The 121,896-nt window shown below is 38.2% G+C and overlaps 1 protein-coding gene across 4 annotated transcripts; it reads left to right on the plus strand.

Moving 5' to 3' along the window:
• Nucleotides 1-26,580: 26,580 nt before the first annotated feature.
• On the plus strand, nucleotides 26,581-121,388 carry SNX2 (sorting nexin 2). Of its 4 annotated transcripts, none has more exons than XM_057307456.1 (15): nucleotides 26,581-26,658; nucleotides 90,087-90,204; nucleotides 95,005-95,168; nucleotides 96,494-96,560; nucleotides 96,913-96,956; nucleotides 98,295-98,436; nucleotides 103,587-103,665; nucleotides 111,123-111,198; nucleotides 112,175-112,288; nucleotides 112,543-112,636; nucleotides 114,027-114,232; nucleotides 118,133-118,276; nucleotides 119,477-119,557; nucleotides 119,642-119,713; nucleotides 120,889-121,388. In XM_057307456.1, exons 3-15 carry the CDS (start codon nucleotides 95,130-95,132, stop codon nucleotides 120,937-120,939), a joined length of 1,209 nt encoding a protein of 402 aa, XP_057163439.1. In that variant the 5' UTR covers nucleotides 26,581-26,658; nucleotides 90,087-90,204; nucleotides 95,005-95,129; the 3' UTR covers nucleotides 120,940-121,388. The 4 variants fall into 4 exon arrangements, with proteins under 4 accessions (XP_057163439.1, XP_057163437.1, XP_026363619.1 ...); XM_026507834.4 differs by lacking the exon at nucleotides 26,581-26,658 and adding an exon at nucleotides 71,985-72,140; XM_057307455.1 differs by lacking the exon at nucleotides 26,581-26,658 and adding an exon at nucleotides 76,199-76,338.
• Nucleotides 121,389-121,896: the final 508 nt, after the last annotated feature.

Genomic DNA, 121,896 nt, shown 5'->3' on the forward strand with positions numbered 1-121,896 from the left:
CCTCCAGAAACCACATCCATGTTCCAGGCAAAAATAAGGCCAATAGGTCAAAGCCGGCTCCTTGAGAGGCTTTGCCTTTTTAATTGTGAAAGGAAGCCATTCTCAGAATACACTTGCCTTTCCATTTCATTGGTAGGCCTGTATCTGGTGACCACCACCGGATGAAACTGAGCTAGAAAATTCCAGCTTTCTGCTTCTGAGGTAAAGCAAGGAAGCAAGGAAAGAGGGAAGCAAGGAAGATGGCCAAGAATGGGTGTGGATTCAGCCAACCTAACTCAGCAAAACGGTGTATAACAAATGCATTGGAAATGAAATTAACTGACTTAAATTAAAAAACAGTAGAATGTTCTTAACTGTTTTGGGGCAAGATCTGTGGTTGCATTGAGAACCTGAAGATGCCAAGCCAAGCGACGCTGTATCATTCATTCTTTGTATAGGGTAGGTATTTTGGATATATGAGAGATGTGCTGAAGAAGAGGAATATTTACAATCTATTGAACCAAAGGATTGGGGTATAGTCCAGCTTTTGTTACACTGTATGGCATAGAGAACTCTGTCACAAACCATATGACCTTAGATAAGTAATTAGCCTCTGAGCTTTGGTTATCCTTTCAAGAAAATCCTGTTGCTTTAGAGTACTCATTAAATCAGATAATTATCTAAAATACCCTGGCATAATCCACCCACTGTGCTCCCCTTTTTTTTCATAATGGTGCAGGTGTAGCTGGGAAATAACTGCCCAGAGACTACATATCCCAGATCCCTTTGCAGCTAGGTTTGACCATGTGACCAAGACCCAGCCAATGGAATCAAAATGCAAAATGACACTGCCTAGACCATAAACCTTGCACACACAGTCCTTGACACTGAATTTCCAGGTCCCGCTGCCTGGAACAGCACCAGAGAGACCTTAGAAGACCATATAGACTGTGAGCAGAATGACTAGCACAGACTCCTACCTGAGAGAGAAATAAATCTCAACATTCCTTAAGCCACTCATTTACTATTCAGTCTCCTGATAGCCTACCCTACCTTAACATTGGCCCTGGCACATAGTAACCCCTCAACAAATTGTAGCTATGCTTCAAATACTTAGGAATAAGGCAATCTTATTATATACTTTTCCATTTGCAACAAAATCATGGTACTAACACAAAAAAAGTTGAATCCTTCTGTTTCCCAGGTCTAAAGTCAATAGTTAATTGTAAAGATTATGACATGTTTATTAAATTAACATTTTCAAAGAGTGTTGAGAACCTAAGACCAAAGTCAAATAATTTAGTGGAAAATAATAACATAGTAATGAGTGTTTGCACATTTACCGTATTACTCTTTATAACAAGTCCTAAACAAAGACTGATATTATTAAATAATAGGAATACACTAAGAAAAATGAAGGAATAATACCCTTTGGGAAGCTATAAGCAGATAATTTCAAATAAAACCATAGTGATTCAATGAGAGCCATATTGACTTTAAGAAAACAGTAATTTAAGTAATCATAACTGAGTTCCTTTTAAGTAAAAATATTTAACATGCTCGAGGTTCAAATATTTTAAGATCATAAAAATAAATTACCCAGCTACACAGCGATATGAGAATTTTGAGTCCTGTACATCTTTGAGTTGTTAGTTTTTTAAATTCCTGAAGTCTTTCCTTTCAGGAAAAGAATTGATGTAAAGCATGCCTCCTCTGTTTTGACCTCTACTCTCAAAACAAGGTGGGAAAGAGCTTTCTAGAAAATGAGTCATTTATGTATGTATATAAATCCCCTTTTCCCCCTCATGATTATAAATCTAAATTTGTAAATTTATATATTTATAGATTCCCCTGCTTCAGCTCCAGGGAGCATTTTAGAGCAATCCTTAAAGAATCAATTTACTTGAAACAGAGAGTATCATAGATTCTTTTGATGTATAGCAATAAGACAGGGACATTTGATTTTTAAAAGACAGTGTAGACACTTACCTTCTTATCAAAATCGATATATGAGTCTAAGAGAATAAAGAAACACAATTGATTGTCTCAAGTCCCATGTGAATACACTTTTTAAAAAAAATGGGATTTTAACCACAGATTCCTTATATTAAATAAATAGAATAATTTGCCCAGAAATGATCCTAAAGTATTTTTTCCCTTTGATTCCTAGAGATCTAGATTTTCTGCCTTTAATATTTAGGACTGATACCTAGATTCATAAATATGTTCTTTTAGTATGACAAATTTCCTCAAGTTCTGACTTTTTCTTTTTATCCCGGTCTTTGAGAAAAATTTATAAACATATATTTAAAATTTTTGCTGCATTTGAATACTGTGAAAATCAAATAAAACTACCGTATAATCAAATACCTCTTTAGCATCTACAAAGTGCATGGTGCGTAGCACTCCCAAGCTGCACCAGCACCACCAGCACCACCAAAACAACGAAACAAAACGCCCATGAGGTCGAGCCATGGGCAAGACCTTTGAAACCTCCTGCTCAACCACCTCCTATTTCTGAGGAGGGAAAAAAAGCTGGAAGCAATTTTTCCCACATCGAGGATCACAAACCCAAGTCACAAAAGTCTAGCTCTTCCCATTCCCAGGGCAATGCTCTTGATGCCCCAAATATATCATTTATTTAATCAACAAAAATATTTACCAAGTATCAACTATTTGCTATTATGAGTGCCAAGCACTGAGGACATAAAATGAGGTAGGAAATTTTTAATGTTACTTTAACAGCTATCCTCAAAATGGTTCTTAGAGTGAGAATGGACTTTGTTGAGGAAAATACCTGATAGAGGCTTGGGGTAAAAAGTATCACTTGAAGAGACTTAGACTTGGCTGTACTAAATCTTCAGAAAAGAAAGCAAGACTGTTTAGAACCCCGCTCAGACTTGACAGTTGTAATGAGGCATACTTCGCATTGTAACAAAATGGCAACAACCTAAATATCTACGAAAACTAGAATAGAAAATACATTTTTTTGAAACACTACATCAAAAAAAAAAAAAAAGAAGAAAGAAAGAAAATACATTTTTTTTGAAGTGTGAACAGAATCATTTAATATTGTCAATTTCTAAAAATAAGCAGATGACAAAATCCTTCTAGGTGTTTATTTTTTTAAAAAAAGATTTTATTTATTTATTTGACAGAGATAGAGACAGCCAGCGAGAGAGGGAACACAAGCAGGGGGAGTGGGAGAGGAAGAAGCAGGCTCCCAGCAGAGGAGCCTGATGTGGGGCTCGATCCCATAACGCCGGGATCACGCCCTGAGCTGAAGGCAGACGCTTAACCGCTGTGCCACCCAGGCGCCCCCTTCTAGGTGTTTATTGATTCTGTTTTGTTGTGAAGAATTTGGATATGTTTCCGACTGTGGACTCTGAGAAAATACATTTTTAATATCTATTCCATAAAATACTAAGGAACAGCTTAAAATGATAAAGTCGATTATATGTACTAACAGGGAAAATTCGAAACATATTACTCCAAGTAAAGAAGCAAGCTATGGAATAACACAGCCATTTCATACCAGTTATGTTAAGCATACTCCAAAATACTCTATACTCTCCAAAGGAAATATGCATACAAATGGTAGTTATCTGCAAGGGGATACATCAAGCAGATAGCAGTGTTCTTAGCATGTGGGAAGGAGACCTAAATTCCAGAGGCTGGCCAAAAAGGATTTTATCCACATCTTGAGAGTTTGAATTTTTACCAGGAGAATGTATTCATTTATTGCTTATTGCTTATATAACCATACTTTATTTTTTCGTTGTTTCAAATTTGTATTTAAATTCTAGTTAGTTAACATGTAGTGTAATATTGGTTTCAGTAGTAGATTTTAGTGATTCAGCACTTACACATAACACCGAGTGCTCATGGTAACAAGGGCCCTCCTTAATGCCCATCCCCTATCTAGCCCATCCCCCACCCCCCCAGCAACCCTCACTTTGTTCTCTGTCATTAACAGTATACAATCAAACTTCAAATACTTTTTAAATAATTGTAAAATTAAAAGAACTGAAAGGATATATGTATGAACCTAGGCATTCTAAATTTAAATATTATTTAAATAACTCAATCTTAACCTGAAAGATTTTAACACCTTTATAGTAAAATACAAAGGACACAGGTATACTAGTTGAATTTCGTAGTTGATACCTAATAGAATAAGCAAGAATATTTAATCAATAAGAATCAGTATTAAAAGGGATGTATTTGATATTCTTAAAGTATCTTAAAATACTGTTTGATAAAATAACTCTTTGAGTTCTCACTTGCATATTTGATTGATATATTAATGTTTCCTAAAAGAATATGTACAACCTAAAATGTCTTTGACCACAAAAAAGTATTAGCTGCTGTAGACTAAGTTTTTGTATCAGCCTGAGATTTGTGAGACACTAAATACTCCCCCATTTTTAACTCTAAGAAAGAGCTTTGAACAAAGGAAAATGAAGTAATAGGCAACTCACTGTGGGTCAAGAAATGCAATTTCATTTATAAAAGTCCTTCTATACTGGCAAGCATATATTAAAATACAGTTTTAATGGGATTTTGGAAGTATTTAATTTCCTTCCTCTTTATTATAATCAAGAGTACAACTGCAAATCTCTTCCGATATAACAAAAATATTTCTGACTCAAAAAGGCTGTGAGTTTCTGCTCACTTCACCTTCTCTTCTCTGAGTTTGGCCTACAAGGCTTATCTATATGTGTTATCTTGACTCCAGTGTCAAGAATGCTGGGTTTCCAATGCTAAGATGGTAATCTCCACGAATTACCTGCTACTATGAAGGACATGGGGATGGGAGATGAGAGCAAGCCTGTTGAAATTCAAAGTGTTTTTCCAGAAAAATCAGATCTGAACTTAACAATTACCCACATGAGTAAGTGGGGCAGCCATAAGTCATTTATATTTTAATGCTGACGGCATTAGATAATTTCTGAAGCCTCCTTAAAAAGCCTCCTTAATTCTGTTCGTTTACACTGACTCTGAGATGAGTGTGGTTTGCACTCCTGAAACTGTAGGGATTGATTTTCAGTGAAGGTGCTCAAAGTGAGACAGGAATACACATGGTTTTAATAATGACTACGGATACCCCACAAAGTAAGTAATCACGTAAGGATAATAAAAAGACCTTGTAGTTCGCTCAGTTATCTGGCTAGGTAAATATAGACTCTAGCCAGGCTTCCCTTGTCCACTTAGCACACTTGGGGGGGGGGGGCTCCTCTCAGGTCAGTGGGTATAGGCTCCAGGAATACATACTCATTGTTATGCCAGGTAAAACATTCCTTACAATCAGTGAATCATTAAACGCAGTGAAGATCATTACACTGCTAACGTTCTTTGGCAGGATGTGCTTACACAAGGCCCAGAAAGATGGGCAGGCAAGAATTTAGTCTTTGTGAGTTGAGGGCAATGACAAATCCTCAGAACCAAAACTCTGTCGACTCTGTCCCTCCTGCCTTCACTTTGGCCCTGTCTTTCTTCTTTTTTATCCGGGCCTAAAATGTTTCCCATAAGGAGCCAGGTCAGATCCCAGCTCTCCCAGGACATGATGTGTTGATTTCTCATGGGAAATGCCTTCTCCTGAAATTTTTTTTTAAAGCCAATCAATCAATCAACAAACAAAGACACTGAGAGACTGCCATCTCCTTCCAACTTTAATTCGACTTTAGATTATTCACAAGGTTCAAAGTCAAGTAGAGTTACATACAGTTTGAGCTGGATAAGAACCTGACAATCATCAGGTTGAGAACACTCATTTGCAGATGGGAAATGAAGAGTCCCAGAGCTAACGAGTGATTTGCCTAAGTGCATCGTGACTTGATGGCCAAGTTTGGACTAGAACCCTGGTCACCTGGAGCCAAGACCTAAGGTTTTCATGGAAACCCTGACAAAAAAAAGTAAAATGAAGAAGTTAAATCTACTTCAGAAAATATTATACATTTCAATATAAACCTCAGAGAGTGAGCTTGAGAACTATGTCTGATTTAGATTTTTCTATAGTATAACTCTTTTCCATTGCACAACTAGAAGACCATTTGGGGTTGACAGTATTTCATACTTTCTGCCCTGATTATGAACACCAGTTTATTTGGATGACTCAGACTCTTATTTTTCCAGTATATTTAAACTGAGTCTGTGAATCTTTGCAAAAGTAATATTTCTTGAGCTATTTTTTCTTGGCCCTTTTTGAGGTCCTGCTGTGAGAGCTATTTGAGCTAGAATATGATCATAAGGGATGGAACTTTTTCCACTGGTAATATGGTTTCCATTAGAGCATAGTCTGCGTTTATACTTGAAAATCTTATTAATTGAGTTACTATTATATGATCAAAAATACTTCACATTTACCAAAAGAAAAACACATTAGAGTAAGGTCAGTTTGACAAAAGTGTGGTATTTGCAGAGAGCGCCAGGGGTTATCCATTTAAAAGGCCAAGTTAAATAAGACACAATTAGATCTCATTTGGCCTCCTACCTCTCAGGATTCATAAACTCACATTTCAGTGATCTTGGGGGAATGAGTTTCGCCTTAATTGTATCTTGTTTCCCTTGGCCAATCTACATTATTCTCAGACTCTTCTGACAGGCGCTTTCAGCAAATATCACACATCCCTGTGTCTTGATGAGCTTTTTTTCGAACTGGCTTTTCCTTTACCTTATTAAATGTTTTTGAACAGATATCATATTTTATTTTGTTTAGAAAGATAACATAAAGGGTAAGAATGTATTCATCCACATGGCCCTTGGGAAGGAAATAGACATCAACAACAGAATTTTTAGAAAAACAGGCTCCAAACCAGTTCTAAAGATGCAGACTTTTCTCCCAAGAATGTCCATGGCAAACCAACATGTGGCCTCCTGCTATGCAGTGTGAGCTCAGAGGCACATTTTTAAAAATTCACAGGCGATCTCAAGTGCTAAGACATTGCACGATATAAAAATTGAGACTAAAAATCTGAATTTCAAAGTTGCTTATTGCAAATGGACTTAAAAGTTTGGTAACGCATTACTACACTTCAAGTAGACCTGGAGTTGCCAGAACTCTTCTTCTGGACCCACCTCCCTCGCCATACACCCCTGGCCATGAGCTCCACATCAACCCCAACTCTGGGTGCCTCTCATCTACTTTTTCTACTCTCAGGTTGCCAAGACTTGCATGTGAAAGGCACAGAGAATGCTGATGGAGGCTAGTACACCTTCCTTCTACTCTACCATTGAGCAGTAGAAACACTTGGGCTTCGGCCCCAGACCGGTCCCCATCTCCACCACTGTACAGTCTCCCCTGGAGTCCTCATCCATTCTCATGGCCTTAGGGAGCATCTCTTGGTACCCTGCATCACAGCTACCTGCACTGGGCTGCAGAGTGCCCTGAATTTCCTCACCCCTGAATTTGACTATAAGTTCCATCCCTTCCTAGCTAAATAACCATGAGCAAATGACTTCAATTCTCTGCTAGTCATTCACGTCTTTAGTTCAACCAGGCTAAGCATCTTTATCCTCAAGGCTACTGTGATGAAGGGTATATAATACACATAGTACATTGTCTGGTACATAACTGGGACATAACACTTCATGTGACTCAGCAGTTTTTCCTTTCTTTCTCTTTGACTTGTTAGTGCCCTCCCCCACAGAAGCTACTCCAGACAGCTTTCAGAGCTCTAAGATTCCCAGTGTTCCTTCTCGCTCTTGGCCAACAAGAAAACAAAGTCATCCTGCCAGTGGTTCATAGCCTCCTCCCTCCCTGGCTGTCCTGACATGTCCCCTGCCCCCTGCTCAAGCTCACCATCTCTCAGTGCTCCCCTGGGATCTTTCCTACGGGCTGTCCCTGAGGGAGCCGCATCATCTCTGCCCCTCTCCCAGTTCCCCTCTGGGATGTGGACTATTCTCTTCCATGCTTTTCCTATCACATCATAGTTGCTTTCTCTCTTGTGTGTTCGCAGTTGATGGAATACATGTTGATTGAATGTACGCTCTCCTCCCTCCCCACCTAGTTCTTTCAACCCCTCTCTACAGGTGTTCAGAAATCCTTAATCTAAGATGAAGTCCCTGGGCTCTGCTCTCCAGTGCTTTTTCACCTGCTCCTCACCCACCGCAGCAGCATGTTGGGATTACAGAGCCAGGCTTCCTCTTCTACTTACTAGCTCTGTGTCGCCCTTGGACAAACGTTTTAACCTGTCCGGACCTCAGTTTCTTTATCTGTAAGTAGGAGGGTAAGAGAGCTCTTTTGAGATGAGGTAATTCATCCGAAGTACTTAAAGTAGTGCTTGGTACTAGTAAGTGCTCAGTGCAAGGTGTTAACCTTCACCACCCACCACACACACCCCTTGCCTTCTTCTTCCTTCATCCCCAGACTATCAGAGGCTTGGAATTTATTTCTTAAAGGTAATTATCGCCTCGTAATCTCCAAATTAAGTGTTCATTTTCCCCTCATTCTCCTCAAACTTTGGACAGATATACAAAGTTGACACCACTCCTGCTGGGAAATTTCTTGTCTTGTGATAAGGGAGGAATTAACTGACATGTGTCTTATATGATCCTCTCCTACTCAGGCCATGAACTTGAGACTAGCACTGCCCCAAGGGACAAGACAGAAGTGTCAGAAAGGAGCTATGGACAGACATCTAATTTCTGGCTCTTCATTCAAAAGTCCTGGTAGAAGGCTGTGTGATTCCCCATCCCCTTGCCCAAATTGAGTTCTCACAGGTGGGGAGAAGAGATGTAGAGAGGCATGCGAAATGTTTAGGTGCAGGAGAGATTTGGAGGGAGACATGGAACATGTTCCCTCCCTTACAACATCAAGGCTGAGGTTGAATCTCCAGATTTGTCACTCAAGTGGAAATGAAGCCATGGTTGGCTGACACAGCCCCCTGACAAAGTTTCTTTGGAGCCCCTGATGGTAAAACAAAGCAACAGGAAGTTTCCACTCCCTTTCCACCAGAGAGATAAGGAAGAACTGAGGGAAGATGGTATGATCCAAAGGGGTCTCATGGTTGTGTTGAAAGGATTCAGCTGTGGAGCATGGACTGTGAAACGGGAAACCCAGTGGGATCACTAATATCTCAGGGGACACTCATGACGATGGAAGCCAGCAACTAAAACCATGACCACAGGGCCAGTGAAAAACCCTCCCAGGCCAGCCTCACAGCGCTCCCAAGGTTACATGCCACGCAGAGGAGATAAAGACAAGGAAAAGCACTGTCCCTAGTACACACACAGACCCCCGCTAGATCGTCAGCTCCCTGAGGACAGGACCCTGTCCTTCATTCACCTTAGTACTATATACACACCGATCCACAAATTTCATTTGAACTGAGTTAATGGATCGCTTTGTTTCCGTTTCTGTTACATTGAAATGGTGCAAAAATCATCTCCCCACGTTTTTTTATTCCCCCACTTTCACCTTAAGTGATGTGTTAAAAAACAACCATGGTCCTGGATAGATGAAGAAAGTCTATGAGAGAACAAATTTAAACATTGGTACACTACACCGACACACTAAGTTGGAAAGTTGAATAAATATTTTAAATAACTTGAACCAGTAGGGGGAGCATGTCCAGGTATGATTGAAATGGCTAAAAAATTGAATTATGATGTTTCGTTGGCTAGCATAAATCTTATGATGAAGCACCAGCCTCTCTCTGTTAAAAAAAATGTAAATACTTAGAAAAATAGAGGTTGTGCAGATTATGTAAAACGAAGTTATTTCTCCTCACACAAAATTCCAGAAAGAACATTAGTGATCATCATTTTGCAGTTGAAGAAAAAAGAGGCCCAGAGTAGTTCATCAGTGACCCAAGTTCACGTATCCAGCTAGAGGATAAACCCATACTAAAAACTCCTGTAAGTGAACAGAAAAACATTTTCACAATTTAGAGACTCCCTCAGCAGATTCCCTGTATGAGATCTCAAGTACGAAGGTTTTCTTAGAATTTAGTGCATCATAAAAAGGCAAAATAAAATAATAATTCCATTCCTTGCCAGGAAAAGGTTTGGAATTTTTTAAATGACAACATTCCATGTTGGCAAATATACAGAGAAGTGGTCTTTCTCATTTATTTTGGTCTAAGTATAAACTGATACCGTATTTTTGGAATACAAGGAAGCAAAGAAAATTAAAAGTTGTAAAGTATGCAGGTGCACTCAAAGATTTATATTCAGTCATGTTCGTTGCTACATTATATATGATAATGAAGTAATAAAACCTAAATGTCCAACAATCAGGGAGCATTGAAATATATAATGTGCATCCAAATAATGGCCCTCTATGTAGCCATAAAAAGTCATTATTCTGAAAACTACTTGGGAACATAAAGAAGTACACTTAGTATAAAATATATTCCTTATGTAGAAATGTGTGTGTAGAATGAAACAGATGTTTTTAGCTATGGAACTCCAAGTAATTTCCTCTTCTACGGTTTGCAGTGTTCTAGGTGACTGTGAGTAAGCTACTTTAAAGTCTTTTGGTTCTCAGTTAGGGAAGGTGAGAGGAGTAATTGCCACTTGGCTACTTCGTACTAATCTCACTGAAATCTTCAACAACCTTCCCCATGTTTGTCTGGAGACCACCACCAGCACCCTCAGCAACAGTGACTTTCGGTTGGGTCCTGTAGTGCCAGGTTGTGGAGTGGGGTTCATACTGCCACTAGGGCTTCCAGGCAAAAATTCCACCTGTCGCTGGTCCCTGGCACAACCTTCAAGGCCAAACAACATCCATTGCTTATATTCTGTTCGGACAGTACCAAGCAAAACTACCTTGCCTTCTTATTCAGGGAATTGATTTATTTTAAACTGCTTCCCTCTCTCTCCATCCTCCCTTCATTTTCTCCATAGCATTTATCACTTTTTTAAATACTGTAAAATTAACTCCCTGGCTGTGTTCATTTAGAAATCATTTTAGGTCATACGGTGCTATAAAAATAATATAGTGAATTTACAATGTGCCCTCATCTAGCATCCCCCAATCTTACACAGCCCCCACAGTATTTTACATTGAAATTGATGCCTACATTTAAAAATCGGGAGATTGAACGCAAAAAAAAAAAAAAAAAAAACAGGTATTCATAATGTCTCTGTAAAAACCATTAGATCTGGTGACCTTGGGCCACCTTCCTGCCTTCAACAATCACCTGAGGCTGACAGTGGGCACCTCCTCCAAGCAGGGCATGTACAAGCCTGTTTGGCACAGACTTCACTACTCTCTACTGTGTTGCTTACGCTGAGACTCTTAGTTGACGTTTCTCTTCATACAACCCAACTGTATATAAATGCCCCTTCATGGAATCTCAGCTCCCCAACGACATTGTCTTGTTGACCGTTGTGGGTTGGGTTAGTTTTTTCAGTGGTGTATTCCGTGTGCTTAGAACAGTGCCTGACATGTAACAGTTGACTTAATCAATTAATTACAGATTAAATCAAACCACCTCATTTACGTTACCAGCCTGACCTTTGTAGTCATTTACATGTGAAACCTCTGGTATATAGCAAATAAGTTTCTCCATTGTGGAACAGTTTTGCCCTGGTGAAGTAGCTGTCTCCAAAACGGACTTCCCTGTTTGATATGGCTGATACCCCACTGTTATCCTTTGTCCAGATACAGAGTCCTGCTTGTGGTATAATTATTCATGAGAAGCAAAACCCATTTGTTAGTTATCTGCTGGGTCAGAATAGCTCTACGTTGACTTGGGCACAGTTTTTGAAGTTACAGAAACTGACTCATTTGCACAGCTAGTATCCTAGATAGATTAGGTAGGTAGGTAGGTAGGTAGGTAGATAGATAGATAGATAGATAGAATCAACTCCCAACAGAATTGAGTGAGGAATGTTCTAGGGTCTGTCAACGTCTCCCCTTGTTCCACTCTTCCACCAAGACAGTCTGAGACGTAGCTTTTGGGTCTGTTAAACACGTGCTCGTTCTATTCTAGTGGCTGTGTTCCCTTTTTTAATAACTGGACCTTGGTCAGGGCCACCTGAGTCCATCCCCGCAGATTTCCCTAATTTGAGTCTCAGGTAACAAAATTGGAGGTCTTGATACTTTCCCCTCTCAGAGAGCCTCTGGACTTCTCAGGCAAAGTAGGGCACTCCCTCTGTATGTTCTATATACTGGAGTTAGTTGGAGACAAAGACTTCCTAACAAAGAGTGTGTCAGTATATAATTTTAGTAGAACAATGTAAACACGTTGCCTTACTTCTAATAAGTAAGGAGAGTTACTCAAACGATTCTTATAACAAAAATTACTTCATACTGACTTGCTCTCTTCATTTATTCTTTTTAATTTTTTTTAAAAGATTTTATTCATTTGACAGAGAGAGCACAAGCAGGGGGAGTGGCAGGCAGAGGACTGAGCAGCAGACTGAGTGGAGAGCCTGACACAGGGCTCAATCCCAGGACCCCGGGATCATGACCCAAGCCAAAGGCAGACACTTAACCAACTGAGCCACCCAGGAGCCCTTGGCATCTTCATTTAAAATACAGTAATGTCAGGTGTACTGTTTACATTTCAGCCCCCCAGGCACGGCACTACATATCAATATAGGATAAACCTAATTTTATATGCCATGTATATGTACAGAAAAATCTGGGAGTAAAAACATCAAAATATTAATAGCAGCCATATTTACACAGTTAGATAAGCGTTGTTCTCCTAAAGAATGGGTATTCTTATATATCTGTTAAGAAGGTTTTTGGCTGCAAGTAATGAATTCCCAATAACACCGCTTAACCAAACTGAGGTTTATTTCCCTAATAACAAGAAGTCCTTAGACACATTGTTCTGACCTTGGTTTCATGGCTCATTGATGTGATTGAGGACACAAATTTTATGTCTTTCTTCTGTTATCCTTACTGGTTGGCTTTTCATTCTTTGGCTTTCCCAGAGGCCCCCAAATACCTCATCTTCTGTCTCATTTCTGGAACAATGCCTTATGGCCACCTCTATCTGCAAGCAAAACAGACTAGAATTGCTGAGTTAACTTAAATCCAGGACAAAGGAAAATGACCACAGCAGTTGTACTGTGCACAACCCATGAGAATCTATATGGTTCCACTTACAACTGTTGCTTTTCATACCCCTGGGGCTGCCCTGAACAAAATGGTGGTTCTATAACATATGGGAAAGGAAGAATAGCTCTTGGCGGGGGGGGGAAGAGAATTAAGAACATCTGCCTCAGCTTCTTGTAATCTACTCTTTTCATGTTCTGTCGCAGCTGCTGGATGCGGTTTTTAAATATGCATGATACTACATCCTTGATTTCTGTCCCTGATGAGTGAAAAAAAATCCTTAGTTCCTGAGAAAGAGGACAGTTCTTGGCAATCAGCCATTCACAGTTTAGTTTGATCTGAGAAGACCTGGATATGTTATCCTCAACATTAAAAATTATATTTCAGGGCGCCTGGGTGGCTCAGTCAGTTAAGCATCTGCCTTTAGCTCAGGTCACAATCCCAGGGTCCTGGGATCGAGTTCCACATCGGGCTTCCTTCTTAGCGGTGAGCCTGTTTCTCCCTCTGCCTCTGCCTCCGCCCCCCACCCCCGTCTCTCGTGAATAAATAAATAAATATTTTTTAAATAAATAAATAAATAAATTTATATTTCAGCCCTAAAGTGGTCACTTCAGGCTCCTCAACATAGTGAAACGTTGCTGGGAAACAACACTTAAGCAAGCCTTTTGAAATCACTGAAGTGGTCTTTACCTACACGGAAAAAAAAATTCTGTATCTTCCCTCACTTAAGAAGTGTGTAAACATCTTTTCCTGAAAAGCAGCCAGTCTTTTGTTACCTATTTCTCAGCACATTTCTGAGAATGCTTAATCTCAGTAGCTACAATTTCGTTGTATTCAGAACTTTTCATAGTTTCTCCCGACATTAAATCAACCACCAACTATGTTCTGCCACGAAGACAATTGTGTGGACTGATATTCGGTGTGGCTTCTTTTATTCCTTTGTGATGCCCTTTCCTGTGGAACTGAGAGTTCTGTCAGTACTAAACCAATGAACCTTTTCCATGCTCCATGATGTTCTGGCAGTCGTTGTTATCTGAGTGAAAAGAAAACTTCCTCTGACACTTGATTTTTTAGCCTCAGCAAAGCAAGCAGACCTCAAACACCTCTCCCTTCGTGTATGTTCTTCCCGTATGTTGAAGTCATTTTCACCCAATTCTAAAGTAAAATATCCATTCACATGTTCTTAACAGTAATTGTTCTTCTGTATTGTATGCTAGTGAAATGACGCTCTCTCCGGCCTTGTCATTTGATAAGGAATTCTGCCAATGGCTCTTTTCTCAAAGACACCTGCTTTATGTCTGATCATAATAATTATCTTCACTTTCGTAGCTGCTTTTATAACTTTCTTAAGACTGGTGTAATTTATACTGGTTTTTTCTGTAAGTGTTGAAGCGTTGAATAAAGCCTTTGTATGTCTGCCCTCTTCTTAAACTCTGGCAATTTTGTCCTGGAGCGCGTTATTTTATACTCGTTCTTGGAAAAATTATTACTGGTTTACCAGTGAAATCACTCTGCTTTGCTTGAACATTACACAAACATCTCAGTGGCTTTATGCCACTCTATAAAAGTTTCATAACTGTCACTGCACCAGAAATTAGGGACAAAGTGACTGCCAGTCCAGTTAAACCCAATATTCAGCTATTTATTTTTTTAACTTCAGATTTCACCCTTTTCTCTTCTAGCTGCCTGTGTGAAATCATCACATTATTAATTCATTTGTCTCCGATCATGAGAGACACATTTTATAGTGACGCAGAGCCTTGGTGGGGCTGTTTGTCGCTTCGCTCCGTCGATTCATTCTTATGAAGTGGGTATTTAACAATATATAAAAATAACACTAAGAGGAAAATTTAACACATAGAAATAACAAACAAATTATGTGTGAGTATGTCACACTAGATGAACTGGCCAACACAGTCCTTGTCCTACACACACACGTTTAAGAATATCATACTTATTGAGATAAAGAAGATTCCTTTGAAAATAGTAAACCCCATTAAATCTCAATATTTGGAAAATGTATCTGAACAAAACTGTTCCATTAGTCCCCCTGAAACATTCACACTACTATCAGTAAACCACCTGATAGACCACCGAGGGCCCCAGAGACCCCTGGGAACTTGGCAAACACTAACATATGCTCAGGGTACAGTTCCTCCAGCCATAGAATGAAGAATTTGAACCCCAAATCTAAGAGCATTTCTGACTTGAAAGTTCTGTATCTCTCATTCAAATCCATTAAAGGAAAGCTTTCTTGCTGCAAACAGCAAAAGGTATAATTAGATTAATGAAGTAGATCTTAGTTTATTCTGGCTGACTTCTTCCATTTTCACCAATGAGAACACAGTAAGTACACGCAATCTATCCCAAGGACACAATCTATCCCAAGGTCCTACATCCACCTTTAATCCCAGAAAATCAAAAAGGGGTATCAAAACTCCTCCAAAATCTGTGGAACTTTATTTTTTTAATTTTACTTTTACTATAAAACTAAAATTTGTTTTGAAGAGGTTAGAGTTCATCAGTGTTTTTCACTAGGTTAGAATGATTGGGGATTTTTTAATTTAAATTCAATTAATTAACACATAGTGTATTATTAGTTTCAGAAGTAGAGTTCAGTGATTCATCAGTCGTATATAACACCCAGTGCTCATTACATCACGTGTCCTCCTTAACGCCCATCACCCAGTTACCCCCTCTCCCTTCCAGCAATCCTCCATGATTAAGAGTCTTGTATGGTTTGTCTCCCTCATTGATTTCATCTTGTTTTGTTTTTCCCTCCCTACCCCTATGCTCCTCTGTTTTGTTTCTTAAATTCCCCGTATCAGTGAGATCATGTGATAATTGTCTTCCTCTGATTGACTTATTTCGCTTAGCATAATACCCTCTAGTTGGATTCCTCTCTCACATTTCGCTTAGCATAATGCCCTCTAGTTCCACGCATGTTGTTCCAAATGGCAAGATCTCTTTTTTAATGGCTGAGTAATATTCCATTGTGTGTGTGTGTGTGTGTGTGTGTGTGTGTGTGTGTGTGTGTAGGAATATGACTTCTTTTTTACCCACTTATCTGTCAATGGACATCTGGGCTCTTTCACAGTTTAGCTATTGTGAACATTGCTGCTATAAACATTGGGGTGCAGGTGCCCCTTCAAATCACTACATTTGTATCTTTGGGGTAAATACTTAGTAGTGCAATTTCTGGGTTGTAGGGTAGCTCTATTTTCAACTTTTTGAGGAACCTCCATACTGTTTTCCAGAGTGGCCGCACCAGCTTGCATTCCCACCAACAACATAAGAGGGTTCCCTTTTTTCTGCATCCTTGCCAACATCTGTCATTTCCTGACTTGTTAATTTTAGCCATTCTGACCAGTGTGAGGTGGTATCTCATTGTGATTTTGATTTGTATTTCCCTGATGCTGAGTGATGTTGAACATTTTCTCATGTGTCTGTTGGCTATTTGTATGTCTTCTTTGGAGAAATATCTGTTCATGTCTTCTGCCCATTTCTTGATTGGATTATTTGTTCTTTGGGTGTTGAGTTTGATAAGTTCTTTATAGATCTTGGATACTAGCCTTTTATATGTCATTTGCAAATATCTTCTCCCATCCTGTTGGTTGTCTTTGGTTTTGTCGACTGTTTCCTTTGCTGTGCAAAAGCTTTTTATCTTGATGAAGTCCCAATAGTTCATTTTTGCCTTTGTTTCCCTTGCCTTTGGAAACGTGTCTACCAAGAAGTTGCTGCAGCCAAAATCAAAGATGTTCCTGCCTGTGTTCTCCTCTAGAATGTTTATGGATTCCTCTCTCACATTTAGGTCTTTCATCCATTTTGAGTCTATTTTTGTGTATGGTGTAAGGAAATGGTCCACTTTCATTCTTCTGCATGTGGCTGTCCTATTTTTCCAAAACCATTTGTTGAAGAAACTGTCTTTTCTCCATTGGATATTCTTTCCTGCTTTGTCAAAGATTATTTGACCATGGAGTTGAGGGTCCATTTTGGGGTTCTCTATTCTGTTCCATTGATATCTGTTTTTGTGCCGGTACCATACTGTCTTGATGATGACAGCTTTGCTGTATAGCTGGAAGTCTGGCATTGTGATGCCTCCAGCTTTGGTTTTCTTTTTCAGTGTTCCTCTGGCTATTCAGGGTCTTTTCTAGCTCCATATAAATTTTAGAATTATTTGTTCCAGCTCTCTGAAAAAAGTTGATGGTATTTTGATAGCGATTGCATTGAATGTGTAGATTGCTCTAGGTAGCATGGACATTTTAACATTATTTGTTCTTCCAATCCACGAGCATGGAACACTTTTCCATTTCTTTGTGTCTTCCTCATTTCTTTCATGAATGTTCTGTAGTACAGATCCGTTGCCTCTTTGGTGAGGTTTATTCCTAGATATATTATAGTTTTGGGTATAATTGTAAATGGGATCGACTCCTTAATTTCTCTTTCTTCTGTCTCACTGTTAGTGTATAAACATGAAACTGATTTCTGTGCATTGATTTTATATCCTGCCACATTGCTGGATTCCTATATGAGTTCTAGCAATTTTGGGGTGGAGTCTTTTGGATTTTTCTGTGGAACTTTAGATCATATTATTTAGTGTCGACCGAGTTTGCCACAAATCCTCCAGACTAGAAGACAGAAAGAAAATTAACAGGTAGAAGTGAAAAAGAGTTGTGCTCGTTGTGTATTCAGGAGATGTGGAAGTCTGCAACAGCTAGAGCTCTCTAGGAGTGGAAAGGAGCCTCTAGAAAAAAGAAGAGTCCTTTTAAGAGGTATTCAGTGAAATCATCAATGCTAATCTGCCTAGGACACTGTAGTAAAGATTCTACACTAAGAAGGAAGATGCAGTGATCTTTAAATCTTTTCCAGTTCTAAGTTTCTATCATAGGCAGAAAACAAAACATAAGACCTTCGTTGTAGCACTGGAGTCTAAAGTTCTCATAAATAACAAAATTCTGATAATAGGACTGATCATAATCAAACCAGCAAAGCACTATCATTTCTGTCTAATGGATCATCAAAAACTATTGATCCAAAAATGTTAACCCTCTACATATAGATAAAAGCCCAATTCTGTATAACATCACACAGTCTTGTCCTTCTTAGCTTTCCAAACAAAGCCACAAGGGCTGTCGTACCTGAACAATCTCTAGCAATAAACAGATTGCCTTAGTAACTCAAGCAATAAAAATATGAGAAGAGCAAATTGGTTTTTTTTCCTCTAATTGTTGTACCTATTTCTCTAAAGAATAGCTGAAATCACCTAACTAATGTAAAAAATTGATGAGTTCCTAAAAAGAAATTGGCCAATTTTAAGGTATGTCTCTTTCTTTGGGACTCTGTCTCTTTTTAGTATGTTTTGCTTTGGATAATCTTTCTATATCTCCTTGTTTACGTTGTAGCCGTGTGTAAAAAATAGAGCACAGGAAATGTGTTCCATAGTATATTTTCCCACAGAAACCTCAGATACTCTCACTCCTAAGTACTATAAGTCCAGCTTCTAAAGATCCAGTTAGATTGTATTATAATATTTTTGGTTTTGACAAATGTCAGAAACCAAGCAAAGGCAGAAAGAGCCAAGTATATGGTGAGGATGTATGGTAGTACTAGTTAACAGTACCTTCTTTTCGATTACAGATTGCCAACCGATAAAAGTAAATTTACTTAAATGAAAACAAAATATCTGAATTTCTGGAGTCAGCGCTATGGCTTTGAGATATCTTGAATTTGCTGTTATATACAAATACTATTTGCTTCTTCTGTGACTCTAAGCAGTGTTCAGCACTTCCTTCCTTAGAGGAAATATATAATTCCAGCCTCTTACCATGGGTTACAAGATAAGAACAGAGAAAATACACATTTTGAAAGAAAAAAAAATGTGTAAGCAGGCTCTCTATTATATGATCATACAGTATTGCTTAAAATGTAAAACATTTCATTCCTGGTAACTGAACTTCTAGACAAGAATCAGTTTCCTTTCTTTTCCTTTTTTTTTTTTTCCTTTTTAAATTAAGTAGGCCCCATGCCCAACATGGGGCTTGAACTCACGACCCTAGATCAAGACTCACATGCTCTAATGATTGAGCCAGCCAGGGGCCCCAAGAATCAGTTTCTGTCTCAAATTATTTTGAGATCCCTCTTTACCTTAAATGCTATTTTTTTTTAAAAAATGCCCTTCTGGGATTCACTGAGCTTGAATAAACAAAAAAGATGCTATGCAAAAAGCAGAAGAAATGATTATTTAACAAAATATAAGTCCATAAATATCTGTATTTCCTGTGACACAGTAACTCAAAATACAAGAATGGGAAGCACTATTTCTGGATAGAAAATGTTTTACCCCTACAGATGTAACTTACTTAAGTTCCTAATTCCTTAATTACCAGGCTTACATTATCAAGCCAAAACTTCTTTTAAAAATAGATGTAGGGAAAGTAAAATTTGTTAGTTTGTAATCTAAGTAACTGTTTTAAAGTTTGGTCTCTCATAGGTTGAAATTTTGGCATTTCCAGGTATTATGGAGAGATTGAAAAAATACAATTTTTTTGATGCCAGTGAGGATGTTGAAATCTAGAAGTATCTCCGTAGAACTGTTTTAGAGGTATGAAAATAAGCTTGCACTCAAGGCCCAAAGTAATTCCAAAAGGCCTGACCAAGAATTAGGCCACAGAACTAATGGAAATTAATCAATTACCCTTTAAAAAAAAAAGGTGCTGAGTATACTTTATTCTTGTTTAGTTTTCTTTTGATTGGTTTACAAAGAAATCTGATTCCAGAGGGAGCAGAACTCCTATGGAATTTGCCAGAAGTAGATATTTATGCAGTAAATGCGTCAGAGAGTAAAAGGCAACTAGAATCTGTCAGAGATTCCTGGGCTTACCTGAAGATTTGGGGATCATAAGCTGTAGAATAATCACAACCTCTGAATTTTGTAGATGAAGTTCAAAGTGACATTTTTCTGGGTATTGTGTCATCTTTGGACCTAATTTTTCTCATCTGAATGAGGAATATACTAATGCCTCAAAAGATTAAAAATAATATATATAAAACATACAGTGAATGGAAAAAAGGTGGTAACAAAAAACCCCTGATGGCGATATAAGGAAACTGCACATTCACGGATTGTTTTAAAGAAAGAGATATTAAGCCAATGGTAAATAATCTACAAGAGGTTCTAATCCTACCTGGTTATTTTTTTTTTTAAGATTTTATGTATTTATTTATTTGAGAGAAAGAGAGAGAGCACAAGCAGGTGGAGCGGCAGGAGGAGAGAGAAGCAGACTCCCTGCTAAGCAGGGAACCCCATGTAGGACTCGATCCCAGGACCCTGGATCATGAGGCGAGTGGAAGGCAGATGCTTAACTGACTGAGGTACCCAGGCGCTCCCTACATGATTATTTTAGAGATGATGCACAACCATAAATTTTTTCCCAGGGAAGATTGTGAGCCTCCATACAAATAAGCTGTCAGTGGAGCCACCCCAGCATTGGTCACTAGGTCCAACAATGTGTGACATTCCAGATTTGAATGGTTCCTGCACTGTACAGGAGTAAGATTCTGGCAATGATAAGAAAAGTAGAAAATAGGGGCGCCTGGGTAGCGCAGTCGTTAAAGCGTCTGCCTTCGGCTCAGGGCGTGATCCCGGGGTACTGGGAATCCAGTCCCACATCGGGCTCCTCCGCTATGAGCCTGCTTCTTTCTCTCCCACTCCCCCTGCTGTGTTCCCTCTCTCGCTGGCTGTCTCTCTGTCACATAAATAAATAAAATCTTTAAAAAAAAGAAAAAAGAAAAGTAGAAAATAAAAAGACAAAAGGAAAATTCGCGTAAATTGGGATAATCCAAGGGGGGGGGGATAATCCAAGATGTCTCCCAGAAAACTTTCAAGTTCTATTCTGTCATAATCTGGGAGCTGAATCTTAAAGTCACATTTATAGACCTCTAAAAGCATAGATTCCCATAGATTTCCCTTAAGCAGCCGAATCTTAAGTAAATTGCCGTGCTTTGTCAGGAAAGGATATTGAATACGAATCAGTATCCCACCCCAATATTGCTATATATGGAATACTGCATAGAGATCTGGTTGCTAAACTATAATATAGAATGAAGAGAAATGAAGATCCAGGGAAGGGTAAATAAGAACTTGGCGACTATAAATTTTACTTGAAAAGGATACATATTAGAATACTTTCAAAGTTCAACTCAGTGACCCGTGAAGGGAAGGAGAACCTACCCAACGTGATCACCTCCCAAGACTTATCACCATTTGCTTCGTTTTATTTTTTTACGTATTTATTTTTTAGAGAGGGAAGGAGAGAGGGAGGGGGCAGGAGAAGAAGAGAGAGAATCTTAAAGCAGGCTCCACGCCCAGCATGGGTCTTCCAGCCCTGAGATCATGACCTGAGCCAAAATCAAGAGTCAGTCGGTTAACCAACTAAGCCAACCAGACGCCCCCCATTTGCTTTCTTTTTAAAAAAAAATTTGTTTTAAGATAATTTCAGACTTAGAAAAAAATAGTACAAAGATTTCCTGGATACCCTCCGCCAGGTTCCCCAAACGTTAATTTATTATATAATCGTAGTATAATTATCAATTCAGGAAATTAACGTTGATTTATATTATTAACTATTCTACAGTACTTATTCAAATTTCACCAACTGTCCCACTAAGACCAATTTTCTGGTCCAGGGTCCAGTCCAGGGTCTCACATTGTGTTTGGTAATTGTATCTCATTTGTCTCCTCCACTCCAGGTATTTCTGGAGCCATTCCTTGTCTTTCTTGATCTTGACATTTTGAAGAGTACTGGCTAGTTATTTATAGCATGTCTCTTAATTTGGGTTCATATCTTTCCTCATGACCAAATTCAGGTTATGCATTTTTGGTAAGAATATCACAGAGTTATGCCGTGACCTTGTCAGTGCTCCTTATCTGTAGGAACATAATATAGTATGTCTCGTGACTGATGATGTTCACTTTGCTCTCTTGGTTAAAGTTGAATCTACCAAGTTCTCCCACTGTATTAATTCCTCACTGTAACTAGTAACTATTTTATGGAGAGATATTTTGAGCCTCTGCAAATATCCTGTCTCTCAGCAAACTTTCTGATATTAGCGTCCTTTAGTGACTCTTGCCCATAATGATTATTACAAGTGCTTGTTATATGATGATTCTCTACTTCCCTCATCACTTCTACCTTTATTACTTGGAATTTTATTTTAAGGAAAAACCGTCCATTCTCTCCCAGTCAGTTATTTGATTACTAATTTATATCTATATGGACTCATGAACACTTATTTTATCTTATAGGTTATAAATAATTACTTAAAATTTTTTTTTGCTCAATTGTCCCAGATTTGGCCACTGGGTACTCCTCCTGTTGGCTCCTGTGTCCTTTTGACATGACTGCACATCACTTTTTGACCACTTCCTTACTTTCTGGACCCACAGGATGTTCAAGCTGACCTTGTACTTTCCCTGCTCTAGCCCTAGAATCAGCTATTTCTCCAAATAACCGTTTTCTGCTTGCATGGGAGGGGAGAGAGTTCATTAGACTATTTTAACTCTGGCATCAGCCCTAGGCTTTTTCTTATATTTAAGACTCTTTCTGATTGTAATACTTGAAGACTGGTGGTTAATTTCATGTGTCAACTCATCTAAGGGATGACCAGATACCTGGAAAAACATCCTTTCTGAGTGTGTCTGTGAGGGTGTTTCTGGAAGAGATTAGCATTTGAATCAGTCGTCCGAGTAAAAATCATTCTCACTAGTGTGAATGGGCACCAACCAATCCGTGGAGGGCACACACAGAACAAAAAGGCAGAGGAAGGATGCATTTGCTCTCTTTGCTTGAGGTACATCGATCTTCTCCTGCCCTCAGACATCCATGATCCTGGTTCTCAGGCCTTCAGACTTGGGCTGAATTCCACCACCAGCTTCTTGGTTCTCCAACTCACAGATGACAGATTGTAAAGACTCCTTCACCTCTATAATTGCATCACCAATTAAGTATAATAAATTTATATATATAATCTCCTGTTGATTCTGTTTCTCTGGAGAACCCTGAGTTATACAGACATACTTGCCAAAAAGTAAGTTATTTGACAAAAAAAAAATTTTTTTTTTCAGTCTTACAGGACCATTTTAAACTTTGGCTGAAGCAAACTTGGTTGTAATTTTCCCAGCTAACTTCTGGCTTCCTTGTTATTATAGTTCCTCGTACATCAAGAAATAAAGTTTCCTTGGAGACTGGAGGATTCCATCTACCGTTTCAACAAAATATTGAATGATGTGATTCTTGGTAGAAAGTAACAAAAGCCCTCTTTTTAAGAGATCATTTTCAACATTCAGAGAGTTCCAAAGTGCTAGCTGGTTTTAGGGGATAAAATATTTCAGACCCACTGAAGAAAACTGAGGAGCCAACATAACTCATTACTGGAGGGTTACAGACATCAGACTTTTTAGAGAAATATGATTTAGATTCAAGTAATGTGGCAAAAATTGCTAGCTCTTTCCAGTATTCATTCTCCTCTTCTTAATTGGTTGAGTCCCAAAATTTTAGTGGGGTATGTAGCCACCCAGAGTAAAGCTAGACTTTCCAAGCTCCTTTAAATCTAGGCGTGACAGTGTAACCAAGTTCTGGCCAAGTAAAAGTGACATTTATAATTCCCTGGTTGAAATGGGTCATGCTCTCCAACTCTCCTTTTTTCTTTTCCATGGCTAAGACATGGACATTGTGGCAAGGGCTAGAGAAGGCATCTTGGACAAAAATATGGAAGTCACATCTTATAGAAGTCACACATTAAAGATGACAAAATAGAAGGGAACTATCCTTGACATCATGGAGCTGACGTATTAGGTATGGTCAGCTTACACAAGATACAACATGAGAGAGAAAAATCAGTTGTGTTTTTATACACTAACAATGAATTATCTGAAAAAGAAAGAAAGAAAACAATACCATTTACAATAGCACCAAAAATAATAAAATGCTTAGGAATAAATTTAACCAAGGAGATGAAAGATGTGTGTGCTGGAAACTAAAAAACTCTAATGAAAAAAATGGAGAATACACAAGTAAATGGAAATATATGCCAAGTTCATGGGTTGGAAGAATTTAAATTGTTAAGATGTCCATACTACCCCAAACCACCTAAAGTTTCAATGCAATTCCTCTCAAAATTCCAATGGCATTTTTCACAGAAACAGAAAAAGCAATCCTAAAATTCATATGGAACCACAAAAGACCCTGAATAGCCAAAGCAATCTTAAAAAATAAGAGAGCTGGAGGCATCACACTTCCTGATTCTAAACTATATCACAAAGTTATAGTTATCCCAACAGTATGATACTAACATAAGAAGACACATAGACCGATAGAACAGAATGAAGAGCCCAGGAATAAACCCACGCAGATATAGTCAACTAATATATGACAAGGGAACCAAGAATAGTCAATGGGAAAAGATAGTCTCTTCAATAAATGATGCTGAGAAAACTAGACATGCACTTGCAAAAGAATGAAATTGGACCCCAGTCTTGAACCACTATCAAAACTTAACTTGAAATGCAGTAAGTACCTAAACATAAGACCTAAAACCATAAACTCCTGGAAGAAATCATAGGGGAAAACTCCTTGACAGTGGTCCTAGCTTTAATTTTTTGGCTGTGACACCAAAAGCACAAAGCAACAAAAGCAAAAACCAACAAGTGGGACTACATCAAATTAAACAGCTTTTGTACAGCAAAAGAAGCAGTCAGTAGTCAGAAGAGGCAACCTACAGAATGGGAGAAAATACTTGCGAACCATTTATTCCATAAGGGGTTAATATCCACTATATATAAAGAAGTCCTACAACTCCATAGCAAATCATCATCATCATCATCATCATCATCATCATCATCACCACCACCATCATCAGCTGATGTTAACATCAGCAGAGGATCTGAATAGACATTTTTCCAAAGAAGACATACAAATGGCCAAGTACATGAAAACATCAGTAATCATGAGGGAAATGTAAATCAAAACCACAATGAGATATCACCTATACCTGTCAGAATGGCTATTATCAAAAAGACAAGAGATAACAAGGGTTGGAGTGGATATGGAGAGAAGGGAACTCTGGTGCACTGTTGGTGGGAATGTAAACTGGTACAGCCGCTGTGGAAAACAGTATGAAGTTTCCTCAAAAACATTACAAGTAGAACTACCATGTGGTCCAGGAATCTCACTTCTGAGTATACATCCAAGGAAATGGAACCACAGTCTTGACGAGATATCTGTACCCTCATGTTCATTGTAAGATTATTTATGATAGGCAAGATAGAAAGCAACCTAAGTGTCCATCAGTAGATGAATGGGTAAAGAAAATGTGATACACACACACACACACACACACACACACACACACACGATGGAATATTATCCAGCCATAAACAAAGAAGGACATCCTGCCTTTTGCAACAACATGGATGGACCGCGAGGTCATTATCCTAAATGAAATAAGACAGATGAAGACAAATACTATAAGATCTCACTTATATGTGGAATCTAAAATCATTGAACTCATAGAAATAGAAAGTAGAATGGTGGTTGCCAGTGGCTAAGGGGTAGGGAAAATTGGGAGATGTTTGTTAAAAAGTACAAACTTTGAGTTATAAGATGAAGAAAGTCAGGGGATCTAATGTACAGCATGGTGACTATAGTTATAGTTATGATACTATATGGAATACTTGAAATTTGCTATGGGAGGAGAGCTTTAATGTTTTCAGCATAACAACAGCTAAATGAGAATTATGTAAGGTGAAGGGTGTGTTAACCTTATTGTGGTAAACATTTTGATTATATATATATCTTTTATTTTATATATATGTATACATATATATAATCATTACATTGTATACTTTAAATTTACACAGTGTCATATCAATTATATCTCAATAAAGCTGGAATTAAAAAAAAAAAGACTTACTTGGGCAGGGGGGCCTGGGTGCTCAGTCAGTTAAGCATCTGCCTTCGGCTCAGGTCATGATCCCAGGGTCCTGGGATCAAGCCCTTAGTCAGGCTTCCTGCTTAGTGGGAGAGCCTGCTTCTCCCTCTGCCTCTGCCCCTCACCCCCACTCGTGTGCACTCTCTCTCTCAAATTAATAAAAAATCTTTTTAAAAAATTTAAAAGGAGGGGAAAAAAATTCTTTGGGCAAACAGCAGATTCTCCCTTTGTTTAAGGAGGCAAAAAATTAAAAAAAAAAATTCTCTCTGATAAGAGCAGAGAGGTCGGGAAAAACTTACTTGGAAGTAAGAGTACATGATAAGGTTAGAGGAAATAGTGTGCTGCCCCTGGGCCCCTGGGCCGGCGGGGGGGTGGGGGGGTGGGGGAGTGGAGGGGGGTTGCTAAGGGGGAAGGGAGGAAAGGGGTGGGCAGGGCTGGTACTCTGCGAGAGCCTCTCTGGGAGCTGATTAACAGAGCTTAGCCAAATGTGTAACTGAAACCAGAACTGGTTGGGGCAAAAGTACAAGTTTAAAAAGTGAGATCATAAAACCAATTCTGAGTAGGCGCAGTGTTGATACACAAAGATGGACTAGGTCCTCAGAGACTTCAGAGATCTCGTGCCTGTTTCTAACCAAGACTCACCATCATGCCCAGAAAGGGCCACTTTGGGACAATGAGTAAGTACATTCCCATTTGCTAGTTCTACTAAATGGGGCATTCCTGTGTGATTTCTATGGTGGGGAAGCTTTCTTTTGAAATTTGACGATGGAAATGAAATTAAGGTGAGAGGCAGCTTTTAAAAGTCCTGCAACAGAAACATGAAGTTCTACTTAACTAGGGAGTTTGTTTAAATCATGTAATTTGTATCTACCTTAAATACCCATGGGGCAAGATGATACCCTCTGGGATGAGGGCCTGCCAGTCGTTTACAAATAGAATCGAACTAGATATTCACCGTATTGGTAAAAGATTCTTATTCTCTTGACAAATTTTCACCTAACAGAGTCCGCTACTCATTTTAAAGGACCCTCTTATTGCCAGTTTCCTAAACGTACTATTAGTAAAAGATGAAGAGGCAGTAAATTAAAAAAAATGGTGGTAAAATAAAATTTTAACTGAATTTTAAGACTATAAAATGGAATGTTGTATGCAAATATTGTATAATCATTTCTAAAAGTCTTTTCTTCCCAATGTAGACTTCTTATTTCTTTTTTTTTTTTTTTTAAAGATTATTTATTTATTTATTCGACAGAGATAGAGACAGCCAGTGAGAGAGGGAACACAAGCAGGAGGAGTGGGAGAGGAAGAAGCAGGCTCATAGCAGAGGAGCCTGATGCGGGGCTCGATCCCGTAACGCCGGGATCACGCCCTGAGCCGAAGGCAGACGCTTTAACCGCTGTGCCACCCAGGCGCCCCTAGACTTCTTATTTCTAAGTTTCCTTTTCCATATGGTAACTGGGAAATCGGCATAGTGAACTTAAGTAATGCAATTTGAATTATGAAAATGATCCCCATAATTAGGTCAGAAGGCCTGGTTTTGTTTTTTGCTAACCAGTAATTAATTCTAATACCACTTCCTCTCTATGCGACCTTGTAAAAGCCACTTAACCTCTCTGTTTTATCAGCTTCGAGTGAGAGTAAAAATCTTTTCCATCTGCACACAGGCATTGGGGAAGCAGAAGTGAAGAAACGTATGTGAACTGGTACCATAAACTGTCAAGCCCTGGTGAACTCCAGGCTTTCAGTTTAGGTAAAGCTGCTTCTAGAGCTCAAAATCTCCAGCTCTCGTTCTGGCTCAGCCCAGTTCTGATAATGCCAGGCTCGCGCGTCTTGACTTTGAGTGGCTGAAAAGAAAACCACAGGCCCATAACGGGTCTTTTAGGTTAAGGCCCCAAGTCAGTAAACCAAGACTTAATACCTAACCTAACTCCTTTCAACCCCTCCCCTGGGAATGACCTTTCACCAGTCAGCCCAGGAATTTCCTGGTCCTTGCTAGGAGATGTACTGATAGACCCCTTCCGTTTCCCTTAGGCCAGAGACCTTGCCTGAAACAATGGATTCTTTGCTAATAATTTCCTTTGTTCCATTCCTTCTCTCCCTTTGGAGCTCCCCTCTACCTGCTAGGTGGGATGCTGACCAATTAGTAAAGCCAATTAGATCTTCAGAATTTCCTCAGTTGTCTTTTTGTTATTTTACAGAGTTCTCGCATTTCCCTACCCTTGCCTTCTCTTGGTCAGAAATGGGGACTCTGTTCCGTACTTTCTGGACTTGGTGTAAGGACACCCTGGAAAACCCCTGGTGCAGAGCTCAGTACATGGTAGATTCGAGGAATCCAAGCAGAGATGAGAGAGCTTCAGGGGCCCCTTTTACCTATTTCTCTCTTTTCACACGAGGCAAGTGCAGTCCAGAGCAGTAAGGAAATCACCCAAGGTTACACACTGAGCGGCAGATTTAGACTCAATCCCCAATCTCTGGGCTCTCAGAGGTTGCTTGCTTCTTTCTTTCTTTTCTTCTTTCTTCCTTCCTTCCTAAGTAAACTCTACACCCAACATGGGGCTCAAACTCACAACCTCAAGAGCAGGAGTCACAGGCTCTACCAATCAAGCCAGCTGGGGACCCCTCTCAGAACGCTCTCCACAGCAGCAAGCCCATGCAGACTATGGCAGGGTAAAAAGAAAGAAATGACAAGCGGGCATTTCCTAGTGGGATCTTCCAGTGAAACTAGCATGGGGATAAATTGGGAAGGGGGAAAGGATGTCGGAGAGCAGGGAATCTGCGTGTCCCTCTCCCTTCCCCTCTGCCCCTCCCCCCACTCGTGTGTGCACGCACGCGCCCTCTAGCTAAAATAAGTAAGTCAATAAAATCTAAAAAAAAATAGATACGTCTGATATATTAAGGGAACAAAGAAAACAGCTGCATAGTATCTACAATATGGTCCCATTTTTGTTTTATGTATATATAAAAATGATCATAAGTCTGGAAAGATGTCTTCCAGACCATTAGCCATGGTAATATCTACACATTATATAAAATATATAAAGACCTCGCCCTCTTTATTTTATTTCTGTCTTGTTTAAATTCTCAGGAGTATCTGTGACTTTGATTAGTTGGAAAATGTACTGCTTTTTAAAATAAAAGATACTATTGAAACAATTAATGATTAATTGCATAAGCGTGCAATGAGTCCTATACACACGATGCCAGAATGGAAGTGGAAAAAGTGAAAAAAAAAAAGTACAACGGAAGAATGATGGAAACACTCAGCCCTTCCTTTCTTAGAGGATTGCTATCTAATAGCGTTTCCGTTATAAGAGCAGGAAAAATAAAAATAAAACAACACATGAAGGCACTTTTAATACTTCCAGTGGAACATCTTTTCTTCACATCCCTGACTTAATCAAAGAAGTAAAGCAGGCTGTCTTGGAGGCAGATATGAACACTCTCTCTGGCCCCAGATGTAAAAAGGAAATATATCCAAATTATGTCCCCACATCACGGGGCCCCTCATCCTGCAGTACTTTTATCTATGTTACTCTATGTCTCAGTGCTAAGGATCTTCACCTAATCTGGAAATCCCTTGAAGTGGTCTTCCAGCATATTCATAAGTGCCTCTGCACATTTTTCTGGGGAAAGGGATCACAACCTTCTTCGGATTTGCAAAGAGATCTTGATACCAATCCACACCCACTAATCATAAGAACCACGGCATTCATGTGTTCGTGTATATCCAAATATTCAGCGAACAACCCTGAGAGTTATTTTTCCTCCACTTGTTGTGACATGTGTGGTAGGATTGTTATTAGCCACCTTAGACGTATCATTTCTATTACAACAATACTGCAAGTAAAGATTATCCCTGTTTTATCAGGGAGGAATATGGAGAATTAGAGGTGGTTACAAATTCTGTGACACTCCTCCCATTGCGAGCTGAGGGTCTGTGCCTCTTCCCGTCTGAATCTAGATGGGCACTGTGAGGACGTGGACCAATTGAATACGATGAAAGTGACCCTGTGTCAATTTCCAGACCCAGACCTTAAGAGATGGGCAGCCTCCACTTCCTGTCCTTTGGAATAATAGCTCCCATAAAACCAGCATTGTATCGTGAGGAAGCCACAGCTGCCCCGTAGAGATGTCCACACGGAGAGGAACTGAGCTGTGCTGGAAATAGATCCTCCAGACCCAGTCCAGCTGCCCCAGCTAACGCTGTGTGAGGGTGAGATGAGCCACCACCTTCCCTGAGCCTGTGCTAGGCACAATGATGGGAAGGCGCGTACATCCTAAACCACAGAACCCATGAATATGCTACATCACATGGCAAAGGGGAATTAAGGTTGCAGGTGACATTAAGATTGCTAACCAGCTCACCTTGGACTAGACAGATTTATCCTGGATTATCTAGGTGGATCCAGTGCAGTCACAAGGATCCTTAAAAATAGGAGAGAGACAGCAGGAGTCAGAATGAATCTGTGGAGGAATGACCTAACTTCCTGTTGGCTGACTTTGAAGATCAAAAAGGCACCATGAGCCGAGGAATGCAGGCAGCCTCTCGAAGCGAGAAAAGGCAAGGAAGCAGATTCCTGACTAGAGCTTCCAGACGGCAGTGCAGCCCTCCCCACACCTTGATTTCAGCCCAATGAGAAAGAACTGCATTGGATATCTAACCTACAAAACTGAAGAAGAGTCCGCTTTTGTTTAAATCACTGGATTTGTGGGCATTTGTTACAGCAGCAATAGGAAAGTAATACAGAGCCTTTCCCAAATTGCATGTTATTTGTCAGCAAAATAAATTATTGTTGTTTTAAACCTCTACATTTTCAGCTAGTTTGTTACTCAGTGATAGATAAATGGAAGAAGGAAATCAAGGCTTAGGGTGATTAAATAATCTGTCCAAGTGTCTTAAATAAAAGTTCAATCACCTGGCCCTGGCATTACATTTTTCCCTGTGAGAATTATCAAACAGCTCCACTGCCAAAATTGTGCCAGCGTTTTCCTCCTCCAGACTTGCTGGACATCACTTCCCTTCCTATCACTCTGAGCCTCTGCTGTCCCAGAGGACTCAAGCGTTCTCCTTGTGCCAAACCCAATGTGGCCTTTTCTCTGTCCTTATTCTCAGTGCTGACATTATCAACCATGGCTTCTCTTTCTTTTTCCAGGAAGAGGTTCGTACGCACATCATTACTTCAAGGTCAACACATCTAAATCCAAACATATCATATCTTCAAAACAATGACTATTTTATTTTGTTTATTGATTTTAAAGATTTTATTTATTCCTTTAGAGGGTGAGAGAGAAAGAGAGAGAGTGGGGAGAGGGGCAGAGGGAGAGAGAATCTCCAGCAGTCTCTGCACTGAGCACGGAGCCCAGCGTGGGACTTGATCTCACAACCCTGAGATCATGACCTGAGCTGAAATCAAGAGTCAGATGCTTAACTGAGCCACCCAGGCATCCCACTCTCATATGTACTATTAACTTCTAAAATAGTCATTGCTTTGTGGTGATTCTCTCCCTCTCCCTCTGCCCCTCTCCCCCAGCTCACACACACACACACACACACACACACACACACACTCTCTCTCTCTCTCTCTAAAAAAAAAAGTACATAAGAGAAAAATGAATGGCTTCTTCATAGGTGATCGAACATTTTTATGAATGCCTAGGCCTTTTTTTAAACCTCTTTGAAGATGCTTTAAGGATTTAACTTTCTATGTTTAAATATCTTTTGTCAGTGGAGCTGTACATAAATGCCCTTTTGAATTAGTGGCAGTGAAAATAATTATCCTGAAGATAATTATATTTAGTGATTAAGTTTTATAATAAAGCTGTTTTTTCAGCTTAAAAAATGCTCTTTAATGCTCATTGCAGTGCCAGATGAGTTAAATTTTTCAGAACAGAGCTGAGACCACTGAAATTCTTTGAAAGAAACTTTCATGTAAGTCTTCCCCAAAAATGTTCAAAATAATGTGATGATTGAACAGTAAAATAATTTCCCTTTGTTCCTCCTCAATTGTTGAGACCATCTCTTAGGGTTTTTAAATACCCATGGTATTTGCATGATGTAAAGAAAATCAATTTCTCCTTAGTGAAACCAGAGAGAGCAGTTTCAAATCCAGAGAAACTCACTGTAGTCCACCAACTCAAATACAGACCCAGTAGAACCACAGTCAACTTCAGGATACAGTGAGCATTTTGACTCACACCTTCTTATCCTTGCAATATTCCCAAAAGTTTGACTATGAGTCAGAAGAGAAGGCAGGTGAAATGCAATGTGTTACATGGGGCTATTTCTTAAAAAGATAAACGTGGTATTTGAAGCTTTATAAATAGTGCTCAAATATGGAGGAAACATGAACTTATCTCCCTGTAAATGGGTCTTAGTTGAACCATTTGTGCTCTGACAACAATTTGACTAAATGGGGGTAAATCGACACAGTGTCCATCAGAAATCAAACAAAAAGAAGATTTGAAACCAGGCTACATTAAGAAAGTCAAAAATGAACCAGCATTCCAAGAACACTTGCAGAAACCTATCAATATACAAAAATAGAAAAGTCACTGGGTGATGCTCAGCTCATGATCCCAGAGTCCCTGGATTGATCCCTGCATCAGGCTCCCCATTCAGTGGGGGGTAACTTTTCTCTGTTTCCCTGGAGGCTGCCCATCAATATCGTCTCTGAAGCAAATTAACAAGGGCACATGTAAACCACAGAAAGAACTTTTGTTGGACTCGAAAGAGAACTGAAAACTGCAATGATTTAATATCATTCTATATGCTAGAACTCTCTCTGGTGCAAATGATGGAAAATCCAACTCAAACTTGCTTAATTAATGAAAGGAATTGTCGGTTCATCTATCTTCAGGCTCAAGGATTACTCAAGCTTCAGGCTTAACTTGATCTAGGGGTTTATGCAATGTTCTATGCACTCAGCTCATCTCCAAATCTCAACTCTGTCCTCCTCTGTGTGTTGGCTTCATCTTGAAACTCCCTTCTCAGAACCAAGACACTGCAACAGTATCACGCCTTCCAACCTTCCATCATCAAATTCTGTGGAGGTATGAATATTCTTCTTTCTCAGAAGGCTTGCCAATGTCTTCTCTTGTCTCCTTGGCTCTGATTGAGTTAGATGCCCATCACGATTAGTTGCCCAGAGGATTGGATATACTAATTGGATATACTGAAACAGGGGAAACCATCACTCCAGTTTACAAATAGTAGCTGAGAGAGGGTAATGGTTTCCATGGAAATTTAAGATACCAGAAAGAATGGGAATGTATGTTGGGCAACAGTAAGTGTCCACTATGAAAATAATATTATGTTAGTAACACATTTTGAATTTTGCTTATATTTTTTAAAGTAAGAAATTAAGTCATTTAGTCTCACAGACACCGTGATCTGATATACAAAGTATAAAAAATATCAAGCCCAATCACTTTGATACCTAATGAGATACCGATTTTGTTCCTCTCTAAATCACTTTTCTTTCCAGTCTTGTCTTGCTTATTTGTTCATGCAAATTTTGCTCCAGCCTCACCAATCAGGTGTTCTAGATTACTTAACCTATTTACTGTGATCCTCCAGATTCCTAATGCCTGGAAGGTTCCTTCCCCTCTTTGTTGTTTGATATCTAAATTCTCCTTCTCCATGGCCTAATGCATAGCTACTTTCTCTATGAAGCAATTGAGAAATAATGATTCTTTCTCCTAAATTTTCTCATATTTTTTAGGTTAAATTTTGCAATTTTACCACCAATTCCCACTCTCTAGACCGTGAAGAGATCACTTTGATGTTGGCAATCTTGCCCGCTTTTGAATGTGGCCATAGACTTCCCCATATAGCATTCCCGGAAGTCCCTAATAATCAAAATTGCTCATAAAATGAAACTGTCCATTTTGGATGAATGCTAGGCACTGTAACCTCAGTCGTTCACACTTGTAACCCTAACAGTTCATGTCTTGTGAGCATCAACATTCAATAAATGTTTGGAAAGTGGAACTTAATTGAATGGAAGTCAAAACCTTCAAGTAAGTTAATGACAGTGCTAACTGATCAAAGCTAATCATGAGTTAAGGATACGCACTTCTACCATGAGCATTTAAAATGTGAGAACTCAAGCGTTTCCTTTTCCCAAACAGTGGGTTCTCACAAAATGTGAAATAAAATCTTAATGTATATAAAAGCTTTCCCTGAGGAAATGGTTGAAAACCATTTAAAGCAAAATCCTGGCATTTAACCATTCCTGATCCTAAGAAGTAAAATAGTTTAACAGATTCACTATTTAGAAAATATAATATGTGGCAGGTGATGTATTTGAAAAGAGGGGGGAGAAATCCATCCTCATAACCAGATCTGGCTGGGGAATAATTTCTGGAATCATGGACAATTACTATATATATTTTTAGCCATAATTTCAGATGACCTTATAGCATTGGGAATTGCCCCGCTTTATAGCCCAGAAGTGATTACATAAAATTGTGTTAAAGTGATTATAATAAGAACTACATAGGCAGTAATGTTTGCTGCTTTGCAAAATACTTAGCCCAGGAGACTCTTTAAAGCTGAATGGAACAGAAAACGCCGGTAGTCATATTAGACCTGTTCCTGCAGTTAAAGTCAGCACTCACTGGCAACCAAAACACAGCGCCATTTTCTCCAAATTTCACATCTCATTTACCACCTGACGCTGAAGCAGCCAGTTAATTCTTGAAAAAGAGAACAGACTAGCTACTTAAGCTTTATGTTATCAATGCTTCCTCACCTCCCCCCCCATGACAGTTATATTTAAAATGTTCTGACTTGAAGACACTGACATTTAATTTGTTTAGGCCAATCAGTGAAGGAGATATCAAAACAACATAAAAATGAAAAATTTTAGCAGCGCCAGACTGGCTCAGTCAGTAAAGCACGTGACTCCTGATCTCAGGGTTGTGTGGGGTATAAAGATTACTTGAAAGTAAAATCTTTTAAAATAAATTAAAATTTTTCAAATGTCACCTAACCTAGACAACATGAAACTTCTAAGTTTTTGATCACTTTTTTTTTTTAAGATTTTATTTATTTATTTGAGAGAAAGCATGAGCTGGGGGTAGGGAAGTGGATCAAAGGGAGAAGCAGACTCCCCGCTGAGTAGGGATCCCAGTGTGGCTGATCCAGGGAATCTGGGATCACGACCTTAGCTGAAGGCAGACGCTTAACTGACGTAACTGACTGAGCTAAGAGATGTAACAACCAAATGTGATGAATGATTTAAGCGTATCGATTGTAAAAAGACTTCTTTTCCACAGTTGTAAAAATTCCAAGGACTGGGTATTAGATGGTATTAAAGAATCCTTGTTAAGATAATGGCATCATGGGTGGGTGTATTTAATGCCCTTATTTCTTATGAGTACGTGTGGAGTATTTGAAATGCTCTGGTGTCTGGGATTTGGTTTAAAGTAATTCCACAAAAGGAACAAAAAGTTGGGGGACAGACGAAACAAGATTGGCCCAAAAGTTGAAAATTGTTGATGCTGGCAAATAGGTTTAGGGAAGTTAATTCTGAATATGTTTGAAAAATCTCCATAGTTTTGAGCCACTAGAAGTTTGGGGTTAGTGACAGTAGCTAGCATGACCTGGAGGTACCCAAAGAGGGGCTGCAGGATTTTTAGCTGACTGGGGGGAAGACAATGGGTCTGCATTTGTGGCTCTGCACTTCCATGACCTTGGAGTCTAGGGCAGGGGAGAAGGTAGACCGGGATGCAAGGGAAGGTGGCAGAAGGGGCAAGGATATCAATTTGGAGTCATTGCAAACGCCTGCACTTCGTGATGATCATGATTTCTTCTAGGGAAGTGACAGACCAGAAGGAAAAAATCTTGCGCTGGTGGGGGACCACATCCTACTTGAATCCGCACTTCCTTCCTGTCCCATCACCACTCTTTCCTGTGTCACTTCCCTCCCTGGGATGATGCTTTATTTTTGCCTTCAAGTACATCTCTTATCATTTCAGGTCAAATTTCCCTAACCGTTATAAAAGTTTTTGTTCTGTTTGCAGTTTAAGATTTGTTTTCAAGGGTGTTTTCAGGGCAAGAAGATAACAGTTGCTTTTATGCTTCCTTTCAATCTGTATCTCTCCTCAGGGTATTGGGACAATATTTTTAAGTGTGTGACCAGAATTGAGAAGCTTGGAGGAAGCCACTGTGTAAATACCGAATGATAATTATAATGAGGATAAATTAGGTGTCACAAAAGAAGACTGAGAAAGACATGAATTTCTTATAACTATTTTTTTTTAAAGATTTTATTTATTTGACAGAGAGGCAGGCAGCGAGAGAGGGAACACAAGCAGGGGGAGCGAGAGAGGAAGAAGCAGGCTCCCAGCAGAGGAGCCTGACATGGGGCTCGATCCCAGAACTCCAGGATCACACCCTGAGCTGAAGGCAGATGCCTAATGACGGAGCCAACCAGGCGCCCCTCTTATAACTATTTTAATCCTCATATTTAAAAAGTATTTGTAGGGGCGCCTGGGTGGCTCAGTCTGTTGAGTGTCCAACTCTTGATCTCAGCTCAGGTCTTGATCTCAGGGTCATGAGTTCAAGCCCCGTGTTGGGCTCCACCATAGGCCTGGAGCCTACTTAAAAATTAATTAATTAATTAATTAATTAAGAAGTACTTGTACATGACTTGAAGGAAGGGGCTCAGTTACAGGATTTTAGAAAGTTGTTTTGAACATTTATAGTTTCTCTGGTCTTTCCTGGATAGAAATATTAGCAATTTGAAAATTCTAAATTCTTGAGGAAGAAGACAGCATTGTCCAAGGAATGGGAAAGACCCACTGTGAAATCACCACAGAAATGGTTTTATCAAAACCTTTCTGCTAAAAGGTTGTATTTTATCCCAAAATAGATTGGAGTTGCCTAGCTATTCATGGCTCAGAAATGGAATCATCTTGCTGGTCAGCCTCAGACATGGTTCGTCACTGGAGGTGTTGGTTAAGAAAGAGGAAAGGTAGTCAATTATATCTCAGTAAAGCTGAGGGAGGGGGGAGGAGAAAAAAGAAAGAAAGAGAAAAGAGAGCAAGGTTCAGTTTCTACAACTGAAATAAAGTTAATTACATGGCCAACTGTTCAGAACATAAGAAAAACACTTCATTGTGTGTACAATGCTTTTGCTCAGGGAATTTGTTTAATTTTTTTCTATACCCTGTACATATGCATGTCACACTGATTTCAAATAAAGGAGCCAAAACCTGGACCTCTATGAAAAGAAGTGAAATGCATTAGCTGTAGAATTTAAAATTCTGTTACACTGATCACTTGGGGTTACATAGAACCAGAAAACGTCATTTAATTACAACACAGTGTTCTATAAGGAATAATTCCGGGAAAGAACACATGTTTTCTTATGAAAGAGGTCCTGTTACCTAACCTATTAGTGAGCTCGAATGTGTGTGCTCATGCAATACCAGTGTCTTTTTCTGGGTTCTTCCTGGGTTGAAGGGTGGAGGTACCCCATGAAACAAATATTGTATCTGTTCCCTATCTCGTGACCCTTCCAGTGTGGTCCCTGGATAACACCTTTCATAGCAACTGGGAGCTTGTTAGATATGCAAGATTTCAGGCCCCACCCTATACTGCCTGCATCAGAAACTGCATTTTCTGTTTTGTTTTTTAAAGATTTATTTATTTTAAAGAGAGAGCATGAGCCAGGGGAGGAACAGAGGAGAGGGAGAGAGAGAGAATCTCGAGCAGACTCCCCACTGAGTGGAGCCCAACACAGGTGGGGCTGGATCCCACAATCTGAGATCATGACCTGAACAGAAATCAAGAGTTGGATGCTTAACCGGCTGAGCCACCCAGGTGCCTCCCAGAAACTGTATTTGAATACATTGCCCAGGTGATCAGTTTCCATGGTATGTTTTGAGAAGTACTTCTCTAGAATATGTCAGAATGCTTCAGACTCTTAATCTAACTTTTCACTTCAAATCTTAACCACTAGATGTTTTCATCTCTGAGATGTTCCCTCCCCATTTCTGGCCCAGGCTTTCAGGATATCAGATCCAGCACCCCAGTCCAGATCCTAGCATCTCAAGCTGTAAGCCCCTTGAGGGCAGGGAATGGGTCAGAATCATGTCTATATCCAGTTTAGCTCCTGCTACATAGTAGAAACTTAAGTACCATTTGAAGAATGAATGAAATGGTTGGCCTTCGATATTAAACGAAGGCAAATATGAAGCCTGACTCCTCCACTTACTGGCTATGTGACATTGAATAAATCACTTAATTTCTCTGGTCTCCCTAAAATAGGGATCATGATACCTATCTCAAAGAATATTTCTGAGGATTCGATGAAACCAAATGTACCTGGGATAATGGACACATTCCCTTCTCTAGGTATTTTTTCATCTATTTATAAAATCATACTGTATTTCTGGGCACCTGGGGGGCTCAGTTGGTTAAGCATCTGCCTTCAGCTCAGGTCATGATCCCAGGGTCCTGGGATTGAGCCCCACATCAGGCTCCCTGATCAGCAGGGAGTCTACTTCTCCCTCTCCCTCTGCTACTCCCCTCACTGTGCTCTGTCTCTCAAATAAATAAATAAAATCTTTAAAAAAAAATAATACTTATTTTCTTTCCATTTTTAACCATTGTCCCCTGTCTTAGTTGGCTCAGACTGCCATAACAAAATACCATACACTGGGTGGTCAGCTTAAACAACAGGAATCTCTTTTCTCCCAGCTCTGGAGGCTGAAAAGTCCAAGATCAAGGTGCCAGCAGGATTCGGTTTCTAGTGAAAACTCTTTCCTGGCTTACAGAGAGCCGTCTTCTCACTGTGTCCTTACCGTTGTCTGGTGTGTCATCCTCTTTTTGTAAGAACACCATTCCCATCAGATAAGTAACCTCCCCTTATGACCTCATTTAACCTTACTGAAAGGCCCTCTCATAGGTCCCACTTTAAAAATACAGTCACAGTAGGATTTAGGGCTTCCACATATAAATTCCACATCCACAATCAGTGCATGGTATCCCCAATACCTGGCACCGAAGTGCTCACAGTTACAGCAAATATTTTCTATGTTGGACACATCTATGTCGATTACAGCAACACTGATTCTATAATGTCTTCATGTTCCCCTCATTCCAGGTTTTGTTTTCTCTAGTGCTCTCTATCCACCTTGCTCACAGATCCTTATGTGGATCTTTCGTCTAATAATTGTTACCAGTTTTCCTAGGTTCATCAGAGAGCTAGATTATTGACCTATCTTTATGCCTCTTGAAACTTTAAGCCTTAGATTAAGTCAATAAGCTCTCAGAAATATAAGTAATACTTATTTTCCTGAACTAAATCAAGACAAAAATAGGTTAAATGTATAACTATGGGAATTCCAAAAATTGACTTTGAAAAAAATTATACGGACTAGCATCCCTTTCTGAATTCATTTCTGACTATTCTTCTGCTCCTTTACTCTGATCTAAAAAAGCATATAATTCTTTAAAAAGAGGCAGAACTTTCCATCTGTGACTAGCAGCATTTATTTTAAAAAAGAATAGGCTTTCCACTAAATCCCTAGTTGCTAATGTCTTCTTGGACCGCTGTGACCATATGAAAACCATGCCCAGTTGAACACTTAAAATTCCTGAGAACTGCAGAGTTAGACAAAGCATTTAACTCAGAGCCACAGTTAATGAGAGATTGTAATTCAGTCAATGTCTACTTCATTCCTTGGGCTTGGTAAGAATAGAAAGATGGGAAAAATACAGATTCTTTTGTCTTGGAGCTGGTTGGCTAGTGGGAAAGGCACGGATATGAACAAAAATTAAATAAAATGTCATCACTGATTCTCTAATGAAAGTGTCTATAAGATACGAATGATTGGTGGTATGTTAAGTATACTTTGGCTGTGGTTATAAATCGATATTGATGACAGGAAAACTCCTCAAGAGCATTGTCTAGATTTTCTATCTTCCATTTCTCTTCTTCTATTTTCTCTTGGATACGTGCCCAGTAAGCTTTGATCCCCATGACTCCACTGTAACAGTCCTTGTCAAGGTCACCAGCTTCTCATTCTGCCCCATGGTTTCAATTCCACTGTAACATCTTACAAATTTCTTTCTCCAGCCTAGATCTTTCCTCAGCTGAACTCCAGACCATCTGCTTGAATGTAATACAGATGTCTCAAAATTATATCTAGATCTGAGTCCTCAATTCCTCAATTTTCTCCCCCAAGCCTTCCTCCATAACCATTCCCCCATCTTATATTCACCTAGCTGCTCAGGCCTCAGCCCCTAGAACTGCCCTTCATTTTTCTTTTTACCTTGCATTCTTCATGGAATCCACCAGTGAGTCCTATCTATTCCACCTCCATATCCAAAATCCCACACTTCTTCTCATCACCATGAATGGTCAACATGGGGCCAAACCATCGTTATTTCTTGCCTGAATTCTGCAATGGCCTTATAACTGCTCCCCTGCTTCCACCCCTTCTCTCCTACAGCTGACTGTCGACGCAGCTGCCGGAGGCATCCTGCTAAAGTTTCAGCCAAATCATGTTGCTCCTCTGCTCCCAAACCATCCAACAGCTCCCTCTCTCATTGAAAGTAAAGTCCACTCATTCAGTGACTTGTACGGCCTCACCCAGTCTGATGTTGCCTCCCTACCCTAACCTTTGTCTCTCTGAACTCCCCTCCAGCTCCTCTTGCCAACCCTCCTGAAGTCCCACCTCAGCGGCTTCCTTGCTGCTCCTCAGCCACACCGGTCACGCTCCTGCTTCAGGGCCTTTGCTCTGCTCTCTGCCTGACATCCTCCTAGGTCAGATATCTCTCTGCATACCTGCTCCCTTACCATTTTCTGATCTTTGCTAAGATATCACCTTTTAGGTGAGGCCTTCTGTTCCAGACAGGATTCAATCAAAAGAGCAGAATCATATGGAAATAGATGATTGATACATATATACATACATACATAGATTTTATAAAGACAGAATGAGAAAGATTTGTTGCAAAGATTGACTTTATACAATTGTGAGAGCTCATTAGCAGTCTCTGTGAGGCTATTTTCCTTCCTTTTTTAAAATTGTGGATGCATAAAATAAAATCATCAGTTTGATTTATTTGCATTGAATCAACAAATTATTTTGGTGCCATATAAGTATATGTGAAGAGTCATAGGTCTAGAAATTACTGAGGATAGGTTTGAATGCTAACTATATTAGACCAATAGTTATCTACCTTATATTGAAAAATCTTGGGAAGTTAGATCTTCTAGCTATACTTTATAACAATTCTTATATCAATCACGCTTCCTTTTAGCTAACAATAGTTCTTTTGCCATAATACATGCCGATTGCCTTTTGATCTTTTGCATGGTATCTGTTGAGAGGAAGGGGATGGTTTTTGTTGTGTCGTCCATGCCATGTTCGTGTGAACACTTGAGGAACCCGATGGGGATTAATAACACTGAAGGTTGGGCTTGCTTCCAGCCCTGAGCTTTTCTTGTCATCTTTGCTGTACTCACTGAAGTAATATGACAGGAAAGGCTAGCCAACTTAGACGTAAGGCTGTTTTCTTTACATCTGGTGCTGGAGTTTGAAGTCCACAGCTCAGAGAGTAGGGCAGAAGGAGGGAGTTAAAGCTGGGAAAAACAAGTAGAAGCTGGAATCCAGCAAGACATGCTGGAACCCGTATTAGTTCTCACAGCCTCCAACTTGCTGGTTGTGGGTGTCTTCACGACCAAAGGACCTGGTCCCCTCCATTCCAGAACTAAGCATCCAGCTGGTCTAGGAGTCAGAGAAGTTGAAGCACATGCAGGGGACGAAGGTAGGGAGGTTGCAAGCCTGGCCACAGCCCGATATTAATGAAGTGAGCCAGCAGATAAGCTAAAATTTACTTGAACTACAGTAACACCTGTCCTGATCTTTCAAGCATAAAAAAACACAGTGGTGGCTGCTTCACTTCCTCCCTCTAAATATTACACAAGAATCATACAGGGAAAGGAAACGTCATTCAGCCTGCTCAAATTACACATTACAAAGCTCCCACCTTTTCCAGGATCACACAGTCTAAAATTGTGACCCTACCTCCTACACTCACTATCCTTCTCCCGCGTGTTATTTTTCTCTACGGCATTAACTTTCTATATGTTTTACTTATTTGTTTTCTCTACTGTCAGTCTTGCTCCACATAAATGCGAGCTCCCTTAAGGACAGGGGTCTTTGTCCACTTCTCTATGACTAGGGCCCGAAAGAGTGCCGGGCACGTAGTAGACCCTCTGTGCGTATTTGTTGAATAAGTGAATTATAGAAACATTCTGATGGACATTTTTAATAGATCTTTAATTATGATTGTTTGTCCCTGGGACAATCACATACAGATTTTCTAACTTAAAGCAAATGAGAATTAGAGGTATCTGTGATAAACTTATAACCTGTGAAATAGTGAGACAGCTCAGAACTAATGAGGTACAACTTATTCCCATTCCCTATCCCTTAGGAACAGGGAACAGATTCCTAGAAAATAGTGAAGCAGCAAAAACATGTTTTGTAACCTTTTTCAGGTAATGTATGGAATGGTGAAGATAAGGTTTGTTAATGTAAAAAGGATTGCTTATCACCAGATTTCTCCCATTAAATTAGGCACTTGATAAATATACTTGGCTGCTGTTGATGACTATCTTGAACATTTCGCCTTACCTTCCTTCCACTCTCTTTGCAAAAGGAGCACGGTTCAGGAAGACCTGTGCTCAGGCATGATCGTGAGAAATGGAGATCAGAGCTTCCTTTTCCCCTGCACCTTGTTCAGTGCCCCTCCTCAAAGAAATCACCCAGCGGTAGCATGAATTTCTCCTTTTTAGAAAATCCTATTGTATCGGTTCATCTGGGACACGGTTCTTTATGAATCTCTGTATGTATGTCTTACAAGCCCACCATGACAGTTAGGGTCCCGACACTAACCAACCAAACAGCACACACACATTGGGATAATTCACAACGAACTTGTTCCGTGGCCCTGGGCGGGATATAGAACCACAAGAGAGAGGGGCGCCTGGGTGGCTCAGTCATTAAGCATCTGCCTTCGGCTCAGGGCATGATCCCAGGATCCTGGGATCGAGCCCCACATCAGGCCCCTCTGGGAGCCTGCTTCTTCCTCTCCCCCTCCCCCTGCTTGTGTTCCCTCTCTTGCTGGCTGTCTCTCTCTCTCTGTCAAATAAATAAATAAAATCTTAAAAAAAAAAAAAAAAGAACCACAAGAGAGAGTCTATGAATCAGGGCTAGCTAAGGAGTTCTGTCACCTCCTTAGGCACAAAGAGAGGAAGTGGTTACCAGAAGAAGGGAGAGCTGTGGCCAGTGGATCTCCTTAGATGAGCCAAGACTTTCTGTGATGGCCAACCTGTAAGGTGACCTCATAAGTAGCCTGACCTCATTCTCTTCCCCTCCTCTAATTTCTTGTCACAACCCATCCCATCAGCTGACCCCAACCAGAAGCCAGGAATCACAGGAACTCATTGATGGAATCTCTTCCAGTACGCTTCCTAGGATAGATGTCAAGCTGGGGAAGAGTGTGGAATGAACCTGGAATGACATTCCCAGTGAAAGCAAGAACCAGGTCTCCAACTTCCCTTTGTATTCCCCAGAGCACCTTTCACAGATGAATTATTAATTACATTGCATAGACACAATTCACGAGGTCTGCTAACCTATCTCAAAACAGTTGGACAGAATGTCAGGTAGGTCCCAGTCAGGCCTGTGGGAGGAATGACAGTTGGACTGCGGTGACTCTAGTGAGCCCTGAGATTCTTTCTGAAAAACCAGGAACTAGCCTGAAAGGCAAGGATCCTCCACTAAGAGTCTTTTGTGCGATCAGGAGAAAAGTGCAAAAGTGCAAAAAAAAGTGCAGAAGGCCCTGAAAGGTCTCCAGAAGTACTGTTGATTAGTTGCTATGCCGATCGGCAGCTGTCAGCCCGGTCCCCTATGTGGGCGCCACAGAAACAGTGCCATCAACGCTCCCGGCAATCAAACACTCCACTCCTACAGCTGTGTGCCTGGTGGTGCAATACTAAGGGGTGTGAGTTCATGGACTGGGCCTCCCACTGCAGCACCGGACCCTGGAAAACACCCTCCCTCACAGCAAGACAGTGTTAATCAGGGTCTTACAGCTTTATCATATTACTTGTTACATTACTCTTTGAGCCTTATAACTTCATGTGCATGATTTATGTGTTGTGTTTAAATGTTGGTCGGTGACAGGTATAAAGGAAGATCAATGAAGAAAGGCGAAAGGTCCCTGAGAACTTTGGAACTTAATTTTTTAAATGTCAAGCTAAGGAAATCAGAGAGGGCCACTAGGAACATGGCATATATCTTAAAGACCAATTAGCATTTTACATGCCTTTTATGAAATGGATACCTTCTTTAACTAGCTATATTGCTTTCACTCAACAGCCTAATAACCCAGAAAGTGGTAAAACTAAATGCCTACCTTATTGATTAGCTGTCAAAAATATTATAATATTTCACCTTTCTCATAAAATATGTGCTAAAAATTTATTAGGACATTAATATACAAATTTACCTTTCCAGTAGGATGTGCTAGGAATCCCAAACAGCCTGCTTCCTTCGGTCTTTTCAAAAGCAGTGTTCTTGTCGAGAGCTACAGAAAATACATATAAATATGGCAATTTTCGTATATGAGGATTTTGTCTGTGAGCCTTTCACATATGTTCTTAGTTCTCTTACTAGGGTTTTAAAATAGCATAATTTCTGTATGATCCTTTGAAGATCTTTAGGAAAGAAACCATATAAACATATATTAAACAGAGCTCATTTTTTCATTCCTGGAAACATGATAAAAGCAAAAATTACTGTGAAACAATCATGTTTTTCTCCCAGAGGGTACGGGCTCTGTTTTATTTACCTTTGGGTTCCCAAAGTTGAAGCCAAGGCCTGGCATAGCATAAGTGTTTTATAAATGTTTTATCTACCTATATACCATGCATGCTAAAGACGTAGCTGTATCCCTATCTTGTCGTTAGAATCCATGCGCTAAGAATTATCAAAAGACTACAAGTGTACTACACACAGGGCTTACTCCTAAACACGTGGAATGATGTCTGTGGTATATTTTATTAATTAGAATGCTTTCAGCTTCTAGGAACAGAAAGCCTTGTCTTAATCTTCCAGAACAACAGGAAAATTGATTCTCACGTGATAAGCAGCCATGAGATAGGGTGGGTTCGGGACTGGTGAAGTTGTCAGCTCGGTGACATTTCCAGGGATGCAGATTTTTTCCATCTCTCTGTTTTGCCTCCTCAGCACATCAGTCTCATCCTCAGACTAACTCCCCCACCATGGATAATCCAAGAAATGAATACAATGTTCAGAGACAGGAAAAAGAAAGCAAAGTCTGTTTTCTTCCCTGAGTCTCTTTTTAAGATCAAGGAAGAATTTCACACACCTAACAAGCTTCTCCTCAAGTCTCAAAGGCCAGAACTCTGTGTGTGTGTGTGTGTGTGTGTGTGTGTTAAGAAAACTACAACATCTTAATTGTATCAGAAACAAGTGTTCTCCTACATTCTAATAGAACAATCAAGAATATTGTTACAAATTTAATTGGAAGTAGCATATGCATTATAACTCAAGATAGGAAAGCTATGTTTTATCTAAACTGAGGGTCACTGGAGGGGAGTGTGGGTGGGGGCATGGGGTAATTGGGTGATGGACATTAAGGAGAGCACGTGATGTAATAAGCATTGGGTGTTATATAAGACTGATGAGTCACTGACCTCTACCTCTGAAACTAATACTACATTATATGTTAATTAATTGAATTTAAATTTTTTTTAAAAAGAGAGCTATATTTTTACTTGCCTAGCAGATGCTGTTGACTGCCTCCCCGACAGCCATACCCCTTCCTTTTTTTTCTCAGTCAAGTTCTGTATTATTCACAGAGGTCTTCAAAATCATCTCCCTCATAGTAGTTCACACTGAAATGTACTCAAAATATCTTTGTTTCCTTTACTGAAAACCATTTTTTTTCATTCACACTGTTCTGTACACCTAGGATACAATTGTGAGCAACACAGACCAAAATTCCTGTCCACATGGAGCTTAAATGCTATTACGAGTAAGATACAAGTCATATGAGAGGCATTTTAATAATAGGTAACAACTTAAAAATATGTAACATCAGTTTTTGATAGTCTTAGAACAATCCAGTTTCTCAAAATTTATCCTGAAAAAATAGTCAGACATGGAAGCAAAAATGTTCATTAAGTGGATATTCACAATAACCTCTAAGAGGGGAAAATTGGATATAGACTAAATATCCAAAATTGGGGACCTGGTTGGGTTTTTTTTTTTTTTTTAAGACTTTGTTTGTTTGTTTGAGAGAGAGCAGGCCAGAGAGAGAGAGAATGTGCACAAGCCAGGGGAGGGGCACAGATGCAGACTCGAGCAGGGAGCCCAACGTGGGACTCAATCTTAGGACTCTGGGATCATGACCTGAGCCAAAGGCAGACGCTTAACCAACTGAGCCACCCAGGAGCCCCAGGGACTTGGTTAAGAGAGAATTATTGTGTGTCTATATAGGTAATCGTAAAAAATAATTATGGTCATCATTGACCTCTGAGTAATGTATACAATTGTTGAATTGCTATACTGTGCACCTGAAATAATGTAACACCATATGCTAACTATACTGGAATTAAAACACTAAAAAATGGTAAATTCGATCCTGAAGCAATTAGTATGCATTAAAAACATTTTAAACAAAAGATAAATTCACATTTGCAAAAGAAAATGAAAAAGAAAAAAGTAAAGGAATCATGGTGGTTATTATTACGATATTGTGTAGCCATTAGACATACTTGTGTGGCATTATATTTATTTCTTTGTAAAAATGTTCAGGGTATGACACTAAATGAAAAAATGTGCCACCAAGTAGTATGGAAATTACAATAATGTTTTGTTACACGTGAATATGAATAACTTCAAAATGTTAACAGTAATTTTCTCTAAGTGACATAATTTAGAGTGAGCTTTTTTTTTCACCTGTTTTCTAGGTTTTCATTTATGAACATGCACTGACCTGATAAATAATAAGGGGGAAAGCTAAAGTCATCAGCCCTGATTTTAAAGTTTGGCTATGATACCATCAACCATTTATCAAGTGCTCCGATGTACCAGCTGATACACTAAGCGCTTGACATGTGCTTTTTCGTGTAAGCCTTTCAGCGTTCCCATTGGTTAGGCATTGCTACTTTCTCTATTTTCTCCCCAGGCTATAAAATGGATTTGATGGAAGCTAAATATCTTGGCCAAGATACACACTCCTTAGAGTATATCTAACTGCTACGTGGTTCACCCTGAATCCGGTCCAAAACAGTCTGACTCAGGGTCTGGTCTTCTAAACATTGATGCTATTATGTCTACAAACATAGGCAGTTAAAAGCAAGTTGAATATGGCAGAAAATCAATGAATTAGATCACAAAACTTTGGGGAAAATATAAATGGATAAACAGAACTGTATCAAGAAGGCAGATTAACTGCCGGAAACTATCTTCTTCTCCAAAAGAGTATCTCGGAAAAGAGCATAATTATACAGAGAGAAAATAATACATCTTGAAGAAAACTGGAGAAGAATATTACCTGCTACCAGTGAAATATTTACAATTCCCTGCAAGAAAGAGAGCAGATACTCTAAAATTCAAAATATGTTCATCTGGATATGTGTTCCAAAGACATCGACTCAGAAAAGTCAGTGTGGTTCTCAATGACACTAAGACTTGAGGCAAAGAATGTAAAATTAAGGGGGAAGCATTAGCTGCTGCAGTAACCAGCACAGTGAGTGGTTAGTGACTTGCATTCAGATCTACTAGGGTGAGAAATGCCCCCGCCCACTTTGAGGTATTTCCATCCGGGCCGAGTAGCAGGTGCTCAACTGTGCCGCCCAGGAGGACGCCATATCCAGAAGACAACTGCTGTTGCACATGGATGTTTCACTTACCTATTGCTCCAGATCTCTCCAAAATGTAACAGCTTAGACATTATTCTTTGGCCTGACTAGGCTCAGTGAGGCAGTTCTGCTGCTGCTCTCACTTGGCATTGCTCACACACCTGCAGTTAGATGGTAGTGGGGGAACACCAGCCACATGGCCGATGCCTGGGCAGGGAGGTTTGGAAGGCTGGAACCCCTTTCATTTGGCCTACCCGAAGTCTGCTTTCCTTCTCTAGAAGTTACCTATTTCCCAATGTGCAGTACCCTACGTGGGACTATCTAGGTGTTCACTACACTGGATCCCCACCCCCTACCTTTGGGAAATGTGATTCATGAGCGAGGTCATACAAGAAGGGAAAATACCCTCCCCCCCGAGACATGGGCTGTTTAGTCCACAGCTACACATGGTGCAGCAAGCCTGGGGCCACACTTGGGCAGCAGGGACGTAGCCCAGAGGACACTGAGGACATGCTGAGACTTTCATCTGCCCATCTCTGTATCTGACAATGTTCCCAAAGGCTCTTCTTTGTCCATTCTCTACCTTGGAACAATCCAGAGAAGGGGATTCTGAGAAAGAGAGCTCTCACGTAAATCACGCGCCATCATAGTTTAAGACAAACATGGAGGGGATATACATGAACACATCAGCACAGGGCCTGGCCCATAGTTAGTGTTTACTAGAAACTCATTTATTTATCACTGTGGTTGTAAATCAAATGACCTGTGCTAATGGTATTTAGACTTCAAGTCACTGTTTATGACCATTTTAAACATGTGAATTGCTGGCACATTTTGTTGGAGTGAAGGGCACTCCACTCTCTCTCTCTCTTCCTTTGAACATATTTGTAAACTGTTTATATGGATAAGGTAACTGTTAATTTAGTTAAATAACAAGAACAGTGCATACATGTTGTGTATTTCTTGTGTTTAGAATTATTTTTACAAGGTTGTAATTAAATCTCTAGTTTTAAAAATAAGAACAGTCTTAGTATTTTTTAAGGGTGGCTTTTACAATTTAATGTAATGCTCTTAAATATTCTTACACATTTTTCTGTGCTGTATTTATTCTGTTTCATTGTTCAGTGTTACTGTTGACTCACAAACAAACCTTCCCAATAACTCAAATGATCCTTTTTTTTTTAAAACGCAAAGTTCTTTTTTTTTTTTTTAAGATTTTATTTATTTATTTGACAGAGATAGAGACAGCCAGTGAGAGAGGGAACACAAGCCAGGGGAGTGGGAGAGGAAGAAGCAGGCTTCTAGCAGAGGAGCCTGATGTGGGGCTCAATCCCAGAACACCAGGATCACGCCCTGAGCCGAGGGCAGACGCTTAACGACTGAGCCACCCAGGTGCTCCATTCTTTTTTTTCTTTGAATAGCTCTATTGAGTTAATGATTAACATGCCATATAATTCACCCATTTAAAGGGTACAATTGAAAATATGTAATTCAGGGGTGCCTGGATGGCTCAGTAGGTTACACGTCCAACTCTTGATCTCAGCTCAGGCCTTGATCTCAGGGTCATGAATTCCAGCCCTATATTGGGTTCCATGCCCACGGAGCCTACTTAAAAAATACACATACATGAAAGTAGATAATTCAGTGGCATTACTTTATTCACAGAGTTGTGCGACCATCACCACAATCAATATTTAAGCATTTGCATCACCCCAAAGAAACCCCACACTCCTTAATGAAGTGAGTCTTTTAAATCAAATGAGTTAAATATACAGTTAAGGTAAATCTTAAATTCTCTTCATTGTTCTAATTGTACTCTTTACAAACTTAGGAAGATTTTCACTTAAAATCCCAAATATAAAACAGTTATTCACTTACGTTAAATTTGAATCATGGAGCCTTCTGAATAGGCCAAATTATTGGAAACATTATAAATATCTAAATATAGATTATTCCTGGGATGCCTGGGTGGCTCAGTTGGTTAAGCAGTGGGAACAGATGTGGAAGCACCCTGGACACTTCTCCCCCAGATGGGCTTCTTAGGGGGGGGCCTCTGGGCTGTCAGGACTAGGGGCTTGGGCCATGTTTTTTGGCTATTAAAGGAAAAGGAGACTCCAGAAGGACAGAAGCTAGGAAGCCCCCGGCAATAGAGGCTTGGGCCAAAGGAGGATGTAGCCACATGCTTTTTAAAGAAAGCTCTATTCAGGAGAAGAGACGATGGGTTACTTCCTACATTGTTCCTAAGAAGACCAAGTCGTAGTGTATCTCATTTTGCTGAGTTACAGAATTCTCCAGTTGCATTCAGCTACTCAGCACCTCAGCAGCTAGAGAAGGCCTCCCAGATCCTCTTTTTCAACCAACTGTCATGAAAGAAGGTATCAGCCTCTCATGTCATGAGGGAGGAAATGAATCATTTGACTGCCCTGGCTCCAATTGCTTTTGATTTGTCTCAGAAACTCCAAGGATTTTTGAATTTTGGCCTAAGTAAGCAGAATGGTCTGCTAATTTTTCCATGAGGGTTGTTTGTTTATCTTCTTAACTGTCTGATTCGACTAAAGATTTTAAAATAGTGTTTTATATGGGACTATGATTATGAGTCCCCAAGCAACTGATCTCTTTAAAGTGGCTACTCGCTGTCATGAAGAGGCAAAAATTGGGCCTCATTTCCCACTTCTCCCACTTTCAATGATGATGCATTAGCCCTTTGTATCTAAATCAGGCCATTTGGGTTTGGCTCTTTGAGTCCTCAAGTATATATACAGTTTTGAGAACTGGTGTTACTATACTTCCTTTTATATTCACCTTTGCCCAGGTGTGTTATTAGTGAAAGGATGCATAAGAGGAAGGGTGTGTGGCGCTTCATGACATTATGCCCTGGCTGCTAGAAGCTCTTTCAGTCAAACCACCATGGCCTGTCCTGGCTCTCCCTGGCAAGTTGTCCTCACCCAGAAAGAGAAGTTACTAAACACTTCAGTAAGAGAAGTTGAAAAAGTGTGAGTGGCAGTTAGGAACTCTTCCATTTAACCTCAGTAAACAGTTAAATTTACCACAACTTCAACTTTGGCGCCATTTTATAGCTTGCTCTGTGGGGGGATTCCTGTTACTGACAGACTTGACAGCCCACTGAAAGTGTTGCTTCACAACCACTTTGGAGATAGGAGATGTGGGTAGACAATGACATGAAGGGGAATATATTTTTTCTGCTCAAGAGAGAAGAAAAGTTCACACAAGACTGAGCAGAGCTATTGTAATAAGTTTGCTTTTTTCTTTTGTCAAGAGGCACAGCATCCTCTGCACTGACCCTTCTCATACAAAAAAGCCTTCCCCCATGGAATAGAGAGATTCTTCTGTGTCTTCATATAGACCATTTCAGCTGGAGGGTGAAAATCTAGAACATGGCATTCCTTACATAGAAAGGAGTTTCGTTTTGATATTGCATCTCAACTGTCCTGTGAAATATCCCCCGCCCTTTTTTTTTTTTTTTTGCAACACTATGGTATGATGAGAAGCTTTCTGTTTGAGAACATTTTTAGGTTTTTTTTCATATCTTTACATAATCATGAGTGTGAAGTTAAGTGAGTAGATATGGTGTTACAATTGAATTGTGTGCCCTCAAGATTCATATGCTGAAGTCCTAGCTCCTAGGTCCTCAGAATGTGACCTTATTTGGTGATAGGGTCTTTACAGAGGTTAAAGCAAGTTCTTAAGCTAGGGTCTAATTCGGTATGGCAGGTTTTCCTACAATAAGGGACGATTTGGACACAAGGATACACACAAACACAGAATGCCATGTGAACATGAAGATGGCCATGTACAAGCCAGGGAAAAAAGCCTGGAACCAATTTTCCCTCACAGCCCTCAGAAAGAACAAATCCTGCCGACACCTTGATTTGAGACTTCTAAGCTTCTGGAACTGGGACAATGGATCTCTTGTTTGAGTCACCCGGTCTGTGGTACTTTGTTATGACAATGGTAACAAACTCATACACATGGCTAAACCATAAGCTTTCCTCCATATCCAGCCAAAAGAGGCCATAATTTGGGATTTCTGCTCCAGAATCACAAACACGAGTGTTGGCAGGTAATCCAAAGCAGTGAATCTAGCTGGATGGACTAGCTGCAGTGGTTATGTGAGACTGAGGCACATGGGAACATAGACAGTACCCAGTTCTAGCCAGTTGTTACCACACAGAAATGCAGGCGTAGCACTGCCAGATAATCTGACTTTTTTAAGAAAACCCCCAGATGCAGATTTTTTTCAAATGTGAAAATCCCTGTTTTCAAATGTTGACAACTAATTGAGAAATTTTCAATATCGTCTTGGCCAATACCACATGGGCCAAATAAAATTTGCAGAATATCCAGTTTTGCCTACAACTTAGTGGTACGTTGAGGAGCAATTACCCAGGATGCTCCCAGAGTGTGAGAGGATGGAGCTGGGGATTTCATTTCTCCAAAAACCTCATTTCCAAGCCTCCTTGAACTGAAGTGGGACTGTGTAACTAGTCGTGACCAGTAGAATGTGACCAGTGGAAATGAAGTGTGTCACTGCTATGCTGAGATTGGCAAATAACTGGATGCCTTCGGCTTATTGTCATCCCCTTCCAGAACAACGTTGGAGGTACATACTGACCTTGCCAATTTAAGGGGTCAGATTTTATCTGACAAGGGCAAGGTGCAGAAAATTGCAAGCTATTTGCATATGGGATCCTTCTCCCTGACTCTGGCACTGAAAGAGAGAGTGGGAAGGGGGGGGATTGCCAAATATTAAGATAGAGAATTGGGGCACATATTTCCAACTTCCTCTTCTCAATCTTGAGGAAAAGGAGAAACGTGAGTTAGGGTCAAACTCCTAGTTCCATTTGGGAAGGGTACACGGTAAAAAATAAGTGGAAGGTATCAGGTGTCTCTTAGTGGAGAACATCCAGGAAGAATTTCTACCCTTTCTGAAGACATTCCCCACAAGAGGGACCACTCAGAAGCACGCAGCAAATATATTGATGGTTTAGGCGTCTATTTGCCTTTTGCCCATTTCTTTTTCCTACTAGAGATGGTGTGGGATAATGGCTAAGAAGTAAAATTTGCACTTCCTTTTTTTTAACTCCAAAATTATACCATCAACATAATCATTATAAAATTCCAATTGAATAATCTTATTCGTCATAGTTGTACTTCTAACATCTCATTGGTTACAAGATTTAATGAAGTAGTAACATCATTAGAAATGGAACATACTTTCTGGATATTAGCAAATGCCACAGAAGGGCTTTGTTCCTTCTTTGGTCTTGCAAATCGACCTTTGGGCTCTTTCAAAATTCCCATTCTCACTTAGATATAAAATGCTGGGTCGTATGACTCTTAGATGAGTACATATTAACTTACTTTTGCCTACTTATCGAGTAACTTTTAGTGCTTACATGAAAGTTAATGTCCAACATTGCCTTCTCTGTCACCTTAAAGCCTTGCTGACTATTCCCTGCCACCCCTCACCATCATTTCTTCACCCCAAACCTCCCTGAACAAGCTCTAATCTCACTAAGCTGACTTCCCAGCATTTCTAAATTTTTAAGCCTTCACAAATTGCAAGTTTCATTTTATAAATTTCTTTTTTTTATAAGTTTAATTACCTTTTTTGGTCATCTTTACACCCAAAGTAGAGCTCAAACACATGATCCCAAGATCAAGGGTTGAATGCTCTTCCCACTGAGCCAGCCAGGAGCCGTGTATATTTCTTGAGGGCAAGAACCATAGTGTATTTATTGGCTTATCCCAAGTACCTACTATACATAGTAGCCTTCTATATTTAACTGATCACATCTATGTCATTTTAAATTATTTACATGTAAATGTAATGATTTATTGTGATACTTTCCTCATTTCCACGTGTCAGAAATAAACGTTTTGTTTGGAAATAAATAAGCTTATTTAGTTAGAGACTGGCATATATAAACATGGAAGCTGGCTCCACCTTTGCATCAATATCAGTTAGTTGATGTTTCTTTTTATTGTTAACACTTGACAAACTAATGGCATTAGACAATTATATTGTTCAGATCTTTTAACCATGTGACTCTTTATCTCACATGTTTATACTTGAGAACTAGTAGTTCTAAAGTCAAATAAGCAAGCAGTGTAGATTGTTATCTACAGAAAGAACTCATCTAGAACACAGGATGTTATAAAAACAGAAGGTAGGTACATTTTATTACTGTAGACTTTCCTCACCCAGCTGGAAATTTCCCTTTGTCATTTAGGCATTAACTTGAATAGACTAATTTTTACATAAATGAAAACATCTTAGTCTTCATCTCTCATGCAACTCAAGAACGTTGTGTTTCATACATTGCTGCACTGTTCTCTATACTTCTGAATAGATTCTCTTGTCAAAAACTGATCATAATTGCTCAGTGGCTTTTGTTGGTTGTGTGAACCTCACTGATCTGATATGTCTCATGTTTTTGCTCTTCTCTTTTTTTTTAATTTTTCTTTTTTCTTTTTTCTTTCTTTCTTTCTTTCTTTCTTTCTTTCTTTCTTTCTTTCTTTCTTTTTTTTTTTTTTGAGTAATCTGTACCCCCACTGTGGGGCTCAAACTTCCAACCCCAAGATCAAGAGTCATATATGCTACCGACTGAGCCTACCAGGCATCCCTGTTTTTGCTCTTCTTTGTCCTTTCCAATTTTCCTAATGGGTATTTGGTGGGCAATTTAGGCCCAGCCTCATGATCCATTTATCAAAATGTCCTGGTGGTTTGGGAGTGGTTGGAGAGAGCTCAAGGCAGGGAGGTAATCGGGAAGATAATGATAGGGGAGGGAGCGGAGGATGTGATGTAAGATCAGATAAGAGGTACACCTTCAGGGGTTTGCACTGGGGACGCTGGACGGTCACACAGAGCCAGGGAAGCCAGTGGAAAAATACACTGTAGAAGAGGTAGATCAGAGCCCAGTCCCCACGAAATGTCTGGCAAGGATATCACAGAAAGCTGGCTAGCAGGGGTTCAAGGTGACTTTCTCCTTGGGGGAATGGCCAAGGATGAACATGAGCCCTAGAGACCCAGTCACAAGGAGGTCCAGCAATCCTCCAGCCATCTCTCACAAGTAATTAAAAGGCCTGACAACATGACTGACAGCCAAGAATAGCACAGCCACAGGGCCCAGGGCTTCTAAACTCTACAAGTAGAAACTAAAGCCATTTTTCAAATCCCCTATTCGCAGGGAGATATCTAATGCCAATCACCTCTGTCGATTGAAGAGAAATGAAACCATCTACAAATGACAGGGTACTTGGAGCAAACAGCTAGGATGGAGTTAGAAGTAGGACGGAGAACTGGTAATTCTCATACAAGTGCTTACCGGAGTGAAAAGAGTCCCCTCAGTAGGACTTTAACACAAATTCGTTAAAATCATGAAGTATTTTTTTACTGAAGTATAATTCACATACAATAGGCTATTAGTTTCAGGTGTACATCATAGTGATTCAATATTTTTATACATTATAAAATGATCCCCATGATAAGTCTAGGTACCAACTGTGACCATACAGTGATGACCATATTAGTGACTATATTCCCTATGCTGTACCTTACATCCCCATGACTTACTGATTGTATAACTGACAATTTATACCTCTTACTCCCTTTCATCTAACCTCCCCCGCCTCCCCACTCTGGTAACCAACAATTTGTTTCCTGTATCTATAAATCTGTTTTTGTTTTGTTCATTTGTTTTGTTTTTTAGATTCCTCATCTAAGTGAAATCAGATGGTATTTGTTTTTTTATGTCTGACTTTTTTCCCTTGGCGTAATACCCTCTAGGTCCATCCATGTTTTCACAACTGGCAAGATCTCATCCTTTTTTGGCTGAGAAATACACCTTTATGAATGTATATATTAATGTGTGTGTGTGTGTATACATAATGGATGTATATAAAATATATATATAAGAAAAAATATATATATTTTAACACGACACCTTCTTTATCCATTCATCTGTTGGTGCTTAGAGTTGCTTCCATATCTCGGCTATTGTGAGTAATGCTACAATGAACATATGCATGTATCTCTTCGAATTGATGTTTTCATTTGCTTTGGAGAAATACCCAGAAGTGGAATTACTGGATTGATGGTATTTCTGTTTTTAACTTTTTAAGGAATCTTCACCCTGTTTTCCACAGCGGCTGCACCAATGTACATTCACACCAATATTAAGTTGTGTCAGTTCTTTATATATTTTGGCTATTAAGTGATTATTGGATATACAATATGCAAACATCTTCTCCCATTCAATAGGTTGCCTTTTCATTCTGTTGATGCTTTCCTTCGCTGTGCAAAAAGCTTTTTATTTTGCTGTAGTCCCAATTGTTTATGTTAGCTTCTGTTGCCCTTGCTGGAGGATACTGGTCCCAAAATATATTGTTAAGACCGATGTCAGAGAGCTTTCTGCCTTTGTTTTCTTCTGGGAGTTTGATAGTTCCAGGTCTTACATTCAAGTCTTCATCCATTTTAAATTTATTTTTGTGTATGGTATAAGATATTGGTCCAGTTTCATTCTTTTGCATGTTAATGTGCAGTTTTCCCAAGCACCATTGATTGGAAAGACTTATTCCTCCGTGGGTGAGTTTGCGTGTACATGTTGGGGGCGGGGTGGGGAGGGAGGTTCTATATTTTCTAATTTGTATGCACAGAGTTCAATTGTGTTTGTAAATTAATTTTTTTAAGTTATTATTTTCACGTAAGTCTCAAGGAAATGGTACAATGAGTAGTACAGAGAAGATATGCCCTAAGATCCAGTACAGCTTCTAGATGGGAACTGCCAATGAATCTCTGAGCTTTCTAGAAGAGTTTCAAAGGAAACTCATTTAATTACTAATTCATAAGATCCATAAGGTAAAAACAGTTCCATTTCCGAGTGCATTCTTAGTGCCATTTTTTCAAACAGAGAAGCAGAGGCATTAATTGCCCAAAGTCCCATGGCTAATGTGCGGCAGAAATGAGAATGATGTCCTGCTATCCACTATCCGAACACATTCATCTCTTCATTATAAAGTGATTGTTCAAAAGAAGGTGAGGTGCGGTGCCTGGGTGGCTCAGGGGGTTAAAGGACTGGCTCTTAGTTTCGGCTCAGGTCAGGATCCCAGGTTCATGAGTTCGAGCCCCTCCACCTTGGGCTCCACACTCAGCGGGGAGTCGGCTGGATAGTCTCTCCCTCTCCCTCTGCCCTTCCCCCACATGTGCGCACGCTCTCTCTCCCTCTCTCTCAAATAAATAAATACAATCTTTAAAAAACAAACAAAAGAAGATGAGCTAACAACAGAAGACCAGAATAAGATTTGCTAATCACTATCTCTGAGACCTAAATATATAAGTAAACAATTTAATGGAAAAAAAAAAAGAAGAAGAAAATATGGAGGAGGTGTCTCCTGAGTTTGACTAGAGGAGAGGACCCAATTTTAGCATGGTGGGAAAGAAACAGAAAAGGCATTCAAAGCAGGAGCACAAACGCAGGAGTAGAAAAACAAGATAAGGAAAATAAGCCGTTTGTTGAACATTAATCGTTCTGGGTGCCAAGCTTGTGTGAAATGTGAACACTCCTTACCCATTGATTGAATACATTAAAATGTTTCCATTAAAAACTGGTTCTAAATATGATTCAACATCACAAAAACATTTTCACTGGAGATAATAGTAGTTAGTAGTACTTACTTCACAGGACTTTTGTGAAGATTAACCGATATAACCTGTAAGATAATTAGCAGTTAGCTGGCACAAGTAAGCAGTCAGTAACCATTAGTTGTTATGGGGACGCCTGGGTGGCTCAGTCAGTTAAACATCTGCTCTTGGCTCAGGTCATGATCCCAGGGTCCTGAGAGCGAGTCCCACATCCGGGCTCCCTGCTCAGTGGGGAGCCTGCTTCTCCCTCTACCTGCCGCTCCCCCTGCTTGTGCGCGCTCTCTCTCTGACAAATAAATAAAATCTAAAAAAAAATTAGTTATTATTATTTTAATTGTTATTAAATCAATATAGTTCCTTCTCTAAATGCATCATTTTAAGAGCATGTTTTTAAATATCATTAAATCTTTCTTCTTTTCCTCCCTCTCCCTCCCTTCCCCCTCCCTTCCTCCCTTTCTTACTCTTTCATTCCTCTTTCCTTCCTTCCTTTCTTCCCTCCCCTCCTTCCTTCCTTTTCTTCTTTCTTTCTTTTTAACCTTATCTTTCTGGAGGCAATGCTCTGGCCTTCATTATTTAAAGTAGAAAGCGGCAGGGCGCCTGGGTGGCCCAGTTGGTTAAGAGGCCAGCTCTTGATTTCGACTCAGGTCAGGCTCTCAGGCTCCTGGGATGGAGCCCAACGTCGAGCCCCGCGTGGATCCCCACGTCAGGCTCCACACTCCGCGGGCAGTCTGCTTGAGGATTTCCTCCCTCTCCCTCTCACTCTGCCCCTGTCCCGGCTTGTACGCGTATGCTCTCTCACTCTCTCTTTCTTTAAGAACAAAGTAGAAAGTGACTCTAGAAATTTCAATTTACACTCTGAAGGCAGACAGCCAAACGGGAAGCCAGTGAAGAGAGAGGCAAATCATTAAGAGTGGCTGTTTGCTCCCACTACACATAAACCCAGGTCTGCATACAGAGCCTTGGGTTTCAACATTATCAAAGAGCACTTACTTGAAAAACACAAAGGAATCCATTTGATGTAAATTATGACAACAAACAGAATGATACTTAAATACCCAAAAATCTCAAAGGCATAACAGTACTTACCAGCTGATTAAAGACTAACTTTCTTATGCCAAAAGTAGAGCCAAAATGGGCTTTCTTCTTCTAGAGCAGTGGTTCTCAAAATGTGATATTCTAAACAAAAGCATCAATATTATGGAGATGTTTTTAGAAAAGCATTTTCTTGGCCCCACCTTAGACCATTTGAGTCAGAAATGCTGGGAGTGGAGCCCAGAAATCTGTGCTTGGCCAGTCCCTCCAGGGGACTCTGGTGCACACTCAAGTCTGAGAATCACTATTGTCCATAAGTTGACTTTTACACAAAGACATAGTCCCAACAGAGAGTGAAAAAAGCATAAACAAAATGATTGTCATCTCCCACGTTCTCGTGACCAAGCGAGGGAGAAAGGAAAGGATCGTCAGCCCGAATGTGGCTGAGAGTTGGTTTCTCCTGCCGCCATAGGCAGGTGGAAGAGATGGGTGGGTGAAGACATTCATATAGTCAACAACTCTCCGGGAAAATTGAGTTCGGCCTTGCCCCAGCAAACAAGGTCAACATGAACTAGTGGTGGCTGCCACACTGGCAGCATGAACTGCGTGTGTGCTCTAACACATTATGCTGTCCCAGAGGGATGGTCATTGGGCCCTCCCTCCCAGCGGGCTGGCTGGCTGTAGTCCTCCTATGGACAGGGACAGGAATGCCCAGTCACGTCAGTGGGAACCGGACATTCGTTCAGGCAAGGGACTGCCAGGCAAACAGGACCCTCCGATTCTCTTATTTATTTTTGTTTAAGATTTATTTATTGGGGCACCTGGGTGGCTCAGTCAGTTAAGCATCTGCCTTTGGCTCAGGTCATGATCTCAGGGTTCTGAGTTCGAGCCCCACATCAGGCTCCCTGCTCAGCAGGGAGTCTGCTTCTCCCACTCCCACTGCCCCTCCCCCTGCTTTCTCTCTCCCCCCCTTATTTATTTATAAATATTTTCTTTGTTTATATATAGAGAGAGAGCCTGCATGCATGAGAGAGGGGGACGGACATAGGGAGAGCAGAATCCTAAGCAGACTCTGCACTGAACGCAGAGCCTGTTTCGGGTCTCAGTCTCACGACCCTGAGATCATGACCTGAGCTAAAACCAGGAGTGGGTCACTTAACCGACTGCACCACCCAGGGGCCCCCTCCAATTCTTTTAAAACGTATACATCAGTCTCCCTTATCTGTTGGAGGATAAGTTCCAAGAAACCAGTGGATGCCTGACACTGCCAATAGTTCTGAAACCTATATGTAATCTATATTTTTTCCTATACGTATGTACCTGAGGATAAAGTTCAATTTATAAATTAAGCTGATAAAAGATTAACAGTAATAACTAATAATAAAAGAGAACAATTATAACAATATACTGTAATAAAAGTTATGTGGAGTGGTCCCTCTCTCAAAATATTTTATTGTCCTGCACTCAGCCTTCCTCTTGTGGTGACGTTAGATGATAAAATGCCCACATGATGAAATAAAGGAGGGGAATAACACAGACACCGTGGCGTAGCATTAGGCTACTGCTGACCTTCTAACAATGTGTTAGAAGGAGTACCATCTGCTTTCAGACCCACATTTGTCTTTAGGTAACTGAAACTGAAGAAAGTAAAATCACCGATATGGGGAACTAAAAAGCCAATAACCTACTAACATTGTAAAAAGATCTTTGGTACCAAACTTAAATTGCTATATTTAATCTAGTTTTATCAGACTGTTTTATACCTAAAGCCTTCTAAAACTTTGATAATCTGGTATCAAAGACAGAAAGGCTCATTATAATTGCTGTTTACAAGGGCACCTGGGTGGCTCAATCTGATAAGCGCCCAACTCTTGATTTCAACTCAGGTCATGATGTCAGGGTCATGAGATGGAGCCCTATGTTGGGCCCTGAGCACAGTGTGGAGTCTGCTTAAGATTTTCTCTCCCTTTCCCTCTGCCCCTCCTCACTTCTGTGTGTGCACTTTCTCTCTCTCTGTCTCTCTCTCTCGCTAAAAAAAATTAATAATTGCTCTTTACCTGGAGGACTGTAGCCCCACAAAAATAAATAGACCACTGTAATAAAAGAATGTCCCCACAACCACATCTTCATGGAGTTTAAAAATTGTGAGAAAAGAATTATTAGTATAGTCTCTACCAATTACAATATGGTTTCTCAGATTTTTAGGGCCATTTTATATTCATTATTCATGAAACATCATATTATTATTTAATATAAAGAAAACTTGGGTTTTTTTTAATGTAATTAGAATATTCCTTTAAATGTGGAGGGCAACGGGTAATAATATGTGAAGCCCACTTCTTAGACTAAGTAATGAACAACAATGTCACAATCCAGCTCTGTAAATAACATATTGACTGTATGTATAATATTCTTTTCCCGTCTATGCAAATATTTTCCATTTACGCTCTGTTTGTCAAGATAAAACCATTTTTAAATGACTTCCTTAAAGTAATACTGTCTTCTTTATTTTTTCGAAGCCCTATATTTACTTTCAACTAAAGATATTTTTAAGGTTTTAGACTTCACTAGAGATTATTTTATTTTTTTAAAGATTTTATTTATTTATCTGACAGAGAGGGAGAGAGAGCACAGCAGGGGGAACGGCAGGCAGAGAGAGAGGGAGAAGCAGGCTCCCCACCGGGTTGGGATCCCGCCCGATGTGGGGCTCGATCCCAAGACCCTGGGATCATGACCTGAGCCAAAGGCAGATGCTTCACCGACTGAGCCACCCAGGCGCCCCCACTAGAGTTTATTTTAGAAAGATTATTTTAAAGATAAAAAATTTTAAATGTTATAAAAAACTACCGAATGGATGGAATTTCTTCTGATCCTTGTTTGCTGACACATTGTTCCTCCCCCCCACGAAAAAAAGTGTTATGCAAATGTATGGAAGTTGTTCTATGATAGAAGGACAAATGTCTTTGTTCTCTATGTACAATGTTTCTTTTTCACCAGAACCATTCTGACCAGGAGCTCACTCCAACGGGGGGGGGGGGGGATTAAGTTTCTCAGTAAACTCAGGGCTCTTTTGAGAATTTACTTGTCTAATAATGGTGCTTTGAAAGAAAACATAATTCCCATTCAAATGTCAACATCAGATGTACTGCTTTTAGGGATGATTTAAGTGTGATATAAAAATGGTGGGTTTTCAGATTCCCTCATTAGTCTTAACTTTAAAGAGATCATATATATGCTGGCTGGAAGTAACCACATAGCTCTTTCATGGGCTGCTGCAAACTTTTGCACTCCTCCTCCCACCCTTTGTAATACTTCTTGATGTGGGAAGAGCAAAGTAAGCAGAAAATAAAATGTGCCTCTCTCTAGTTCCATATGCCTTCCCGCCTCCAGGCCACCATTCTGCCTCATCTGTCTAGAATTTAAGGAATGAGACTTCTCTGGCTATATGCATTATCTCATCTAATCTTTTGAAGACACCATTAAGGAAGTTTCTATTTTTATGACCCTCATTTTCTAGATGAGGAAATGGAAAGGAAAGGGTAATCAGAAACTGCAAAGCCTGCAAGCTTTATCCCCACACCGTCGTTTTAGAGATTTGTATTCACGGAATGTCCACCCACCACTCTGAAACTATGGGCTCCACTGCATACATCCTTCTTTCCCAAGACTATGAGTTTTCATGGTATTAAACTTTTCGTAAGAGTAAAACTATAGAAAACTGCCGATCAGAGATCATTTGTAGTTGTATTATTTACGGTTAGGTTTGGCTGTCGGTGACAGAGATTCCCAAACAATGGTGGCTTCAACAAGACAGAGGGTTGTTTCTGTCTGATGTAAAAGCCAGAAGGCTGGCACGGCAGATTCTGAGCCAGGGACTCATGCCCCCTCTTCTGCATTGCTCTCCCGGTCCCAGGTTTACTTCATGGTCCAAGATGTCTCTCAGGGTGCCATCAATTATGTTTAAATTCCAGCCTGCAGAAGGAGAAAGTTGGGGAAGGGCATGTATCATCCTTTTAAAGACATTTCCCAGAAGTTGTGCATGAAATTCTGTTGACATTAAATAATTCAGCATTAAATAAGATGGCCAGAATTTAGAACATGGCCACCCCTGGCCGTAAGTAAAGGAGGAAAAAGTCTCTTTATTCTGGGTTGCCATGATGCCTGCTGAAACAAAATGCTTACTACTAGGGAACAATGGGGTTCAATGTTCATAGCAGCAATATCCATAATAGCTAAACTGTGGAAGGAGCCAAGATGCCCTTCAACAGACAAATGGGTAAAGAAGATGTGGTTCATATATACAATGGAATATTACTCAGCCATCAGAAAGGATGATTACCCACCATTTGCATCGACATGGACGGAACTGGAGGGGATTATGCTAAGTGAACTAAGTCAAGCAGAAAAAGTCAATTATCATATGGTTTCACTTATTTGTGGAATGTAAGAAATAGCATGGAGGACATTAGGAGAAGGAAGGGAAATTGAAGGGGGAGGAAATCAGAGGGGGAGAAAAACCATGATAGACTATGAACTCTGGGAAACAAACTGAGGGTTTCGGAGGGGAGAGGGGTGGAGGGGTGGGTTAGCCTGGTGATGGGTATTAAGGAGGGCACATATTGCATGGAGCACTGGGTGTTATAAGCAAGAAAACAATGAATCATGGAGCACTACATCAAAAACCATAGATGTACTGTTTGGTGACCAACATAATAAAAAGAAACCAATGGGGTAAGCCTAGATTTGGGGGATCAAGCCACCTGGGGGAGGGTGCAGGAGGGTGGGAATTCCTTCATGTTGGGAAGACAACAGGGTGAACTGGGGTCTTCACAGAGCTGGAGCGCGTATACCCATAGAGATCTAGACCATACATAGCCAGATCTTTTAGTTTTTTAAAGAGAAGCCAGAAATCTGGATTTTTATGTGAAATTCCTGATTTTTAAATATTGCCAGTTCATTAAAATGTAAAAAAAAACAGTGTGGGCCAAATAAAACCCATCTGTGTCAAGCCCACAGGCTGACAGTTTGCTTCCTTTGATCTAAAAGAATTGGCTTTGTTTCTTTTTTAGATTTATTTTCAATTAAACAGCAAATATTGAGAGAGTATGATGTGTAAGGTACCAGGTCAAGGGCAATGAAGGACAAAAAGATATAATCTTTCCTTGGAACAAGAAAGTCTCTGATGTAGGAGACAGGCTTTATGACACGAATTGAAAAAAAAAAAAAGACGTTGCAATAACTGGTTTTTTAGTTTTGTTTTATTTTGTTTTCATTTCAGTCCAGTTTCTTTACCTGACCTCCAACACCATCTTATTTCCCTGGGTCTTTCCTCCATGTTTAATGGTTTCCATTCCCATTTTAGCTCACCCAAGGAAATAACTTTGTCCCCAGAGTTCTGTATTCATAAATACATCTCCTGGAAATATCAAATATCCTCTTATTTTTGTTGCCAATATTCTCTCTTTTCCAAAAAATTGCCTTAAGCTTTTCTTCACCTGCACCAGTCCTTGGAAAGCTAACCTTATAAACATGCATTTCTGAACTTGACTTTGTCCTCCAAAGAATGTATTGATGGGACAAGAATTATCAATATGTAAGTGTCTACAGCATTCACTTTGCTCCTCCCAGAAGGAGAAAGTTGAAAGTCAAGGGTGAAGCCACCAAAGCCACTTAATCAATCCTCTTAGGAAAAGCATTGAGAGTGGAGCACAAGCTAGTCTCCCCTTGCCCTGGGGGACAGGAGACACCCAATCCCTCTGCATCCTCTGGTGCTGTCCTAACTGGCAGACCAGAGTCAGAACTGGTTATAAAATTTGCAAGACCCATTGCAAAATGAAAATGTAGGACCCCTTGTTCAAAATTGCTAAGAATTTGCAAACAGTGACGTCAAAGCATTCAGCTAAGAGTGGGGCACTTCTAAGTGTAAGATGCAGTGTGACTGCACACGTCTCATGGCCGTGAAGTTGGCCATGAGCACGGCAGTGGCCAGGGAACGGGGCAGCACGTGGATGGCAGGAAAATACCATCCAGAAACATAAGGGGAGGGGTTCTGCAGGGGTATTGTGGGGTGAGGGAGGCACAGGGGCAGTTGGTAGTATGAGGGGAAAAATGAAGGGGAAGTGATAATGGGGTTTTGTTCATTTAGGTGTTGGGATCTGCATGTCTCCCTTTATTGTGTTCAAAGAAATTCAAAACAAAAGTTATTTTGAGAGAATGGTTTAGTCTCTAGGACTCTGGTGCCGTTCAGAGACTGAGACACAGGGGGTTACAACTCTATATTCATTGCATAGCTATTAGTCAAGTCACAGGTTAAGGGATCACTGACACTTTGAGTAATGGTAGCTTGTTCGCATTTATGATCTGTAAGAACACCAGGCTTGACTGACCGACTTCCTTCCTTCCTCCAACAAATGTGAAGTCCTTCGTTATCTTTCAGTAAGGAGCTTAAATATTTTCACTGAACAATTGTTAAAGTTAAGCAACCAAAGGATTATTTGGTAAAGCAACCAAAGGATTATTTTTCTCAATATAATTGCAAAGAAGATAATGACGGATCTCATGTGGTTCCTAGCTGATACCCCCTATGTCACCTCACTCACCAGAAGTTATGTTCAGGGGTAAGGTCTCTCCAAAGTCTTATTGATCTGTTGGCCTCACTCTTCTACAGCCTTCCATCCATATCTGACTTCCATTTCTCTTTTCACTATGGTCCTACAGTCACAATTTCCATGCAAACAAATGTTCTTACAACATCGATTGCTTCCCAGAAAATTCCTTTGACCTCCTTGCCTTGAGTAATAGGTCACTTTTCTCCAAAAGTATAGCCCCGTATTGGGTTCTATATATTACTTTTATGCTGCCACTTTTTAATATCCCTGAAAAAAGTTCTCTTCTTTAGATACACAACACCTGCTATTGCTCCTTGTTGTTGGAAACCTCCTACTTCTGGACACCCCTCTCTTTTCTTTTTCTTTTTTTTTTTTTTAAAGATTTTACTTATTTATTCGAGAGACAGAGAGAGAGAGAGAGAAGGTGAGCAAGAGAGCACAAGTAGGGGGAGCAGCAGAGGGAGAGAGAGATCCCAGGACGCTGGGATCATGACCTGAGCCAAAGGCAGCCACTTAACCAACTGAGCCACCCAGGTGCCCCAAGGACACCCCTCTCTTTTGGGAGGCCTCAAAATCCTTAGCTGCCTTAGCCCTCCACCAAACTCATTCTAAAAATGTCTAACCTTGAATCAATCCAACCATCCACCTCTACTCCTACACCGCCAATGCTAGACAGGAGAAAATAACACAAATGTTGGGATTATTGCCACCAGAAACATATGGTCTCCGTCTCACTTAGGCTTCCAGTACTGTTTGCCAGTTCCTTATATGTCCCTGGTGAATGTTCTCTCCAGATCTTCACATATCTATTGAAAATACTCAACAATTTCCTCATGCCACCTGTGCTGATACTGACCTCTTTTCTCTTAGAAATTAACCTCTCTTTCCCCATAGGGGAAAAAAATATTGCTGTTGGGTGTGGACTTTTTCCATTTCCTGCTCCTGTTGTATTTACAAATAAGTCTCTGCATATATCCACCCTGTGGTAGACTGATTGCATCAATGGCCCAAATTAATGGCTTCTCTTTTCCACCCCCTTTGCCCTGCAACTCTGTAGTCCCCTCCCTTTGTGACCCTGGACTTGACTGTGGGACTTTTGTGAAGGCTTGAAAAAGTTCTTGTGCGTTTCCACCTTCTTTTTTTTGGAACCCTGCCACAGCCTTGAAAAGAAGCCCAGTCTAGAAGGATCCGAGTACATGCAGCAGAGCTGAAATGTCCCAGTCAGGACCAGCCTTGTGCTGTCAGCCCCTTGTCAATTCCTCAGCCAAACACAGATACAATACGAACAACCTCTAAGACAAGATTTGCCAAATCCGGTCCAGTAAAGCCACCTTGCTGACCTGCAGACTCATTAGAAATAATAAACGGGCTTGTTTTCATTGACTAAGTTTTGAGTGGTTTGTTAGGCACAATAGCTAATACAAACTCTCACCCCCCCTCCTCTGTTCTCAGAGGAAGAACTATACCTTCTTTTCTTAAGGCAAATTCCTGCTTCTTGCTGTTTATACCATTCCTGCCTGTACACTTTCAGATCTCTTCCTTTCTGATTGTATCTCTCTATATTTTCAACCTCTTGCTCTGCTCTCATTTCTTTCCCAAATATATAAACGTGTAAATCTCTGTAAAATAAAACAAACATGAAAAAAAATGAACCTGTGTCTTCAGCAAGTTACTGACCTATTCTGTCATTCCTTCTATTTATATGTCTTGAAAGAATAGTCTATCCTTGTACAGTTGTCCAGGTTCTCCAGAGAAACAGAACCAACAGGATGTACTATATATACAGAGAGAGATTTATTTTAAGGAATTGGCTTATGCAATTGGGAAGACTTGGTGAGTCCAAAAAAAAAAAAATACACACACACACACACACACACACACACACACACACACACGTATGTATGATGGGTAGACCAGCAGGCCTGGAGACCCAGGGAAAAGTTGCAGTTCAAGTCCAAAGACAGAAGACAGTCTGGTGGCAGAATTCCTTCTTGCTTAGGGGAGGTCAGTCTTTGTTCTATTAAGGCCTTCAACTGAGTGGATGAGGCCCACCCATATTATACAGGATAATCTACTTTACTCAAAGTCTGCTGATTTAAATGTTAATTTCATCCCAACTACATCTGGGAAAATCCAGAAAGATGTTAGACCAAATATCTGGGCACCCATGGTCTGGGCAAGTTGACACATAAAATTAACCATCACAACTTGCTATATCCATTTCTTGTACTCAGTAATGCTTCACCCTTTTCAGTTAACATCTTATTAATATACCCAAGGCATTTGATACAACCACACACACTTGGTCCATTTACTTCCTTTGTAACCCTCTCTCCTAGACTGCTTCCTGTCTCTCTGACTACTGCTCTTCTGTTTTCTTCATAGCACTTCTTCCTTTGCCTGTTTCTGAAATGATCCTTAGGGTTGTGCTGCCCAGACTATCTGGATCCTTGCTGTGCGAGTTGCTTTTTTTATGTTATATCTTCCACTTAGCCCTCTTTTTTGAGTCACGTACACATTTACTTATTCATTGAAAGTGTCTATTTTATTGAGTACTAAACACTATGGCAGTTTATGGCAACCTCTAAAATGGCCCCCAAGATCCCTTCCTTCTGTTATTCACACCCTTGTTTTGCTCCTTCCCTTAAGTGTGAACTTGAAATAAACAGAATACAGCAAAAGCAATGAGATGCCACTTCTGAGATTAGGTTATAAAAAGACTCTGGTTTCTGTTTTGCTCACCCTCCCTTGTCCTTTCTCAGTGCTTTCCCACTCTCTCTTTCCTAGAGTCCTTGCTCTGGAGTAAGGAGGCTGATAGATGGTATGGGAGGGCGTATGGAGGGGCTTGTGTGGCAGTGAATTCGCACATCCAGTCGGCAGCCAGTGAGAACTTGAGTCATGCCATCAGACACCCCGAGTGAGCTTGGAAAGAGATCTTCTCCCAGTTGGATGTTGAGTTGACTGCAGCTCTGGTAGTTACCTTTATTGCAGACTTGTGAGACACCCAGAGTCAGAGGCACTCAACTAAGGTGCACTTGGACTTCTGACCCACGGAAATCGTGAGAAAATACATATTTGTGTTTTTAAGTTGTTAAGTTTGGCGTAATTTGTTTCACAACAATAGATAACTAATACAGGGCTACCCAGGATCCAAAGTCAATTAAGAGATAGCCCCTAAATGCAATAATCTTCCAGACTATCAGGGGTGATAGGAAAGAGGCCATGATCACGGTATAATATGATAGGTGTCATAGAATCATACACTGTGGGATGCCTGGGTGGTGCAGTTGGTTACATGTCTGACTTGTGGTTTTGGCTCAGGTCGTGATCTCAGGGTGTGAGACTGAGCCCCACATTGGGCTCCACGCTCAGCATGGAGTCCTGCTTATGACTCTCTCCCTCTCCCTTTGCCCCTACCCCACCTTTAATAAATAAATAAATAAATCTTTTTTTTTTCTTAAGAAACACAGCAAGTGATGGCAGAACACAAAGAATTTTAATTGTGCTTGATACTAAAGGATTTACTCAGCAGATTTTATTTTGTCACCGAATGAGGATGCTAAGTGGTGTGATGTCAATGAACAGAAAAAGTGAAAGGACAGTTAAGAGAAAGTAAATTTTTAGAACCTCTAGAACAGTTGAAGGATTTGGCAAAGAAACAAATAATGGTATCCATGCAGTGTGGAGTTGGGATTGAAGATCACGGACTTCGGGACCTTCTGTCAAGCTTGGGTTTATGTATCAAATGGTCTTAGCAATACGGATATAAGACTAGAGAGCCTGGTGGTTGAATTTGGGACTTCAGAGAAGATTAAAGAGAAGAGCAAAAACACCAATGAAGAGAAATAGCTGAGAAAAATAGACAATTTTTATAGCTCTGGCTCATAGAATTCAGGTTGAATAGGGAAAGAAAGACAATCAAAGCTGCTGAGAGTCTGTGGGAAATACAGCCAATTCTGACCTCCCACCAATCCCTAGGACTAAGGGGGTCTGTGCTATTTGGTTTAAGCCTGGGTCATGCCCTCCATTCTTGAGTTGGAGGAGACTTCCAGCAGAGTGTGGGAAAGGAATGGTTACCCAGAAGGAAATGCAGTTATGCTACCATGAAGAGTGAATGAATATTTTCTAACGGAGACTGCTGGTTCCCTACCATAATTTCCATTTCTTCCAGCGTATGAGAACCTCTAGTTTTTAGGGAGTGAAGTAACAACTGCCTTTCTTCATCTCCTGTAGCTAGGGATAGCCATGTAACTAATTTGCTGCTCGAAGGGATGTGGACAGAAGTGTGTGTACAACTTCTGGACTTGGCCCTTAAAGGGAAGGGGATAGCATTCTGTTTCCCTTTTACTCCTCTTCTGCCAGCTGGAAAATGGTTGTGGTGGTGAGCCAACTTGGACCACGAGGAAGAGATTACATCCTAGGGAGGGTAGAACAACAGAAGGAACCTATAATCCCTGGATGATCTCATGGATTTTCATGATCCTATATGAGGGACAATTAAGCTACATTTTTTAAAGATGCTCTGTGAACCAGACTAACTCCATCTTGGACAGATCTGCCATGATGACCCCTCTGTGACCCGAAGCCTTCTTGAGCACAGCCCCACTGACACCCCCTTCAACACATTCTTTCTTTTTGTTTAACCACGCCCTTAAGTATACCCTCAGGGCATAATGTCCCTGATCTGCTTTGGAGATAGGACTATGACACATACCCATTTTCAAACATTCTCCTCCTGGGTAATCCCCCAACACGTACTCCCCAGCCTCTAGGGCTATAAAAGCAGATTTTATGATGGGTGGGGCTGTGGAGATCTGCTCATCTTGCTGCCACCGAAGACGCGCTTCTGTCTGTAAGTTCTCTTAATAAAAAACCATCTCTTGTGAAGCTGGACTTGTCCGGCCTTTTTCTTTGGTCTTATCGCCCCTTCAGCCTTTGGGGATTGTTCTTCATATACCTTCCTTTCACAAAACAGCCACTTTTTTTTTTTTTTTAAGATTTTATTTATTTGACAGAGACAGCCAGTGAGAGAGGGAACACAAGCAGGGGGAGTGGGGAGGAAGAAGCAGGCTCATAGCGGAGGAGCCTGATGTGGGGCTCGATCCCATAACGCGGGGATCATGCCCTGAGCCGAAGACAGACGCTTAACGACTGCACCACCCACAAGACAGCCACTTTTAATGTGGTCCTCTGTCACTGGACAGAGAATATAGGTCCAAGTGGCGGACCTATATTTCAAGTAGTTCAGATATGCAGTACAAAAAATAGCTGGAAATAGAAATGACCATGGCAGAAACAGAAAATACTAAGCAATAAACAAAGACACAGGCAAAAATTAGGAGTGGAGAGAAACATCAGTTCAGGCTGCGAGCTTTCAGGACAAGTCAAAGTGTCTGATCATTTACACACTCCAAACTGCTTGCAGGTTGGTGGGGTGCAGGCCAGGAAATATGCCTCAACAGCATGATTCTTCCAGACAGGAACACAGCAGTGGTCCTAGATAAAGCAATGATGATGGTAGCATGATAGTGACAAATGATCTATGCATCAAGCAACTTTCGAACCTTAGTATACTTACTTAAATTAATCAGGGTTTGGGCTATTGCTTCTTGATAATCATCATAGAAATTTAGAAATTTGGGAGCAGAACAAATCCTAGCAAGTAGAAAAACCTGTTGCAATGTGGTTTAAAAAATACGTCGACAGATGCTAAGTAAGTTTTGCGCATAGCCAGTAGAAGCCAGGCATAATTCCCAGGCCAGTGAAGGCCAAGAGTTTGTACTTAATTTGTAAAGAATCCCATCGAAGCTTTTTATTCCTCCTGCAAAATTATAACCTCAGGTTGCTATTTGCAATGCCCTTTTTTAATTTTCCATGAGCATACCTTGCATTAGCATAGTACTTTTTAGCTTTCAGAATATTTTCACATATGATCCTGAGAATAATCCTGTGCAATGAAGTGAGTGGAGGATTAGTAACATTTCCATCTTGCAGCTAAGGAAATTGAAGCCGAAAGTCTTCAAGAGACCGTCCCATGATGAAACGCTAGTAATTGGCGGAGGGAATTGAGTATCACGCTCTTAGCGATCATCCACTGATTCTCCTGTTATTTGCTCAGCCTTTCTCTTAATTTATGGAGGAAAAATATTGTGTGGCTCACGAGGAAATAGGAGCAAACCTCAGACAAGTTATTCAGGTTATTTTTGTTATCTAGAGCTACACTGGCCAGTAGGCAGCCTCTAGCCACATGCGGCTATTTAAGTAAAAATTTAAAACTCAGCTCCTCATAGTCACGTGAAGGAGGTCAGTGGTCACACGTGGCCAGCGGTTACTCTACTGATACAGAACATTTCCTTCCTCTCCGAGGGTTCTGTTGGGCCGCCTAGAGGTGTCTCTTTTCCACCAATCCTCAATCTTGCCCTCAGTCTGTGTATAATCCAAGCCCCAAGACCGGTCCCCAAACTCTTCCACTTCCTAAAGCAGATTTGAAAAGTGGTTTTAAAACTGGTATGACGAGAAATCGTTTGGCCTAGACGTGCTACGAAGGTGAGGGTCATAAAAGCCCCAAAGCCTTCCACCCAAGTCAGGACTGGAAGTGGGCGGTCAGAGGCAACCGCGACCCAGACGCAGAGGTGGAAGGAGAGGCAAAGGGGCGGAGCGGAGCGCGGAGCGCTCGGGGCGGGCGCCGTCACGAGGCCGGGGGCGGGGCCACGAGAGGCGGGCCGGTGGGTGGGGGGAGCGGGGCGGCAGGCGCGCTAGCACTGCCGTGCGTGCTCACGTGACAGGTCCGCGAGGCCCCGCTCGCGCAGTCGTCTGGACGAGCGAAGATGGCGGCCGAGAGGGAGCCTCCTCCGCTGGGGGACGCGAAGCCCACCGACTTTGAGGAGCTGGAGGACGGAGAGGACCTGTTCACCAGCACTGTGTCCACCCTAGAGGTGAGACCGCGTCGCCGTGGGTGTTGCGCTTCGCTCCTGCCGCGCGTCTCACCTTTAGGTGCCTTTCCCCTGCCCGGACTTGTCCCTCCCCACCCCCCGGGTTTCCAGGGACCTGCTCGGGGCGACACCTGTGACGCGGACCCCCACCGCAGGTACCTGTCAGTGGGCTGGAGCTTGGCTTGGACGGCTAGGCTTCCTCAGGAGACCAGCCCCGCGGCCGGGGGCCGACCTGATTCTCTCTGGGGGGGCAGGGACCGGCCCGAGCATCTCAGCGCCCTTTCCCCACTCAGCTGGCCTTCCCCGGTGTCACTTGCACCTCTTCTCCAGACCAGAGAACGGCTTGCCCTGAGTCTTAGGAAACCTCACCACCTTCCCGGCGACCTCCGCAACCCCTTTGGAGAGGTGCTTGCTTTTCCCTTCCCAAGGGAGGGTGTGCCCCTGAAAGGAGAGAGCAGTGAACTGAGTGGTGAGTGGCCGTGGCTCTCCAGGGAGCGTGTGGATGCACTTTTCCCAGTCAAGACCCTTCATGGACTGCTAGTTCCCCTTGAGTGAGGCGTCTCAGTATTCATTACTGTTAAATGCATTTAACCGGTTTTGTCTTCTTTAGTTCCTAGACTTCTTAAGAATAAGAATAAGAGTGTTTATAAAATATTAAGTTGAAGGGAGGGAGTGGTCCAGGAAAGTGCTGGTTGGTTGTTGGTTGTTGTGTTTTTTTTTAATAAGTTACCACGGAAAAGTAAAAACATATTCACTCCCTTTTTCCTCTTTTCTCGCATGGTCAGCGATCTCTGAAGTTGAGTGTTCCTGTTTTTGTCAGAGGAAACACTGTTAACCGTATTGGCCTCCTAGGTCCATTTCGGGTTTGAATTCCTTTGCGTTTGGTGAGGACGCCCACACCTCATATCCCAGTTGTTTGTGTGTATGTGTTATTAAAATGTATGCAAATTGTCCAGAAGATTGTTTACCTTGGGCTGTATTTCCTTATAAAGTGCTTTTTACTAAGCTTTTTGGCTTTGCAACTACACACCAAATCAATTGGAAATTACTGTAAAATACCTTTTATTTCAAATTCATTTACTGGGAACTTCCGGGAACCACTTTCCACACTGACCATACTCTGCATATTGTGTATACAGGTTCTCAGTCAAACCACCTCCCCTCAGATTATATTTTTCTTGGGGCTAGGGATAGTGCCTTGATCATCTTTGTGTTCTTCCCAGTCTTGAACATTTCCATTTAGAAAACCTTTGCTGGATTCATTGTCAAAACAGCATCTCCTAAAAATTGGTAAAAATTGTCTTGCATAACAGATTAACCTTTTGGTTTTAGTATCTTTTCAGCCCTTTATACGTACTGTATAACTGTCTTTAAAAATGTAACGAGAGTTAGTGTCTATGCAGGATTCTACGACCTGTATTTCCTTGAGGGCTACAAAGGTTTTCCACCAGCTAGGATCAAAACAAACTATTGACCTAGTATAAACTTGAATACTGTGAAAACTAAGCATCCTGTTTAATGGTGGTTTTTAGGAATTGAGTAAAAGAAACTATAATCTGTATTTCCTATTTGGTTGGGACTTTTTAATAGGGTATTTGACTTTTTTTCAATAAAAGTCTACAGTAGTTTTGAATATGAATAAATTTATCTTGGTTAGTGCACTGTGAAAGTTGTAAATAAAGTTGGTTTTGATTGTTTATGTAACCCCCCCCTTTTTTAATAGATTCATTCAGGTTATTAACTTCAAGGTAGTATAACTGAGATTTGTAAATTACAATCTTTTTGCTTTCCAAACTGTTAGAGGAAGGATATATAGCAGTGTTTTTTAGTATACCAAAGTGCTCTGAAGGAATGCTCTTTTTCAGTAACTCCACCTTTCAAAAGTGCTTCTCAAACCTCACTGTGTAAGAGAAACCAGGGGATTCTAGTTTGAAATGCAGATGTCTTCGTCTCACTGGAATCTGCATGTGAAATAAATGGTCTAGATCAGTGCTTTTCAAACTTGATACATAAGTCACCTAGGGATCTTGTTAAAGTGCAAATTAGGATTCTGTAGGGCTGGGATAAGTCTATTACGCATTTTTAACAAACTCCTCGTGACTTAGCTTCTGGTCCATAGACATTATAATGAGTTGCTAAGCCCCAGATGATTCTGATGCAGATCATCTGCTTTGAATAGTTACTACCTAAGCTGTAATTGGAAGACAGGTCAATTAAAGAAAAAGTAAGTCATAGTTTAAAAAATTATTTGTGTAGAAACTTTTTCCTTTGAAGGCATTTGGAGGGAAAAATATCAATTGAAATCCATATAGGTGAAAATAAAATTATAGACATTTTCAGTGTCATCATTGTTACGCTTGTAATGATCGTACAACTTAGTGTATGAATATATTTTTAACACAGCGTTAGACTCCTTTCCTTTCAAAATTAAGAACAGTCATATAAAGTCAAATTCAGTAAATGAAGCATATTTAAAACTTGCAGTGTTTGTTTCTGTTGTGACTATGAAACAAGAAATTGGTAGCAGCTGGCATAGGAGGCAGGGAATAGAATTAAAAGGAGAAGGAATCTAGTGAAAGCTTGTTCTTTTCGGTACCTGAGAGGCAAGGCTTTAAATTGTTTCGGATACTGCTTTTTCCTTAAATGATACAACCCAAAGCTTAAAAAGTGCTTGCCTTAAAGCAGTACGGAGTAATAAGACAACACCTTGAAAAAATAATAAAGGGGCGCGTGGGTGGCTCAGTTTGTGAAGCATCTTCCTTTGGCTCAGGTCATGATCCCAGAGTCTTGGGATCCAGCCCCTCTAGGGCTCCCTGCTCAGCGGGGAGTCTGCTCCACCTGCGTTCACGTTCTGTCGATCTCGTGCGTCCTCTCTCAAATAAAATCTTTAATAAAAAAATAAGTCAGGAAATTTATATGCTTTGTCCTCTATTTTAAACAGCTATATTGAGGTATAATTTACATACCGTGCAATTCATTCATTCAATGTATACAATCTAATCGTTTTTAGTATATTCACAGATATATGCAGCCATCACCACAGTTAGTTTTAGAACATTTTCATCACCTCAAAATGAAACCCCGTACTTCTTAACTATCACCCCCTGCCCCCATTCCCCAAGCCTCTCTGTCCCCAGCCTTCGACAGTCACTAATTAACTTTCTCTCTGGACTTCCCTTCTGTCTCTTCTGGACTCGGTATGAATGAAATCATATAATATGTGATTTTTCGTGACTGGCTCCTTTCACTTAGCATAATGTTTTCAAAGTCCTTTTTACAGAATGGAATGGAATAATATTTCATTGTGTGGCTATACCACATTTTGTTTATCCATTCCTCAGTTGATGGACATATGGATTGTTTCCACATTTTGGCTGTCGAATAAATCTGCAGTAAACATTTGTGTGCAAGTGGAATTACTGGGTCCTATGGTAACATTTAATCATTTGAATAATTGCCAGACTGGTTTCCAAAGTGGCCACACCATTTTACATTTCTACCAGCCATGTGTGAAGGTACCAGTTTCTTCATATCCTCACCAACACCTGTTAATAAGACTTTTGGGTTCTGTTCATCTTAATGAGTGTGAAGTGCTATCTTAGTGTGGTTTTGATTGCATTTTCCTGTAACTAAAGATATTGCACATCTTTTCATGTGCTGGTCCATTTGTATATCATCTTTGGAGGAATGTCTGTTCAGATCCTTTTCTCATTTTTTGAGTGGTCTACTGTTGAGTTAATAAGAATTCTTCATATATTCCAGATAAGAGTTCCTTATTAGATACATGATTTGCAGATGTTTTCTCCCACTCTCTGGATTGTCTTTTCATGTTCTTGATAGTGTCCTTAACAATTTTTAAAACTGTTTGACAAAGTCCATTTTATTTTTAAAATTTTGTTTCTTACGCTTTCACTGTCATATCTAAGAATCTCCTGCCAAATCGAAGGTCATGAAGATTTATTTATTTATTTATTTATTTATTTATTTATTTATTTATTTATAAGATTTTATTTATTTGACAGAGATAGAGACAGCCAGCGAGAGAGGGAACACAAGCAGGGGGAGTGGGAGAGGAAGAAGCAGGTTCATAGCAGAGGAGCCTGATGTGGGGCTCGATCCCATAACGCCGGAATCACGCCCTGAGCCGAAGGCAGACGCTTAACCGCTGTGCCACCCAGGCGCCCCTCATGAAGATTTACATGTATGTTTTCTTCTAAGAACTTTTTGGTTTTGCCTCTTTCTTTTAGGTCTTTGATATGTTTGAGTTAATGTTTGTGTATGGCATGAGGTAGGGTCCACCTTTATTCTTTTCACATGGCAGTTCAGTTGTCTGAGCACCATTTGTTGAAAAGACTATTCTTTCCCTATTTGAGTGGTCTTGGCACCCTTTTGAAAATCCCTTGACCATAGATGTTCACACCTGGTTCTCATACTAACCTCAAATACAAGGGTCAGTTGAAGTTAAGATGAGGACCATAGTTTGCCCAATTGTGTCACATGATAGAGATTATAGAGCATTTCGTATTGAATTTCCAGATGGTTTTAAAATTCCTTTTCTCTAACCCCATGCTCAGAAGACATCTTACTTCGTTGACTTCAACAAATACTTGGGTATTTACCCTCTGCTATACTGTTTAGATGATAATCAGAGTGCAAATATCAGCAAGTCTCTTGAGGACAGAAAATCACCGGTGGAGAAGAAAGAGGTGTACAGAAAACTCTGATACAGATTGTGATTATATGGTCTGAAAATACATCAGTTTTCACTGAAAGTACCAGTGAAACAGTGGGGAGACCCTAACTCCTATCATTGTTCCTGACACATAGTAGATGAACAGTAAATGCTTCTCTTGGCTGGGAGAAGCTCATTGAAGAAATAATATTTAAGAGAGACCTTGAAGGGGTAATGAAATTTCAAAGTGGAAGAATAACAAGGGTCACTCGAGGGTCAGTCCATATTAGGGAACCATAAAAAATTCTAAGCGGCTGAATATAGGATGTTATACGTTTACTATGTGGTGAGATTGTGAAGGGCTTTGGAATTTGTTACGTAGGTGGGTGAGAGCTATATGAAAGATTTTTATGGCAGGTAACATCATCACCTGGGAAGATTAATGTGCTAGCAGTCTGAGAGGTAAATTTGGGTGGGAGGTATTACTGGTAAGTTGATGAGTTGGAGGCTATTTTAAGCCCGAAGTTAAAGACCTTAAGAAGGAAAACACAAATAATAAAGAAAAGAAAATTGATGGAACAGTAGATAAAAAGACATGTAAAGACATCATTTATGTCTCCCTCTCTTCAGATGATTCTTAGACAAAGGAATTATAAGTTTCATTTCACTTAGGGATACATTACATCAGTGAAGAGATCATCAAGCAGTTAGAAGTGCTGGATGGTCTAGAAATGTAAATTTAGGAATCTGTCATAAATTTCTTGAATGATGATGTTAAGCTGGACTGTGGCCATCTAGTCCCTGCCCTAAGGAGTGTATGAAAGGAGTCAATATAATAAACATAGCTGTGTGAACAGACACCTGCAGTACCAGGTGATACATGTGTAATTGAAATATGCACATGGCGCAAAAATGTTATAGAAGACTGGAGTGACTGAATTGCATAGGAATGATCTTTGAAATCATGAAAGTGGGTGAAATTATCAAGAGAGAATAAGTAGAGTAAGACAAGAGACTGTTGATAAAGAGCTACTAAATTAGTATGTAACAGTGCCTACACAACAGGTAGTAATAGTGTATAAGTTGTTTTCTTAATTTTGTTTTCCGATCTCTGGGTAGGCCTCCAACTTTAAATGTACTCATTTTTCTGAAAATTTCAGTGTAAGTTACCTTTGTTTCAGGGAAACATTTTGTGATCAGGTGTTTAAAGGGGGTGAGCACTGAAAATTACTAAAAAGATTTATGAAGCAGTAGCACTCTAGTTTACCACTTTGCCTTAAAACCATTAAATTTAAGGATTTTAGAATGAACTATTTTTAGTGCCTCTAAAAAATGTTATTAAATGAAGTTGCTTGAGGTAGTTACTTTTTGCAGACTTTTTTCTTAAAAAGAATAAAATTTGCCTTTAATGTAATTTTACAAATACCACTTTCCTACGAAATGGAACTGTTATTTTTTTTTCCTTCTGTGATGATAGTTTCTACATGGGGCAAAATTAACCTCAATTTAGTAAAATTCACTACCACCTCAATCAAGATACAGAACACTTTCATCACCTAAATAGTTAACACTTCCCACTCACATGGTTAACACTTCACACTCCTAATCTCTGGCAACCACTGATCTGTTAAATGGAATACAGTATGAAACTTTTTGAGTCTAGCTTCTTTAACTTAGAGTCAGGTCTCTGAGACTCAAATGTTGTTGCTTATTATCAATAGTTCATCAATAGTTCATTACTTTTTTATTGCTGAATTTAGTATTCCATTGTATGTATGTATCACAGTTGTTTGTTACTGAAGGACTGTTCCATGGTTTCCAGCTCCTGGCGTTAATGAGTAAAGCCAATATAAATATTTATGTGCAGGTTTTTGTATGAACGTTTCTTTCGGGTGAATACTTAGAAGTAGGATTGCTGGGTTGTATAGTAAGTATGTTTGACTTTGTAAGAAACTGCCATATTTGTGCCAGAATGGTTTACAAGAGGTGAAGTCAGTTGCTTTTAGTCCCGTGAGTTAATGGCTATAGTAATAATACAACTCAGGAACATATCTGTTAGGACACTATTCTCCAAGTCGGAGAATCGTTCATCTATGGTTCCATTTTCTGAAAAGCACGATGCTTTGATACAAAAGCATGTCACTGTATTTCCTGTTGCCATAAAAGTTATTTTAATACAGAAATTTCACCCTTATTCGGAGAATCGCGCTTTTTTATGTATTATTGAATGTTTGAATCTTGAAAGCTTGCCCCAGGGAACCTTTTGTGCCGCTAGATTTGTCTGGTTTAGTCTCTCAGGTCTCTATTCATTCTACCTTTGAAATCTAATAAACTTATAAAAGATTCAAAAGAAGGAAGGGAAGGAAAGCAAAGAAAGAAACTGCCAAACTCTTCCAAAGCAGATGTATCATTACATTCCCATAACAATGAATGAGAACACCAGTTGTTCTACATCCTGGCTGCACTTGTTAGTGTCAGTTTTGATTTTAGGTAATGGTGAGCTTTAGGCTAGTTTATATTGGCTTGAAAGAAGTGATTGTGAAATTGTCGGGAATTTGTAAACTGGTTATTAAAATTAAGTTACACAGACATATTTAAATGAATTAAAAATGAAGATGGGGCGCCTGGGTGGCTTTGTTGGTTAGACAGCTGACTCTTGATCTTGGCCCGGGGTCATGATCTCCAGGGTCCTGGGATCAAGCCCAGTGTCAGGCTCTGCACTCAGCAAGGAGTCTGCTTCAGGATTTTCTCTCCCCTTCTGCTCCTCCCTTCATTCACTCGCTGATACTCTCTAAATAAATAAATCTTTTTTAAAAATGAAGGTGATAAATATTCGAAGCTTGTTTCTTCCTAATTCCCTTACTGCATTTTATTATTTCTTATGCTCTTGAGGTATATGTATGGTGTAAAGTACATACCTTCCCAAGTCCGCTTTCAGTGAGGGGTAATCAGCCACAGCAGGCATGTTTATGCCCCAGAAATCAGCAAAAACTATAAGTCAGAGTCTTCTTTCTCAAAGACATGGTTGCTAAACATTTACCAGCACACCAATAATTTTTAGCCCTTCTAACAGGTTTATAGTGTTATCTCATTGTAGTTTTAATGTACAATCTGTAATGATTAGTGATGTTGAGGTCTTTTCATATGCATATTCACCATCTGAAAATCATCTTTGGTGATGTCCTTTCACATCTATTGCCCATTTAAAAATTTGGATCTCCTTATTGAGTTTTAAGAATTCTTCGTGTATTCTCAATACAAATCCTTTGCCAGATGTGTGGTTTGCAGGTATGCTTACCAGTCTGTGGCTTGTCTTTTTATGCTATTAACATTACCTTTCACAAACCCAAAGTTTGTTATTTGGATGAAGTTCAAGTTATCCCTTTGTTGTTGATCGTACTTTAGATGTCACATATGAAATCCTTTCCTAATGCTAACCCAAGGTCACAAAAGTTTTACTTACGATTTCTTCTAGAAGTTTTATAATTTTAGCCCTTACATTTAGGCCTGGGATTCAGTTAATTTACATGTGAGTTCAAGTTATGGGGTTTTTTACGTATAGATAGCCAGTTGTTCCAGCACCAATTACTGAAAAATGATCATACTATCAAGGTTTGTTTTATGGTTCAAAATATGGTCTTTTGTGGTAAATATTTCGTTTGCACTTCAGAAGGTTATGTGTAGTCAGATGTTGATGGGTGGAGTGTTCTATAAATGTTATTTCAAGTTGGTTGGTTGTATTTTTCAATATACACAACATCATCAATGAATTTCATATGCTTTATGCTAAGTTAAGCTAGATTTGAAAAGTTTCTTGATGAGTTGCCTTTGCATCTTTCTCGAAGATCAGTTGAGCATATATATGTGTATACATCTATTTCTGGCCTCCATTCTATTTCACTGATCTACTGACTCTGCTTTTGCCAGTTGTATGCTGTCTTACTGTAACTGAGTCTTGAAATTAGTAGCGTGAGTCCATTGACTTTTTTCTTTTCAAAATTGCTTTCGTTTTTCTACTTCTTTTGCCTTTCCATATAAGTTTAAATCAATTAATCAATTTATTGATTTTTACCAAAACTTGCACCTCAGATTTTTATTTGGGATTGTGATGAGTCCATAGATTAGTTTGGGGGAGAATTAACATATTAACAGTATTGAGCCTTTAAGGCATAGGTTTGCTATTTCTTTGCATTTTTTTGGTTTACTTGATTTTTTTCATCAGTGTTTGTAGTTTTCATCATACCAATTTAGCGCATATTTTGTTAGTTTATACTTATTTCATGGTTTCTTTTCACATTTGCACGTTGGTGGCACATTGACCTTCTATCCAGCAACTGTACTAAACACTCATTAGTTCTAGTAGTTCTTTTGGAGAGTCCGTGGGATTTTCATGTATATAATCATGCTGTTTGTGATTTAGGAGTTTTATTTCTTTGTTTCCGGTCTTTATGCTTTAATGTAGCTAAGACCATTAGTATAATATTGGATAGGAGTGGTAAAAGCGAATATCATTTACCCTTTTGCGAACTTACGAGGGAAATGTTCTCTCTACATATGATGTTATCTGTTAAGTAGTTTTTAAAAGATTTTATTTTTAAGTGATCTCTCCACCCAACATGGGACTTGAACTCACAATTCCAAGATTCAGTGTCACCTGTTCTACCAACAGAGCCAGCAAGGTGCCCCATACGTTTTTTCTTGTAGATGTCCTTCACCAGGTTAAAGACGTTCTATTCGTAGTTTTCTGAAATTTTATATTCACGAACGGAGGCTGGTTTTTGCAAATTCTTCTGCGTTTAATAAGGTGATTATGTAGTTTTCTTCTTAGGTTAATGATAACGTGGGTTATATTGATTGATTTTAAAACACCGAATAAACCTAGCATTCCTGGGATAAGCCCGTCATAGTCAGAAATGTATTTATCCTTTTTATATGTTGCTGCATTCAGTTTGATAGTATTCTGTTTAGGCTGTTATGTCTCTTATAGTAGATATTTGTGTAGTATTTTCTTTTACTTGTAATATCTTTGTCTCATTTTGTAACAGAAATACTGTTCTCATTAAAGGAATTGGAGAGTGTTTATTCCTCTTCCATATTCTTGAAGAGGTTGTGTGAATTAGTCTTACGTCTTCTTTAAAGGTTGATAGCACTCACTAATGAAATCATCTGAGCATGTAGTTTTGTTTCGGGAAGGCTTTTAACTTTGAATTCATCATCTTTAATAGATACAGGGTTATTTTTTGTTGAACTTCTGTAGTATGGGTCTTCTAAGGAATTTGTCCATTCAGTCTAAGTTGTGAAATTAATGAGCATAAGGTTTTTCATAATACTCTTATCCTGTGACCATATCTGTGACCATTCCTGGTATTGGTAATTTATGTCTTCTGCTTGTTTACTCATTTATTCATTTATTTTAGTCTTGCTAGAGAATATCTTGGTATCTTTTCAAAGAATCAGCTTTTGCTTTCTTGATTTTTTTTCTATTCGTAGAGGCGTGGATCATTTATTTGAAACGTGGTTGTTTTTTGTTTGGTTCTTTGTTTTGTTTTTGAGTATTAGTTACTATATATTTCTTTTGTAAGGACAGCTTCAGCTGTATCCCACAAATTTTGATGCTGTGTTTTGTTTTCATTCAATTTAAACCATGCTCTAGTTTCTCTTCTGACTTACTGTTTGACCTATGAGTTATTTAGAAATGTGTTAATTTCCAAAATTTGGGGATTTTCTCAGTATCTCTGTTACTAATTCCTAGTTTAATTTGATTATGGTTAGATAATATTTTATGATTTTAGTTCTTTTTAATGTGTCTCATGGCCCAGGATACGGTCTCTTAATAGTGAATAGTCTGTCTGTGCTTGAAAAGAATATATAATCTGATGTTACTGTTGGAGTTTTCTGTAAAAGTTAAGTCAAGTTGGTTAAAAGTTTTTCCAGTTCTACTCTATCTTGCCTTGTTACCTATCTATTCTATCAGTTACTGAGAGAGGAGTGATGAAGTCTTCAAAATAATTGTAGATTTAAAATTTTTAATTTATACTTTCAGTTCATTTTTTTCTTCATATTAAAAGCTCTGTTGTTAGACACAAACTTAGCATTGTTACGATTTCTTGGTAAAATGATGGTCCTTTTTTCATATGATGTCCCTGTTTATTGCTAATAATACTCTTTATCAGAAGTTTATCTGATGTTAACGTAGCACTCCATCTCTTTTTTGATTGCATGACATAGTTTTTCCATTCTTATTTCTGTGTCTTTAGGTTTTTTATAGGCAGCATATTGTTCTGTGTTGCTATTTTTATATCCAGTCTAGCTTCCTCTGTTCTCTAATTGGTGTGTTTAATGTAATTATTGGTGTAATTGGATTAGATCTACCATTTTGTTTTTGTTTTTCCCTCTGTTTCCCCTTTTCTCCCTTTTTTTTTGTATTATCTTAATGTCTGTAAGTAATTTTAATTTTTCTACTGGATTTTTTGCTTTATCTTCCCTTCCTCTCTATAAATACATATACTTCCATATATATATATATTTATATTTATAAATGTATGTGGTTGCTGTCGGGATTACAAAATACATATGTAATGATTTACCATGTAATTAGAGTTAATATTACACTTCTACAAATAAAATGCAGATCCTTAAAACCATTTACCTCCCTTCCTCTATGTTACAGTTTTCACATATATCTCCATACATTGAAAACCTTACCAGAAAGTGTTTTAATTTTTGCTTTCTTAGTCATATACATTTTAAATAACATAAGAGAAGAAAAATCGTCTATTATATTTCCAGTTAGTTAACTGTTTCTGTGATTCTCACCGTATTCCTGAAGGTCCAAATTTATGTTAACTCTTACCATGTATCTTCAGGTTAACGGTTGTCTTTTGGCGCCCTCCCACAACACTTTTTTTTTTTTTTTTTTTTAAAGAACTGGCCTAGTGATGACAGATCCCTGTAGTAGTCTTTCATTTGAGAATATCTTTATTCCGTCTTTGTTCCTGGAAGATACTTTTGCAGGATATAGAATTATGTTGGCTTTTTTTTTTTTTTTTTTTTGCGTTGTAAAGATACTGTGCCACCATTGTGTTCTCTAATTTCTCATGAGAAATATGCATTCTTTGTAATTGTTTCCCTGAACATAATTTTTTTTTTTTTAGCTGCTGTAAGTTTTTTATTTTTAATCTTTGGTTTTCAGCCACTTTTTATGATGAGGCTGGGTATGGTTTTCTTTGAAGTTGTTCTCTTGGAGTTTCCTTGTTCTCGAGTCTGTAAATTTAGGTCTTTCAACAATTTTGGGACTTTTTATCATTTATTGAATTTTTTTTTTTTTGTACTTCTCTAGAATTCCAGTGACATGAATGTTAGGCTTTTTAATATTGTCTTACAGGACCCTGAGCTTCTGCTTTTTTTTCCCCCAGTTTTTTTTTCTTCTCTCTTATTCAGATTGGATATTTTCTAATAATTTTTCTTCAAGTTCACTGACTTTTTCTGTCAGGAACTGTAAAGAGTCTGAAATTCTACCTTCCTTCTCAGCTCACAAACTAACTTGTTTTATCGTTGCTGGAAGAAGACTTGATTAAATAAGCAGCATGAGTATCGAGTTTGTGATAATTTCCTCTCTCTCTCTCTCTCTCTCTCTCTCTCTCGATGGGGTGGTGTGATGGGTGGGAGGGGGGAGGTTGGTATTGCATGTCTTTGGTTTGTGTCACAGCTGAAGAACCTGAGCTTAGGAACCCAAACCATTATAAAGGGCAATATGTGTGCCTATTCTTTGCTCTAGAGGAGACATTGCCTGTATTATAATGGACAGTAAACAAATCTGGTCTTCAGGAAAGAGATACTGACCTCTGTTTTCCAAGGCTGTTTGCCAGAAACATTGCCTTCTGTCAGAGTTGTAGCTGCCTGCACCGTCACACACTTTTGCTCAGCTTGGGTCACTCTTACGGAAAATTAGTGAAAGAAAGGAGAGAAAATACTAATGAGGATTTCTGTCCCCTCCTCTTCAAATTTCTAGGTCCCTTTTTCCTGGTTTGGCTCTCCAGAAAAGTAGATTTTTCTCTTGGGATTTTAGATGTCAGTGCCCTGTCATTGCTGGTTTCATGCATCTAAGCCATTGGGTTTGGCCTCAGGGCAGAGACAGAAAGGAAAATGGGATAGGGAGAGGAAGAAAAGGAAGAAAATTTTTCTACTTACATTCTCTTGGTAGTAGGGGCCCTGGTGTTACAATCAGAAGGTAAAAGTTTTTCTTAGAGTCATTGCTGCTCACACTACTAGTATTGGAGCCATTCTCAGGGTAAGGGGGAAAAATAAAATTCACCCTCACGTTTTTTTCTCCTTCCCCAGTCTACCTGCCTTTATTTAATTTTAGGTCTTTGTTTTTTGTATTGTATACAGAGCTTTTAGTGTTAATCAGTGGGAATGAAAGGGGCTCTAATAGGCTTCTTTAATCTTGTTCGAGATCTTAAACACTACGTTTTAATGGAAGAGAGTTTTGCAACAACCTTGGAACTTCTATAAAAATAATTTCCAGCACACTACTAGGTGATAATGTAGGGGGGGATATACACATTTATTAAAAATACTAATGTGTCTACAGTTGCATGTCTTGGAGAACTAGTTCTGATCACTCAGAACTTGTGCTCCCGGCAATTAAGTCATCAGTGTTCCCTTCCATCACTTCCTCATTCAGTGGCCACTCTTTCCATACTCCTGTTCCTGCAGTGGAGACAGCTCTTGCACTCACTAGGAAACTGAAAGTCATGGGGAGGCAGGAGCAAAGGCAAGTAAGTTCTCACAGCCTTTAGTAAGTGAATGACTGCTCCAGTTTATTGTATAAGTTATATATAGGACCCTAGTGCCTTTGTCTTACTCAGTACACATACATCTTGGTTTTAATGAATAGTATCAGAAGGCTGAATCGTGTGTAGGTACCCACTTTTCCCATATAATGGCATATCGTAAGCCCTTTCCTGTGCCACTCTGCTTCATTTTTTTAATGGACTTTATTCTTATTTTTATTATTTTTAATATTTTATTTATTAGAGTAGGAGAGAGCACAAGAGCAGGATGAGGGGCGGAGGAAGCAGCAGACTCCCCGCTGAGCAGGGAGCCTGATGTAAGGCTCAGTCCAAGGAGTCCAGGATCATGACCTGAGCCGAGGGCAGCCGCTTAACCGGCGGGTGCCCTTAGACTTTATTTTTTAGAACAGTATTAAGCTCACAGCAAAGTTGAGTGGACGGTACAGAGGTTTCCCATATATTGCCCCCACACATAACATTATCTCTCATTGTCAACTTCCTCCACCTGAGTAGGTATGGTACATTTGTTACAATAGATGAATCTAGGGGCGCCTGGGTGGCTCAGTCATTAAGTGTCTGCCTTCGGCTCAGGGCATGTTCCCAGAGTCCTGGGATCGAGCCCCACATCAGGCTCCTCTGCTGGGAGACTTACTCCCCCTGCCTGTGTTCCCTCTCTCACTGGCTGTCTCCTCTGTCAAATAAATAAATAAAATCTTTAAAAAAAATAGATGAATCTACATTGACACATTGTAATCACCAAACTTTATTGTTTGTGGTGTTTTACATGCATTTGTGGGTTTGGACAAGTGTGTAATGACGTGATGTGTATCCACCCTAATAGTATCATACAGGGTGGTTTCACTGTCCAGAAATGATGTGTGCTCTGCCTGCTCACCTCTCCTTCCCTCCTGACCTACTACTGATCTTTTTACTGTCTTCATAGTTTTGCACTTTCCAGAATATCATATAGTTGGAATCACGTGATAAGTAATCTTTTTAGACTGGATTCTTCCACTTAATAATAGCATTTGAGTTTTCTGTCTTTTCATGGCTAGATAGCTCTTTTCATTTTTTAGTGCTAAATAACATTCCATTGACTCACAGCACCAGTTTACTTTTCCATTAACCTCCTGAAAGACATCTTGGTTGCTTCCAAGTTTTGGTAGTTGAATAAAGCTGCTGTAAACATCGTGTGCTGGTTTTTGTATGTACGTAAGTTTTCAGCTCCTCTGGATAAATACTAAAGAGAGTGATTACTGGACTGTATGATAAGAGTATGTTTAGTTACTATAAGAAACTGCCAAACTCTCTGCCGAACTAGCTGTACCATTTTGCATTCCCACCAGGAGTGAATGGGAGTTCCTTTTGCCAGCTTTTGGTGTTGTCAGAGTTAAAGATTTTTGACCGTTCTAATAGCCGTGTAGATATACTGTCATGAGGTATAGTGGTATCTCATTGTTTTAATTTGCATTTCCCTGATGATATATGATGTGGAGCATCTCTTCATTTTTCTGCCAGTCTGTGGCTTGTTTTTATTTTTCTTGACAGTATCTTTCACAGAAAGTTTTAATTTTAATGAAGTTTTATCAACTTCTTTAATGGAGTGGTCTTTGTTATTGTATCTAAAAACTAACTGCCAAATCCAAGGTCATCTAGATTTTCTCCTGTTACCTTCTAGGAATTTTATACTTTTGTGTTTTACATTTAGATAGGTAATCTATTTTGAGTTGATTTTTGTGAGGGGTGTAAGATCTCTGCAGATTCATATTTTTGTGTGTGATTAGGCCAACACTGTTTACTGAAGAGACTATTTTTTCTCTATTGTCTTTGTTCATTGTCAAAGATCTGTTGATTGTATTTATGTGGGATCTATTTTGGGGCTTTTCTATTCCATTTATTCTTTCACCAGTACCACATTATGTTGATTATTAGAAGCTTGAAGTCAAGTAGCTTCAGTCCTCCAGTTTTGTTCTTTAACTTCAGTGTTCTTTTGGCTATTCTGGGTCTTTTGCCTCTCTGAATAAACTTTAGGATCATTTTATTGATATCCATAAAATAAGTTTCTGGAATTTTGATTGGGATTGCATCAGACCTCTATATCAAGTTGGGAAGAGCTGACATCTTGAAGTATTTAGTTTTTCTATTCATGAACACGCACTCTCTCTCCATTTGTTTAGCTCTTTGATTTCATTCATCAGTTTTCGAGTTTTTCTCACATAGATCGTGTACATATTTTCTTAGATTATACCTAAGTATTTCATTTTTGAGGGTGCTAATGTAAATGTTACTGTTTTTAACTTGAAATTCTATTTTCATTGATGCTATGTAGGAAAGTGATTAACTTCTGTGTACTAACCTTGTATGCTGCAGCTTTGCTGTAAGTGCTCATTAGTTCAGAGAGGTTTTTTTGTTTAATTTTCTACTTGGACACTGATGTCATCTCTGAACAGAGACAGTTTTATTTTTTCCTTCCCAATTTGTATACCTTTCATTTCCTTTTCTTGTCTTACTGCATTAGCTAGAACTTCCAGTACAATGTTGAAAAGCAGTGGTGAGAGTTGATGTCCTTGTTTTTTTCCTGATCTTAGTGGGAAAGTTTCTAGTTTCTCCCCATTAAGTTTGATGTAGGGGGCGCCTGACTGGTTCAGTGGGTAGAGCATGTGACTCTTGATCTCAGGGTTGTGAGTTCAGGCCCCACATTGGGTGTGGAGCTTACTTACTTTATTTATTTATTTATTTTAAAGATTTATTTATTTATTTGCCAGAGAGGAGAGTGAGTGAGAGAGCGTGCACACATGTGTGCACAAGCAGGGGGAGCGACAGGCAGAGGGAGAAGCAGGTCAGGACTCTGGGATCAAGACCCGAGCTGAAGGCAATCACTTAATCAGTTGAGCCATCCGGTATCCTGTGGAGCTTACTTTTACAAAAAAATAAAAGTTGATGTAGGCTTTTGTAGCTATTCTTTCTCAACTTGACGAAGTTCCCCTGTATTTTTAGTTTGCTGAAAGTTTTTATCATGCATGATTGTTGAAACTCCTCTGCTACATTTTTACGTGGGTGTGCTTTAGGCTATTTCAAATTTTTCAGTATTGTAGATAATCTCATTGACAAACTTGGGGCCAATTCTTAGGCATATTCATAATTACTTTCTTAAAATTCAGTTAACAGATAATCATTGAGCATTTGCAGCCAGGAACTGAGTCAAAAATTAGTAAACAAAAGAAGATAGTCTCCGTTCCTTGTAGAGTTTGTAATGTATGAACAGTTAATTATAGTGTGGTAAGAGAAATTATGTTAGAAGTAGTAGATACTGTGTGTTGACAGGGATGTGGAGCAGTTGATATATTCATACGTTGCTGGTGGGAGTGTAAAATATGCAACCACTTTAGAAGATTGCTTAGTGATATCTTCTAAAGCAGAATGTTCATCTACCCTTGTCATCTAGTTATTCTGCTCAAGCATACGAAACACAAATTTGTTCACATGTTTATTAACATATACTAGGAAGTTTGTACAGCGTTATTGATAGTGCTTCAAAACCCCATGTCCATCAATAATATAATGGGTCAATTGAGGTATATTTACACAATGGAATATTTTGCAGCAACGAGAATGCATGATCTATTACTACACAACAGTATGAAAGTATCTTGAATACATAACATTAAGAACAAAAACAAAAGAATATATACTGTATGATTCCACTTTTATGAAGAACAAAAACAGGGAAAACTAATGCATGTTGATAGAAGCTTCAGTGAGGAGAGGATAAAGAATGGGAGTAGAGTTTCTGGAGTTGATAATGTTCTCTTTCTGGATCTGGGTGCTGGTTACACAGGCGTGTTTGGTTTGTGAAAATAGCTATACACTTTCAACATAGTGTCATTTTTATGTGATTTTTTTTAAAAAAGTACTGGTTTTAACCATTATAAGAAAACTATAATAAAGTTAAAAGATTCACAGTCTAGATTCTATTATGTTGGTCATTATACTTTAAGAAGTACAAAAGCAGTCCTTAAGTTCAGTTGAAATGTAAATCTTTGGGAGGAGGGCATATTTTTAGTTTTAAACCATGGAAATTTTATAATAATTGTTGTCTTAATTCAACTATTAAACTCTTCTGTTACTGTAAAAGAATACTTCTTATGTATGCAACATGTTTTCAAGATCTGATTTTTTTACTATTATTATATATGGCTGTAAAGCATTAAATTTTTGTGTATTATAACTCAACATGACAAATTAGTATCTCTAAAGGGATGACTGAAAAAGATTTTTTAATCTTAAGTAACTTTTTATTAAGAAGGAAAATGAATAAAAATATGGTTTTGGTTTATTCTTACCAGGAGGAAGTACTATGAGTAGCTGTCTTGTTCTTTGTTCCCTTTTTATCAAGAGAGTGTTCTATTTCTATAATGTATAGAGATGTAGTTACAAAAGTTAAATGTCCTAATGCATCATCTATTATTGTTTTTTTAACAGTCAAGTCCATCATCTCCAGAACCAGCTAGTCTTCCTGCAGAAGATGTTAGTACAAACTCTAATGGTCCGAGACCTGCAGAGGTGGTGTTAGATGATGACAGAGAAGATCTTTTTGCAGGTAATTATGAATATCTTTATTTTTTTAGTAATAGTCCACTATATCCTGTTACAGGATATTCTCAAAAGCAAAGCTGAAATTTGATGTAAGTATAAGTGGTAGCTCTTTTTCTTACCAACTTGGAAGGATAAGAAATTTCAAATCAGATCACTTTGTGAAAAGTATAGGCTGTTGAGAGAAGCAAACATGATCCTTTCTGGTTCTAAGCATTTGAAAATAAATCACATATTATAATTTGGTGTTTTGATCAGTACTAACACTTAAAAAACTAATGGTTGTGGCATTCATACTTGGAGAAATACCAGCGATCGTAATCTTTGTTACTTACAGGTTGTCACAAGCAAAATTAAACTCTGGATTTTAAAATCACTTAAAAATCTCTTTGTTTTAATAGAATACTTCAGTATGTACCACCCTGTTATATTTTGATTCATTTTCTGGTGAATAAATTAATGGTTGAGGAATTTATTTTCTTGGGTAGGATTTAGTATAGTCCTACCTTTAAAAAAATTGCATTCTCTTCAAAACAGTTATATCTGCTTTAACATTAAACCTTAGGTAAAAGTTAATGTTTGGATATTGAAAGGCAAATCTTTTTTAGAATTAATGACTCAAAAAATTAAAGTAGTAAATATTTGTTTAATGACTTAATTTACCTGAACTGGTTTTCATTGGGTTAAAATTCAATAATGTGTCCTCAGTAGTTGCATATTTGAACCATTCTGTATTTTTTGTATAAATACGTTTGAAGATATGATTCTCTGTCACAAAGGTCCATATGACTTTCCACTTGATTAGTTTTATGAAGAGTTTTTACTTCAGGTGAATTGCATTTCATCATGTCAGAAAAATTAAGATATTATACCAAATACCAGTCATATTTCCCATTTATTTTTTAGTTAGTAGCTACCTAACAACTTTCAGTTTAACCAAAGTTGTAATATTTGTTTTTGTTTTCTTTTATGGACTTTTTCCCAGACATGCCTTCACAGTTTTTTATGGCATTTATGTGTTAAACTAAAAGATGACAGTCATTTTTCTCCTAAGTGGGCACTAATCTAAAATTGTGTGTAATCCTCTAATATTATAGAGTTATACGTAGAAGTTTCAGATTATCGGTTTCCTAAAAGACTCTTTCACCTTGAAGTCTCAGAATTCATACATAAGGTATATGCTAAAGCTAACAACAGAACTATGTGAGGGTTCTGTTGGTTTTTTTTTTGACAGCATAAACAACTGATCGGTTTGCCAAGTGAGGACTATACAAAGATATTCACCTGCTTGGCTTGATTAGAAGAATCTTGTTCATGTTTTACTCTACCTAGCAATCTACTAAATATTGTCATTCAGTTATGGTCGCCTGTGTTAGTATTTGTTTTAATTGGGGGGGCGCCTAGGTGACTCAGTCGGTTAAGTATCCTACTCTTGGTTTTGACTCAGTTCATGATCTCAGGGTCATGACCTGAGATCAAGTCCCGCATCAGGCTTCACACTCAGTGAGGAGTCTGCTTGAAGATTCTCTCCCTCTCTCTCTCTGCCCTTCTTCCCACTCACGCTTGCACTCTCTCTCATACACAAATAAATAAAATCTTTTTAAAAAATAAAAGAGAGAGACATAGGGACTAAAAAATAAACATTGTCATCTGTTTCTGTTTTCCTTTGCTATCTACAAACATAGAAACTCTGGTGGAGGAGGGGAGCCTCGATATTACAACCATGAGATCCTGACCTGAACTGAAATCAAGAGTCAGATGCTTAACTGACTGAGCTACCCAGGCGCCTCTCATGCTTAATCTTTTATCTTAAACTCAGGTGCATTTCAAAATGACATCATTAGGTGTTCTAAGACCTGATCTGGTCATTTTTACATGAATGGATTAATACCACACTCGCCTCTTTCTGTAATGCCTTTAAGCAGGTATACCATTCCTCCTCCAATGGAGGAGTATGATTCTGAGAAGCCATACTAAAGAGTAGCATATATTATTAGGATGGTGAAGACTGTTGTCAGGTAATAAGAACATACTTAATTTATTTCCCCTAATCAGAGGAGAGAATATCAATATTGCTCTAAGGATCTAGCCATTTGGATTTTAAAACCATGAAGAGATTAGATAGTATTGGTACGTTTTGGGTAGCATTTCAGGTACTCTTTTGTCAGACATGGTACCAGAAAGAGTTGGAGTATGGGGGCGCCTGGGTGGCACAGCGGTTAGGCGTGTGCCTTCAGCTCAGGGCGTGATCCCAGCGTTCTGGGATCGAGCCCCACATCAGGCTCCTCTGCTATGAGCCTGCTTCTTCCTCTCCCACTCCCCCTGCTTGTGTTCCCTCTCTCGCTGGCTGTCTCTATCTCTGTCAAATAAATAAATAAAATCTTTGAAAAAAAAAAAAAAAAGAAAGAGTTGGAGTATGACATATTAACTGTTATTACTTGACTTGGAAAGCCTTCACTGACTGCACAGTCCCTCCACTTTTTTGTCACATCCTCCACACTAAGCTTTGCTGAACATGAAGAAACGATCACAGAGGAATGAGTGAGGGTGAGCAAATTGCCGATGTTGAAATTGTCCTGGACTTTTAAATCTTGTTTCTGCCAGAGTCCTTAGCTTATTTCACTTACACATTTCAGCAAATGATACAAATTGTAAGCTTAATGAGTATTCCTTTGTTTAAAAAATTCTTTGATAGCTATGTTATGAGTGAAATATTTCTTCCCTGGCATTGACATCATCAATTTATACTTGTCCTCAAAGTATCTCTTCCCAGGAAAAGTTCATCTTTATACTTAAAACCTGTGGGGCATCTCCTGGAACCTTCAGGTCTGGTTTAAATTAAGATTTGTGAATTTGTACTATATTAGTTTACTTAGTGAAAAGTTAAACGAGAAGACTTTAAGGCGGACTGCATATTAGTATGCTAAATCTACATATCCATTTTCGTTTTCCTCCTCCAGATGAGCTACTTAGTTCATATTTAGCTTTTCTTATTTTGAGGTTGCCTACTATTTATGAAATAGCCTGTCAGAGTCCTTGCAGAGAACTCAAAATCTGATATCAGTGAAGTAAAATGTGATTGAAAACTTAAAAGTTACTTTATCTGTCCTGGTAGCTCAATAAAGTTAATATGCCTTTCCCTTTGTCTCTGGGTCTTTTGCCAATAGCAGTACCTCTTTTAGAGAATTTTAGATTTCTTTTTGTTTGCTGGCTGCTGTTTTGCTTGTTTGTAGGTAATAGATCTCACACCTCCTAACTTTGATAACACTGCTTTCTTATTTTCTTATGTTGCTGATTGGTTTCATTTCTTTTAAAAAATGAATAAATACTAGCCGTCTTAACAGCCTGAAAGCTTTTTGTTTTTTTATATTAGGGTCTTTTATTGTCTCAGTGTCTATTTTACATCTTTAGTCTGTTTTCCTTCTCTGGTTACCACAGTTGGAAAGATTTCTGGTTTAATATAAAAATATAAAGAGAGCTGTGTCAAGGAAGGATCTCATTAACATGAGAAAACCAGTAAGAGTAGATTGATAAAATGTTGACCTGTTTACATTAAAATGTAAATGTTAACATTATTTACCTTATTTCAGGTAAATATGTTGTTACTGCTATACTTTTTGAGGTATTAAAATGGATCACTGACTGCCATTACTACCTTCCCAAACCTCTGGGAATCTAAGAAACCTCAGGTTAGAAACCACTGGTCTGATTCTGTTTCCCTTACAGCCCTGCCTTTCTTTTCTTGTTATCAGCTCTATAATCCTACAGAACTGTGGTTTTCTTTATGGCCACTGAGTGTAATTTTCATTTTTCTGGTTTTGCTTTTTGTTTGTGCTATTGTTTCATTTTCCTAGAATTCTTACCCCTTTTTTTTGTCTACCCGTTCAGATCCTCTCAGATCGGTTTCATAAATTATTGCTGATTTCCCCAACCTATTGTCTCCTGTCTCAAATTGTAGTGTTTGTTCTGTAGTTCATATAGCAATTAAATGTCTTGTAACATTCTTTTTAGTGTTCTCTTGGCTGTTATTTGTCTTTTATTATCATTTAACATTCCACATACTTGTGTCTTATTTTCCCAACTAGATTATAAACTCCCTGAGGGCAGGTATGATATTTTACATTTCTTTGTGTTTCTCCATTGCATTTAGCACAGTGTTACATAGCTTGTAGACAGTTTATTGATTTGATTTGGTTTTGAATATGTTTAATTTTAGATTTTTCAAGTGGATGAGCTTTTTAAATTAAAACTTAAACAGCTGTTTGCTTTGCGTTATATTCGTGTATTCAACTAATATTCAGTGATCTTTAGCAGTTAATTGCTTTAGATTACTAACTTAGTGGGTTTTCCATAACAGATTTTTAATCCCAACTGGGATAATTCTGGGCAGCCTGTTGCCATGAAATTTGTGTTTGTTATGTATAAAATAATCATAATGTTAGCCTAAATAAACGATTTTGAAAGGTAAGTTACCCCAAGCATAAGATATATTACAAACCCAGCACAAATGAATGTGGAATTATCCCCATCATTGCTTTCCTACTAGCTTTATCCCTACCACTAGTATAGATAATTAAGCTGACTGACTGTAATTCTTCCTAAAATCAACAAAGTCACTGTTGGTTTTAAAGTATTGATGAACAACTAAGGAAGGATTCATTAAACTATTTATAACCACTATTTTTAATAACTGTTTTGATATTTTTTGTGGGTAGTCTAAAAATATTTTTCATAACTCATTAACTGCAAATAGACTATTGGGGTTTGTTATCGGTGTCCTTAACTAACTTCTTTAATTTGTATCTAGAAGCCACAGAAGAAGTTTCTCTGGATAGTCCAGAAAGGGAACCTATTCTGTCTTCAGAACCTTCTCCTGCAGTCACACCTGTGACCCCTACTACACTCATTGCTCCCAGAATTGAATCAAAGAGTATGTCTGCTCCTGTGATCTTCGATAGATCCAGGGAGGAGGTATGGGAAAATGTTTGTATTCTAAATTGATAGGTAAATAGTAAGCTTTTTGTTCCCCCACCCAACATCACTCTCCTGTTAGTCATCTCTAATCAAAGCCTTTAAACACTTTGGGGGACAGGTATTGTACTAAAGAAGTCAGCTGATTTGGCTTCTGATTTTATCTTCATCACATTTAATTCAGTAACTTGGGCACATTACTTTCCTTCTTAAGTCAAGGATTTTATCATTTGTGATCTCATGATGCTTACTCATGACACTCAGAGTTTCTGTATTAGTCAAATGAGAAAATGTATGAAAGTGCTTTAAAAACTTAAATAAAGTGACATGTTGAATAATTTTATTGATGAGTCATGCAATAAATGTTAGTGGTTATGTTGGCAGGGTACAGAATGGGTTGTGAATGGAGAGGAAGCGCAAGAGGACCTTCCTATGAATAATGATGCTGTTTGTGAAAGTTACTGAGCTGTATACTTAGGATTTATATAGTTTATGTTACAATTCAAAGAAGGTTTAGTTTCTTAAAAATCTGTACAAGAAGATTATGTACAAAAAAAAGTTTATGGTTAGAAAAACTCATTTTCTTTTAGATAGTCTTAGACTATTAATACTACTCTAAAATAGTTTCAAGATTTAATAATTTGTGTGCTCTCGAGAATAACAAGACTTCCCTGCAGAGCTGCTCCTAGGATTGCTTATTTGTAATGGCATTAAAAAGTGCTTCTCGTCTGTCTCATAGGGTTATCGTGTTTCCTCCTTACTGCTTTTTTCAGTGAACTTTATAATGCTCTCATTGGCTTCAAGAAGAGCACGTGTTCACTAGGTTATTAGAGAAATCATGGTGCTAAAGATTCTAAGTGTAGTTATTTCTACAGATACGTAGAGTTCTACCAGCAAAAGTAATGGCTACCTCCTAGTCATTAAAGAGTAGAGATGCAACTTTGAAAAGTGCTGATACTAAAAATAATTAAGGTGTTAGTTTAATGATCTGAATCTGAAGACACAATTTAGAGAACAGCAACAAAGGAATTCCTCAGTATTCCTACAGAAAACTAAATCGGAGGAGTTGTGAGAACACAAGATTTTCTGTAACTTATCCAGGTGATCCTTTTCCTGTTGTCTTTGTATGTGTGTGTTTTGTTTTTGTTGAAATATTGCCCTGGAAATGTGAAAGCTTTATTGTTTTTCAGAAACAGTGCTGAGTGGCTTTTTAAATTGTTAAGACAGCGACCCTAATAAAAAAAATAGATGGTAAAAATTGAAGTTATTAGTGTTACAACAATAATAAACTGGAATCTTTAACATAAAAAAATTACCTTTTCTAGATTGAAGAAGAAGCAAATGGAGATGTTTTTGATATAGAAATTGGTGTATCAGATCCAGAGAAAGTTGGTGGGTCAATATTTACTCTATTTTAAATTTGTTACCTTGGTTGTTAATATGCTATTGATAAGTACCTTGGTTGTTAATATGCTATTTTTCTTTATTAAGTGCAGTGTTAAGTATTAAAATGGTACTTTTATTTTTAAGCTTGTGGGGCTTTTTTCTCATTTTTTTCAGCTTTATTGAGTTTATAATTAAATAATTTTATATATTTAAGATGTGCAGTGTGATGATTTAATATATGTACACGTTACGAATTGAAATCACAAGTCAATCAGCATATTTCTTCACATAGTTAGCTTTTTGTGTGTGTGATTAAGCTTAAGCTTATTTAATAGTATTGTTTGACTTTTCTTAATAGGTGATGGAATGAATGCTTACATGGCATATAGAGTAACAACAAAGGTGAGTCTTTGCTCCTTTAGAAAAATAGTGAGCCCTCGTCATGTGTAGTATGAACTTACAACAGCGAATTAAGGTGTAAGGATTTCCTGTATTTACAAAGATTACCATCCAGTGAGATTTCAGATAAGTAGTTACAGTGAGGTGCAAACAGTTTAAGTGTAATGTTCTCTAAAGTAGAGGTAAAGTATTTTGTGACAGTGTGCAAGAGGGGACTTAATATAGACACAGACAAAGATAGGGGAAAGTGGTGGGAGGGCGGGACACGGAGAAAGAAGAGTGCTCGTTCCAGGCAAAGGGGTTTGCTTTTACAAAGGCCAGGAGTCAACAAAACATTGTGCTTTGCAGGGTCTGCAGGAAGTGGTGCCTAATGAAAATTGTTTGGCAGTAGCCTCCCTGTATTATGAACAGCCACATTAAGGAATTTGGGCTTATCCTGAGTATAATGCAGAGTATTCAAAAAGATTCAGGCAAGAGTGTGGCACAGTTGTATTTTTGTTTTAGAAAGATCTCTCCGACTACTAAGTTGGGAGTGCAAAGCAGAGGACAGGATTTCCATTTAATTTCTTTGCAATTCCTAAAGGATTGTAGGCCTTAGATATTAAAATGACGGAGAGATCTACAGCAGTCCTAGCTGTGAGAATATTTTATACTAAGAACTGGATTCTGAAGCCAGAATAATGGCTTCTTGAGCTGTGTAGGAAGAGGGAGAATCAGTAGGCCTTGGGTGTAAGGAGTGAAGGAGAGATGCCTGGGTCACGGATTAGAGGATCTTTGTGGTTGTCAGAGGGATTGCAGAGAAAAAGCAGCACAGTTTGGATGGGCGTGAGATTTGTTAATTCATTGAACAGATATTTATTAAACACTTACCACGGGGTCCAGCTCTGTTCCAAGCAGGAAGCTTTAGTAGGAAACAGTACGGACAAGTGCCCTTCCCGCACGGAGGTTATATTCCAGCTAGAGTAGTGATGAGTTTGAGGTGGCAGCAAGATTTAAGTGCAAGTGTACCTTGGGTATTTTGATATCTTGGACTGAAGCTCAGAGGAAATCTGGGCCAGAGGAATAAAGATTTAAGAGTCATTAACATAAATGTAATAGAGTTGATGAGATGAGTCAAGGATAGAATCAAGCAAACATTTTGTCCTTTAAAGTTTCTGTTAAAAAAAAAATGGGTAATGTAGGTTTTTTTCGGTTAGAGATGTATCAGCCACATTAATTAGCTACTGTGCATTCTTTTCTAAACCAGAGTATGTGTGTATATGTATGTTCATGTTATATGTGGTATTAACTTTAAAGAATTGCTTAGTAGCGGAATTTGAAATACCTCTTCTTCATTTGTAGACTTCTCTTTCCATGTTCAGTAAGAGTGAATTTTCCGTGAAAAGAAGATTCAGTGACTTTCTTGGTTTGCATAGCAAGTTAGCAAGCAAGTATTTACATGTTGGTTATATTGTGCCACCAGCTCCAGAAAAGAGTATAGTCGGTAAGTATGAATAACTTAAAAAAACTTGTTACTGTTACTGGTTCAGTTTTAACTATACAGATTAGGATACCGTGATCATTCATTATTGTGATAACTCATAATGTCTAACGGTACTGAATTTAATAAATATTCCATTTATGATAATCATTCCTCAACCAAGGAATGTATAATGTAATCGTTTTATTTTCTAACATCTTAGAATTTTGCTTTATATAGGATCAATTTAGGATTCGATTTATGTAATCTAATAATGTTAAATATTGGGTCAGAATTTGCCAAGTTGAAAACAGTTGAAAACCCTAACATTTTAGGTCATATTACTAAGTAACACTCAAAAGATATTTAATATTATTAATACTTTTTTCCTAAGGGATGGAGGTGTTTGGCTTTCAGCTATTCATTGTCCAAAAAAGAAGATTCCGTCCAGTCTGGATCTTCTAAGACCTATCATGTTAATGTATTTCATGCTTCAGTTTGATGTTTAAAAACATTTCTACTTGTGGGGTACCTGGCTGGCTCAGTCAGTTTGAGCGTGCAACTCTTGATCTCAGGGTTGTAAGTTGGAGCCCCACATTAGGTGTAGAGATTGCTTAAAAATAAAATCTCAAAAAAAATTCTACCTATATAAGTAGTAAAGGCTTAGTTAAGAATATGCAGAAGGAGGGGCTCCTGGGTGGCTCAGTCGTTGGACGTCTGCCTTTGGTTCAGGGTGCAATCCCAGGGTCCTGGGATCGAGCCCCACATCAGGCTCCCCGCTCTGCTGGGAGCCTGCTTCCTCCTCGCCCACCCCCACTGCTTGTGTTCCCTCTCTTTCTGGCTATCTCTCTGTCAAATAAATAAATAAAATCTTAAAAAAAAAAAAAGAATATGCAGAAGGAAGCACCTGGTTGGCTCAGTTGGTAGAGCAGGTGGTTCTTGATCTCAGGGTCATGAGTTCAAGCCGCACACTGGGTGTAGAGTTTACTTTTTAAAAGGGTCAGGGGGGCACCTGGATGGCTCAGTCAGGTAAGCTCCGATTCTTGATTTCAGCTCAGGTCGTGATCTCGAGGTCATGAAGTAGAGCCCCTAGTCAGGCTGTGTTCTCATTGGGAAGTCAGCTTGATATTCTCTCTGCCCCTCTGCCCCTCCCACCAGCTTGTGTGTGCATGTGTGCATGCACTCTCTCTCAAAATAAATAAATAAAGCTTTTAAAATTTTTAAAAAGAATATGCAGAAACTTAAAGAAGAGGACAACTTCCATTGTGCCATTAAAAGACATCTGTCATCTCTTAGAATTCTGTAGTTTTTTCCCCAGTGTTTACAGTTACGAGTTTTTATTTACCATACTCTGTCTTTATGTGTAAGATTATTCCGAAAATATAAAAATGAATTCTGATCTTTAAGTTTTTGGGTTTTTTTTAAACACTTTGTTTGAAAAGCACATATTGGTATCCTTAATGATTTTGAAACCTGGTATATTTAAATGCATTTGTTATATTCTCTGATTGTTTTAATTATAAAAACTTTTTAGGGTCACCTGGGTGGCTCAGTTGGTAGAGCATGTGACTCTTGATCTCCGTTGTAAGCTCAAGCCCCACACTGGTGGTAGAGTTTCCTTAAATTAATTAAATTAAATTTTTAAAAAAACTTTGAGAAAATGTGAAATAGTAATAAACTCAATATTTGTAAGACAAAATAAGTTTAGTGTTAAGAGTGGCTTGCTTTTTGTTTTTGTTTTTATAGTTTTCCAAATCTTGTTTTCAGCTTGATAGAAAATAACCGTGCTCTTATGTGTGTTTCTACATTCATTCTGTTGTGACATAACACACCATATAACCTTTGTAAAACTCCACTGAGTTCTCATGAAAGAATGAGAGTAAGAAAGACAATAGTTTACTGTTATGAAAACAGCTTTTGGTGCACACTTCCCCACACCCCTACCAAAAAGGGTCTCAGAAACCTTTCTGGTATTCTGACCGTACTTTGAGTACTGCTATTCTAGTCAATAATCTTATCTCTCTTAACTTGAAATTTTTGTAGTGGTACCTTTTGGCATCGTTCTGTTTGTGTAGGAAACTATTTTTCTCATTTTGGTGATTAACATGCTAACCTAGTCCTTAAACAGTGAGTGCCCCCCCGCCCAAAAAAGAAAATTGAAAAAAGTAAATTTTAATGCCCATGTTTATTATGTTTCAGGCTAACACCTTGCTTTAGTCAGCCTTCCACAAATTATTACAGTATAATAAATAGCATATGTAAATTTAAAGTAGAAATGAGAAACTAAATCCTAAGAGCATCCTTTGCTGATACTGATTATGACAGCCTTCAAAGGGTTAATAGGGGATAGTCACATAGTTTTGTTTGAATTATCCATATACATGGCCAAGATAGCCCATTACATTGTAAGGCTATCAATTAAATTATAGGACTAATTAACATTTATTGAGAGCTTACTGTACTGTGGTGCTGTACTGAATAATTTATGTGCATTCTCTCATTTAATCCTCATAGCAACTTTATGAAGTTAACTTACGGTCGTCCTTATTTGGTAGGTGTTAAGGAAGCTAAGATTCATCAAGGTTAGGTAACATGTCCCATGCCATTCAGCAACTAAGGGGCAGAGCTGAGCTTAGAATGCAGGACATCTTATCTAGAACTTAACAGTTTTAATCACTGTTCTAATCTGCCTCTAATTTTGGTATTTTTAAAATATGGTTATGGTTTGCTTTTATTTTTTATCCAAAATAGAAAACTTCCAATTTTAAAAATAATCTAATGCTATGTCATTGTTGACTTGTCTAATGTGCATTTAAATTGGATTGAGTTGTTTTAAAATTATTTATTTATATACCACTTCATTCCAGAAAGGACTTGAGGCAACTACATATAATGCAGTTAAAAAAAAAAAAATCAAAATAAAGAAACTAGCAGGAAATATAGTCAAATAAGTAAGGTGAAGTCAAGTTAAACATTTTCTTTAAAATGTATGCATAAAGTCTGAGCAGTTACTAAAGTTGGGTAAAAAATTGATCTGTGAATTTCCTGGCAGCCATCCACATAGAGAAGCAGTCATTCTTTTCATACTGGCCGTCAGTTTTTTTTTAAGTAAAAATGAATTTGGTTGTCTAAGAAACTGTTGAAATATGGGAAGCCTTTTTGTTTACGTAGGCAGTGGTTTTCAAGTGACGAACACTTAAAGTGGGATAGCGGGAAAGTAATAGTAACTTGCCTTCGTTGCTGAAAAGTTGTAATTACCCCTGAAGGAAGAGGAGTCTTTTCATTAGCCCACGATTGTTACCCCTTTATAAGGTTAGTTAACTTAAAAACACCATTTCACTAAGGTTTTAGAAAAGAGCAACAGCAAAGTCGAAGAGTTTTAAGAGTTAATTGATGAGAGAGTATTTTTTATTTGCTGCTTTGGCCTATATTGGTAACCTGTAGGAAGTAGCATGAGCAGAAGATCCTTAAAGGGAAAAATGCAAAGGACTACATAGTCGTAAGATATTTTCAGGGAAGTGATATGTGTAATAATTCATGTCCCGCTTCTATTAGTCCATTCAGAGTAGATAATTTTAGGTGTTTGGGTTTTCTTTTTCGAAGTTGTATTTCAGAAGTTAAACAATCATTTTAGGTGATATGTTTACCAGATATATCAGCCTGAATGAGCATTACATGGTTTTACTTAATCCTATTTTTAATGGCTTTGTTGAGATATAATCCACGTGCCATATAATTTATCCATTTAAAGTGTATATAATTCGGGGTGTCTGTTTGGCTTGGTTGGTAGAGCATGTGACTTGATCTCAGGGTTGTGCGTTTAAACCCCATGTTGCGTGTAGAGCTTACTTAAAAAAATAATAAAGTGTATATATGTAATTCAGTGTAGTATATAAGGCTTTTAGTATATTCAGAGTTGTGTACACACCACCACGGTTAGTTTTAGAATATTTTTATTACCCCTTAGCCATCATCCTCTAATTTCCCCAAATCCCTCGCCCTGTGCAATCACTAATTTACTTTCTTTCTATGTAGATGTGCCTATTCTGGACATTTCATATAAAGGGAATCAGACAATGAATGGGCCTTTGTGACAGAGTTCTTTCCCTTAGCATATTTTTTTTAAGATTTTATTTATTTGAGAGAGAATGAGCACAGGGAGGGGCAGAGGGAAAGGGAGAAGACTTCCTACAGAGCAGAGAGCCTGATGTGGGCTTGATCCCAGGACTCTGGGATCATGACCTGAGTCAAAGGCAGACACTTAACTGACTGAGCCACCCAGACGTGCCTCACTTAGCATATTTTTAAGGTTCATCCATGTTGTAGCCTTTGTCAGTACTTCATTTCTACAGAATTGATGTTGAGAGGAAAAAGGACAAGGGAAAAAAAAATCTGCAGTCTGATACAGTAGTGTTGAAATTGCCATTACAGAAATGGTTAACATGATTTTTATTTTTTAAATTTTTAAAAATTTTAAAATTTATCTTGTTCTTTCAACTATTACAAAATCAGCTATGCTAAACAGCGTGTTCTCAGACTCTACAATGGGGAAAATATTTAGCAAATATTTTTCTAGTCCCCAAACTAAAGAACCTTAATTACTGCTATAAGAAATGAAAGTATTAATCGAGGGGCACCTGGGTGGCTCAGTCAGTTAAGAGTTTGCGCTCAGCTCAGGTCATGATCCCAGGGTCCTGCATCGGGCTCCCTGCTCAGCAGGGAGCCTACTTCTCCCTCTCCCTCTACCCGCCGCTTCCCCTGCTTGTGCTCTCTCTCTGTCAAATAAATAATAAAATCCTTTAAAAAAAAAAAAAAGAAAATTGAGCTTAAATTTGCTAATGTGAATCTCTTTATGCGTATTGAAGTGCAAACACATTTTAATTTACTGAGAGTGGAGCATATCACAGACAGATGAGGAACCCAAACGGGTGAAAGACTGCAGACACAGCTCACCCTCTGCTTTATCTGGTTTCGTGTTGTAAGTACTTACCAAGTTGAGATGTTAATATATCATGAGTTTTAATTCCTCAGAAGTATGATGCTAGTGATAAATATAGGAGCTTTTTTTTGTCCAGTTCGAACTTAAAGTATATTTTAAATTACACAGAAATGACTATAAAAGAGGTTTACAATAGTATAAAGTTATCATGAGTCTCATTCAATTTTTTTCAAAGGCATGACCAAGGTCAAAGTGGGTAAAGAAGATTCATCATCCACTGAATTTGTAGAAAAACGGAGAGCAGCTCTTGAAAGGTAATTGTAGACAGCTGTGTGGTATTACTCATGTTTTTACTTCAGTAATAGGAGTCTTAATTCCATTGTATAGCACACTGTATTTTAATGATTTTTTTCACAGTACCATTTCATGACTGTTTACTGAGAGTGCTTTAAACTTTTAAGAAAATTCTTCTAACAACACAGTACTATGTTGTCCTTTTATTAATGCTCACAGTGGATTAATATTTAGCAGTAGTGTGTCTAACAAAATAACACCTATTTATGTATCCTGCAAATATAAGCAGAAATATAAAGGCATGAGTTAGTTGGCAAATAGAATGAATGTATCATGGGGCACCTGGCTGGCTTCGGTAGAGCAGGGGACTCTTGATCTTGGGGTTTTCAGTTTGAGCCCCATGTTGGGTGTATAGATGACTTAAAATCTTTCAAAAAAAGGAAAGAATTAAGGTATCATAGTTGTAGTCCACATGAGAAGTAGGAAACTGCCATGCTTATAAAAAGATCATGAAACTTGTGAATGGGAAGAAAATTTTGATGAAATATTTGGATTTTTAGTATTTAGTATTATTTAGGTTCTTAGGAAGTTCTACCTGTATTCAAGTTCTGTGTTGAATAATTTAGCTAATTATATAGTTCATGTAAAGTAATTTTTCCTTTGAATTATTACTTGATTAGGAACGTTATTAAATACAACAAAAAATTAGGTTTGCACTCCCTCCTTTAATTTTGTATAACTGATTTTGACTTTAGTGCATGGTAGTAGTAGTCATTTATTGAGTTAGTCAACTTACTTACCTACTGTACTTAGAGTCCGATATATTTGCTCTACCTTCCTTTAGAGTACTTGACACATTTCCTGTAGTTTTGAAGACTTGTCTTCAACGTCACAGACTAAAAAGAGGAATGGATGGGAGGAACCCAATCCCAGAATCTTGACATTTATTCCTTACTTGATATGCTGAAAATTGAGAAAACAAATTTTAAACTGTCTTAAAGCCCAATTTTTAGAACATAAGTTGGTAATCACCTAGACATACTTCATAGGGTTTTTGTGTTTGTTACTTTAATTGAATTTTGTTTATTTTAATTGAATTTGCTTATTCTTTATTTTCTTTTTCGGCTTAAAATTGGTGGTTGTGGTAGTTCAGACAGATTTTAAGGAATAGTATATTTATTTCCAAGGATACGCATTATTTTTTAAACTTTTTAAGACACCTTATTTTGGGTTTTAGTTATAATTTGTTTACATTTTAAGAAAATGCCACAGAAAAATCAGCTTTGAACAATTTAAGAAAGCTAAAGAATATTCAACTTAATATTAGGGAGGACTTAAAGGATGAGATTATGTGACAATTGCAGTTACTCAGGGAAAGGATTTAAATTGCATCAAGAGAGGTTTAGGCTAGGCATTAGAATTGTTTATGTTGTGAAAGAGGTCATAGACTGAATGTTTTTAAGAGTAAAGGGTAGATAATGTTCCGTTTTGATTTTGCTTAGTTCTTCCTGAAAGTGTAACCATGACCCTTTGAGAAACCTTTCAAGCCCTATTTTTCTATGAGTAAATTTGAAATATTTCAGATGGCATGCTTGATAAGGAACTTAATGAAGATTTATTGTACCAGGGACATATAATTTGATTCTACATTCACCTGTCTTGCAACTTGAATGCATTGAAAGTACTTACCATAACATCATGCAGTATGAAACATTGAGGAGAGTTGTAAGGAAATACTGAGACTTGACCTGATGGATATTTGAAAATAGTTTCCTCGGTGATAAATGTTACTTGTTAAATGCTACCTTTAGTGGACTTAGCAGCTTAAAAAAAAAAAAAAAAAGAAAACAATGTAATATGAGGGAGAAATTCATTTTGCATTAAAAATTATGACTAAAGAAAATTTAGGTGTAATTGGAATGCTTTCTCTGAAGGCAGTTTTCTGTGGCATTTCTTAAAATCTAAAAATTAGAGAACAGGCTTCTCTGTGGGATACCCAACCTAGTTGAATCTGGTAGGTCAAGGAGGTATTTCTATTTCTCTTTGTATATACTAGAACAATTTACGTATTTGTTCGTTCCACACAGAAAATCTAGATGACTGTCTTGAGTGAAAGGATGAGCATCTAGTATTAAAATACGGGAAGAGAAAGGGAATGGTTAAGAAAGGTACTCTCCTGGCACTCACTAAAGTAAACAGAAACTACTTCTAGGAAGAGTGTACCTAAAATCCCTCTCTTGATTTTCTTGAGTGCTTCATATTTTACCTTAACTCAAATTGAATTTGTTTCATAGTTAAGAATACAGTTCTGCAAATATAAACAGAAAAGTGTAGAGTGGCATGAAAGGGATTTAGAATCCTTTTTTTTGTTGAAGCCTGTACTCCACACTGTACACTGTGTGTGTGACTTTGGGCAAGTTATTTAACTTAAATGCATTTTTACTTACCTTATAATTTATCAGGATTGTGTTCACTCCAAGCAACCGAAAATTCAGCTGGCTTGGCCTAAACAGTGTAGGTTAATTAGTCTGCTCTTTCATGTCAGGAAGTATTTAGGATTATCCAGTTCATCAGGAAATCTTGTGGCTTCTTTCTGATATCTAATACAGCCGTTTCTCACCAATACAGTACTAATCCAAATGCTGGAATTAACTGCAGTAGGCTCCTGATTGGCCTCTTCATTTCCATCCTTGAACTCCTACTCTTTTAATACAGCAATCAGAGTCATCCTTTTAAAATACAAATCGGATAATAGTCCCCCCTCTGCTTTTCACTCAGTAAAGGCCGGAGTCCTTATAATGGTCTGCAGAACTTTACATGACATGCACCACTCACTCTTGGTACCTCCTTGATCTCATGCTCCTTGATCACTCTGCTCCAGGCCGCAGTGGGGTTTTGTAGCTCCTCAAAGATCCCAGGCATTTTCCCACCTTACAAGTTTTTTCACTGGCCTCTCCCACTGCCTGAGAACTTTTGTTCCCAGCTATCTGCATGGCTAGTTCCTTTATCTCTTTTAAGTTCAGATGTTAAAGTATCATCTTTCCAGTGAAGTCCAACCATTTCCTCTCTTTGAATTGCCACCAGCCATACCTTATATACTTGGTCACATTTGCTCTGATGTTCTATCCTTCCTTTTTCTACAGCATTTGCCAACTTGTCACATAGTATATAATTTATGTGTTTATTGTATTTATAGTTTATTACTAGTCTTCTCTTATATTTAAAATACAGTTTCTACTGATCTATTGATTGTTCAGAACAGAAAATGACATGTAGTAAATGCTTAATAAATATTTGCTGAATGAACAAATGAATGTCATCAAAGACCCAGGCTCTTTCTGTCTTTTTGTTCTCTAATTGTTAGCACACGTGTTTAAGTTTCAAGCAAGAAAAATGTTTTTAACTTTGTTTCTCTGAATTTTGTAAAACCTGCTTTATGTTCTTTTATTTTCAATGAGTAGATAGAAGCTTAACACCCTCAGTGATTCTTCTAAATTTATCAGTGACCTTGCCTTGGAGCAAATATGAAAAACAACTACAACTGACTACCTCTCGTTGAGTGTGATACAAACTTTTCATCATTTCCTTTGTGTCTCTCTTTCATTTCTTTCTTCCTTCTAGTGTTTCTCTTCCTCCCCATGCTCCTTTTCTTGTCTTCTTCCTATATTCTTTTCCTCTTTTTGTTCTGCATCCATCCTTTACATATCTGTAACCTCTCTGACCTTAATACTGAATTGGTGAGTATTTACAAATACTCATTAATTTAAAATCTATCTTAAGATGGGCAGCATCACTCATTACCAGGGAATTGCAGATACCACCTCACACCTGTTAGAATGGCTAAAATCAAAAACATAAGAAACAGGTGTGGACAAGAATGTGAAGAAAAAGGAACCCTCTTATACTATTGGTGGGAATGCAAACTGGTACAGCCACTTGTTTCCTCAAAAAGTTAAAAATAGAACTACCCTGTGATCCAGGAATCACACCCTTGAGTATTCACCCAAAGAATACAAAAACACTAATTCAGAGGGATGCATGCCCCCCCCCATGTTTATTTCAGCATTATTTACAATAGCCATATTATGGCATTAGCCCAAGTATCCATGGATAGATGAATGAATAAAGAAAGTGTGTGTGTGTGTGTGTGTGTGTGTGTGTGTGTGTGTGTGTGATGGAATATTACTCAGCTGTTGAAAAGAATGACATCTTGCCGTTTGCAATCATGTGGATGAAGCCAGAGAATATTATGCTAAGCGAAATAAGTCAGAGAAAGACAAATCCCATATGATTTCACTCATATGTGGAATTTAAGAAACAAAACAAGCAAGGGGGAAAGCAAAGAGAGGAACCAAGAAATAGACTCTTAACTGTAGAGAACAAACTGATGGATACCAGAGGGGGTGCGGATGGGCTCATGGTTTAAATAGTTGAGGAATTAAGCAGTGTACTTGTCCTAAGTATGGAAGTATTGAATCACTGAATTGTACACCTGAAACTAATATTATACACTGTACAACTAACTAATGGTTAGCAGAGGGGAGGTAGGTGGAGGAATGGGTGAAATAGGTGATAGGAATTAAAGAGGACTTTTAATTATGATGAACGCTGGATAATGTAGAGAATTGTCGAATCGTTACATTGTACACTTGAAAGTATTATAACACTGTATGTTAACTATAATGGAATTAAAATTAAAAACTTAATGAAAAATGAAAAAATATTCATTGGTACGAGCATAAGGATTATGAAGCTGAAGGATAGTTTCATGGCTTGTAAGAAATGCTGATACTGATAATGATATTAAGATTGATGTAAAGGGAGAAAAAATGCAAATCCATTCCTTTGTTGTCTGATTTAAAAACACAAACCACTTAAGAAGGGAATTTTCATTTAAAATGTGCTATTGAGAAAAGCACAGTAAACTTACTAGATAAACATACGATTTGAAGAATAAAGTTCCATTGAAATATGGTAGTACTTTGCAAATTATAAATGTAGTGGTCATTGTAGTATTAAAAAATAACAGCATTGTAGTATATCTATATGATAGAATTTCATGTAAATTCAAGTGGCATTAGAGAATAATATTTAATGCTACAGAAAGTTATCTACAACGTACTATTTTGTGTAAAAGGATACACGACTACAAGCATAATGGTGTAATTAATATCTTTGTGAAAACCAAAGTATTGTGAGTTTGTGTGTGTACATACTCAATACTCCTAGAAAAAACATTAAAAGGGTATTATCTCTAGAACAAAAAATCTTTAATGTTTCTGTTCTTAATTTTAACATTATGTAAATTTAGTACTTTTAAAGAAATGGTCGATTGCTGTTTTCTTCTGTGTAACCCTTAAGAAGTAAAGTTTTGCTGTCTTTCTCTATACTATTTTCCATAATGATTCCTCAGAACACTAGTATGTGGTAGGGTGAAAAAAGGGAAATCTGTCGACGATTGAGTCTTGCTAACATAAGGTTTAACAAAGTTAAACCAGGTTTATTTCCTGTAGGTCTTCGCACAGTGCTTAACATGCTGCTGTCCATTATGGCTCAGAGGAATATGTATGTAATATATTTCAGACTTTCTTGATTAGAGAACCATTCTTTTTCTGGAATACTGCGTGAGGCTAGTATTCCACAGAACTCACTTTGGAAAGCTGTTTTAGAATATAAGTGGTATTAGGTAATTATATTTAGGTTTGGAATACTGGGATGTTCCAAGTTTGGGTATAACATGTTTTGTCTTCAACGAACAACTTACGCAAACTGCTCTCACAAGTACGCATTCTACACAAGTAAATAATAGTATTGGAGAACTTGTTTTAAAATTGTAAGTAATCTTTAAAAAAAAAAAAAAAAAAGGGGGGCACCTGGGTGGCACAGCGGTTAAGCATCTGCCTTCGGCTCAGGGCGTGATCCCGGCGTTCTGGGATCGAGCCCCACATCAGGCTCCTCTGCTATGAGCCTGCTTCTTCCTCTCCCACTCCCCCTGCTTGTGTTCCCTTTCTCACTGGCTGTCTCTGTCTCTGTTGAATAAATAAATAAAATCTTTAAAAAAATAAAATAAAATAAAATTGTAAGTAAAATTCCAGTAGAAAGATACCAACACAAAATTAGTGTTCATGTTGCATCTCGTTTTTACCCTGATACTATAGGCAGTATATATATTTTTAAGCCACAGTGGAGTTGTCTTGCACATATATATTAAATGCTCTATTTCTGTGATAATGTTTTCATATGTGGGTTAATGACTTGAAGTTTAATTTATTTAAATGTGTAGAAACAGAAGTTAACATGTAAGCCAGGATAAAATAGTTATCTTACCCATTGTATAGAATTTGACTTTGTAGAAGGTTACCAATGTTTTTCAGAAACTTTAGGCATATTTTATAATCTTATACGAGGTAGAAGAAATTACCGATTATATTTGTTCTGCAGAAATAGAATATATTTAACTGTGAGGTAAAATACTGTAATTGAAATACACATGTAATCATTAAGGAAAGAATATTTTTTTTGAAAAATGGGATTAGAGGGGCCTGGGTGGCTCAGTTAAGCGTCTGCCTTCGGCTCAGGTCATGATCCCAGGGTCCTCGGATCGAGCCCCACATCGGGCTCCCTGCTTCATGGGAAGCCGGCTTCTCCCCCTCCTATTCCCCCTGCTTGTGCTCTCTCTCTTGCTGACTCTGTCTCTGTCAAATACATAAATAAAATAAAAAAAAATGGGATTAGATAAGCAATCAAGAATCATTAAATAGTGGACATTTTTCTTTTCATGAAAGAATGTTAATTTTTTTTGGATGATGGAAATTTGGGCTTTTCTGTTTTCTATGGGAAAACAACTAAAGTTGGGATGATAGTGATTAATAATGGTGTTTCTGTTTACTTCTTATTTTTATTTTATGTGGTGTTATATAAGAAAAACATAAACTTTTAGCAAAACCTCTTTAAAAATAGAATTTTAAGGAAAATTTAGCCCTTGTCAAATAAGGATCAAAGCTGATTTGATAATTTTAATCTGCTGACAAGGAAAAAAACTGGTAGACTTTTCTCTGTTTTGGTAATAGGAATAACAAAAATAATTGATTGGAGTATATATAGTGATGTGTGTTGGGACTCTGAAATAATAGCTGGGAACATGGTGACTCCACTCAAAGATAAAATTATTCAACAAACTCATAGACCCTTTCACAACTGTTAATACTTTGCAGTGTGAAGTTTGGTAAGTTATTCAACCTCTCCTATATCCCCCACCTACATGACCTACCGTGTCTCTTTTTTACATAATTATGAATTTGCAAAAGATAAAAAGCTTTTTAATCCTTAAATTGCTTTTAAGAGTCTAAATAAATTAATGTGAAGGCAGATTGAGGATATTGTTTTACCAAATTTTTATTTTTTATTTTTATTCTGTTAAAATAAGATTTAAAATAAGATGGTATTGATAAAGGAGAAATTTTATTCTTAAATCTAGGTATCTTCAAAGAACAGTAAAGCATCCAACTTTACTACAGGATCCTGATTTAAGGCAGTTCCTGGAAAGTTCAGAGGTACTGTTTCTACTTTAAATTTTTATATGATATGAATGTTCTCATTATTTATGTTTGTCATTTTAATAATTTTTATAAAAATACATGTTCAGTAAATAGTTGGATCAGTAAGTGGAATAAAGTGGTTTTTTTGGCTTACTGTTTTAATTAGCTTTAATTATTTAAATTACTAGCAACATATCTTCTTTGCAATGACAATTGTAGGATGATCAGTTTCTTTTTCAAAAATTTTAAGTCACATTTAGAAGAATGATTTATAAGTCTAATTCTCAGTGTCCGAGTTTTTGCTTTAGGCATTACATTGAAATAAGTTTATTCGGGACTCGTTTTAGAGACATTTGAATGCGTTTGTATGTCTACCTTATAATATTCTTACTGGCGTTCTGAAATGCAGATTTGTGGCTTAAAAGAGCTTAAATTATAACTGTGCCACTCCTTACATTTGAGATGTTTGGTGCATTTGGGACTTGTCACAGTTTAGAGTTTTAATTACTACCCTTTGAACGTTTTAAGAAAATTTATTTGAATCCCAGAATTTTTGAAAAATACAGAATCACACTGTCCTAACTGAGCATAAGGAGATTTTTCTCAAGACTTTGTTCTTCTTTCCTTATAAACAAGTTTATTTCTGCAAGCAAACAGGTGGCCAGTGTTAAGGTACTTGGCAATTTCTTAATATATTTTGACAAACAGAGTGTTGTTCCATCTAAATGTAAACGTGCAGAAGAAAAGCAAATGGAAAGTCTATTTTTTAAGTTTTCCTTTGAGAGTGTACAAGTAGTGTATTTGAGAAATTAGATCTCACTATTTAAATGTATGAGAGTGAAGAAAATACAACCTTTTTTTCTTTTCCTTTTCCTTTCCTTTTTTTTTTTTTTTTTTTTTTTTTGGTGGGGGTATGCAGTCCCTTTTGTGCCCAGTTAAACCTCCAGGCTTTTAACCGGTTTGTTTGCCCTTATTTGTCATTCAATTCCAGCTGCCTAGAGCAGTTAACACACAGGCTCTGAGTGGAGCAGGAATATTGAGGATGGTGAACAAGGCTGCCGACGCTGTCAACAAAATGACAATCAAGATGAATGAATCGGATGCAGTAAGAGCTGATTTTTCGACTTGAATAATGAGATGAATTAATGAGCCCAACAATTGCATTTTAAAGCTCTACAAGTAGAAAATAGGATATTAATTTGCTTATTGAGTTTAGTTCTCAGCCACATCAGTTGACTACCATGGTTATACATGGTTAATTTGTTGCTTTAAAACAAGGCATGTGCCTTGCTATTGGTAACCTAATTTACAGTGGTTTGTTCTTGCTAAATTAGCTCCATTTTTCATTTTTTTTCTTAGTGGTTTGAAGAAAAGCAGCAGCAATTTGAAAATCTGGATCAGCAACTTAGGAAACTTCATGCTAGCGTCGAAGCTTTGGTCTGTCATAGAAAAGGTGTGTTTGCCTTGTTATTTATGTGTTTAATACTGTGTGTTAATTCAAATATTTTATTTAAATTTTATTAAAATGAACATTCTGGGCTTACTATAGAAGAGAGAGAGCAATAGTTTAAGAGAATGTTTTCTATTTGAATCTTGTTAATGTTTTTTGTTCTACTTTAGCCTCACTTGTAGTTGAAAAGTAGGAAAATCCTGAGCTTATAAAAATATATTTTGAATTTTGGGTTAAAACTGTACATTTGATTAATAACTCTTTGTTAAACATGCTTACAGTTTAATGAATGAAGATGTCTTATTAGTAACTGATAATCAGTTTTATATTTGAAATTTATCTTTAAAAATTTTTTGTGTACCTGTATTTCATAGAAAACTCTGAATTATTTTCTTCATTTTTGAACAGCTATATTGGAACGGCTTGGGAGAGGAAGTTTGTTAAAAATTGATAGAAAATTTAAGATGCCATATTTTAGTTCTATCATGAGATGTTTATTGTTTTTTTAAGAATATAGGATTTTAATGTTAGATTTCTAAAATACCTAATAAGTAATTTAGTAGGTGCCATGACCAGTAATCCATTTCAGTAAGGCAATTACAGAAATATACCAGTACACTCATTATTGAAAATAATTTATAATAGCTCTTGCCATTTGTACTCTACCTCTTAGGAAATGGCTTTATGGTTCTTAGAGAATGTTACATAATGTCGAGCAGTTTCTAGGCAATGTATTCTTAATCATTGACATTATGTAATCTGTAAACATCTGTTTTTCTTTATTCAAAGTATCTGAAATAATGTTCAAAAATCTCTTTTAGAAATTTTTAGTATTTCTGCTGAGAATTGTTCAAGCATTGTTGTACACAAAAAAAGAATAAGATTTCTAGGAATTGTATGTATACTTTTACCTGGCTTTTCTCTTATTAGCTAAATAATATTTTCATTAAAAATTATAGACATGAATTTCAATTTCATATAAACGTTTAAAGGCCAAAAAATGTATAAATTGATTGTAAGTATTCCCATTGCTTTCCGTATTAAAAATCTTTTTTCTTTTGCAGGAATACAAAAAAAGCAGTGAGCGCTTTAGGAAGAATGGGGAGGCAGATTATTATATTAAATTATTAAACATAGTTCCTCCCCCTGAGAATATAGGCAGTGGTTCTTCTTAATTTTCCTATAATGTTCTTCTTAACTTGCAGTAGAGCGCTGAGGAGTTGGCATTTATGCCAAAGGCATTTTAATAACTGGTTGTTTTATGTTAATTATTTTAGAATAATTATTTGAATGATACACGAACTGATAAAATTTAGAGGGAAGGTAGAAAAACCATTTCAATATTTAAAAACTATACTAGTGCACACTAAAAGTGAATACTTTTTTGTTTCAGAACTTTCAGCCAACACAGCTGCCTTTGCTAAAAGTGCTGCCATGTTAGGAAACTCTGAGGACCACACTGCTTTATCTAGAGCTTTGTCTCAGCTTGCAGAGGTGGAGGAGAAGATAGACCAGTTACATCAAGAACAAGCTTTTGCTGACTTTTATATGTTTTCAGAACTACTTAGTGACTACATTCGTCTTATTGCTGCAGTGAAAGTAAGCTTTATTTTGCAATCTTCCTTGAGTTCTTCATGGTGCCTAAATCTTCCTGCTGTGTATTTTTACATTCTCAGAAATTATACTTAGATTCATGTTTCCCAGAATAACAGTGACAGTAAAAGAGGTACCATGATCAACTGAGTTTGGGAGATAATATACAGTATCCCTGTCTTACAGATTCATAGAGCATTAAAATGCTGAGAGCTGTCTGCAAGTAAAAAAACAAAACACTAAACTTTGTTTAATCCAGAGACTTCCAAGTTCATATGAGCAGGAGTTCTTTTCCATTTAATATCTTTTTATGTAAATGGAACAGAGTTCGGGAAGAACTGAATTAGTGGCTCATTGATAAAAGAAAGTTAAAGAGCTGTGCTCTGGTTATACCTTGAGGTAGACTAAGCTCTTTCATGTTGGCTTTGTGTTTCCTGCTGAAACCTAGCCCAGGTCAGCTGCACCAAGGGGTTGAGAAATTACGGAATAGCGTGACAGGAATTTTTGTGCTCTTTATGTTTGGTTTGGTTTTAGTTTTAAACTGATTCATTTGTATTTGAAAAAGTGGTACATGGACATAATAAATCCAAAAGCTCAAAAAGGTCAAGTTCGCTACCCAAGACCGCTAGTCTCTCTTTCCTTAGTCAAATGCTGTTACATTGTTGTGTGTCTTTACAGAATTAGCTGTGCATGTGTATGAAGCTAATTTTCTCTTTTTTTCTTCTCAGCTCTCTCTCTCTCTCTCCCACCCTCCCTCCATCTCTTCCTTCTTGAAGAAGGAAGATACTATATGCACTGTTCTTTGCCTACTTTTTCCACCCATTACATTTTAGAGAGGTGTCCATGTTAGCATATGTTGATATGTTAATTCTTTTTAATGTTTGCATGGTATTCTATTAGATAGCATGTAAAAGTACCATAAATTATTTAATCAGTTTAGTTGTAAATATTGTTCTTTGAAAATAACTCTTTGGGCATAAAATACCTAGAAGTGAAGTTGCTTGTCCAAAGGGTATATGAATTTTAAATTTCAATAAATATTCTCATATTACTGTCCAAAGAGATTATACTTCTTTCTACTCCCATCCACATATGTGCTCCTTCTCCCACCGCATGATGGAAGTATTTTTTTGTATAAGTTTAAATTTCTTTGGTTTAGTGTGAATTTAAGCATCTGTACAGATGAAAAGCCATTTGTATTTCTTTTTGGTATCTGTGAACTCTTCATGTCCTTTGCCCAGTTTTCTCTTGTGTTTAGTCTTAGATATTTCTAATAGCTCTTTAATACTACTTAGCCATTTGTTTTTATCCATATTGAAAATACCTTACTTTTTAAAAAGTATTTATTTATTTATTTATTTATTTGAGAAAGCAAGTGCCAGCCCAAGCACAGTGAGAGGTGGGGATAGAGGAAGAGGGAGAGAGAAACTCAAGCAGACTACTTGCTGAGTGCAGATCCTGATGTGGGGCTCGATCTCACGACCCTGAGATCATGACCTGAGCTGAAACCAAGAGTCAGATGCTCAACCAACTGTGCCACCCAGGTGTCTGAAAATACTTTTCTGATAATAAATTTGAAACTAAGAGTACTTTGAGAATTAGAGTATAGAGCCAAAACAGGGAAGGAACTAAGACAAATCAAAATTTAGGCCCTAAAGAAAGGTAAATTTCAGCCATTTACAGTATTACCTAGGCCTGGCCTTCTATCCAGGAAACTCCTGCTTTCCTCTTTGTACAGTGCATGGCCTCTCACATTCAGGACTCCATATTTTGGGTAGCACTGTTACCTAACATATTAAATAGCAAACTCGTTGCATGCATTCTCATGTGTTGGCCTTCTGTGAACCACTAGAGTAGGGTCAGGGATTGAAGATAATGGTTTTCAATGTGTTTAGCACTAGAACTCTTGATAAAAAGAATTCTCACAGGGAATCTAAATATATAAAACGTATCAAATATTTTTTAAACCAGCCCAGTAGATGGGTTCCCCAAGGAGTGGAAAAGCCTCGTTGTTTGGCTCTAAGTAATCAGCATCCTTTCAGGACTCCAGGAAGCTGAGCCACATACCTTCACATTCACTGAATTGGAATGTGATAGTAATTAAAATTAAAATTCCAGTTCTTGATGGGCCAGGAAATATGTTCCACAGCTGCAGCCGTGTCTAAGCTAGACCAGTTCGCACACAAACGTATAACATAAACTGGCAGGGGGATGGAGGTCCAAGGTGGATCATCAGTGTCAGTCTGTCCCCCTTAGACGAGTGACCAGTTCTACTAGAGCAGACTAGCATCTTCACAGGGTGAGCATTTGTTTTAAATGGTAGCGACTTTCTGAATCTAGTTATGGTAGCTGTATTATTTTTGTTATTTTTGTGATTTTGTCTCAAGTTAATGTGGCTGAAGCAGAATTAATTTATAATAAGAAATGTCTTAAGCAAACTATAAGAAAAGCAGACAAAGGGGACAGTAAGATGTACTTAGTAATGTGAGAAGAGAAATTACATGAGACAACAAATGAAAACTAACAAAGTGGATTTAAGTACCGATAGGTAAGGTGCTTTGATTTACCAGTTTGCCCAGGATATCTTTTATCCCGGTTAATAAGAAATATGCATAGTCTTTGGAAAAAAATAACTGGTTTCTGGTGAAGTTTTCAGTGCTATTCCCCACATTTTAAAAATACACAGTATGATATGAATGCAATCTGATTATGGTTTTTTTTTTTCTGTGTTACCATGTTGTTACTATTTGCGCTTTTAGTAGAAATCTTGAGTTAATCAACTCTAATTTATATGTTTGTGTTTAGAAGTCATCCATGATAGTACCTGCTAATTATTAAACATCGCTAGGTTCAGTCATTGTGCTACATATTTTTCATTTGATTTCCAATCCACTAATATAGATCTCATTTTCTTCCTTCTATATTTCGGGAAACTATGGCTTATAAGAATTAATTTACCCAGGATCACAGAGTGACAAAGCTAGTATTTGAATCCGAATTTGATTTGTTCCAAAGCGTACGTTGTTTTTAAAGATGTTATTTATTTGAGAGAGTGTGTGAGCGAGTGAGCAAGAGAAAGAGAACATGAGTTGGGGGAGGGAGAGGGAAAAGCAGACCCCCTGTTGAGTAGGGAGCCTCGACGCAGGGCTCAGTCCCAGGGCCCTGAGATCATGACCTGAGCCCAAGGCAGACACTTAACCGACTGAGCCACCCAGGCGCCCCAAAAGCTCACATTTTAAAAATAAATTATATACATACTTTTCTCTTCAACAAGTCTTTATAAGAACATGTATTTATTTACTGTTTCTTGATCCAGAACGTTGTTTAGAATAATGAAAGTAACTCTGGTTTGGTGCTTTCTGGTACACGCAGTTTGTTAATGCTTGCTTCACGTGTTCAGTTAGCAGATACTAACATGATACAAATGTATCCCCAGCATCAAATTAGGATTTACTATTGAATTTCTCCCCTCCTCTCCATCCCCTTTTCTCCAGAGATTCTAATTACGCTCATGTTCACATTTTATTTATTTTTTGCATCAACCTGCTCTTTTTCTGCCAAACCCCTTGAAAGAATTAGTGGATTTGGTTGACTTGGTCTGTTACAGTCTTTTTGTCCAGTTCTTAATTTGGTCCTGCCTGCTAGATAGGTGTGGTATGTGTGTGTGTGTTTTGTTTGTATATTCAGAGCTGTTCTGTTTCAACCAGTCACAGGAGCCTTTTTTTTTTTGTCTTTAAGCAAATGAAAGTGGATGTTTCTTTTATATCGGCATGTTTATTTTCATTAATCCCAGTGTATGAGAATAGTGTTTCTTTGTGTTTGTTTTCAGGATCACAGCACTTCTGGTGTTTTGAAAGTATTTCAGTGTTAACTGTCACTTACTAGCATTATGTCATTCACTTATAGGGTGTGTTTGACCATCGAATGAAGTGCTGGCAGAAGTGGGAAGATGCTCAAATTACTTTGCTCAAAAAACGTGAAACTGAGGCAAAAATGATGGTTGCTAACAAACCAGATAAAATACAGCAAGCTAAAAATGAAATAAGAGAGGTGATTAATACAAAATGCTTTACTATCACTTTACTCAAATTTTCCATGAGTCATTCATATATGCATAATTTTTCATAAATTTTTTTCTGAACCATTCAACACTAGCCATTTTTCCATAATTTTATGAACTGTGTTAGAATTACTTTAACGTTTTGATCATTTAAATTTTCCAGAGCCCTTTGTTATTTCCACAAGATTATGGAATGGAATAAAGAAGCATACAAGGAAAAGATTTAAATTAACCTTTAATTAATAATTACACAGTTATTTCGAGATGGTCAATTTGATTTTGGATAATTACTTATTTTAGGTCTAAGAGTAGTTTTAGAGCATAGACTTGCCCCACGTTTAGTGTTCCAAGCAACATTATCCCCCATATATATGTACTATATATGGTATTTTAGTAGATTTGTATAAGTTTATTATAATTTATACACTTTTTTTGCCATGCTTCAATAAGGAAATTGAAGAGGTAGGACGACCTTTATATTACTAAAAGTAAATGTACCAGCTCTTTGAAGAGTATGTACCACTGTTTTGGTTACATAGTGGGAAAATACCATTTCATTGCTTTAAGTCTTCAGTTATTTTATTTTAGCTACTCCATTGGTCACTAATCATAACGTTTTGTTGTTTCTGTACTGAACTTAATGTTTACCAGTAGGTCTTCGTAGACCCTAATTCCACTTTTTTTTTAATCCGAACATTTTACTATTAAAAAATGTTTTTAAATGTTTGTCGTACAGTTTTCTTAATTTAAAGTATTTCCATGGGCATATAAATTGTGAACATGTATTCTTGAACTTGGCAGAATGTTGTTGATACATTAGGGAATCTTTAATGATATCAAAAAGAAGTGGTAAAACTACCCCAACACTGCTAAATTGGTAGTGAATTTTATACTCAAAATCTTCTCATCTGTCTTAGTCGTATTCAGTTAAGCTGTGGAGATGGTAATTGATTAAGTACTAGAATATCCTAATCTTGAGTATATCTGACAGTGAAATATTAATGAAAATTAAGCTGATAGGCATTTCTAGTATTGAAAAGCTAGGTAGAAGTTTGAATGATCCTAAATTGGGCTTTGCCAATATTGAGCTTCCTCAGGGTTTACAGACATTGAGTGATCGCGACAGCTAGTTCTATAATATTTTCCTTACAAGAATTAAAAATGTGTGCATTTTTGTTTGTTTCTGTTAGTGGGAGGCGAAAGTACAGCAAGGAGAAAGAGATTTTGAACAGATCTCTAAAACAATTCGAAAAGAAGTGGGAAGATTTGAAGTGAGTATAGTAACATCATTTTTTGCTGTGATTTTGTAGTAAAACCAGAGTTTTGTACTGATGGACTTTCTTTGTGTACTACAGAAAGAACGAGTGAAAGATTTTAAAACTGTTATTATCAAATACTTAGAATCATTAGTACAAACACAACAACAGGTAAGCTCATTTTTTATAACTTATTTTATAACTTACAAACTTCTTCTAGAACTTTTGGTGTACTTTTTCATTTTAAAAGATGTCAGTGAAAGGAGTTTTTAAACATGAGGAGGAGTAAGAAATGGAGTAGAGAAAACTGATGACCGCAGAGGAAAACATGATAGTTAAATTGGAAATTCTCAGGAGGTCGTATCTGCCTCTGCTCCTGAACTCCAATTGAGATAACATTTTTCCAAGATTAAGGCGAGCAGAAACTTGTGAATAGCATTTCCCTTTTTTTGTCTTCCTAGTTTTATGTCCCTAGTGATCACACACCTGTTTGAGTAAATTCTTAGAGTAAGTTCTCTTCCATAACAGAACTTAAATTAAAAACTGGCTATTTTAGGGTTGGGGGGGGTTATATTGTGATTTTTGTTTTATTTTGTTTGTGGTTGGTGGTGATGGTATGGCACAGATGGCATTTGTCTCCTTAACTAGAGAACAGAAGACCATGGATTTTAATTAAAATCCTTATATAATATATAATAGATTGATTTTTAATTGAGAGAGGACATGATACCTTCAAATTATGTTTAGTCTTCATAAAATAATTTATAAGAATTTGTTTTTAAAGGAATTGTTTTAAATGTAACTTCAGTTTATACCTTCATTAATTCTGTGGACTACGGAAGAAACACTGGCAGCAAATTCCTTCCACTCTCAAAAGAAGACCACATGTCCCTTTCTTGCCTAATACTTTTCTTCCACCTTTTTCATTGTTTTTTGGCTAGAGTAACATAAAATGTGAATATCCTCTGAATTAGGGTATGTTATCGCTTTCTACTGGAAAGTTCATCGCAGTTTTTTTTAAGGTAGTCTCATTTAATTTACATTTAACCGTCTGTTTCTATATACAATTTTGCATAAACAAAGACTTGTTACAAGATTTTTAAAAAATGTTTATCATTTACATCAAAAATAAATTAGCCAGTAGTAATTGACATTTTAAATAATTTATACACGAATTATATTGACAGACTTCAGATAGGGAAATTTAAATGATTCCTCATAGAACTAGACTTCAGTAAATGTTTATCATTTTTCGCTGCTCGTATAGACATTTTTAAATGCTGTACGGAATATATGCATGTAAATGACAAAAAGATAATTAGAATATCTTTGGTTATGATCTGCAGCTGATAAAATACTGGGAGGCGTTCCTGCCCGAAGCCAAAGCCATTGCCTAGCAAGATTTCTGTTACGAAGATCTTGGATGTTTGTTCCCGTTATGCTGAATTCCACAGTGAAATCATTTAAAACCATCTAAATAAACCACTCTATATTTTATGAATTACATGTGGTTTTTTTATATACATATATATATGTATATATCTATACTCTGACATTTTATTACAAGGTGCATGTCCTGACCCTCTTTGAATTAAGCGGACTGTGGCATGACATTCTGCAATACTTTGCTGAATTGAACACTGTTGTGTCTTAAATACTTGCACTAAAAGGTGCACTGCAAGGCCAGAAAATTTTACAATATTTTTTTCTTTACAGTACATTCTGTAGTATGTTCCCCCTCTTTATGAAGTGAATTATCAATGCATTGATTAATGTTCACTTATACATTCCTGTACAGAAATTATGATTCTGTGATTACAGTAATAAAATGATATTCCTTGTGAAAGTATTTAGTAACAAATTATTTGGGTATGTAAACATGTTAGCGTTTAAAAGCATTTTTAATCAGAAGAAATTTTTGCTTCTAGATGTACGTAGGTGATGCTGTGATCCATTAATTTTTTTTAGTTGACAAAAAAAGCTGAACTCTTTCATTATAAATGACTAAATGAAGGTTAAGTTCTTTCTGAAATCATCATAAACCAAAGAACATATATCTTTTGAGTAAAGGAGAGAACGAATACTTTCTTTGCTTGTTTTACTCCTATCCCTATTACCAGTGCCCAATTTAGGAATTAGGAAAAAATGTATTTTTGTGCTTCTGTTTTAAGTCCTGTGATTTTGCTCATCTTCTATCTCCAAAGTCCTAGACTTTGCATGTATTTAATTTATTCTTTGCCTTTTCTTTGTTTTTCATTTTAAATTAAAGGTACGATCATCTGTGGTCGTAACTGACAAAGAATGGTACCATGCTAAAATTCCCCATGATTCGATGAATAACCAAGGATACCGGA

Source organism: Ursus arctos, unplaced genomic scaffold (assembly GCF_023065955.2).
Source record: "Ursus arctos isolate Adak ecotype North America unplaced genomic scaffold, UrsArc2.0 scaffold_5, whole genome shotgun sequence".
Lineage (NCBI taxonomy): Eukaryota > Metazoa > Chordata > Mammalia > Carnivora > Ursidae > Ursus > Ursus arctos.

Coding starts and splice junctions, on each gene's coding strand:
- SNX2 (XM_057307454.1), top strand. CDS start 72,033: ATGGCGGCCGAGAGGGAGCCTCCTCCGCTGGGGGACGCGAAGCCCACC. Junction 112,637..114,026: donor TTTGGTCTGTCATAGAAAAG/GTGTGTTTGCCT, acceptor TTTTTGTTTCAG/AACTTTCAGCCAACACAGCT. Junction 118,277..119,476: donor CTAAAAATGAAATAAGAGAG/GTGATTAATACA, acceptor TGTTTCTGTTAG/TGGGAGGCGAAAGTACAGCA.